A 140,523-nucleotide genomic window follows, 5' to 3' on the forward strand; every position below is an offset into this window, starting at 1 on the left:
GAGAGAGAAAGAAAGAGAGAGAGAGAGAGAGACAGAGACAGAGAGAGAGAGAGAGAGAGAGAGAGAATGTGGTGCAAGTGTGTGTATAAAAGAGAGAGAGCGTAAGTGAGATGGTAACGAGAGGTAAAGTGAATACTTGAGATCGTGATCACTGCTTTAACCATCTGTCTGGGGTATTAGTATGGTGTGTGTGTGTATGGAAGGGATTCCATCTTTTGATATCAGTGAAAAGACCTTTTTGAGAACTACACACACATACTCACACAATACACCTTTTTTCTGAAAGAACAAATTAACACATCATTGTGTCATCATGACAAAAGAACTCAGGCAAGGCTGTGATAATTATACTAATTAATCTATAATGAGATGCATGGAGCAGCTCTAATTATTTGTCAGTTCATAAGCAAATTTCATTAGCATATGCTTTACATGGTAAACCTTAGATCACATAAAATGTGCACAGCTAAAGAAATGAAATGCAGTGACTATCACCTTTAAGTCTGCTGTTGTGTGTTTCTGTATCTATGGTGCACAACAACAGCGAAGATGTCACGCTGCAGCCTGATTAAAGCCAGGGTAAACACTACAGGCTGATCTGAGATCAGTGTTTACACTGTCATTCATTTATCATTATTAGTGGGGGCAAGTCTGTGCCCATTGAGGGTGACTTATCATTTCTTTGGCCTTTAGACAATTGCATTTCATTGCACGAGAAGGATACATACGTATGTAGGACAACAACTAGCCTAACCGCTAATAGTTCTCTGGTTATTATTGGGCAATTACTATTGTGATGTCAGCACACACAGTACAGTGATGTCTAAACAGACTTGTGCCTGTTGTAGTATGAGGTACTGGATCGGACTTGCCTTAAACAGTGCAGGTCTTTCATAACGCAGGCCACGTCGGATAGGGGTTTGTTTGTGGCAGGATGATGCTTTGTCCTGACACATGCTAAGCACTTGATTATTGTTTGTCATATTTGCAGAGTCACGCTGTGTCATGCCAACAAGGCTACTGTAGGTACTGTGTTCATCTCTGCACCCCTATGATAGAACACTGGTGCTGATGACCCTCCTAACAGATTACTGTAAACATGAAATTGGTTGTTGAAGTTGAGGAACCCTGTTCTGATTCCAAACATCAAAAAAGTAAAATAAATCAAAGATCAAATGTTCCAGAAATGATTTTTACAGGATCAAACCTGTCTGGAAATCTCACAAAGACAGCAGATAAAACTGACCACATTTTGTGATTTTGTGTGTGTGTGTGTGTGTGTGTGTGTGTGTGTGTGTGTGTGTGTGTGTGTGTGTGTTTGTGTGTGTGTGTGTGTGTGTGTACACAAGTGAGAGAGAGTATCTCAAAGAGACTGGCCAAGAAACTAGATTAAGGCAGAGAAGAGAGAAGTAAGTGTGGTTGTAAAATAACACTGTTTACAGTTTACAGCTGTTCTTAAGACATGAAATGGAGTTCTGCCATATGGAGTGGAGTGAAATGTTTGCTATGACCAACTGTGTTTGAGAGTTTAAAAGGCTTGTTTTGATTATAGTACAATATGCCATATTTTAATTATGCAGTTTCACAGTAGAGATAAATCAATGCTGTATTTTACCTATGCCCAAGGGATAAGCTTAGCTGTGTACCAAATAAAAAATGTCAGATTCTACCCTTTACCTGATTACTTTGGGTATCACTGTGTGTTAGAAAAACTTTACATGTATGCTTCCGGATAATTTCCCATTTTTAGCCATATTGGCTTTTCATGCTGGTTATCTTTATTTCTTTAAGTATTTTATTGACTATGAATAGCTAGAATTTTTCGCTCTTTCTAGGCTTGTTACAGTAAAAATGGCAATACTGCCATAATGACAGCTTTTGCTGACAATCCACTTCAGAAGTGTTGGTAACATACCACTCGCTAAGGAACACAAAGCAGTGAAAAACATCAAATTCCTCAGTGACGAAGCTTTACAGACACACGCACACGTCCTTGAGCTATTAACTCTATTTTTAAAAAGGCTTAATTAGTAAATAAAAGAAAGAATTCAGAAGTTATATACATAAAGACAAACACACACGCAGTTTGTACACTAAATCAAAGAAAAACGCACGATGTACCACAACGTATACTACTTTCACAAGACACACAAGTACACATGCTAAGTAAGATGAATGCTGCTCTGTTAAATGTCTGTGATGTCTGGATATTTCAGTGAGTGTTGTGACTTTGTAGCTGTATTATTTGCATGGTCTAGTTTCTGCATGCTCCTTTCATAGGTAATGCCCGGCCTTTCGGCTGCTGTATCTAGGTGAGACTTGACTTCTGTTCACGCCGTGGGTTTGTGTGTGTGAATATGAACTGGAGCAATGCAACTGACCACCCGTGCTGATTTCTGCAGACTTCACAGCGGTGTAGTGTGTGTGTGTGTGTGTGTGTGTGTGTGTGTGTGTGTGTGTGTGTGTTATGTACATTTTGTGTGGTTTACAGTGTACCTGCTGAGTTAAGCCAGTGGATCATGATGGAGGCCCAGATGGGACAGAGAAACTGAGAGGACTACCGTTCATCTGCCTTCCAGAAGAACACTAGGAGAAAGCCAGCAGTGGGGCTGGAGTGAGAGCGGGTGGGGAGGTGAAGCAGGAGCCCCGGGGGATTGGGGGGGGGGGGGGGGGGGGTGATGTACACGACCGTCCTCTAAGCAGGGAGGGGAGCCTGGAGAAAGTGTGAGACAGAGATGGAAGGATGTGTCCGGTGAAGAGCGCTGACATCACAGCCAACGAGTCCTTCAGTTGGCCGATTCAAGCATTTTTCCCAATATACTTTTTTTACTTTTTTATGGGACAATTTTTGCTTGAGAACATTTGAAGCAAAATATTTAACTTTTTTATTGCATTTTTTCTTGAACTGTGGCTGTTTGGTTACAAATTTTATAATGTTGGCAGAGCTGGAAAGCACACTTTGTTTTAGGCGGGTCAGCTAGTTTCTTGGTACTTAGAACTGAGGACATCATATAGGTGTTATATATTATATATGTTATTAAAAGGCATTTTTATTTTTTTTAAAGGTGCTTTGTACTCATTCTGTAGTTTCAGTACATTTTTCCTTCTGCTATATTAAGATGTCTCTGAACTACAAAACTTTGGCTTCAGCAGAATTGGACTGTCTCAGAGCAGCTGACAGGAGGGCAGCACAGCAGTGAAATGTGTTGAATTCAGACTGAATATAAAATCCACTGTGCCAAGGCCCATCCCTTTATCCTCGTGATCAAGCTTCGGTAAGAACAATGGAAGTGTGTATCAGAATGGCCTTGTGAGGTGGTGAGTACAAGATACCATCTCTCTCGGGTTTAAGGTGTTCACTGGAAGGTGAGCCTAATTCTGAGAGTGGCTGTGATATGCTACCGATTCAAAATCCACAAATACATTCTCATTTTTAAGTGTTGGGAAGAGACTAGTGGCCTTTGTTAGCCGTGTGTGTATTTATGTGTGCGGTACGAGCAGGGTGAAGTGTGGGTGTGGGTGTGTGCTTCTGTGTGAGAACAGGGGTGGAGGTTCTGTCATGGGAGGAAGATGACATCATAATGTCACGGTGATGGCCCGTGTGGGCGCCCCTGGATCGCCACAGCGACGGCAGCCTCTTCCTGCGGCGTTGCCCCAGCAACCCCTCCCACTTCCTGACGCCCCTCCAAGGCCACCTCCTCTCCCAAATGCAGGCATCCTGAGCACATGTAAAAAACAACCAGGCATCCACAGACAAGCCTGCGAAGTCAGAGCTCCTGGTGATCCAAAAGATGTGAGTAGACCCAAAGCTGCTCCACTGATCAAGTCTCTCGATGTATCGCAACCATTAGAACAGAGACAAATACACCTGTGTGAAAAGGAAACTCACACCAACCTTTAAAAAAAAAACACTAAAAAAAACAAAGACTACAATCTAAGAGTCCTATGCTTTCCTCTTTTTGGTCTCTCTGTCCTTGTAAGAAGTGCCTGAGCAGAGATTAGTGCAGTCCTGCTCTGTTCTCAAAAAGAACAAAGTCATTTTATGGCCTTGCAGTTTGGGACAGCTTCCCCCACCTTCTCTGAGAAGCAACTACTATATGGTGTGTGTGTGTGTGTGTGTGAGTGTGTGTGAGGGAGGGAGGGAGGGAGTCAGAGAGACAGACAGAGTCTTTCAAAAGCTATTTGTCCCTGTTTTTAACGGCCCTGTCTCCTCCTAAGCGTCTATAAGGGCTAGTGTAGCACAGTTGGGCCACGGTGCCATTCGGGATGCAGAGGAAACTGCTGTCGCATTGCTCCGCTGCGCTGGCAGATTGGCCCTCGGCTGGATGTCACGGCTCCAGAGCCAGGCTCACCGTCTCCTCCTCATTCCCAGGCTTGGCTCACTGCAAGGTGGGCGAAAGGGCACCTCCACCTCCCGGTGGGCCCTGTGATCTGGGTGTAGCAGTGCTTGCACGTTAGCACTCGGGCACAAGGTGGTCGTGTGACTTCTCTGCATGTGTGAGAGAAATCGCGCTCGAAAGAAGGAGAGACTAATATAACATTTATTTCACTGTTCAGTTGGAGCTGTATCACAGCCTTACACACAGGCATGGTACGAAGGTCAATGGAAAGTGAGGAACTACTGCTACCAATACCAAGCACTCGTGCATGATGGACTCTCTTACAGTTATGGCACCACGATCGTCATTTACAAGGCAGCTTCTCAGTGACAGGGTTGCGTTTCAGATCCCTAATTCTGACCATTAATCTGGAGCGAATCAAACTCAAGCCCAGTTTCAACTGCAGGCAGAACAGCTGGGAGGGGTGAGAAGGTATGCGTGCGGCTGGCGTCTCAGCCACATTTAGGTGGGTCGGGTTTTTTTTACAAGCACATGGAGAGCCGTAGTGAACGTGGTGAAAATCTGTTGATGAGGATGCCGATGCCGAACGGCGAGAGGGAGATTCTGGTTTTGCTTGCTGACGACACGATTGCATTTTGACACCCCCCTTCACCACTGAGCACATGAGCTATCGGAATTGTTCCGTTCAGAGTTCTCTGCCTTTCTCACAGGCCTCCTTATTTATTTAAACTCCTAAGATTTATTGACGTAGCCAATCCCGTCCAAAAGCACTTATTACTAAAAACAACACATTCGCGAGACATGGGTCGCAGGGGACGCAGTGCAGGCATTTAACAACCGTCTACAAACACTTAAATAGAAACGCTATTAACAAAGCCTGCGATGTCACCTAATGCGCTGCAGGCTTTAACGAAACCTACGACTTACTTCTAGAGAAACGGTTTATTTGGTGTGCCGTGTGTCCGTTTAGTGTAGTTGTGGGTATTTATAAACATATGGGTACTACATGTTAACAATCATGCACTAGCTTTAAACCAAATAGGCCAGTTATGAATTTTCCAAGGGTTGAAATTTACATTATATCGAAATTATCTGGATTTGGATCTTAAATATTATTGGAAACAGTGGTTGAAAATATTAGCATATTTTGTCACATTAAAGAAGCAGTAAGTCACTGGACCGGCTAAAGGTGTTTTTTCCCCTCAATACACAAATAGCACATCATATTGCATCAGGCGTGCTGTTACTTTTTAACGGCTAATCAAAAAGTAAATCATATGGATATCGCCAGCAACAGGTGAAAGCGCTTTAGCTCCAAGTTAATTGTGTTGCCACAATTTTTGGCACAACTCCAAGGAAGCGATGCATTACAAACTTTGTTTCGGTTCCGCATAACAGAATAACCCCGTAATATCAACACCGGAAAAAAAAGCTTTTAGAAAAACGATTTCTGATTTCTGTCATTTCTACATTCCATTCAGGATAATTCCGCACATAATTGGACATAATTCAACGCCGCCTGTAACCACTAGGTGGCGCCCCTTCCACACGGGCAACGTGTTCCCCCATATACGCTTCCTGAAATGAGTACAGTACTTATGCGGTTGTGTTGTAATGCATTTGTGTAGTATTCCGTGTAGTAGAAGTGAGACCAGATCGTCATTTTCTCCTTATCTATCCTATTAATATATATTATTACATCTATATTGGTTCCGTATTCCTGCCATGGCTATGAAAATCAATTCCTGAGCATTCAGTTAGGCTGTGCCGAAACTTATCGTCGCTATTTAAATATGTTAATTCATTTATAGGTTGGCCTTTCAATTGGTGGCAATAAGTTCTGTTGGTACCTCTCTGTGTCTCTCGTGCTCTTACCCTCTCACTGTTTTTCGAAAGTAATCTGTGTCATTAATCTCATTTGTTCAGTGTGTCAGCATCATTAACATTCATTTGCAAGCTCATTAAAGCCAAACCTGTGTGGGTGTATGTGTGTTCACGCAGTTTGCGATAGTCGAGAACCACCCACGACACGTAGCTATCTATCCTTTATCGTTCGTTGTGGCCTCTATTACTATATGACTTGTTTGGTAGCGCAGAAACGAGGAATATTTATGGAACATGCAATTATTCAGCGACTTGCTGAATAACGCAGTGCTAAAACTTTGTGATCACTTCATCACTTGTATCCTCCCAAGTATTCTCAGATATTCTATAGGCTAATGTACGTACTCTTAACGTCAACCTTAAATGAAAATTATGTGGACTCTGGATTCAAGTGGCTAACAATTATGCTAGTGTTGTTTAGGCTCTGTGTGAGCAGATACCATGGCCCCTGTGGTTAGTCTTTCACAAACACCGCATGGCAACAGATTGGTGGAAAGGGCCTCCTTGAACTCTTAAAAAGTCAAGTGAACTTTGAACTCCTTGACTCCTCTGACCAGCCACAGCCTTCAGGCTCCATGACTGTCTCAACAGCAGTGTCACCTGAGCCACCCCACAGGTCCAGCCAGTTACAGCAGAGATGGTGAATAATTGAAAGGGTGCGGCCCACCAGCTGCAGGTGTCCCACAGGAGAGGTGTGTGTAGGCTAGGTGTGAATGAGTGGGTGAGACGGAGAGAGTCCGACGAGAAAGAAACGAGTAAAAGTAAGAAAAAGATCAAGCGCAGAAGAGAACAGGTGTTTTAAGAAAACATACTGCATAATACTGACTTTGCTGGATACAGTCACACAATAATGGAGGGTGAAGTAGACGAAGACGACGGAACCTTCACCACCATCTCGCTGACTGATGAGTCAGGTAAGGGCTCCAGACGGCCTGCCTTTGTGTGCTAGAGGAACAGAGTGGAGACCGGTCTGACTTGTGCTTCAGTGTGGCTACCACATGGGATTAGAAAGAGAAACTGTCTCAGAGTTAGTTGGGGGGGATCAGATAGATTTACTGCATTGTGCAACAAGATATATACACAAATATGCAAATACAGACACAGTAACAACAGTTTTCCCAGTTGACTGAGAAACTCATCTTGTACATTAAGGCAACTCGTGGGAAATGTGGTGTAAGTTCAGTAACACGTCCCCAGTGCATTAGAGTCATCTGAGCAGTAGAACAATACAATGTTTTCATCATTAATAAAATAAAAAAACAAAAACAAACTGGAAGGACGCTGTGGTGTATAGAGGAAAAATGGTGCCCTTGCCTCCCTTTCACTCACACACACACACACACACACACACACACACACAATGAGCTGAAGAGCAGAGAATTTGCTGACTTTGCGCATACAAAAGCCTCATGATAGCTTACTGCATGGCACAGCTTCACAAAGACACCAGCAGGCAAGAGCAGCACAGGTCTATCCTGCTCTAAATGTGTGTGTGTGTGTGTGTGTGTGTGTGTGTACCTGCCTGCATCTGTGTAGTACTGTCAACACAACAGTTGCTTGTCTTAGTACAATTCGGTTTCCTTGTTTGTTAATAATTAACCATGTTTACAATTGGTTTTACAATGGTTTGCATGCCTATTAAATATTTTTTATTAAGATATGTTGCCAATAATTAACCAGCATGCGTAAAAAGGCACACAAGCTAAACACAGCATATGCAATAAAAGAATCATGCATGACACTTTAGCCCTGAATGGTAATTGGGACATTTTCAGCCAGTTTGCCTCTCTACTCCCCCAATTGTACACACACACAAACACTCCCCCCCACTCTCTTTCGCGCGCACACACACACACACACACACACACACACACATACACACACACACACACACACACACTTGGAACTCGTAGCAGCAGCATATGGGCTCTGCAGAGCATGTGCCTGGTGCGGGCTAATCATCTTATCTGACCAAATAGCTGCAACCTGCAGCCTAGACGTGTTGCAGCTACCGCGCGAGGAGCACATTACTGTCCAGAGTGTGTAGTTGGCAAGTATTCAACGCATTGGCCAGTGTGCTTAGCACATAGCTCATTATTTCAAAACCTTGGTAGGCTATAAAGAAAATATGACTTTTAGCTAAAATCTATATATTTATCCTAATCTTTTAGCTAAATATACTATATAATAGTGTAGCCAGTAGCTAATACACTATAATAGTACATGTATGCATTTTCTTCTAAACAAAAAAGCGAGCGGTAATATAAGTCAGAAAAAATCCACAGCAAATAATATCCAGCGGTTTGCTCTCCCATCTACCTTAATACTGTCATTTGATGTTTCTGAAGTACGTTGTCTCCATCTACTGGACACAATCGGCACTACACTGACCAAAACACTGTGTGGGACGATGACGAGATAGTGGTGTCATCAATCGGAGATCCGCAGTGACGGTTTTACCTGTGCGATTTCACTGAGATCATATTATTTTATCTAACGATTGACAAGCGGTAAGACGAAGGCATTTTGTCTTTGATTGTAATTTTCTTTATTGACACTTGGTCAGAGCACTTAGGTAGTGTTAGCTAGTTAGCTCAGCTAGCCAGCCAGCAGTATAGCGTTAGCATTGTCCCAGTGTGCCACTAAACGTTACAGTGTGTCTATGAACGTTTCATGAGATAAGACGATTATTATCAAAACACCAATTTGTTATTTGTGCGGTCTGTGATACGTAGTTGGTGGCTACTTTTAAGAAACGGGAGTAAAACGGATGGATAGCTTGTTTAGCTAACGTAGCTCTCAACGATACGTACGTGGCCTGCAGCTGTCAAAAACACGAAAGCAGAGTTAGATAGGGAGCCGACTAGGAAAGACTAGACAGCGGATATTTATTATTTACTCCGGTATTCTGAATGTTATTCCTATACTAGATGTAGTAGCATTTAGTTAGCTTGTAAGAAATGTTAGTGCTAGGTTGTGCAAATACAGTTACGGCCAGCAGCTTCGGCTCTGATTTCCAAGTGGGAATAAAGTTAAGTTAGTTAACTTACAAGATAGCTGCGCTGTGAAGCTTCTTTCCAGTTGTTTGTCATTTTAACCCAAAATATGCCGATTACTACTCGAACAGACAATAGTAGTACTATTAAAGTAGCTCTTACGTACTATTAATGTGCTCGACAGTGATATGAGTTTTGTAACCTACATTTTTCATTCACCTTGTCTGTTTCAGCTGACACAGTTCCTGCAGCACTTCTTCAAAAACAGGAGAACCAATACTTCTCAATGAACTGTGAGATGGATGGTAAATTCTTTACTTTTATTACTGTTAAGGGGGTTGGGGCGCAATGTAGTTTCGCAGCTTTTTTTAGTCAAAACGGTGTTTTCCTTTTACATTTGTCCAACAAGGAGATATGGAGAATCAGGTTGAACTCGAGGAGAAAACGAGACTCATTAACCAAGTACTAGAACTCCAGCATACATTAGAAGGTACAACCAGCATGTCCTCTGTGTTTTGTTTTGGTTTTTGTCTCTTTGCATTCTCTATTTATTGCAACCTCTCCTCTCCTCTTTGCCTTCTGCGTTTTAGTGCTCACTGTTTTTCTCACTGGCACTAATAGCATGCTGACTGTACTCTTCTGACTCAGACCTACTCCAGCAGTTTTTTATGGCTCTCTGAGCAGTGTTCGTGATGCTCTATCATCCTAATGGATCCAATCTCCCTCCCTCTTTCTCTGCAAGACCTGTCTGCCCGCGTGGATGCAGTGAAAGAGGAGAACCTGAAGCTGAAGTCGGAGAACCAGGTTTTAGGGCAGTACATAGAGAACCTTATGTCTGCCTCCAGTGTGTTCCAGACCACAGACACCAAAAGCAAAAGGAAATAAGGCGTAAGGAAGATGGTTCCTCCCTATCCAGAACATGTCCACGCTCCCTTAAAGCCAAGGCCTGTGCACACGCCCCATTCTCCCATTGCGCGGTCTCTCTGCCTTCATCGTACACTCCTGTGAATAGACCAACAGTACCATGCTGAGCTCTGACTTTATTTATGCTTTGTATAGTTTTTTCCCCTCTCTCTTTTCATTTCCATTCATTTATCATACTTGCTGCTTGTGGAGGATTAACGGACTAGGCCACTTTCTTTGGCTGGTAGCTGGCTGTTGTATTAATGGAGGCATTTTACAGGCTGTGGTCAGATATCCACAGTCCTAATGCACATCAGGCTCCCTGTGTATCTCTAAGTGGCTACTCAACAACCCATTTTCTCCTGACCGATTGACAATTGCAGCATTTCCAGCGTAGGTCAGTGATGTTTTTGTTTTGGAGAGCAGTCCCAGAAAGACCCCTGCACTAATGTACTTAAAACTCTTGCTCTGCATAAGTCATCGTCACATGTGCAGAGTAAATAGTGCAGAGGGAAACACAGGCAAAATGTGTGTTCTGCACACCAGTGTGCCCGTTTGTCTATAATGTGTCATGAAAATGCATGAAGTCCCATGGGTAATATTTCAAAGAAAAATGTAGTGTAAGCTGATACTGGGATGAGTAAAAGAACCACAAAGATGACGTTCAATAAAGTCGTGTGACATGCTAACATACTCTTACTTAATACTACAAATCTATGTCATAAACTGGACTTAAAGAAAGGTGCAAGAACTTCAGGCAAGAGATAGAAAGGGAAAAGTACCTCAGCTATATAATTATCGAGGTTCAGATCAGTTGGGACTGAAGACGCTGTGTAATATAAATGGACTGCCTGGCTTTTCGTTAAAAGTGATATTGATCTGTGGGAGTGCTCTGGATCCTCTGGAGCATTTCAGTTATGCAAATCCTGTATGCTGTGCAGATCCTTTGACCTGTACACCATATTCACAAAACACAGGCAACAATTAGGTTTTATTAGACCGATGTCACCTGGTAAACAAAAGGTTACAAGGTAGTTGGAAAATTAGATTAAGATATTAAAAGTATATTAACTAATAAAAGTAATAAACATTTTCTGGACATTCCTAAGGAAGTAGAAATGTCATGGATTAACCTGCCCATAGTCTACATTATCGAGCGGAGGGCTGTATGTACTTAACATATTTCACATCATAACACTAGAGCTTCAAGGGTTAGAGGACACGGGTTGGTCATACAATATTATCATGTTATTTATTTAATGTACTTTCATTTTGTATGTTAACATTTTTTTAGGTATATAATTTGTGCCCACATTCAATGTAGATACTGCCTTGTGTGTAAATTTTATTACTACTATGTGTTTAACATTTGTTTTAATAAACAGTTTTTTGCTTTTGCACATTTGAGTGTATACACTGATATTTTGTATTAAATATTTATTTTCAAGAGCAATGTTAAAATGTACAAACATGTAAACAAAAAGCTTTCTTTGCAATGGCAAAACTATGGATGAGAAAAGAAAAACAAAACAGAAAAATGGTACATTGCTCAAGATATCTTAAAACCAAAAGTTGAAAACATTTCCTACGTGAGAGTTGAGGGCTTGCCGTAAGATGTTTGAACTGAGACTGTATTCACAGGTGTTTAAGTACAGGTGTCCACCCCTCCCATATACACTGATCCACAAGATGAACCTGCATTTGAATTGCTCCAATTTCAGGTGTTCTTGCTTTACCTCAAACAAAGCCAAACACCTTTATTCAAATGCACTGTGAATACAGATTTGGACCCTACAGGTCAAGCTCTCTCACCCACTAAAAGTTGTGGCTAAATGAAAAGCAAGATCTTTAAATGTCCTACATCAAACAATTCAACTGCATCGTTTACAAACAATAAATATATTCAGTGCACGTCTTTTGATCAATAAAGTTAAACATAAATTAAAAACACAAAACTGGTGGTGATTTATTTTAAATAACTTAATGAACAATTTCTTAAAATATACTTGAACATATTTCTTCCTAAAACATCCTTTTATGTCACAGTAGTTAAGCTTAAATAGCAAAAACTGGCCTCAAGGCTAACCCTTCAAATAGAGTGAAAATACAGCAGTTTTGAGGGTACGGCTAAACCCAACCCATAGGAACTAGTGGTGGGGAGGAAGACTGAACTTTGAACTGTAAGGAGCAGGAGAAGGAGCTCCAGTGAAGGGGTGGGGCCTGTCGACTTTGCAAAGCCAGGGGCATGCAGCATTTGGAAGGCAGGGAGGGCAAGAAAGAAGAGAGGAAACAAGCGGAAGGAAGGAGAGGCCGTTCAGTCCTTCCGTACTCTCCTCTTCCTCACGGCCTGTTTGTGTCCGTCTCCAGTGCTCTCAAACTCCTCGTCAGCATCCTTCATCTGCAGGAAGGACACCAACTCAGACACTTACATTCAAGTAAGAAGCAAGTGGTTCACTTTAGGTCATTTCCAAGCATGGTTGTCTGCTGACATTTGAGCTTATGCTGGCCAGTGTTCTTCACATCCTGTTCCTAACAGCATCACACGCTACACAGATTAGACATTGCTCTCCAACACACTCCACTGAACCCTTTCTTCTGTTTTTGATTTGATTTTTTGATTTTGATCGATCTTCTGGAGTTGTTGTATGGCTGTTGAAGCCACACTGCTGCCTTGCAGAACTGCTGTGGCGAAATACAGCAAAACCACTTTCACCGACACGGTCTTACCTCATCGTCTGATGGTGTGTCATTTGACTTGCTTGCCTCCTCTTCTTCCTCCTCCTCTTCCTCCACAGCACCTCCTTCAGCTGTAGCGCTCTCCTCTCCAGTCTTCACCGGTTCCTCAGCTGAATGACACAGATAGAAACTTCAGTCAAAACAAGGAGCAATTGAGAACTAGTCAAGTTTTCCTTGGTCAAATTTGACTACCATTCTTCACCATCTCTATACTGACCGCCCTCTTCAGCAGCCTCTTCTGATTTGCCTTCATCCTCTTCCTCTCCTTTTTCCTGTTCTTCATCTTCCTCCTCACCCTCCTCATCCTCGTCCTCTTCTACATCTTGTGTCATGGGTGGGTCAATTTTCTTATAGATGTAATCATCAGACTTCTGCACGCACAAAGAAAGGTGAATGGAAGCAGAAAAAGAGAAGAGAGACTAGCTGTCATGCACAGAAGCAGCATAACAATGTACAGAAGAACGTCATGTGTTGGAAATATTATTGTTTCATACTTTCAATACAATGTTATTTTAACTTCCCAATGCAACCAGTCCCCTGCTGGAAAAGTCCTGACTAAGCTCAGTAGAGCAAGTAGGGTGAAAAATGTGTCCACGTTAATGACTGTGTCCGGGGGATGGGCCTCACCTTAGGCCAGCAAAAGAGCACAGCCAGGCCAATGGGCAGCCCCACAGTGAGGACATACACCACCCACAACCACGGCCTCTCCTCCGCAGCCTGCACCAGCTGACTAAACACTCCTGGCTGAGAAGGGAGAGAATTGGGGGAGGAGAAGAGGGGAGAGAGAGAGAGAAAGAAGGTAAGGGAGAGAATGAAGGAGAGGGAGAGAGAGGAAGACAGGGGGAGGTAAAGAGAAGGAGAGAGGGAGAGAGAGAGATGAGGATAGGAAGTTTTGCAAGAAAGTCTTTACAACGATCATAATTTTTATATTTAACACATTTCCTTATTAACTAGATTGAGTAACCATTCAGCTGTCTTGCCACCAGTTCCCAGGCTGGTTTTACTAACGCATATGTGCTCACCTCATTGGCACTAGCCACCAGTTTTTTGAGGCCCCAGCTGTCTGCAGCCCAGCGATCCGCCACCTCTTTGTCTGCAGTGATGATGAAGTTGTCAAAGTAGATGTCAGAAGTCATGGACCACAGCTCAAGCCCCACAGCCTTGAACGATGCCATCTTAAACGGCTCCAGATCCTCAAAATAGTCTGGGTTCTGAATCTTGCGAGGACTCCACACCCCCTGTGTGCACACAAACCAGTCAGGCAGTCACACACAGAGGCAAGTCTGTAACAGACTGCATATCACACATTGTGGGCCGCCCTGTGTGTAACTCGCCAGCAAGTCTATGGTGCGTGCATTGCCACATGGTTGCAGTTGCATGTAGCCTGTCAATAGTGGTCAGCTCTCCTGCACATTATCAGAGAGCACTAGCATGCAATGTATAGCACAGTTTGTGTTTTCATCTAGCCCTTCACCCGTGGACAGCTACTGACCACAGGACCACTACTGCCTGGATTCTTTTGGGTTGGCATGTCTGCAGGACCATTAATGTGTCAAACCTCCAGCAAGACCACTGTGACTTCTGAACTTGTGCCAACACGACCCATTTCCAACACAACCCTGTCAGTGTTGATACTTTGTTGAGAATGGTCCTCCAAATTATATCCAGTCAGCAGAGGTCCTACGTTCATTAACTGACCAGTGATGAAGAGGGTGGAAGATGGCTGAGGAACTGTATGTGACAACATGAAGACTATCATAGGTACCTACAATATATAAGTCAAGGAATCCCCAATAAAGCAGACAGTGACCACAAGCAGAAGGCAGGTGCTCAAAAAGTGACTGGAGTGACCTGTATGTCTAAATAAGTCTTAGGAATTAAGGGCCTGAATGAAATCAACCATTTGAAGAAGAAAGAAAACAAACAAAAAACCCCATTGCCATGCCATGTGTGTCTCCTGTGCCTTTGACATTTAAGGTGAATCACACCTTCAGTCTGAGTGACCCTTACTACTGTGATTCCAAACCCTCGCAGCGTCACTTCAGCCATCCATTCTCCACGCCTGCAGGGGGCAGTACCTGGTAGTTGGGGTTGTCTATGAGCGGGGCCTTCCACTTGCCCTTGTACTTGGGGTTATTGATTGCAGGGGGCTTCCACTCCCCACACCCGGGTGCTGTCTGACACGCTGGGTTCGGCACCTGAGCAGCCTCCCACTCCCCATCCATCTCCTCATCCCTGACACAAGAAACATGTCCATTTATTAGATTTGACCCATGTGTTCCACTAGAACCTGCCAACACAATTACAACAGCAGCGGGGTGTGGACGACTGCACCCAGCCTCTGCCCCCTGTGCTCTTTTAGCAAACTAACTGTAACTTTGTCCTCAGGGTTTTCATTTTAACAAGTGATTCTACACCATGAACAGTTTAACCCTTACAATCCTCTGGTTAAAGTTCACACTTGATAATACAACACCTAGAAATGACCACTAGCAACGTCAGGGTTCACGGCGAGGACATTACCAGTCATCGGGTTTCTCCGCTGTGGGGTCTGGCACAAACTCAGGCTCATCATCCAGCCATCCCTCCGGCTTCATGGCACCAGGATCCGGCACAGTCGCCGGTGCGTCCTCATCCCTGTGGAGAGACAGAGAGGTTGACTGGGGTTTGGCAGCAAACAGACATGTTTATTTGAAAATGTCGAGAAAATTAAGCAGTCTGACATTATTCTACGACCTAAAAACTACTTGACTATCTGTCCTTCATGCTTCCTTCAACATTTCCCAACGCCCCTCCTCTTGACCCAAATGAATATGACCTTACCAATCATCAGGCCTGATTGCTTCTGGGTCAGGGATCTTGGCTCTCTCATCCCAGTCGTCTGGTTTGGTGTCTTTGGGATCATCAATCTCTTTAGGAGGGTTTACTGGTGGAATCACGTCTGCCAGCAAGCTTCCTTTGCCGACACTGGATTGGTCGATAAATATCTCATAGCTATTGTCCGGGTTAAGAACTGATTAAGAGAAGCAAGCAAATGCAAATATTATACCAGAGTTGTAAGATGTAAGACCTACTTTATATGTATCCACATGAATTCACTGTAAACCGTAAACAACCAAATAATTTTATTCAGATTTGTTGGAATCCTATTTACCTTCCTTCTTTTTTACATTATTCCTTTGCTGTGTATTTGGTGCTTATAAAATAGTACACTCACAAAATATGTCAGCAAAGTAGACAAAGCACCCACCAAGAGTGTAGAGATGAGTCTTCTTGTCAGTGTACACCTTCCTCAGGTCCACGTCAGGCCGCTTTGCGTGTTTCTCCTCCAGATCTCCATTCATAGGGTTCTTGTGTCTGAAGATGAAGTGTAGTTTGTAGTCCTCTCCACATTTATCTGGCCCAAACATGATAGTGTAGGGGGTCCGGTCATGAAACTGCTCCTGTCAAGATCCAAAGACCCAAAGTCAAGATTCACTCTGCCTGTAGTTTAGGGATCCCCCCCAAACATGTAAAACTAAGCAGACATACCAAATCCAAGCTGGGGGAATCCGACAGCAACTTGATATAGGCACCCCCGCAGTCAATGCCATCTTGAAAGTTGACTTCATACCTAACAGAAATTATCTCTGGTATGAATAGAGCATATGCAAGTAGGGAAAAGCAATACTGAATTTTAAATACCTAAAGGTTTTATTATTTATTTTTAAACGTTTTGGCAGATGCTCTTGGTTTGAGTAACTCAAAAACGTGCTTTGTGGTCTCTATCAAGCATCATGCTAGCATCAATATCAAGAAAACCTTCAGACTACAGTGCTAGCTAAAGTGGGAAAGAGAACAGTTGAAGGTATGTTTGTTTTTTAAGTGCATTTTAAGTTCTTAGTGACTCAGTGAAGACATCAGTCTTTAAAGATGGCCAGTGTCTGCTGTGGGATGAACAGGTTGATATATAGGCAATATGTAAATGTTCATGACATCAGATGAATAGTGATTTCAAAATGGTTTGCTTATGTAGCATAGATTCCATATATGAAATACATGGACTTTATGACTTTCATTATACTATAATCTATAATAGAGTAGGAAGTCAGAGTTTGGAAAATCATAGGAGTTATTGAAATATCTTTCAGTCCACAGAAAAAAAATGTAATCCATAATGTAACCATTCCTTTTTGACTTTCCATTCCTTTGGCTTTCACGGTGTTCTATGACCCTGCACACTCTGGTTAGTGTGGGAACCATCAGACCTCGCCATACAGACTGTACCAATGTATCAGATGACACACTTTCTAAAATGTATTTAAAAAAGTCCACTTAATAAGCACTGACCAAGTCTTATCTAGGACAGTAGGACACCACAGAAATCCAAATACAGTAGCCTCTCCACCCCTGTATCTGTGGGAAATAGGGTCAAAGCCCCCTGTGGGTGTCTAAAACCATGGAGAGCAGTGAAGCCTAGCTACATGTTGTATGTACACATACAATACATACAGAACCATGTGAAATTCTCATTTATAAATTAAGCACAATAACTCATTAACAATGATAACCAATAGTGATCACCATAACCATGATAACCATAATGATATATTTATGCACTCATTTAACGTATGAAGTGCATTGTATTTCTCTAATTTTCTATTTAATGTTTTTAGACCACAGTTAACTAAGTTTGCGGTTAATGAGATTGCAGATACAGGGAGATTACTGTACTGTCTTAAAATGTGGTTATAGTGGTTTATAGTTCAGGAAAAGATTTCCGTACACATGTCTGCATTACGAATCTGAGGAAGGATTTGTATGTAAAGGAGTAATGGTTAAGAGCCACACACAGACCCTTGCTGACACACTGATGTGTAAACTTTCAAAATCTGTGTTGTGTGGCTCTGTAGAGCAGTGTGTAAGGTAAATGCTGCTTGGCTATCCTGTAGTGTTAGTATCTAAAATCCAAAACGGAGCAGTCTGAGGACTGGCTGTGAGAAGAGGTATGGCATTACACCTTCAAAGTACTGCCACAGGTGATCTTCAACTAAAGTTTTTATTCTCCATCTTTGTTGAATTCTGTACTACTGAGACTTTCTCCTTAACGCTTGTTTAAACATGGATGCTACCTCCTAGCTCACACATTAACGTTGCATTGAAGTATGTTGGCATGGCGCCCACACATTTGCAGAGGTTTGAAGCAGCCTGAGCCATCAGGAAGCCCCATTTTCTTTATCAGTTTAATCAATCTCATCGATTCTACAGGTTGCTATGGTATCTAAGTACTCCACTTACTGGACAACGAGTGGCCTGTCCTCAAAGACGTAAGGTTTGTTCAGGAGAGCTGCGATGGCGTGGTGCTTAGCGCGGGACTTCAGCACCAAGCCCATATCACCAGGTACCTTATTCTCTTTCAGGTTCTCCACCTCCCACTTGCCTGAAAGCACACAGTAACATACCCGCCGTGTCTGAGGAACACACATCATTACAACAGGAGAATCATTTACTTCTGATACGCTTCTGTAAAAAGGGGTATGTCCTCCAGTGTTAATTTCGTTGACGACTACTTTGTCATAGTTTTCGTCAACGAACCTTTTTTTCATGACGAAAACGAGACGATAACTAAATAAAAACTATACGAAGGGATAAAAATAATGACAAAATTAATGGACATTTTCATCAACGAATAAAAACGAGACGAAAATATTGGCCAGCGACGACATCCAATCAGACCTGATTTAGTTTAGTGAAAGGTAGGGATAAGTTAAGAAGAGATCCAACCGTAACTACTTTAGCGTACACGGAGAGGCGGGACAAACCAGGTAACCATCCAATCAGTACTAACGTCTTCACATCGCACAGAACCCGGTAAGACCATACTAGATTGTGAAATTAACTCAACAATGTCAGCAGGGAGAAAGATAAGAGGTGATATATGGACACATTTCTCCTTTGACTTTGAGAAAAAGAAGAAGGTGTGTAAACCATGTGGGACGATGATGTCAGGAAAAATACGACAAATGAAACGACATCTGCGGGCTATGGCATTGCTGTTTTTACGGAACCCAGTTTTATATAGAATGTAATATGTATTGTTCATAACAAACTCCGTATGTTTTCAGGTAGAGCGGGCCTACTTGTCATCAATGTTTTGTTATTGTTATGCTCAATAACTATAAGTTCAGGTCAATAAAGTTGTTTGGAAATCTGTTTTTGTATATATTGCACATACAAATGGTTAATAAGTTTCATTTTGTGCAAGTCTATATAATTACTATTACACCATTTATATTTTAGTCAACTAAATTCTTTTGATAATTAGTCGACTAAAACTAGACTAAGACTAAAAACAATTCCAATGACTAAGTTATGACAAACTAAATGACATTAGTCAAAAGACTAAGACTAAAACGATCAAAAATTGCTGTCAAAATTAACACTCCTAAGTGTTAATCCTAAGGCATGTTTTTAAAACAAATTTCAAACAAATGTTTTTAAAATAAACTCTCAAACAAATGAGAAATTTAAATATAATACAATGACAGTACATTTTGGTTTTGTTTGCCCTTGATACAAAAGCAAAACAGACAACCTTTTTTTTATCCATTTGCACCAAGTTACTGACCAATATCTTAAGAGTAAGGCTTCAAAATGAGGGGGAAAACATTCTAACCAATCCGGTGAACCACTAATGTTTACTAAACTAAGGCCAAAAAAGGTGCTGGACTATGAAAGTAAACGGATGGTTTATTTTATAGAGGTACCAGCTCCATCTGAAAATGCAGTAGAGGCAGGTGCTATAGAAGGTCTGCAGAGGCAGGTGCTGCTATATAAGGCCTGCAGAGGCAGGTGGTATCCACATGGGTCTGGTGGCACTGACCATGCATTAACGGTACCAGTGAGGCTGGGTGTGGCCTTAGACCCTGAGGAGGATCCAGCATGGACCTGCTTTGTTGGGGAGTGCTTGATGGTGTAGAAAAAATCCATATGGAACTGGAGGCAATAAGTAAGCATGCATTAATGGTGGAGGCAGGGCACAGCCTTAGTCACCAGGGAGGCCTATGTGGGTTTACACTTAAAGAGGAATGAAGTTAGCTTGGAGCAGTCCAGGGCTGGGATGCCAGACCTCATTGTTCAGCCTTCTGGAGGTGCTATGGGCTTAATTCAGCGAAACACAGACGAGGGGAGGTGCCTGATGACACTTGTGAAGAGCGTGCGATGTTGTGGATTCTAGTATGAAGTGAGTGGGCCTCGCCATATGTGAAACACTAATGGCTTGGAACAGGATTTCTGACATCTTGTCTTGTGTGTAATTGCAGTAGTGGTGCCAGCAAATGGGAAGAACAAATAAACACCACAAACAGCATAAACACAACTGTCCAGAACACACCAGGAAAACTCACCATCGTACTTAGCAATATCTTCATCTGCATCCTCTTTCATTGTCTTAGACTTTGTCCATCTGTACGATATTTAAACAAACACAAAATTGCAATGCAAAATGGAAGCAGCACTTACATGTGTTGTAAAACGTGTAAACCTCAGCCTCTCCAGAACACTCAAGTTAGCTTAGTTCTTAGCCTAGATTCTTCCAAACAAATCTCTTTCAAACACAACAATTACTTATGTAAGATTCATATTGGATTACATTGTAAAGCTAGCCATTTAAATAAACAAAATTATATCAACAATAAAATGATAAAATGCTACAAATTACCATACGATTTACATAATCAACTGCTACAGACATTGACAAGTAAGAAATAAAGAACAAGGCATAAGCTATTCAATCAAGACTTCCATATTTAAACAAGCCAATGATCGTGTAGTTTCCCTTCATTTGTATACATCATTAAGAATAGGATACTGCTTCACAGAACCATCCCACACTGCAAAAAAATATGTAGTCTTTTTTGTTTTATACCTAAACAGCAGGATTTCCATGAACGTAATGGCGAACATTTTATCTGTACACATCGCCCACTGGGATCCAAGAGTAACCCAGTTCTCCTACACTATAAAAAAATGTTGGTGGTTAAATTACACTGATTTCTATCCCTGAATGGAGTCTGGGCTTGAGGCTGCACAAGTAGAGCTTATTTATGGAAATACCGCAAGGCAAGAGCTCATTTCCCCACCACTTTACACTTTAATAGACCTTTGACGAAGCACATCATTCTGGTTGGTGTCATGCCCATATTAGAAACTCCGGGTTACTGTAGCCTAAATTAAAATATGTAAAACTAGAAAACTCATTTACCACCCTTTCATGCACATTTATCTAAAAGCAAGGTCAGTCAAAACTTCAGGTTCCTTCATGAAACCTTTTAAAATGTATGTGGTCGTGCTGTTAGAATTAAAAGTGGCTTTTATCTGTGATATTCTTTATATTTTAAGGTGGGGCTTTACTGTACCTGCTAAGGGATCCATCATCAAACGACTCTGAGAAAAACACGTCTCCAGTTGGAACAGGAGTCTTATATGTCACCTGTGTAGATCAAGAACATATGCAGATGTATGAAAATGCAGACCTAAATGTACTACTTTACTGTTTATAATTTAGACAGAAACTTAAGTCAGATTACAATAATTCAATGCAATCTGCAAAAACTATGTAGTGCAGTGGATTTAACATGCACCAAACCACAACTCATTTTCTTATTAATAAAAGAGAACCTTTAACCTCTGACCTGGAAGGAGACATTGGCGTCGGCTTTTATTTCACTGTCTGTCTCAGAGTCCACTTCTCCATCCTCCTCCCCTCCATCCTCCACTCTTGCCTCTTCATCATCTTTCACATCTTCCTTTTGTGTCCATGTTACCATGGCGACTGAAAGCAGCACGAGGCACGTCCAACCCCACCGCAGCTTCATCTACACTTGAACAAAGGAAAAAATGCCACTTAAGTGCCCTGTACTACCGTAGTTCATCTAATACTGGCGAGAAAACAAGGCCCAGCATAATTATTTTTTCTATGGACCGAGCGACAGCTGTGTGGCGCCTCCTAACACTGCGTTACCTAGCTACCAAACTAATCGTTGCTACATTCAGTTTGAAAGCGATGCAAATTTACACAAATGTTGCAACTGATCGGGTTATGTCTTCTTCCGTTTGATATGCACATTTTCCAAATAACTTGTAAAGTGCGCACGCGAAAAGACACAGCCAGCTAAAGATTGGCATGACAGCTATAGATAACGTTACCACTCAAGTATAAAGCTGCTCAAGGCTATTAAAAAATGTCAAATATTGTATGCTTAACTATACTGTAAGGAAAGGGGAAGACTGTTTTATACCCCTCATAACCCAAGTTAATTCATAAATGTTGTGTTTGTCATGAGCCACTTAATTAGCTAGCTAGGATAGCTAGCGAGCTGTGCGCGTGTCACGCGAAATATGAGCCTTGGGCGTTAATGTGGTTTCATGTTATTTTCCATGAATAGAAAACTTAAAAATATTCAGCTAGTTAGCTACATTTCATTCACATATTAAATTGCTTTGCATTTAAGTAGCCGGCTAATATAACTAGCTAGGATAACCTGCTAGCTACGCCCGCCTATGTAGCTTGGTAGCATATAAAGCAAGATACCTTAGGAGCGCTAGGCTAGCTAACGGTTTTCTGTATAACCTTTTTCGCCTCAGCGTAATCTACAATTCTTCTGTCAGTATTTATTAAAACACATTTAATTGGTTTAACTCTCTACTATAGATGACTGTATATATAAAGATACTTAACATTAACATATTTAGTAATATCTTTGTAAATATCTAGACTAACGGTTAAGGTAAAACAGTCTTCCAGTTCGAATGAAGCTCTTCGTGATGATGCTAACCTAGCCGCGGTAGCTAATAATAACCTATTTATATTAACCTGTTTGTGGTGTTTAAGAACAACGAAACCGTTACAGGTCTTTTCCCCCCACTCACCATTTAAAGCCGAAATACTATTTTCAAAACCTATGTTTACTATGTTTGACACGAGTCGTCCTGCTGTGGGAAATCCAGTTTAAATGGAATAACGTTATCGATAGTAGAAATTGATCGACAGAGCGGTAGGGCTATCGCGTCCCGCCAGCACCATGGCACGTTTCATTCAAAATAAAAGACCCTTCCTCATAATGATGTCAAAATATAAGACATATGTGAGTCGAATAAAGAAAACCAGTTTAGTGATCTGAATAAGATCCACGGCTGAATAAAGAAAAGAAGCAAGTGTTTGCTTCTCACTGCTCTGTGATATCTTTTGTCATTCTGTAATTATAAAATAATATAAATATAATTATATCTATATCAGTAGAATTTGTAGTAATCATGTAGTATAATACAGATAAATTCATACAAGCCATATATTGATGCTTAACCCTTGTATAGTGTGCTATAAAATAATAAATTATTATTGTTGTTGTTATTATTAAATATGTGGACACCCCTCCTAATTATTTCAGGTATTTCAGGCACACCCACTGCAGACAGATGTATAAATTAAGCATATATCCATGCAATCTCCAAAAACCAACACTGGAAATAGAACAGATCGTACTGAAGAGCTCAATGACTTTAAACATGGCATTGTCGGTTTGTAAAGTTTCTGATCTATCCCAGTCATCTGTGCTATTACTGTTAAATGAAAGGCTGGCAAGTAGATGAATGGAGCAGGTAAAATATGTCTTCAATTTGTCTTTTGCAGGTAAAAATAGTTTTTTTTACTGAAATGGTCTTGATTAATGAGTACTAGTTGTATAAGTTATTATGGTCAATACATTGATCAAAGGGGAGAATGTGTGATTAAATTAATTAATAATTCATATTATGAGGAATGCAACATCCTACCGAACACAGAGTAGAGCATAGAGTGTAACAATGTTGACACCTGACCATCACACTTATATGAACATCATTGCGTATAATGTAAGGTCCATAAAGACATAGTTTGATAAGTTTGGTGAGGAAGATATCCACTGTCCAGCAAATAGCCCTGAGCTCAACCCCAATGAACTCCTTTTGCATGAATTGGAGTGCTGACTGTGACCCAGGCCATCTTGTCCTGTGTTAGGTCAGTACCTGACCTCACAAATGCTCTTTGAATGGGCACAAAATACAAACTCCAATATCTTGTGGAAAGCCTTAGAAGAATGGAAACTGTCATAGCTGCATAGAACTGGTTGGCAGGAAGAGCAGCTCTGTATTAATGCCCATGATTTTGGATGTCTAACAAGTTCATATAAGTGTGATGGTCAGGTGTCAACATTGTTAAACGCTATGGTCTACTCTAGGGGTACTCAAATAGAAATGATGACGGGCCAGAAATAGATAGCCCGCGGGCCGGATGTGATCCGCGAGCCGCTGTTTGAGTATGGGGGCTCTACTCCGTGTTCAGTAGTTCTCTGTGCATGTCTTGTTTGTTTGCTGGTTGCTACTTTGTGTTCCAATTATTATTGCTTGTTTTCTGACTGAGATTTTGTCCCCTTGTACTTCCGCGTGGGTGCATGTGTATGTGTGTGTGTGTGGGGGGGGGGGGGGGGGGGGGGTGTAGACATACTGTTGCAAAAAGCTCTGCATATGCATATATTCTTATTTGATTATTCTCTGTTGTACATATTACACCAGGTGTTGTGTTTTGTGGTCAGCTAGGTTGTTTTAGGTAAGTAAATGTGTTTTTGTTTCCTCCTGTTTGTTGTTCTCCACCAGGTTTGTGAGTTGCTCCCCTTGTACAGTTCAGGTTTTGTTAGTTTATTCCTAGTTTCACCACTGACTTGTGCTATGATCCAACATCAACATGTATGTAGCAACATACTTTGAACAAATGAATTAACATGAACAAACATTTTATTGTCATTGTACATAGTACAATGGAATTATGTGCAGTACTCTGATGATGAACCTTATGAAATGAGATAAATGACACAGACCAATCACTTAAAGCAGCAGATAACAACAAAGTGCAACAGGGAATTTATTAATGTGCAAAATAGGTGCATTTGAAATATTAGTGCATATCTGTGCATACAATCATACATAGACAGAGAATGCTTTCAATGGTGCGTCTATAGATGTTTATCAGTGACTGCTTGAGCCTTCTCAGAAAGGGGAACCTTAACTGGGCCTTCCCCACCAGGTGGGAGTTGTTCAATGTCCAGGTAAGATCAGTTGTAATGGACTAGTACCAGATGTATATGCAGGTATGAAATATGATATTCAAAGGGACAAAATGTGTGATGAAAATGTGTTAGGTAAGCTGAATATTACAAGATCAATATATGACTTTGTTTGATCAGCATACAGAGAGGAGGTTAGTTCTGGATCTTGGATCAGAACAATAATCGTTGATCAGCATACAGAGAGGAGGTTAGTTTTGGATCTTGGATCAGGACAATAATCATCTGGTCAACATCAACCAGACCAAGGAGCTAACAGTGAGCTTCAGGAAGTAGTGTGCATAAGCCCACTACCATTCATGGGGTACTCTAGAGATGACTGGTACATCCTTCAGAACAATTGGTACACTCTCACATGGACTAAAAATACTGGATGTGTGGTGAAGTAGGCCCAACAGAGCCTCTTCTCTATCAGAAATGTGAGGTTTGGTATGCACCCCCACATGCTCATTTTCACCCTGTTCTGTTGACAGCACTCTGACTGCCTAGCACAGAAACGGTTCCATTTTCAACCAAATGCTCTGCAGAGGGTCATATGAGCTGCCCAAACATCACAGAAGCTGAACTACCATCTATCCTGGAATTATACCCAAGTGCTGTTTTAAGCTGTTTAAGTCAAAGAGGATAACAACTGAGTCCATCCACCTAAGCCACAGTCTTTTCTCACTACTGCCATCTGGCAGACAGAATTGCATTATGAATTCCAGAACCAACCAGTTCTGAGACAGTTTCTTTCCTCAGGCTATTCGGCAGCAGAATAATCAGTTTGCACTGCACTCACACAACACATCTAGAATTCGCATGTACACCTCCTCCCTCCTCCTCACCAAATATGACCTTTACTCACTCCACACTTTATTGCTTACTACCATGTATGGAAGCATACAGAGTAATGCACACTACCTACAAACAAGCAACCTATCTGCAATTTCCTTCAGGATCAATAAATTATTATCTGTTAACAGATTTAGGTTAGGTGCTAAACCCTTCATATCAAATACCACCCAGGACAGTGATTGACAGTATTAACATCCTGGACTGGTATGGCTGGGTGCTTTAGCAGCAGGACCTAGCAGATCAGAGGAGGTTTCACTATAGATATCCATAGAAAAATATAAAAGAAGATAAATGCTGTCAAACAGAATAATCACACCATGACAAGGTCCTTTGAGGACGGGAATCAGTTTAAGAACTGATCTGTGTATACAAGTGATTCTTGCATGAGGCCCACTATCATGTTGCATGACCCAACATCTTATGTCGATCCCAGACTAATGTCCTGACTTTCGGTGGAAGAATTTTCTGCCATAACTTGAACTTCATATTTCCCTCAGTGGTTGCAAGTTGTCCAGACCAGTGGTTGCAAGCTGTTTTTGTTTTGTCCAAATGTCAATTTATCAAATATCATCTTGCATCTAATTTTTCTGGGGAATATTGGTCCAGTAGTGCTCCAAGTCCATGTGGTATTTAGCCAACATGAAATGTTTATTACTCCTATATTATTTTTGTCTGTTTTTTTGGAGGGGTCTGCTGTTCAGTGTTTTTTCTTATTGAAAAGACACACGCGCAAGCAAAGTAGACATGTGCAGAACCTCAGCTGTCACATGTGGGCTTCATCACGTGTTTCATGCTTTTATAGCATGCACTATATTGATATTTGCAGGATGTCCAATCGGAGAGTAGCAACACTCTTCTATCTAAAAAATCCAGATCATTCCAGTGTTAACAGCTTTTTGTTAAAACAGTCAGTGATATTTCTTCTTCTCATGTGCATATGCTTGAAAATAGAAGAAGAGTTTATACATTTGATATTGTCGAAGTTATGTAGCTGATTCAAGTTTGAACCAAATCATCAGTTCAGTTTCTTATTTGGTTTCGTGTGAGTCATGGTTTTCAGTGATATAGTAAAAACAGATGGTGCCACAGTCCTGACAACACTGTGCACTAAAAGGCCTTCTCCCAGCTTCCTCAACAGTGAGAATTAAAATTGAATTTCCTCTACTAGTCTCCTGTTCATGGGTTACTGTTGGTCATTTTGATTGTTTTCTGGTTTAGTTGTGCTGAAATTATTAAATTACAGGGAGGTTGCTTAATGTTGAATCCACTCTTAATGTTGATGAAGTTTATTAGCTATGAGTTATTATTATTAATGTGTACATCTAAGACTTGCACTGTGGTTAGGATGCCCATAGTATTTTGTTGTCAGATAGATGAGTCGACAGAAAAATACCATCACTGCTCAGATCTTGTCTTGGCTCAGTGGCGTATGATCTGAACACTGTGTTTCTCCCTAGGGACAATGGTTGATAGGAGTGCCTTAATAAAATGACTCCTCAATATGTGTTTGTACAAATATTGTTCAAAACTTCATTAACACAACTTTGAAAGAAGAAGAGAGAAGCTGATACTGCTGTAAACTTAGATTCTGAAGAGCCACTTTCCATCATATTAAGGAATACGTCATGGATAATACAACTACAAAGACAATAAATCTGCACAGTTGCCAAAGATTGTATGTCAGGTTCAGCATCGTGTCGGTATTCTGAATGTGCAGTCCCTATTTTCTAGTTAAGGGAAGGAATTTTTGCTTGGAAAATAATGGTGCATTAAAGCCCAATAACCGTAACTCAGGCGGTCACAAAACAGTGTGCACAGATGGTAGCGTATAAAAAAGCAATATCCTCGTTTGCATGATAGACGCATCACATTTACTTTGCTTTACGCCGCCTGTTGGCACTAGGATACAACTGCACCAAACTGAGCTGTCAACTTGCAACATGACCCGGAGGAGAAGTGCATCGGCCATTTTGGGATAGAAGGGGCTTTTCTGTCACCACGTGAGGGTGGAGGGAGTCCGAAAAGGGGAGCAGTCGAGCCGAGCGAGGATCCGAGGAACAAGGGGCAAGATCGGGGAGACGCAGCTACTCACCCACACTCGTTTCACATGTGCTGAACCCGAGGAAATACTGTTTAGCTACTCTAAACGATGCCGACAGTCACCCTGCCGCCTAAAGAAAACGCTCTCTTTAAAAGGATTTTGGTGAGTTCGTGCTGATTGCTGTAGCTGATCTGGTGTTACCGGTACAATGTGTGCATGGCCTCTCCATTTACTTCAGCTACGAGATCGACATAAAGTGCAGTGCTGGTGGAGTAAGCTAACCTTAGCGGCCGTGCTAGTGAACGCATGATGATAAACACTCCCCGGCCCGGGATATACTCGCTGTCAAATGGAGGTTAGCTAGCCGGCCAGCTAGCGTGCGCTCAACTTACTGTTCCCAGTTAGCTAGACATGTAAGCCCAATTGAGGCAGTCTAGCTGCCTTTTGTTTATAAAGAGACATTTTATTTACCTGGTTATATATATATATATATATATATATATATATATATATATATATATAAACACAAACGCGCTTTCAGAACGTAATAATTTCACCTACACTCGTTTATTAAAGTTTGGTCGTGATGTCCTGAGTCACCACACCAGTTAACGTTGCCTAGTGATCGTTAGCGAGATTAGTGTTGAGCTCTCTTAGCTCGGGGTTAGCTTGGGGAAGCTAGCTGTCTTGGTAGTCGGGATTTGTAAAGCCAGCTAACGTTAACTTTTAAAGCCACAGAGAAAATGCAGTAGTAACTTTATATTTTAACATTTTGACGTTACGCTCGTATGTTGAGGCAGATAGTCGACGGGCTAACGTGCATGTTTCACTGAGGCGGAGAAGTTCTGTTGTGAAGGTTAGTTAACAGCAACGGCTCGGTAGTTTCTACATAGATATCTAGTTTGTAGACTATTCTCAGCCCCACATTTCGTGTACTTTTTGACAGTGATATGCTTTCGGTATGTTTAAACATTTGACGGAAGTTCTTGCCACCCGTGTTTCACCACTTTAGTTTAGCTTGTGCGCTGTGGCGTAGCTGTTACTGAAGGGGCTAGTTAGCATTAGGCTAGTTAGGCTAACTGCGTTACTGCTAACGGACCGGGCCTGCTAGTAGGACGAGACTTTTGTTTAATCCGTGTGCTAGATAGCTACTTGCGGCCGTTAGAGCACATTTACACATTTGAAACGGATCCATAAATCGTTGCAATTTGCATTCTTTACACTGTGCATAACTTTACGTGATTTTTTTTGCGGGCCGTTAACTACCTGGCGGAGGTGTGGAGAGTGTAGCCACTAGCGTACTCACCCAGCGCACGTTAGACCTGGTGGATGAGGCGTGAACTCGGCCAGGCTGTAAACGTGCTGCCGCCTCAGTTCATTTCATTTAAATACTAATTTGCCAGACATTAAGGCCTGTTGAAAAGACATGAGAGTAAAAATTGCTTAGGCATTGTCTAAATGGGAAACGGACAGCTAAGTTGGCTCCAACCAACCGATAAATCGAGTAAACATTTTAATCACAAACTTGAGTGTGAAAATTAGACTTGCAGTTCTGCATCATCCCATAACGATTCAGTAGAGCAGGGAGCACAATTAGACGTTTTCATTGAGCGTTGATAATATTTTTAGTTTGTTTTCTCGTATTAGAATTGGATAAATACGACAAAATATGTCGTCAGGACTAGCTAAAGTGCATGCGATATACGATGCGTAATTGCTAAGAGTTTACAATATCCACATTTTTTAAATTAGGCATTTTAAGCTGTTTGTGTAAAGACTTTCTCTGAATCGATGCGTGACTGCATAATTTGACAGTGTGCATAAATGTTGAGTTGTGGGCTTCCTGAATTCCAGGTTGGATTCAAGTTTTAGGCACCTAGTTCTGCGTAGTATAAAGCAGTGTAGGATCAGGATTGTGGATCAGTTGTTTTAAACATAAGCTGCTTTATTTTTTTGTCAAACTTCAATTGCAAAAATACCATACTGTGGTTAGTTATACAGCAAGAGTTGCTATATTGCATCATATGTAGATTGACAAATTTGGTTGGATCTAGAAGCAAACCTTCTTTATGACCCCTTGGCACAAATAAGCACCAAAAATTGTACAAATAAATACATGGAAGCGTTTTCAGCTTTTTAACGCGTCTTTGTGTTCATCTCTGTCTAGCTTGGGACTGATTAGTAAATAATGGTGCAGGTGCTGACGGGTCTTTTATGGTTTCCCTGTGGTACTTGCATTGTAGGGCACGTTCTGCACAGGGTTGGGTGAAGTTGCATATTGTTGCTGCCCCAGTGTTGCGATACACAGTTGGAATGTGCAGTTTTGGTGAAGTTCTGTTGAAGCATGCACTTAGCTGAACTTTTAAGTAAGTGTGAATAAATGAAAAAAATGTCAGAAGAGAAATAATGCTGACTGCCACTCACAAGGTTTAGTGTTCTACTTTCAAAGCCAGTTTGTGGCTTCAAGTTGAAGCATAAAATGTTTTGTGGTCACTTGTATGTGCCGTACCAGGATGTTTTAACACATGAATATCCGAGTGTCATGCATTTTATGCATTTTGTACACTTAATACACTTGTATATGCTTAAAGTCTCATGGAAGACAAAGTTCCAGACTATTCTCGGTCCTGGCTCCAAGATGGTGGAACAATCTTCCATTAGCTGCTAGGACTGCAGAGTCTATTGCTATCTTCAAGCGTAGACTGAAAACTCACATGTTTGTGGTGTTCTTACCAGAGCACTAACTCAGCTGATACCACTTGCCGTTGTTCTGAAATTGCCATTGTAGTCTGACTCAATGGTGTCTTGAATTCTGGCCTATCCGTACTGTTACCTAGGATGTATTCTGTGATCAGAAGCAAAGCACTTTGTAAGTCGCTCTGGATAAGAGCATCTGCTAAATGCCGTAAATGTATATTGTATGCATGCTAATGCAATTTACCTGGTTGGATATGCCAGTATGACTCGTGTGTGTTTTCCTTCTAAATGTCCTTTGTTTGTTTGCTAACATTTTAAACCTAAAAAGCAATGCTTTAATGATCCATATTAATTAATTTGATTGTCCTTTATCTCCTTATTTCTAGCGATGCTATGAGCATAAACAGTACAGAAATGGGCTGAAATTCTGCAAGCAGATTTTGTCCAACCCCAAGTTCTGTGAGCATGGAGGTAAGACACTGGCATTGTCCTTCACCAAGTTTGTTCGGACGCTCTGTAACGTAAACATTGCAGACTGCAAAGCTAGAAGCTTCTCCATCACACGCATGGGCGTATTAGCAAATAGTTCATGCTTTTGTGATTGTCATGTGCACCTGAAGAACTTGTACTGTAAGACTCATCTAGGTGCCATTACAGCCCCATGAAGTGTTTTTAATTATATGCTCTCTGGATGAGTAACATTATATTAATGCATTGCTTGTGTTTTCAAAGAATTCAAATGCAGCAAAGCTTTCCTTGCAAATGATTGGCATTTGGCCCACATGCCTATTAGGGATGCACCGAAATGAAAATTCTTAGCCGAAACCGAAAACCGAAAATGAGGAAACCAAGGCCGAAAGCCGAAAACCGAATCACCGAAATACATTATGCCAATTATTAGTAACATTGGATTTTTGGCTAACCTCACTAAAATCAAGGCATTGCTTTTCAAAGAATAAATCGACTACAAAATTTGATTTGAAAATATTTATTTAGCACTGACATTACAGTAATGCATATTATAAAATAAAATTAGTGGTGGGCCGTTAACGGCGATAACGCTGACAAGGGCCGACCACTAATTAAATTTAACTCGCTTGCAGACCGTTTTTATCTGAGAGGATAAATATATGTATTTTATACGAGTTAAATTTAATTATAACTGACTGGCCTGAAAGATAAATATAAATTCTCTCATAAAAACGTGACGCGAGTTGCAACAACATTAAACAGCTCAGGTAAACACGCTTCTGAGAAATGTCGTCTGCCCTGCAAAACATAACGGGGCTCAATGTGCTCTATTAGCCTACGAAATCCCACATCCTCTACGACAGAGAACGGCTGATCGTCTAAGGCAACGAATTCCATAATTTTTGGTGTAATGTCCTTTGCCTCGGCGCCATCACTGGAAAACTTTTTTGCTAGCCTTTATCCAAATAAGCGCGTGCAGGTGGCGATTTTTGTTTGCGTCATCACAACACATTGTTTCGGCCGTGTTGTTTCGGTGATGAAAGTATTTCGGCCGAAAACCGAAAATGCAAATTTAAGCCATTTCGGCCGAAAATTTTCGGTGGCCGAATTTTCGGTGCATCCCTAATGCCTATGCCTGGTTCCTGGACAGCTGATGGAGCTGAGAGTGTTTTGGTTTACCAGAGGATTAGAGTGGGAAGTAGACCATGCAGGATTAAACTGGCTGTGTGGTGTTCTGGCGTGTGATCCCTTGTGACCTCTGCAGAGACGCTGGCGATGAAGGGGCTCACGCTCAACTGTCTTGGGAAAAAGGAGGAGGCGTACGAGCTGGTCCGCAGAGGACTCCGCAACGACCTGAAGAGCCATGTCTGTATCCTTATGCACCGGGTGTGTGTATGCGCAGGCATGTGTGCACGAGGCCACACGTTTGCATGTTTCATGTACAGGAGTGTGTGCATGCATTAAGCCCATCTCTGATGTTCCTGCTGCTGGCGATGATGGAACAAGGCCAAGGTTCCCGCCCTGTGCCTGACTGTGATCTGTGCTGACACCACCAGCCGATATCTATCTCTCTCTCTCTCTCTCTCTCTCTCTCTCTCTCTCTCTCTCACACACACACATTGCAGAATAGTATAGTGCATCACAGATTGTGGTCTTGTTCTGTAACGCCCCCTGAGCTCAAGGGTAGGCAGAGAAGCACATCTCATTATTTCTTTAAGTAACCTTTTGTTTCTTTATTTGTAATTTTAGCAGGAGTTTGTTAGGTGTGTGTGTGTGTGTGTGTGTGTGTGTGTGTGTGTGGGAGGGGGGGTGGTCACTGTTGCTTGACCTTAACCTGACCCTGTGCAGGCTGGCATGTGTACGGACTGTTGCAGCGCTCGGACAAGAAGTACGACGAGGCCATCAAGTGCTACAGGAACGCTCTGAAGTGGGACAAAGACAACCTGCAGATCCTGCGGGACCTCTCCCTGCTGCAGATCCAAATGCGGGACCTGGAGGGCTACAGGGTGAGGGGGTGTGGGCGGACGTGCTGGGAGGGAGACGCTCCTCGCCACTGCCCGTCCTAATTGGAGCAGGAGGAGGTGGAGCGAGGCAGCTCTTGGGTGTGAAGTCTGAAGGGTCCACTGCTAATTCTGGCCAGTCTAAGTTGTTTTGGAGAGCAGCGCCAGCTAACTGGCTAAACATAATACACCCATAGTGCATAATACAACAGTGCTGCTTTTGTATAGTATAGATAGATAGTTAAGGTGTATAGATAGTTTAAGGTGTGATGTTTTGCTGTATTGTTGTAATTAGGAATAGCAAAGGCAGACCTTTACTCGATGTGTGTGTGCAAACAGGAGACCAGGTACCAGCTGCTACAGTTACGGCCTGCCCAGCGGGCATCGTGGATTGGCTATGCTATTGCGTACCATCTGCTGGAGGACTATGAGATGGCAGCCAAGATTATCGAAGAGTTCCGGAAAACGCAGCAGGTAGAGTCACACGCAGCAGGTGGCATCACAATGGCACACGTGCAGCGGCGGGGTCACATTCAGGAGGCGGGGTTACAGGCAGGGGGCGGAGCCAAAGCGTTAGACTGTGAAGCCAGGGCAGGGGGCAGATGTGGATGAGCCCGCTGTTCACACCTGCCAATCTGCTTCCACTTGGTTTCTGCCTAGGCTGAAGTGGGTGAGGTAGTGACAGAGAGAGAGTGTGACAGAGAGAGAGTGTGACAGAGAGAGAGTGTGACAGAGAGAGTGTGTGACAGAGAGAGTGTGTGACAGAGTGAGTGTGTGACAGAGTGAGTGAGTGAGTGAGTGTGAGGGTGAGTGAGTGTGAGGGTGAGTGTGAGAGAGAGAGAGAGAGTGTGAGAGAGAGAGAGAGAGTGTGAGAGTGAGTGAGTGTGACAGAGAGAGAGTGAGTGTGTGTCAGAGAGAGAGAGTGTGAGAGTGAGTGAGTGTGAGAGTGTCTCATCAGCTGTCTGGGTGCTCGTGAGCATGATCAGCAGCCCCGTGGCAGGACCGAGGGTGTGGGTGGGGCTTGGGCGGAGGCCAGAAGAGCAGGGTGATGGTGGGAGAGGTGAAGGGTGTGATGGAATGAGTGTGATGTGGTCTGTAACCTGCCTGTTGCCATGGTAGGCGGCTCCCACTCCCACTTCCTGTCTTTGTCCCAGCATGCCTTGAAGGAAGTCATGGGGTGGCACGTATCAGCATTAAATGCTGAACTGACATTTAGTTCAAAGCGCTTTGCTTTTGCCATTTTCTGGGTGATGTACTTCTATTTGCTTGTGTTTAGAGGTCCTCTGGTGTCTTGTTTTCATAGGTTCTGATAACATTTGGTCAGAATTTTCCCTTGGTATAACTTTGACAATCCCTTTTGCATAAGTATGTGGTCTAACTTTATCTTGCTTTCTCTTTGTATGTGTGTGACAGACATCCCCAGATAAGGTGGATTACGAGTACAGTGAGCTGCTGCTGTATCAGAATCAAGTGCTCAGAGAAGCAGGTCTCCTTAAGGAGGCCTTGGAGCATCTCATCACCTACGAGAAACAGATCTGTGATAAGCTGGCTGTGGAGGAAACCAGAGGTACACACACACACACACACACACACACACACACACGTACGTGTGAATGTCCTCTCTGTCTGACCGAGCCACCCTGCTTACCAACAAGCTAACACAGATATTCTCTTCTCCTGTAGTTACTGTAATAAGGAAAAATTTATCAAAATACAAAATAAATGTATGTGTAAATGTTTGTGTGTGTCTGTCTGAGTTGGGTGGGATGGTACCTCTCTGTAATATCTGGGTCAGGTCCTTGACTGGTTGTAATGTAGATAAAACCTATTCTGAGTTGCGGAACATCTTGGATCCTGTGGACCCCTGGACTCTTGCAGAGGGCCGATGTGCTCAACCTGCTGTCTCCTTGGGTTCACTGCTTGATTTGCTCTGTGAAAGAGCAGACTGGTGCACATGCTAATGGTCGTGTGTCTGCGCAGGAGAACTGCTGCTCAGTCTGGGCCGCTTTGAGGAGGCGGCGGGTGTGTACAGGAGACTGCAGGAGAGAAACCCAGAGAACTGGTCCTACTACCACGGCCTGGAGAAAGCCCTCAAACCTGGTATTTGCTGTTCCCGTAGCAGAAAGAAATAACATGCATGGCATGTACTGGAAACCTACAACGTGTGTGTGTGCGTGTGCGTGTGTGTGTGCGTATGTGCCCATGCATGCAGCCACTACAGAAGAGAGGCTGAAGATCTATGAGGAGGCTTGGGTAAAATACCCTAAAGGCCTAGTGCCCCGAAGGCTGCCACTGAACTTCCTGTCTGGTATGTAATACCACCTTTAAATCAGTCCTGTCTCGGCTGACAAATGGTATCCAGGTTGAGGGAAACCATCTCTCTTTTAGGGGAGAGGTTCCGTGAGTGTCTGGATAAGTACTTAAGAATGAACTTCAGTAAAGGTTGCCCGCCTGTCTTCACTACACTCAAGCCCCTCTATTTGGACAAGGACAAGGTGAGGATTCTGGCACACACACACACACACACAGCCATTCTGTAGCGTATGTGCCCTGCTAGCAGAAGCTCGGATGCTGTCTTAACGTGAGCCCTCTTAAGACGGGCAGAGAAGATGGCAGAGGGAATGACCTCACATCCTTGTGAAACAGACTGAGTAATGGAGAACTGAAATGGAACCGTTGACCGAGTTAAAGTTTGTTCTTCTCATTTGCAGGTGGCAATAATTGAAGAGTTAGTTGTAGGTTTTGAAACCTCTTTAAATAGCTGCCGAATGTTTAATCCAAACGGTAAGCAGTGGCTCCCTTATGTGGTTGCACTTTGAATTCCTTACATGGTCAGACGTGACTTTGTTTGTGCACTTCCTGTTGTCTGATTGGCTGATTTTCGCTTCCCTTACAGACGATGGGAAGGAGGAACCGCCCACCACGTTACTGTGGGTGCAGTACTTCCTGGCGCAGCACTACGACCTGATTGGCCAGCAGACGCTGGCTCTGGAGTACATCAACGCTGCTATAGAAAGCACGCCGACTCTTATTGAGCTCTTTTTGGTCAAAGCTAAGATATATAAGGTACACACACACACACAATTGCACACACTCTTTTTCTCTGCAGAAACTAGCGCTCAGAATGATGAGTTGGTGGTCAAGGTTGTCCACAGAGTTGAGGGCTGTTGTGGGTGTTGGTGAATGAGTGTGGTTATGCAGGTGTGTGGTTGGCTATCTGATGGAGTATGCACACCTACGTCACGGGTTTCTCTGGACTCCACCTCCTCTAAGGCAGATGCGTTCTCTCAGGACAAAGACCTGAACACCTATTTGTCTCCCCTCCTGAGTCAGACACTCATTCATTATAAGTGGGAGCAGAAGCTAACAGAATAACACTGCAAACCAAATGCAAACCTTCTGAGCATGGTCATGATATGCTGCGGATGGTTTCGAAAACGCATTTGAGTACTTATTTGTAGGTGTGTGGAAAATCGTTTCATTGGATCCAGGTGTTGTTCAGTCTAACTACAGACTGTCTAGAATGAAAAACGTGCAACCTCTGCTTTAGAACGAAATGTTCTTTTTGTCCTGTGAACTTTGACGTCTTACCTCTTCCCACAGCATGCTGGGAACATCCGTGAGGCGGCACGATGGATGGATGAGGCCCAGGCACTGGACACTGCTGATCGCTTCATTAACTCCAAATGTGCAAAGTACCTGCTCAAAGCAGGCCTGCTCAAAGAGGCTGAGGAGATGTGCTCCAAGTTCACACGGGTAGGTAGTTGTGTGCATGCATGCGGAAGATTGGTCAGCAGCGACAACGACGAATGTGTGTTCACTCCCATTTTTCTTTTCTCTCTCTCCTCCAGGAAGGAGCGTCTGCAGTAGAGAACTTGAACGAGATGCAGTGTATGTGGTTTCAGACAGAGTGCGCACTGGCCTTTAAATCCATGAACAAATATGGAGAAGCCCTGAAAAAGTGCCATGAGATTGAGCGGGTGAGTTCTCCTCTTGAACTGTCCTGGTTTCGGAGCCGTGGCATTGTCCCGTCGACCGTGTACAGGATGTTTTAACGTGGTTTGTAATGAACTGCGGTGTGGTTTCCTGGCTGAACGTTTGTCCTTTCTGTCGTAGCACTTTGTGGAGATAACGGACGATCAGTTTGACTTCCACACGTACTGCATGCGTAAGATGACGCTCCGCTCGTACGTGGACCTGTTGAAGCTGGAGGACGTGTTGCGCACGCACCCCTTCTACTGCAAAGCTGCAAGCGCCGCTGTCCAAATCTACCTGGACCTGCATGACAACCCGCTAATCGACGACAGCAAGGAGCTACAGGCTGACACTGGTAATGCATGCAAGCACACTCAAAGAAACGATGTCGTCGTCCGTCCGTGTCCGCCCCCCGAGAAGAGGCTAACACAAACGCTCTGTGAAGTGGGGTCGCTTTTAAAGTGAAGTTAAGATGTGTGTGTGTGGGGTGGTGGTGGTGTGTGTTCCAACAGGAAACCTGACGGACAAAGAACTGAAGAAACTGCGGAACAAGCAGAGGCGAGCCCAGAAGAAGGCTCAGCTGGAGGAAGAGAAGAAGAATGCGGAGAAGGAAAAACTGCTCAAGAACCAGAAGAAAAAGAAAGAGGATGACGATGAGGAGATTGGTGGACCCAAAGAGGAACTCATACCAGAGAAACTGGCTAAGGTGTGCACTGTTCTAAAGCCAGCATAGTAGTCAGCTGAGGAGAGCACTCTAATCTGTGAACCCTTCCCTTTTGATTTTGTTGTCCATCTGCAGGTGGAGAACCCCTTGGATGAGGCTGTGAAGTTCCTGATTCCTATGAAAAATCTGGTGAAGAATAAGATAGAAACTCACCTCCTGGCCTTTGAGATCTACTTCAGAAAAGGTAGGAAAAAATGTTCAACAGGTAGCCATTCCTAAAAAGCCAGGGCTTTTGAATTACCATCCTACAACATGTTTGTCATGGCAGCCTCGCGAGTCTTCGGTTTAAGCTTGGTATTAAAGGCTCTGCCTTGTCTTTCAGAGAAGTTCTTGTTAATGTTGCAGTCTGTGAAGAGAGCTTCAGCTATAGACCTTGATCATCCATGGCTTCACCAGTGTCTAGTACGCTTCTTCAAAAGAGGTGAGACCCCAGTGTGTTGCTCCACTCTCTGCTGTCTCAGTAACTTGGGCCAACCACCCTTTGTCGTGTCATTGATATGCCTACTAAACCTACTAGTGGCCTGAGTTGTAAGGCTTGGTTCTGTCTCAGCGGGCTGGTTCTGATGCAGTCTGGTCTCGTCCTGGCAGTGTCTGAGACTAAAGACCTGGCGGAACCTGTCGTCACGGTTCTGAAACAGGAGATCTCTCGGCTTTTCGGTGACAGTAATGTCAACAGCTTCAACCAGGCCTTCCTTAGCAAACACTCCAACTCCATTCCTCATCGATTAGCAGGTACTTACACACACACACACACACACACACACATGCACACAGGGTGGTGGTATGTACACCAATGCAAATATCATGAGCCCAAGTCCAACTTTATCCCCACATCTTTCCCTTAAGCTGCCAAAAGTATGTTCTACTTGGACCCATCAACGGAGAAGAAGGCGGTGGAACTTGCCATGGCACTGGATGAATCACTTAATAACAGGAGCATTCAGGTACGACAACAACTGAAAGAACAAACTATTACCAAAACTGCAGTTAGCTGCGTCACCTTCAGTAAACCCAGCCTTTAACCAAACTAATGTTATTATTAGCTGATTACACTTTAAGCATGTTTTGTTGTGATGTAATCCACTGAACGATCAGTAATGAACCCCAGCAGTAAGTGACTTGGACGTCTTCGTCCCTGTGCTGTGGAACATCGAAATATAACAGAACCTCAATAATCCCAGCATGCTTCTCTCTTCCTGCTCAGATCTGCACGGAAGTGTTGGACAGCCTGCGCGACGGTAGCCTAGGAAACGCCATGGAGGCGGCCGAGTCGTACCGGGCAGAGTGTCATAAGATCTATCCCTACACGCTGGCCTTCATGCCGCCCGGCTACGAGGAGAACACAAAGATCGCGGTTAACGGCGACATCTCCACGGAAACGGAGGAGCTAGCCAATGACATGTGAACACCTGAGGGGGGCTGGGGCTGAGGAAGGAGGGGCGTGACTGTAGGCGTGGCAACACTGCCATATTGAAGATGCCCGAGACGGTTGCCATTGACGTGTTTCTGAATGTTGGCGTTACCTCCACCCCACTGACGTCACGATCGGGACCGGGAGGTTGTGATCTGCAGAGAGGATGAGGAAGAATGGGAAGAGGAAGAGGGGTGGGGGGAGGAAGGGAGAAGAATAAAAAAAAAGGCCATTTTACTTTTTTAACCTTGCTGATGACTACTCTCTAACTGAGAAATGGACACAACACGCGTCCTCTTCTGAACAGTGTCTGAAGGAAGGGAGCTGTACTGTGTGGGTGGCATAACTGAAGATGACCAGGAATGCCATAGTCAACGACCAAGCTGATTCGAACTCATCCCCAACCCACCCCACCCGTTTTAAAGAATAATTTATATGGAAAAAAATAAAAATGTCATAAAATGAGTTCTGGAGTGATTGGAGCGCCATGTTTCTGATCTGTATTGGTGTAAAAACCACACCAAGTTGTTTTGTAGTCTGGGGCGGGGCGGTGATACTGAACTTTGGGGAGGTTGAGATAGGGCGGGGTATGCTGATGAAGGGGTGGAGTTATTGGGGAGGTTGCTTGGAAACTGCTTGGTGGATGCCAGTCTGTAATGTTGATACTACTCACTTGTCACTTGTCTTTGGGTTAAAGTCAGGCCCTTGGCTCCTAGGGCCCCTTCCCCTGTGCCCTAAGCACTTACTGCTCATCACTAGTGAGACGATTAGAACAGCAGTTGTGGTAGAGTGCAAGCAGACGTGTAGTGAACGTTCAGGTCACTCTTTGCTCTCTCCTCTCTTGCTTTGGTCACTCTCCTCCACACTCTTTTTGCCCTTAATCCGGTTACAGTGTGAAATAATACATTTGTTGTATGATATGGATTTTTGTAATAAAAAAATCAAAGAATGAAAAAGCATAAATTTGGTACAAGTCTATACCTTACAGCTTAAATACTAGCCTCTCTTTCAATGGTGAAGTCCACTGAATCCTAAAATGGATTCCGTATGAAGAGCATTATCAGATAAGTTCTTTTTAGGAACATGATTTACTATGTAACATTTTATACAGATTTATAACATAAACGTTGTATTGCTATGCTTCATGTAGACTGATAATAGAAATGACTAGGCACGAAAGGCTTCAAAATCGTAGCACAATTTAAAATACGGTGTCAGTAAATGGAGACTGGCCAAGGCCCTATAGTGCAGGTCTGCTGCATGGTCTTCGCACATGGTCCTTCATCTGTCAGGGCAATACTGACCGTTTTATTGTTGAAAGTAGTGAAAAGGGATTGTGTACTTCCTCTTAAAATGGTCACAACACAGGACTTTGCAATAGGTTACAGTTAAAAATGTACTGAATTATACAAAAATATAATTTGCCGTTTTTAAACGAGCACAATTTGGCACCTTACATTTCAGCTGTGCACATTTGTCCTCTTGTGACAGAAGGGGTATCAAAAAGCGTTTTAATAAATTGTCTCAAAACTTTAAAATCGTCTGATATGTCAAAAGTTTGTGTCTTAAGTTTTTGATGCACGTCGTGTTTCAGCCAGATATTCGTGTGGTCACAAGGGGGCGTGAAGGAGCCCACATGTGCTTTGTGATGTACATGATGCGTGTGGTGCAAATATCGATCCAGCATTTGCAAAAACAATTAATAAGACGTTTAAAATCTTTTGGACGCGGTGAACAAAGTACCACAAATCACTATTAAGTCGTTTTTTATAGAGAAAAGTAGACGCTTACGCAACATTTGTTTCAGATGCGGAATTAAGGTCAAGCATCCTTTATGGTGAGTAAGCCGGGCTAGTTTCCTCTTCCAACCTCAGCAGCGCTCATTTAAATTAGTATCAATTCAGCTTGAGCGGGGAGCAGACACGAAACTGATCACGGACCGAAGAAATAGGTAGTGTTGTGAGCACTTTAATACCGCACACAGACTCCTCGGATAGTAATTATGAATGTTCGTAGTGCTTGAGTGTAGTTTTAGCAACTTAACCGCAAATCGGAGGAATGGAATCGTCTTTACAGCGCGGTGAGCGGCGGCAGCCCCTGGCGTACTCCCGCACCTTTAAAATCATAGTCATAGGAGATTCTGGGGTGGGAAAGACGTGCCTCGCCTACCGGTTCTGCAAGGGCCAGTTTCCTAGTAAAACCGAATCGACTATTGGTGTTGATTTCCGAGAAAGAATTCTGGATATTGAAGGAGAGAAAATCAAGGTAAAGCATTCTGTTAGAGTGCAACGTGGAAGAATTTCGTAGTCGTGATATTCAGCTAAGCAGATACTGTAACATGCTTATGTACGCTAGGTAATATTATAGGTGTGTGTATATGTGTGTGTGTGTGTGTAATATATACACACACACACATACATAAACACATTTTATATATTAGTGTAAATATATATGTAATGTAAATATGTAATAATTATATCTATATGTATATATTTCAAGTATTTTAATTATATTTTAATTACAATTGAATTATATGTATAATTCAAGTAATTCAATGTCTGAATTGGATGTTTTTTTATTCTGCCATTACAGACATAATGAATTCAACTTACATTTTAAAGTCTTTTGTTTTTGGTATTTCCCATGTACTTCCAAAGGGGCGTTCAGAAACAGAAATGAATCACATATTGTTTGAGGGGGTTTTGCGTCCGCTAGAAAGAGGAAACGAAAGACGGACGCCTGTTGAACACACGAATCACCTAATCCTCCGTATTATAAAGGAACATTAGCACCACTGTGTGTGTTTCTTCGTGCGACACTGATAGCATGCAGATTATTATTAATTTAATATTATTAATTATTAACAGTCATTAGAAGCAGGTGCATATTTCGTATGTGATTATGTGTAGATACTGTTGATTCTAAACATTCGTTTTATTAGCCATCCTCTTGCTGTTGAAAGTTTCTGACTACATTACATTAGCTGGATTTTTGTAGTGGTAGCCCCCACTAAGCCTATCAGTCACACTGTAAAGACAAGAGCATCATATGCTTGATCAACACGAACAAGCTTCACACTCCGAGCCATCATGTCATAACAGTACTAATGTGCTGAGAATGGTCTGCCTCTCATAATATCCATAGTGGACCTGTGGTCACAAACGGACAGCTGCATGCTAACAGATTGCAAATTAGCTTATATGAAATGTACTGTAAAACAAGTGTGCGAAGTAAACTGGGCAGAGAGTGTACAGGTTCCTAATAAAATAGGTTCCTTCCTCTCAGGTGCAGTTGTGGGACACGGCGGGCCAAGAGCGCTTCCGGAAGAGCATGGTGCAGCATTACTACCGTGACGCGCACGCCGCGGTGTTCGTCTACGACGTCTCAGACGTGTCGTCATTCCGCAGCTTGCCCCTCTGGCTGGAGGAGTGCCGGCAGCACTCTCTGAGCCCGGACGTGCCCCGCGTCCTCGTCGGCAACAAGGCGGACCTGGTGCCATCGGTGACCACCGCCGCCGTCGTCGAGCAGGCTCGCCACCTGGCGGAGGTCCACGCCATGCCCTTCCACCTCTGCTCGGCCAGAGGTGGCGCCGGCGAGCAGGTAGACGCAGTCTTCACGGCGCTGGCTCACCGGCTGAAGAGGCAGGGAGGAGGGAGATGGAGAGGAGGGAGGGCAGTGGTGGTTGAGAGCTTCAAACTCCCTGCCAAAGCAGAGGGCAACTGTAAGGAGCTCTGGGCCTGCAGCTGCTGATGGAGCTATTTGGAGATTAAACCAGCTCTGCTTCACAATCTTGGTCATGGGAGAACCCTGCGCTACAGTTTAGTGTCTACCCTGATTACACATATTGTTTACAACTCACCAAAGTCTCTTCAATGAGCTGATGGCTTGAGCCAGGAGTATGGGGAGATCACTAAAGTGTTCAGTGGTGGGGTGCTGTGGGATCAAGGCTGCAGAAAGACGCTGCACCCCCTCAGCCTTCTAATACTGTCAAACCTGTCTCCCCTTAGTCCATGTAGCATGGCTGATATAAGCGTTGAGACAGAATCACAAGGGCAGTTGTTCGTCAGCCTATCTGTCCTCTGAAGGATATGGGCTGCAGGCTGCCTTAAGTGCTGCATTGTTGAAAGGGAAGCTGTTGGTACACAGAAGTGGTCACTGGAGCTCTCCACAAAGTTGTTTAGCAAAAGAGTTGAAGATTCTGTTGTTCTGTTTTAGGTCCCATCATCGCTGTGATGTCATAACTCTATTCTTGTTTCCTTTCAAGTCAGCCCGCTGATGACAACCTGGTAAATGTCCATTCAGAATGGCCTTCAATCTGGTTGGGCTACTGGCTACAATGAACGTTTTATGAATTTCCACAGTTTATGTATATGCCTCTCAGACCGCTGCCCACAATGTTCTAACTCATGTCATGGTAAAAGGCTCCAGATAAAAACATCATCTTTTAAATAAGTATATGTTAACAGCTGAGGCTAACATCTAAGTAATCTCACCATTTTGTTTTGTTAGGGCCCTGTAAAATTGTGTATGTGTGTGTGTGTGTGTGTGTGTGTGTGTGTGTGTGTGTGTGTGTGTGACAGATTGTACTTGTCAAGTAAATGAATACAAATGGTACTGGTCCACCTTGTGTTGTTTTACTAACCTTAATTAAATGAAAAACTGAATTTTGATCAACATTAAAGTCTTATAATGAAATATTTAATAATGGAAGGTTTCCAGTAATGCAGTGAAAACCACTGGGATTCCAGTAAAATCGACATCAGATACAGTGTGAGTAATCAGGCAGGTGGTTTTTGGTTGTTTTTGCTCTATAGCTACTCCAGCACATTTGAAATGACTCTTGACTATAATGTTAGTGGGATGGAAATTTCATTTAAACTAATTGAATTTTATCACAAATGCACGTACATCAAGCAGCTGTGATTATCCTGCCTAGCAATGCAGTTTCACTTCCTTGTTTGTCTCACGTCTTCCACTTGAGCTTCAGGTTTTTGGGTGAAAGGCGTGCTCTGAGAAATTTGGGTCTGGTTATCAGCCAGGCAAGCACATTCCACTCTTTGGCCATAAAACAATCCTGGTTTCTTTAGTAATGCGTTTTAGGTTGTGCTCGGATTAGTTCAAATGCTTCGCCGTGCCTCTGAGCTCACTCTGCTGCCTTCGTCAGTGGTCACGCCATTAACAAAGTCATTAACAGAGAGAGGAGAGGCAGTTCCATTGCCGTCTACTTGGGTGCTGTGATGCCTGAGATCAGGAGTCTCCATGTTCTTGCCTCGCTCTCCTCATGCCATTACACTGATGGAGCTTCAGCTTCTTCTCATCTGTTCATAGCACTTTGTCCCAGATTTCTGCAGGGTTTTAAGACTATTTTAGCTAGCCCACCTCTCTGTTTTTAAGTCTTCCTGATGTGATGTTTCTAAGCTCCCCAGTGTTGGTCCATAATGATGTATGGAGCTGTTTTTGGTGATACTCTTGTTATTTTGGCATTGATTGATTATTCTGACACTCCAGTCTTAAGCTTAACCCAAAGCTTCTCCATGTTAGCCTCATTCTGAGTGTTTGTTTTTAAATCCAAAGTCCACCTTGTGCATGGAAGAAAATAAAATGCAAACTTGCTCAAACACATTCACCTCTTCATGTTGTGTTCATTCTGTGGAGGTCTGGCACTAGGTTCTGTCTAGTATATGACGTACGCAACCTGTTGCAGTGTGAACCCGTCTCTCTGTCCATGTGGTTGAACACACTGGGTAAAGAAGGCATTTGAAGACTCTGAAGGTCCTTCAGCCTCACTAGCATTTTATATAGAGAGTGAAAGTTTACTGAATGTCACACCAACACCCACAATCACCCAGGTGTCACATTCAACACAATGATGCTACTGGAAAGAAAAAGTAAGTGGGGGAAAGAGACCAGTGCACAATAGATTTGACACGCTGCATCCTGTGACAGGTCAAACAGGTGCCTGAATGGGAGTAAGTTGAAGATATAGGGCCGGGTCATCAACAGAGGACCTTATCTAAGGTCTAAGCTGTAGCCATTAATGTGGCATTGCGTGCTGGGTTAGGGCGCCCTCTGCTGGAATATAAAGGATAACACCCTACATTCTACAACAGGAACATGAGTGATCAGATAGCTACAACTCACAAACTGCTATAAAAAAAAATTAGGGATATTTGGCTTTTGGGTGAAATTTATGAAAAACATTCACGCTACAGCAACTTTGATCATGAAAGTAGGGCATTTAGAAGCATGCAATGGTGATTTTTTCATCTCAAACAATTTTTGAAACAAAAGCCAGCAGCAACAAATGTCAATGTTTCACTTAACTTGTCATGTGACCTTGAGCATCAACTACAACTTGATAATGGTGTCTCATGGGGTTCACAAATTGACATATCTGCTAATGGCCCTCAGGTCAGTTGGAGCATTGTCATCCATGAAGATGAAATTAGGTCTGTGTTGTTCGTGCAGAGGCACAATGACCGGATTAATGATGTTATTCAAGTAGTATGGGCTTGTCACTGTACCGTTCACAAAGTGAAGGGCAGTTCAGTACTGACAACAATGGCTGATACACAGAGGTGGGGACTCGAGTCGCATGACTTGGACTCGAGTCAGACTCGAGTCATAAGACTTTTGACTTGACTTGAAAAAATATTCAGAGACTTAGACTTGACTTGGACTTTTACACTAATAACTTGGGACTTGAGTTGGACTTGAACCTGTTTACTTGCAAAGACTTGATTTTTTACCCCAAATCTAAATTTTAAAACGCATATTAATATTTATAAAGTGCGCCCCATTAATTTCATTTCTGTCCTTCTGACGCAGACCGGTCCTCTGCTTTTCCACACTCTGTACGTGTGTGTGTGTGTGTGCATGAGCTGCAGCACAACCAATCAAATGGGGGGGCAGCCAACGTAAATTGTTACCGGGCGGGGTGTAAAATGGACACAAATTAAGTATTATATCGCGATCGATCAATTGCCAGTGGTTGGCGCCAGAGCGAACTAGTAACTCATTGAATGGATCAGAGGTAAATAAACTAGATTTTTTTTCGGCGTGAGAAATCGGATGTGTGGCGTGAGAGCGTGTGAAAACGGTCAAATGCATGTCTCACGCTCAATGCGTGAGGGTTGGCAACCCTGGATTCTGTATCTGAACTCAGGTAAGAATGGAGTCAAATTAGGGTCTTTAATGGTGACGAAAAAATAATAATATCGCAAATATAAGATTAGCATTTTGCATTTTACGTTCCTAATTTGTTTCTGCAATACTTTCCCTCTTTTGCGTTTCTTTCTTTTCTTTGCGTTTCACATTTTATGTTGCTGCTTTTGTTTTGCAATACTTTCTCCCTTTTGCGTTTCTTTCTTTTGTTTGCGCGTCACTGCTTTTCTTTGCGTCTCGCATTTTACGTTCATAATTTTTTTTTTGCGCTTCTCTCTTTTCTTTGCTCCGGTTTTACCCTCTGTGTGGGGGCGGGGAAAGAGGCGTGGCCAAGAGCGAAAGGCGTGCTGTGAACGTTCAGCGTCAGTTCAGCTTCCTTCCACTCGCTGAACTGAACTGCTGCTGCAGGCATCTGGTGTTAAAGGAAGAGAGAGGTCGGGTGTGGGCGAGGTGGTGGCGCATTTCAGGGCATTGTTTTTATTCGCTCAGGTTTTCAAAAGATCATTTCAAACCGACCTCAGTAAAATGTTAATAATAATAATAATAATATATGTATATATTTTTAAACGAAGTTTTAAAAGGGCACTTTCGTTGATAAAGGGCAGAGTTGGTGGTGCTTTGGCACCTGATGTCTATGTCTGCACGCATATACCTGTGGTCCAGCTGGGCGACCGTCTGCCATGATACCAGTAACTAAATTGCCGCGCTGTGTGACGGTTCAACTGATGACGCTGAACGTTCACAGCACGCCTTTCGCTCTTGGCCACGCCTCTTTCCCCGCCCCCACACAGAGGGTAAAACCGGAGCAAAGAAAAGAGAGAAGCGCAAAAAAAAATTATGAACGTAAAATGCGAGACGCAAAGAAAAGCAGTGACGCGCAAACAAAAGAAAGAAACGCAAAAGGGAGAAAGTATTGCAGAAACAAATTAGGAACGTAAAATGCAAAATGCTAATCTTATATTTGCGATATTATTTTTTTTTCGTCACCATTAAAGTCCCTAATTTGACTCCATAAAGAGAGCCTCTCTCTGTCACCATCATAATATCCAGTTCTATCTCAGCATGGATTGTGATTTTGAAGACATCTACGTCGAGAAAAATATATATTGACAAAAGTGGAGCGAGTTTTCAGCTATGGGGGCATCATTCTACGGCCTCATCGTGCACAAATGACATGCAGACTTTTGGCCAGTTTGGTCTTTTGCAAATGCAATGCAGAATAGTTTACTGAAATGTCTAAAGTTGCAGATTCCTGTTAATTGTTCAGTTCTTATATTTGTTTGTCTTGTGTCACTCACACATGGACACACGTGTTCTCTAAGAAACCAGATAAGAGAAGAGAGGGAAAAATGCCGTTATGGTTCTTTGTATTGTACTGTGAAAATATCAGCACTTTATTTGAACATGGAATTCTACTTATGACTTTCACAGAATATTTATTTCTGGAAAATTGTAGTTTAAAGTATGAATATATTTTTTTTAAGTTTAAAAAATTGAACTGTGCAATAAATTTTTTTTATACTTCGTGTTTTCAGTTGCACATGTTTTATCGAGATTTGAGAAGAATACAGATTTTAAAAAGAACACTGAAATATCTTTTCATTTCAAGCATAAAAAACTATTAGAAACAAATAATTAAAGTTTACTAAATTGCATTTTCTAGCACTGCTCATTTGCTGAACGGTCTCTCTGTAGCTCCATAACGACTCTCCCGCGCGCACGTGCTGCGCGTGGAGGAGGGCGATATCTAAAGTGTTTTGGGATTTTAATTCCACCAATAAACAGCTCTCACTATGTCTGATAGACATCTATTGATACGAAGCAGATTGGGTGGATTACAACAGATATGAACTACACAGAAATAAACAAATAAATACACTGCTCAAAAAAATAAAGGGAACACAATATAACTCCAAGTCAACCACACTTCTGTGAAACCAACCTGTTCAGTTAGGAAACAACACTGATTGTGAATCAATTTCACCTGCTGTTGTGCAAATGGAATAGACAACAGGTAGAAATGAAAGGCAATTAGCAAGACCCCCCCTATAAAGGAGTGGTTCTGCAGGTGGGGACCACAGACCACTTCTCAGTACCTATGCTTTCTGGCTGATGTTTTGGTCACTTTTGAATGTTGGTGGTCCTTTCACACTCGTGGTAGCATGAGACGGACTCTACAACCCACACAAGTGGCTCAGGTAGTGCAACTCATCCCGGATGGCACATCAATGCGAGCTGTGGCAAGAAGGTTTGCTGTGTCTGTCAACGTAGTGTCCAGAGGCTGGAGGCGCTATCAGGAGACAGGCCAGTACACCAGGAGATGTGGAGGAGGCCGTAGGAGGGCAACAACCCAGCAGCAGGACCGCTACCTCCGCCTTTGTGCAAGAAGGAACAGGAGGAGCACTGCCAGAGCCATGCAAAATGACCTCCAGCAGGTCACAAATGTGCATGTGTCTGCACAAACGGTGGGAAACCGACTCCATGAGGATGGTCTGAGGGCCCGACGTCTACAGATAGGGGTTGTGCTCACAGCCCAACACCGTGCAGGATGCTTGGCATTTGCCAGAGAACACCAGGATTGGCAAATTCGCCACTGGCGCCTTGTGCTCTTCACAGATGAAAGCAGGTTCACACTGAGCACATGTGATAGACATGACAGAGTCTGGAGACGCTGTGGAGAGCGCCCTGCTGCCTGCAACATCCTTCAGCATGACCGGTTTGGCAGTGGGTCAGTAATGGTGTGGGGTGGCATTTCTTTGGAGGGCCGCACAGCCCTCCATGTGCTCACCAGAGATAGTCTGACTGCCATTAGGTACAGAGATGAGATCCTCAGACCCCTTGTGAGACCATATACTGGTGCGGTTGGCCCTGGGTTCCTCCTAATGCAGGACAATGCTAGACCTCATGTGGCTGGAGTGTGCCAGCAGTTCCTGCAAGATGAAGGCATTGAAGCTATGGACTGGCCCGCCCGTTCCCCAGACCTGAATTTGATTGAGCACATCTGGGACATCATGTCTCGCTCCATCCGCCAACATCACGTTGCACCACAGACTGTCCAGGAGTTGGCGGATGCTTTAGTCCAGGTCTGGGAGGAGATCCCTCAGAAGACCATCCGCCACCTCATCAGGAGCATGCCCAGGCGTTGTAGGGAGGTCATATAGGCACGTGGAGGCCACACACAATACTGAGTCTTATTTTGACTTGTTTTAAGGACATTACATCAAAGTTGGATCAGCCTGTGTGTTTTTACACTTTAATTTTGTGTGTGGCTCCAAATCCAGGCCTCCATTGGTTAATAAATTTGATTTCCATTGATTATTTTTGTGTGATTTTGTTGTCAGCACATTCAATTTGTACATAACAAAGTATTCAATAAGAATATTTCATTCATATCTAGGATGTTATGTGAGTGTTCCCTTTATTTTTTTGAGCAGTGTACATTTAAACGGCTCCCAGAGGTGCGACTCTGTTCCTAGGTTTGTGAACGACCCACCCATCATCTTATCGTTATTAAATTATATAATACGAATCTCTTAAAATGAACAGACAAATGCAGTTTGGTCGTATCCTGGTGTTTGTAATGTCACACTGTTAAATTTGTCATGGATTTCTGTGAGCGTAACGAGTCACAAATGTACCACCTCTTGTAATTCCAGCAGGAAACATGAGAGAACGTGAAGATGTTGAGATGCGATTTGAAAATAAACTACCATTAAATAAAATGGTGTATATACTAGCTTGGTACAGGAGCAAATCCTAACCAAACTAGCACATATTTAAAGTATATATTAACACGCCAACAAGTGTACGTAATACACATTCTTTTTCTATATATTTTGTGTAGCCTACCTTGTTTTGATTTTTCAGTTTGCCCCCCTCTCAAAACTTTTAGCACCAACAGGTGTTACGGTCAATTCAGTTCCCCCTGTTCCCCCAAAACGGCGCATGCGCGAAATCAACGAAATCACGTAATGGAGGAAGTGAAAGAGAGGTAAAGAAGAGAGTGCAGGCAAGGTGGTGTGGATGGCATAAAGTGGACATGTACAGAGGAGGGAGGAGAGGTATATTGGTAGGAGGGTCTTGAGGATGGAACTTCCAGGCAAGAGGAGGAGAGGTAGACCTAAGAGGAGGTTTATGGATGGGTGGTAGAGGATATGAGAGTGGCTGGTGTGTCAGTGGAGGACACTCAAGACAGGGCCAGATGGAGGAGTTTGATCCTATGTGGCGACCCCTAAATGGGAATTGCGGAAAGAAGAAAAAGATTGATGCTGATAAACTATATATAGATTACCATTTCCCTCAGTAACTTTAATACTATCTGCATCACATTTACATTGCGAATACAAGGGGAACCAAATGTCCCAGTCTCTGGTAAAACCTGTTCCCCCATGTGTTCTCAGTGTTAAAGGAGGTACAGGATGAATAAATGTTACTGAATGAATTGATTATAGACAGATATAAATAATCAGCATAATTTCTGTATTTTATATCAGCTCCAGCTTTATTCTTCAAGGGGAACCAAATTTCCCAGTCTCTGGTTAAATATGTTCCCCCATGTGTTCTCAGTGTAAAGGTGGTACAGATAGTTGTAAAGTCACTGAATGAAGTGAGTATACACAGATACAGATAATCAGCACTATTATTGTACTTTATATAATCTCCAGCAGTTATTCTACATGGGGAACCATTTTTCACAGGGCTCTGGTTAAATCCGTTCCCCCTGTGTTCTTAGTGTAAAAGCACTGTGCAGTGGATAAAACTTGTTATATACAAGGATAAGAGTCAAATACACCCCCACCTTAATTGTTGTGCTTTACATGTACACTTTCTGTCATTTAAGTGGGGGGAACCATTTTTCACAGGGCTCTGGTAAAATCCGTTCCCCCTGTGTTCTTAGTGTAAAAGAACTGTGCAGTGGATAAAACTTGTTATTTAAAAGGATAAGAGTCAAATACACCCCCACCTTAATTGTTGTGCCTTACATGTACATTTTCTGTCATTTAAGAGGGGGGAACCATTTTTCACAGGGCTCCGGTTAAATCCGTTCCCCCTGTTCTTAGTGTAAAAGCACTGTGCATTGGATAAAACTTGCTCTGTAAAGCAAAAACAATATACCACATGCTCAAGTGATTTAAATATTGCGTGAAGCCAAATGGGATAACATTTGTCGTGTAATACATTTTTATTTGTATTTAGAAATAAAATCTGTATTTAGACAAAAGTCCTTTTAGGCTGTAGAACATCCAGGACACAGCAAACAACAAATAAGTCTGTTAAAAAACAACCTTTAAAGTGTGAACAATACACGTCTCTTTATGTTTCAATAAATAATTTAAATAGTTTAAAAAACGCTTTAAATCTTGCTAGCATGCAAGTGAACTAAAAAATGCAAGAGGCTGAAAAAGTAGCGTAAACAATTAAACATCGGAGTAATTTTTGTACATTTAATCCTCTGCTAAAACACCTGAGCTTTACAGCACAGTTAGTCACAAGCACACAAAGTTAACTTTAGCTAGAGAAACAAAACCAACCCGAATAATAACGTGTACACATCGAGTAAAGGCGATAACCCAACAGCAGACTAAAGCGTGATTTCGTTGATTTCGCGCATGCGCCGTTTGGGGGGAACAGGGGGAACTGAATTGACACCGGCACTGGTGAAGTATCTGATAGTATCCGATGTGAAGTCAATAAGAACTGAAAGCATTTCTCAGACTATTGTGAATATAAAACATATGGTTAACTTAAGCTCTTACTGATACCTACTGAAATGTTCTGCTTTTGCACTTAAATGAGACACAGCCTACTCGATATGACACACAATTCCCACAAAGGAATGGGTCAGACTAACTAAAAAGTAGTTCTAATTAAGTGGAACATCTAATATCCTCCCGGGGTTTAAGATCACGTGCACTCACTTCAATAAGCCAAGTAAAACCAGCTAAGGATTAAAATTGTAGTTAGAACCATACAAAAAACATACAGAAATGTGTTTAATGTGTTTGTATTAAACTGATTTTATGTAAACATAATTTCATAAGGATTAGGATACCTCCATTCTGGAATGATCGTGATTAATATAATACATAGCAGCTCTACAGGGTGGATATATCAACTTGAAAGTGCTTATGAATATAAACGAAAGCGAACAGAATCGCCGGGCACCAGAGTAAGCCTTGTGCTCACAGACAAATTTAAGTACGCCACTGAACGTAAAAAATAGCCTATACAGTATATTTTTCCAGTCGATGTTGTATTCGTATGCTATCCGGATCGCAATGATTGACTTTCAAGTTAAATTCGTAGCCAGTGTTGTGGCTGACACCGAAGTCATAAAACTGTTTTGTATCTGGGGATTAAGCTCCAAGACTATTTTGTGATGTACCGGTCATTATGACGCCACGTTAAATACGGTGTATAAAGCAGCGTTCCGGGACGATTGTTACATTTGTTTCGATGTGCAGTCAAATGTTAGACTGAGAATACTGATCATTTAAATTATTCCTTTACAACATAGTTAATTTTTTGAAGTGAAGATGGACACAGCAAAAAGAAGGGACAAACTGTGGTCCAGCATTAACAAGACCACTGTTTCTGCTTCTGCTTTGACCACCTTAGTTAAATCTACCACCAGGGCAGATGTCAGTTCGACATCCACTCTGTTAGGGGCAGGTGGCACCAGACACACTTTTGGAGCAGCTCTGACAAGTGATAGCCTTAACAGCTCAAGGTTCTTGCCAGCAGAGTTGAAGCCAGTCAAACCGGCTTGGTGTCCTGATAGCAAGTTGGACATGACTAAGGTCTCCGGCACTCTCAAGAATTAACTGCTCCTTTCATAATCTTAATGAAGAATCATTTTAGCAGTCCTGTTAACATTTGTGTTTCTGTTTCTTAGGCTCCTTTGGGTTTGATTGACCCGGAGGATGAAAACAACACTCAGGAGGTCATAATCAAGAGAGTTGTGTCTGAGGATGATGAGATTTGTTGCAAAGACCCAGTCCAAGGAGAGACCCAGTCCAGGGTCCCGAGTGCCAGGGACAGGAGGGAGTTAAAGCCGGTCAAACTGGCTTGGTGTCCTGATAGCAAGTTGGACATGACTAAGGTCTCCGGCACTCTCAAGAATTAACTGCTCCTTTCATAATCTTAATGAAGCAGTCCTGTTAACATTTGTGTTTCTGTTTCTTAGGCTCCTTTGGGTTTGATTGACCCGGAGGATGAAATCAACACTGTTGGAGCAGCTCTCCCTAGTTTTAGGTGTAACAGCAGAAGGATCTTGCTAGCAGCCTCTCCTCCTTCCACTGAATCTGGACGCATGCGGAATGCCAGGACCAGTTTGCCACCTATCATCACTAAGCTGAGTGAGAATGCCAAGAGGCTCCTCCAGAAGTACGCAGCTCAAGGACAGGTACACTTGTGGGATGGGGAGACGGCTCTGTTATGCTCCTTTCATAATCTTAGTGAAGGATTATTTTAGCAGTCCTGTTAACATTTGTGTTTCTGTTTCTTAGGGTCCTTTGGATTTGATTGACCCGGAGGATGAAAACAACACTCAGGAGGTCATAATCAAGAGAGTTGTGTCTGAGGATGATGAGATTTGTTGCAAAGACCCAGTCCAAGGAGAGACCCAGTCCAAGGTCCCGAGTGCCAGGGACAGGAGGGAGTTAAAGCCGGTCAAACTGGCTTGGTGTCCTGATAGCAAGTTGGACATGACTAAGGTCTCCGGCACTCTCAAGAATTAACTGCTCCTTTCATAATCTTAATGAAGCAGTCCTGTTAACATTTGTGTTTCTGTTTCTTAGGCTCCTTTGGGTTTGATTGACCCGGAGGATGAAATCAACACTGTTGGAGCAGCTCTCCCTAGTTTTAGGTGTAACAGCAGAAGGATCTTGCTAGCAGCCTCTCCTCCTTCCACTGAATCTGGACGCATGCGGAATGCCAGGACCAGTTTGCCACCTATCATCACTAAGCTGAGTGAGAATGCCAAGAGGCTCCTCCAGGAGTACGCAGCTCAAGGACAGGTACACTTGTGGGATGGGGAGACGGCTCTGTTATGCTCCTTTCATAATCTTAGTGAAGGATTATTTTAGCAGTCCTGTTAATATTTCTGTTTCTGTTTCTTTGGTTGCTATGGTTTTGATTGACCTGAAGGATAAAAAGGACACTCAGGAAAGTAATGGGGTAATGGAGACCCAGGCATCCAGAAAGAGGGTCACAAACAAGAGAAGTGTGTCAGAAGATGCATCCGTCATTAACAAGGGTCTGGTCTCTGCTGCTGTTCCTCCCATGACCACTGCTACATGTTTCTCCCGAGAAGCTGCTACCTCTCCAGATGACATGAATGGCGAGATCAGTAGGACACCTGTAACCACTTGGATGGGTGAACATACCTCAAGATCTGTAAAGATTCATGCCAATTCTACACACCATAATTCCCAGACGTGTCTCTGTGAAATTGCAAAGAAGTGTCTTTCCCAGAGCTACGGTTATGCTTCAGTACAGGTATGTGGGGAGGAGCTGTAAAAGTGTGTTCCACTGTTTGTATGGAATGTACTGTATTGTGAAAAATCACATTGGCAACACTGATAGAATTTGTCTTCATATCCATCAGAGACATGCCACTGATCTGACACATGAGGAAAGTGAACAGAGGGATGGAGAGGAGAAAAAGAAGAGTGAAGTTCAGGGAATGAAACATAAAAAAAAGAACAAGTGGTGGAGGAGGTGAGGTTTTAGATATGAACTATTACATGAAGCAGTTCTCCCTTTTTGAAATCTCACCTCAGGACCAGAAGCAACACTTTGAGTAACAAGAATGTCATTTATGAAACCAGCCGTGTTTTCAGCCATTAAGATGTGCTGTGCAGTCGCCTTCCATTACAAAATGCATTTGTTCTTTTTTGTTACAGGCTCCTATGTTTCCTTCCTTGCTTTTCTGCTAAATAGAGACCAGCAGGCTTGATCAGAGGCGGACTGTGGAGAAAAAGTGGCCGGGACAGTATAGTCTACAGCGGCAGTTGTGGTGTTATTGTTGTTGTTGTGGTGTTATTGTGTTGTGGTGTTATTGTGTACGTCCCTCGGGTGGGCGGAGCCCGCGATCCGTCTCACCTGAGGGTCGTTTGTTTGGAGTGGACTGTGGACTGTGGAGAAAAAGTGGCCGGGACTACAGCATAGTCTACAGCGGCAGTTGTGGTGTTATTGTGGTTGTTGTGGTGTTATTGTGTTGTGGTGTTATTGTGTACGTCCCTCGGGTGGGCGGAGCCCGCGATCCGTCTCACCTGAGGGTCGTTTGTTTGGAGTGGACTGTGGACTGTGGAGAAAAAGTGGCCGGGACTACAGCATAGTCTACAGCGGGAGTTGTGGTGTTATTGTGGTTGTTGTGGTGTTATTGTGTTGTGGTGTTATTGTGTACGTCCCTCGGGTGGGCGGAGCCCGCGATCCGTCTCACCTGAGGGTTGTTTGTTTGTCTATGTCTTGTCTTTGTACCAGTTGACCGCTGGTTATTATATCCTTAATTTGGATCGGTTCACGGGTTTTGGTTTGCGCACATTTCCTATTAAACCATCATTTTTTCCCTGAGACTTGGCGTGATTGCTTCCATTTTATTTTGCTCACCGTGCCCGTCACAATATATATATATATATATATATATATATATTTGGCACATAAGTGGTTGCAAATTCAGTTTTATCCTTACAAACAAAAAACCCTTCACCAGGTGTTCGGTTCAAGAAAAAATGACAAAGGAGCTTCCCAGCTGGCACACGACCGACCTTCAACGTTGAAATGTGGTTGAAATATAGTTGAAATACTGTCTGTTGTTGTTTCAACGTTGAAACAACGTTGAATCAACGTTTAATGTTAAATGGTTGCGCAAACGTTGAACTATTAACGGTGAATCAACGTTTAATGTTAAATGGTTGCGCAAACGTTGAACTATTAACGGTGAATCAACGTTTAATGTTAAATGGTTGCGCAAACGTTGAACTATTAACGGTGAATCAACGTAATATCTTCAACCTGCCTTTGTATTACCATTTCAAGTTAAAAAAACACATACAATAAAAAAGTACAAACAACACTTTGGCATTGGCTGAGGGTTTTGAAAGAGGTATTAATTATTATTATTAGTAGTAGTAGTAGTAGTAGTAGTAATAATAATAATAATAATAATAATAATAATAATAATAATAATAATAATAATACAATTTTTTTTTTATTAATTCGTCCAAAAACGTCGTCAAAAACAGGCAGGTATTAACCAGGAAGACAACATCAGGCAATTAAACAGTTTTAAATGTTTTGAGGCAGAAACAAAACTTCGCAATGACAAATTGCAGGGTAGTCGTGGCCTGGCGGTTAGGGAACTGGACTTGAGACCGGAGGGTCCTGGGTTTGAGTCCCAGACTTGAGGCCATGACTGAGGTTGTGTGGTGGTACTCCGAGTAAAATGAAAGACTAAAAAAATATAAAATTATTCTTTTTTCATTATGGCATACAGTTGTTTTTATCCTCTCTCCCATGCAATTTTGAGCATCATGAACGTGAATTTTATGGTTTATTCAAGGTTGAATGTATGACGTTGAAACGACGTTGGCGTATCAACGTTGATTCACCTTTCAAAATCGACACAAAATCCAACGTTGATTCAACGTCGATTCAACGTTGAAATGCCTGCTGGGTTGGAACTTAAAATTGGAGCTTGAGAATGTTTGAATTTTAATGTTCAACATAATGTTGCATTTTCCAGATTTGAAAAGTGCTGGAATTATGGCTAATGTACTTGAAAATGCTTGAAATTAACCGAATTTTGTGTTTTCACAACACAAAATATCTATCTGACTGGTTCGCTTGTCTTACGTTACATCACGTCTTGAATCAGTTATTCACTACAGGGCTCATCTCATAACTCACTCTATATTTATTTATTAGCCTAGGTGTAGGTGCATACAACACTGCTCATATCAAAGATAGTGTGTGTGTGTGTGTGTGTGTGTAGAGACCTTTGGTCTGGGCATTTGAAAAGGAACGAGTAGGTAATTAGATTTTACTTGTTCTATCGCTATGGTACTGCTCTGTGATTTTAACTATAATACCTTTCACTCTTATGTGAATATGTGATTCAACTTTAACACTTATGATTCAGCTGGTTAAAACTTTGATGCACGCAGTGAAAGCGAACTCGACTGGACTCGCTCCTGCCGGACCTAAGTGCCAAAAAATCCGTTTAATGCATATCAAATGATTGGGAGTCTTAGATAATTTTTCTAAGACATCATTCTTTACTCCTTAAGATAGCGGTTTTAATTTTTCTTACTACAAGGCGCGCGATGCAGAACTGTCTTTTCGCCGTGACGGTGCTTTTTGCCCACAATTTTGTCGGAGCCGACCCGAAGGCGAAATGTACCGTCACATGCGACGTGAGTAAATGCCCGAGTCCAAGCTGCCAGAACGGGTACGTTCCAGACCGCTGCAACTGCTGTCTTGTATGTTCCCTGGGCGAGGGTGCGTCTTGTGGGCGCAGAGATGACCTCCCTTGTGGCAACGGTCTGGAGTGCTCCGAATGGAAAAAGTCCTCAAAGAGGGTTTGTACGTGTAAGCTGGGCTATAAGGTGTGTGGCAGCGACGCCAAGACCTACGGAAATCCCTGCAAGCTGAAGGCTGCGAGCCGTAAAGCGCTGCGACGAGGGCTTCAAGCAATAAGCCAGAAGAACAAGGGTGCGTGTGCACCTACTACAGGTAGGTCGCTGATTGTCTTTCTCAAATCTGGACAATCTTATTATCACTTTATAACGCGCTTCAAAGATATTAGTCAATTACAGTAATCCATCGTTTGTCGCGGGAGATACGTCCCAGAACCACCGATAACCGAAAATCCGTGAAGTAGAAACGGTATTTATTTAAGTATTTATACAGTATATTAAGGCTTTATAAACCCTCCCCACACTTTTATGCTACATAAACCTCTCCCATTCCATTAATAACCATTCCCACACTGTTCTGTGCATGTATTGTACCTTTACACTTACTTTACTGTACTGTAAAATGTTTTGAATTCTTAAAGAAAATGTAGGCACTGTACTGCCAATCAGGCGCTGGGATACAAAGCAGCACTCTGGTCTGGTTTGGTTTCATATCTAAATGAACTTAGATGTGATTTAGATATGATATTTCTAAAACATTTAATCTCCTGAGATTTTAAATGAGATTTAACAGCAAACATACACCCAACCTGAGAAGTGCTCACTGAAGCTTTGTCGAATGGAGGTTCTGAGCATGCAGCCCTCATGGAAGAGAAGAACGATGAGGAGGGTGTGCTAGTTTCTTTGTAGTTAAACCCTAAATAGCCATCTTTGATCAGGTTCTTTTACCACCAGATGCAGTGTGTAACTTCATCCTAGAGATGTAATTTAACCCAGTTCAGTTTAACAGACATGGGAGAGTGGAGAAGGTCCTGACACTCATTCACGCCTGTGATGAAGGGAAATTAAACTATGTTGTGCCTACCAGATCTGATTATAACTGGAAACCACTGTCTAGTGGACATAGCATGATCATGAAAGCAGGAATTGAAAAAAATAGATGAGACTCTTCAGTCAAGCAAATTCAGCACTTGAGCATGAATTTTCAAGTTTATTTATCACATGCAAGACACATCACACTGGACATTCCTCACAGTGAAAGTTTTGGCTTCAATCTCTGATGCTCTACATAAACACTGCAGCAATAAATCTAACCAGTTTCACTACACAGCATGCAATACATAACACAGTGCAAAAGGACAAGCAAGTTAAAAACATTGTGCAAATGACCATGTGTAAACAGGTTCTGCAAAAGACCATGTGCAAACAGGTTCTGCAAAAGGTTAGGGTAATAACATTCAGTTGTCTATAGTCTATAGCAGGGGTACTCAACTGGCAGTCCTGTCCGGACCCAATCTCATTCCTGATTAACTGGATACGGACCAAAAAAAAAACATATTTATTAATTTTGACGGGATAATTAATTTTAAACCGGAACATTTATTTCAGGGCTATTGAAAAAACACTCCGTCACGAGTGTTACGTTTGCCACCCCGCTCAACAACTTACGTTCGTCACCCCCCGGACCTCAGGTCACAGCTATCTGCCAAAATTGGACCGCGGACAAATTTAGTTGAGTACCCCTGGTCTATAGAGTGGTATTATATAGTTAAAGATACACGAGAGGCTGTAACTCCACGCCACCCTCTGAGCAAACAGCAGTTTTGGAAACACTATGTGAATGTGTGTGTGTGACTTAAATGCAGAGCCACCACTTCTGAGCATCATGTTATTAACATCCATTATTCTTTCTGCTAGTACAGATCCCACGCACCATAACAGCCCCAGGTACAAGTTTAACTTCATCGCAGATGTGGTGGAAAAGATCGCCCCTGCCGTGGTCCACATCGAGCTCTTTCTCAGGTGAACGCCGCCTCCGTGGCGATGCTGTTTGGATAAACAATTGCCTCTTAACGGAGCACTGAAATGTACATAATCAAATGCATGTTTGTTATAACTGGATAATATAATTGACATTCAAGTGTGTGCAATGATTTTTCAATGTGTGTGTCCAGCCATCCTCTGTTCGGGCGCCATGTGCCGCTGTCGAGCGGATCAGGTTTCATCATGACACAATCTGGCCTGATCGTGACCAATGCTCACGTGGTGACCAGCAGCTCCACGGTAACAGGCCGCCAGCAGCTACGTGTACAGCTGCACGATGGACAAACATATGAGGCCTCCATCCGAGACATTGACAAGAAGTCTGACATCGCCACCATCAAAGTGAACCCACAAGTAAGAGGAGATACCTCATCACTGGCCTGCAAGAGGCTCTCTCTAAAATTCTCTCTAAAAATCCCACAAGAATTCTAGTGTGTAATACATGAGACCCTGGTCCTGGATTACTGGAGATTATAGTGATTTCCTTGATCTAATCAAAGCTACTGAACCTGCATATTAACTGCTGAGTTGAACGAACCTGTCGCTACTGCCCAGCAACAGCATGCCTTTTGATGTTGCAGAATTTTCTTGCACAGATTAGTCAGTCCCCTTCGAGGAATTTAGAGGTGTTAATACACTGTCACAGGTTTCACGTAATCCCCATGGGCTGTGCACTGCAGCTTGTCAGCAGGTCTAAGATGTGCATAAGACATGTCGTTGCAGCACCAGAGGCTGCATGAACCCATGTCACAAACTCAACCAGCTGATTAGTCACTTGCTCCTCACCACGTCTAGACTCGAGTATGTTAATGACCGCTGGCTGTCTTCTCTCACACTGACCTAGATATGTGTGTTTGTGTGGGAACTGGGGTGATGTCGTGGTGCAAGTGTTTGCAATGATAAATCTTATTTCTTGTCACAAATTATGTGAGGGGCTACACACTCAGGAGAAGCCAGTCCGACTGGTCCTCTTGCTGCAGCCAAGAGGTTGGTTCAGACAATGAAAGCCAGAGACCCAGTGAAGACGAGCAGAGCAGTGGGTGTCAGACTGTTCTCACTTATGGATTTAGTGCATTAGCAGCCGGACTGACAGTATCCCTCAGTGACAGTGTGTTTCACTGATGGTATGTCTCAGTGACAGTGTGTTTCACTGATGGTATGTCTCAGTGACAGTGTGTTTCACTGATGGTATGTTTCCGTGTCCACACCTCAACCTCATTTTTGTTTCCTTTCATCTCTTTCAGTTCTTTTCCACAGTGCTTTGTCTCATTTTTAAACCTCTTTGTAACGCATTGTGTGTTGCGGAACGAGGAGACGGACACAAACGCTGAGGAGAGCAAGATTTATTAAAGGGAATTCCAAACTCACGGTCGTATAGGCAGGCATGGGTCATATCAGGAGGGCAGTTCGAACAAGAAAGATATGTAGGCATACTCACACATGGAACTAGAATACAACACGGCAGGGTAACATGGAACAGGCGAGAACAAAAGAACAAGCAAACATCAGAATGAACAAACTATCAAACTGAACAAAATCACAGACAAAGGAACACGGACTATAAAGGCATATAACTAACAAGGCACAGGTGGAAACACTGACGACATGGGTGTGACGGACAGAGGGAAATCATGGCAACAGATAACAAGGTGGGATCGACAGGCAAGGAACAATACAGGTACATGGAACAGGGGTGTCAGCTAGAAGAGGGAGGCGGAGTCCTACGTGACTTATTGTTTCTGCTCTTTGCCCTTTCGCTCAGCCTTTCCTATATGATCGTGTTTTTGCCCTGTCACTCAGCCCTGATCATCTCTGTGCTCGTCTCTCTGACCTCTTGCTCTGCCCTGAAGTCCCCTGTGCCTGTCTTGCTGCCCTGTCACTCGGCCCTGATCGCCCCTATGCTTGTGTCGCTGCCCTGCCAGAGGAAGCTGCCAGCACTGTTACTGGGCCACTCCACTGACCTCCGACCCGGAGAGTTTGTGGTTGCTATCGGCAGCCCTTTCACTCTGCAGAACACAGTGACCACCGGCATCGTGAGCACGGCACACAGGGACGGCAAAGAGCTTGGCATACAAGACTCGGACATGGACTACATCCAGACCGACGCTATCATTAATGTGAGACTCCATTAGGACAGTCTTAATCATGTCACCTCATGAAAAAGCTTTCTCTTTTTTTTAACCATTAACTCTCTCTTTCTCTCTTCTTCCACACAAAACCATTGAGTAGTATGGAAACTCAGGTGGTCCACTCGTTAACCTTGTAAGTAGCTGCCAGATATCAGTTAGTTTAATTCTGGATGTCAGTGGACACTGCCAAATCAGCAGTGAGAGCTTTTGAGCGTCATCTCCTCTTGCTTCAGGATGGGGAGGTGATTGGGATAAACACGATGAAAGTGACAGCCGGGATATCCTTTGCCATTCCGTCAGACAGGATTCATCGATTTTTACACGAATCTCATGACAAGAATCATAAAGGTAAGAATCAGGCCTTGGTATTTTGGACTCCTGTATGGTACTGTAGAGGGTCTGTTTAACTTCCACGCTAGCAGTCATGTCACAGGCATGTTGTGGTTTGTTAGTGAGGCAAAGCAATTAAAACTTGCCACAGTTACAGAGAACACTTTTATTACACATTTCCTTAAAGTTTGCCTTAAGTAAGAGCACTTTCCAGGTATCTTATGTGTCCTTTACTCTGACAAACAAAACTATGTATGTTTTATCACAGAGAACAGTATCATACACAACAGATGATGCAGCTAAGATGTAATTATCAAGTCATAATATCGAATGCAAATCTTTATGTCAAGAAGGAATTTGACAGTTCTTCAAATCACTCAAACATTTACGGAGGCATGAATATTGCTGTATAGGACAGAAATGGCTGAGATGATTATCATCAGAAAGAAGTAGCATGCACACATCTTACCCAGCAGCCTAACTGGTTTTCCTTATTTCTTTTATGGTAGTGAGTACTAAGAAAAGAATAGCAGAAAATCATGTATTAGATAATGGTAATATGTTTTAGATTATTATGCAGTACTAACTGGAGGGTAGACGAAATTGTAATGCTACTGATACTTATGTAAGCTTCTCTTTTTCATCATGCTATTATTGTATTGTAAGTCTTAACTTACTTACATTGTGCTGGTACATATGGTGGGGACAAACATGGCCTTCATGTGTGTGCTAATATTATCAGTGCCTGGTTTCTAGTAACTTTAATCAACATTATCAATGACCTTTTTTTCAGATGTAGAAGGCACAAAGAAACGGTTTATTGGAATCAGAATGATCACCCTAACAGAGGAGTAAGTTCAGTATTTATTGGCTTCAGTATTTATATATTTATATAAGTTAAGTATTTATATGTTTTCAATTTCAGTACCGGTACTTAAACCAGGAGCACAGATTTGTATGTATAAATACAATCTATGTGTGTCATATCTAAATATAGTACACTATATTGCCAAAAGTATTTGCTCACCTTCCTTGACTCCCATATGATCTTAAGAGACAATATGATGTTAGTCCATCCTTTGCAGCTAGAACAGCTTCAACTCTTCTGGGAAGATTGTCCACAAGATTTAGGAGTGTGTTTATGGGGATTTTTGACCATTCTTCCAGAAGCGCATTTGTGAGGTCACATTCTGATGTTGGACAAGAAGGCCTGGCTCTCAGTCTCCATTCTAATTTATACCAAAGTTGTTTTATCAGGTTGAGGTCAGGACTCTGTGCAGGCCAGTCAAGTTCATCCATACCAGACTCTGCCATCCATCCACGTCTTTATGGACCTTGCTTTGTGCACTGGTGCACAGTCATGTTGGAAGAGGAAGGGGCCAGCTCCAAACTGTTCCCACCAAGTTGGGAGGATGGAATTGTCCAAAATGTTTTGTTACGCTGAAACATTCAGAGTTCTTTTTATTGGAATTAAGGGTCCAAGTCCAGCTCCTGAAAAACAACCCCACACCATAATCCCCCCTCCACCAAACTTTACACTTGGCACAACGCAGTCAGTCATGTACCATTCTCATGGCAATCAACAAACCCAGACATGTCCATAAGATTGCCAGATGGAGAAGAGTGATTTCTCACTTCTGAGAACGTGCATACAGTGCTCCAGAGTTCAGTGGCGATGTGCTTTACACCACTGCTTTGCACTTGGTGATGTATGTCTTGGATGCAGCTGCTCGACCATGGAAACCTATTCCATGAAGCTCTCTGTGCACTCTTTTTGAGCTAATCAGAAGGCCACATGAAGTTTGGATGCCTATAGTTATTGACTCCGAAGAAAGTTGTCGACCTCGTCACACTGCGCTTCACCATCCGCTTCATCAGTTTACGTGGCCTACCACTTTGTTGCTGAGTTGCTGTCGTTCCCAAACACTTCTATTTTCTTATAATACAGCTGACAGTTGACTGTGGAATATTTAGGCGCGAGGAAATTTCACGACTGGATTTGTTTCACGACTGGATCACAGTTCCACGCTGGAATTAGCTGAGCTCCTGAAAGTGACCCATTCTTTCACAAATATTTGTAAAAACCTAGGTGCTTAATTCTATACACCTGTTGCCATGGAAGTGATTGGAACACCTGATTCCGATAATTTGGATGGGTTACAATATAGTGTATATCATTGAATGTTTTCTGTCCATGTCAGTTTCAGATTTGAGGACTGACATAGCATAAGTAAAATATCAAGGTTTCCATTTGTGACGGGCAGGGAGTGTGAAATAAAATGGAAGCGACCAAGCCAAGTCTCAGGGAAAAGGGAGGTTTTAATGTAGAAAGTGCGCAAACCAAAAACGCTGTAGACAGGGGTGACCAGCCGGGGGCCCGCCGTTGACACCATTCTTCTGGGGTAGCGGTTCCCATGGTGATAGCATCATGTAGTTATGTTTTTGCATCTGTTTCAGTCTTGCCTTATGCTTCATAATTTATGTATTGTTTTCACCTGTCTTGTTTTCCATTATTTATAAGGGTACACATACTTAAATGTTGTATATATACTATATGTACACTTCTTGTCTTTGTGTCTTTTAACAATGTGAGGATCGAGGCAGGATGTTGAGGCAAGAGAGTGTTTAAAGAAAGAATGCTTATTTGACATTAATGTAACGTCGAAACAAAGTCACACACACAAAGACTGAAAATGGATGCCGACCACACGCATAGTATTGGCTCTCTTGGTCTGAGGGTTGGCTGAAGGGGGAGGGCAAAACCTCCCTTCTTGCCATGCTTCTTCTTGGGCATCCTGGAGTTTTTAGACTTTCTCTAACAATACAGGTTTGAGGCAGGATGCTGATGCGAGAGCAGTGTTTAAAGAAAGAACATTTATTTAACAGTAGGGTAATGTTGACACAAAGTCACACACACAAAGTGTTATAGCTCCACTTCTACTCTTCAGGTGATTATACAAGAAATGTTCCTAAACATTTTTTTTTATCTTATTTTGACACAGAATGTTTGGACTCCACATAGTTTAATATAGTGATTAACTTTTTGTACTTATTTTATTCATTTAATGCTAATTGTCTTTTTTTTCTTTAGCCTAATTCAAGAACTCAAACAGCAGAACGCAGATTTCCCAGATGTCAGCAGTGGGATTCTTGTTCATGACGTTATTCCAGATTCCCCTGCACAAAAGTATGTTGTTTAAACAATCTAAAATGCATTTTATACACCAAAGGAGATCATCATATTTATGCATTATTTTATGGTTTCTATGTTCAGAGCTGGGCTCATGACGGGTGATGTCATAATCAAGCTCAATGGCCACCCATTGGTCAGCACTGCTGATTTACAATTAGCTCTACAAGAAGACTCACACCTTCTTTTGGAAGTTCATCGAGGTGATGACGATTTATTGTTCAACATTGAACCTCATATTAACACGCAGTAAAGATAACAGAAGCCCTGTTAGAGCACTAAGAGAGGCTAAGATGATATTAGCACCAGAAGGATATTTCATACAGTCAAATTCATACCAGTTATATTAGTGTTCTTTTTGGACAGATATGAATCAAGTTGGAGTGATGTAGTCAGTCACTGGACCAAGACAGTTGTGCTTATAGTCTATGTAAATAGCCTTGAACCCTGCTAATAAGTTAAAATGTTAAATCATGCATGAAGTATTTTGAAATTATGATTTAAGCATGCTGCATATTTTTTTAATTGACTGACTGGAACTCGTCCATGCCATATTCTGTAGTCAGACTCTATTATTCATGTACTCTGTTTGACGCACCAGTGCCAGCATGTGTGGGCAAATGCTGTAGGTTGTCTTTTTTATGTGTAGTATTTTTTTTCATTTGAAATTAAAACAGATATTTGCAGAATAAAGTTGACTTTCTCAGTGGTTTCCTACAGTTACCCAATGCACTAAACAGCAAAAGACTCTGAATGTCAAAAGACAATTAAAAAAATGCACAACATAAAAAGGTGTATTAAGTCATCCATCCATCCATCCATCCATCCATCCATTTACATCCACTTACATGGGTCAGTAGCCTAAGCAAAGAGGCCCAGTTTCCCTCTCCCCAGCCACATCTTCCAGCTCTTGTGGGGAAATACCAAGGTGTTCCCAGGCAGTGATGGCATAGTTACCTTGAGAAAGTAATCCAATTACTGATTACTGATTACTCCTTTTAACTTAGTTACGTTACATATTACTTGATTTTAAAAGTAACTACGTTAGATTACAAGTTACTTTAGTAGTTACATTCAGCAGCAAAATAAATTTTTCCAATACTGACTTTATTGGAAGTGCATTTTTAACAGTAACAATGTATTGAAGCAGGTTCGGTAACCGAGGCAGAAACTGCTTAATCCAAAAATCCCGGGAAACTTTATTGATAACGCAACCCTGGCGCGCGCAGTCGCCCCCCCCCTACAGTATCTCCTGACATTACGTTTGTGTAGCTGCGCGGTATTATTTGTAAATTTATTTGTAAACGTAATACAAGCGAACTGGGGTGGGTTTCCCGAAACGTTCGTAGCGCCAAGTACTTCGTAACCTCGTATGAAACGTACGAGGTTAAGAAGTACTTAGCGCTAAGAACGTTTCGGGAAACCCACCCCTGTTCAGTCAGACAGCTTGTGAAACGAAATACCATTACAATTTCAAGCATTTTAAAGTAGGCGACGTTAGTCAAAATTCCAGCACTTTTCAAACGTGGAACACAGTGCAACATTAAAATTCTTCAGGTAAATGTTCTTTCCCATTTTTGAGGGGTGTTTCTTTATACTATCACATGTCGTTACCGGAGGACACTGCAAAAAATGACGTTCGGAGTCGAGCGCTACGGTCAGACGCAAAAGTAGAACTGAGCCAAGAAGAAAGCAAAAATATATTTTTTACTAGGGAAAATAAAAATAGTAACGCACAGTTATTTGGATAAGTAACTTTAATCTGATTACTGGACTGGAAATAGTAGCGCGTTATATTACTCGTTACCGAAAAAAGTGGTAAGATTAGAGTAACGCGTTACTAAGTAACGCGTTACTGACATCACTGTTCCCAGGACAGCTGAGATATATAATCTTTCCAGCGTATCCTGTCTTCCCCGGGGTCTCCTCCTAGTTGGACATGCCCAGAACATGCCCAGGGTGTCAGGGCTGGCTCAAGTGTGTTTCCTCCTGCTGCCACAAGGAGGAGCTCACGGGCCAGTTCCAGGCAGAGCAATCAGCGGTGATTTGCCACAGCTGTCTCCCTCCCTACTTTAGGGAGAGAGTTGTGTGCGTGCGCGTCCATCCGCGTTCATTCGGCACAGATGGGAAAATGCAGAGGACTAATTTCAATTGGGGTGAAAATTACAATTGACTATATGGCAACTTAACAACTCTGCAGCCGCTGCACTGATCTACCTGTGAACCTCCCGTTCCTTCTTTCCCTCACTCATGAACAAGAACCCGAGATACTTGAACACCTCCACTTGAGGCAAGGACTCACTCCTGACTTGGAGAGGGCACTCTACCCTTGTCCAACTGAGTAGCATTAAGTTGTAATTGTTTTAAATCACAAATATGAATTGATTTTCAAAATGTACACTGTGTCCAAAACTATAAAAGAGTTTCACTCTTAATAAACATGCAGCATCTCTGGTTAGGGGTCTATTATTACCCAGTACCCTGAACCAGGCTAAAAAAGGTACCTTTAAAAGACTACTTTCAAGGCTACTCATTAAACCCATCTTTAGTGGACTTCTGCTGTTAGATGTTCTATAGCAGAAAATGTGGCCTCCTATATCACAGCTGTGCCCTTTGGTACCATTATAAGTATTTCTAATTTAATTGATTAATCATGTGTAATCACATCTCACGTCATTTCCTTGTCATTTTTGGACCCAAAAACAAATTGTCATGGTTGGCTATGCCCTCCATGTCAATCATGTCTACATTTGGTTTGTTGTGGTATGTTTTGTTAACGCCCCTTGTTATTACTTTCAGCTGTGTCTTGTTTGGTTTTCTTTACTATTGGTCTTCATATCCCATGTTTTATGTCTGTCTTTGTGGTTCATTATGTTGCTCTATTCCTGGTTGTATGCGTTATTCTATCACTCGGTACGTTTCTTGGTTTTGATGTTGTATGGTTTGTTCTCTGTTATCTTTCTCAGTTTTTGTTTTTTGGTTAGTTTAGGTATGCGTCTATGTGTGTTGTTGTTGTTTGGTTTCATGCTCTTTGCCTGTGTATACATACACATGTACATTCATGTGATTGTGTGGTTTTCTGTTTAGTTCCCACAAATATCTAGCTTGTCTTTAGTTTCTTTGGCTTTGTTGGCATGCCTTGTTGTTCTCGTGTTGTCTGTGTGTCGTCTGTTTTGTTACAGGAAGCTGTTCATGTTGATTGTACAAGCCTGTTTTATAAAGACATCTCTACTTAGAATTTGTGTCTGCCCTCTGATTGTGCAATGCCTGCAGTGTTACACAAATATGTAGGAAATGAATAATTGACTGGTTGCTACATACAGTGCATCTGGAAAATATTCACAGCGCTTCACTTTTTCCAAATTCTATTAAATTAATCTTTTTCTTCAAAATTCTACCAATAACCCATTATGACCATGTGAAAAATTTCTTGAGAGTTTTGTCTGTGCACAGCCATTTTCAGATCTCTCCAGAGATTCAAGTGTGGGCTCTGGCTGGGCCACTCCAGGACATTCACAGAGTGGTTCTGAAGCCACTCCTTTGAGATCTTGGCTGTGTGCTTCGGATCGTTGTCCTGCTGAAAAATGAACCGTCTCCCTAGTCTGAGGTCAAGAGTGCTCTGGAGCAGGTTTTCATCCAGGATGTCCCTGTATATTGCTGCATTCATCTTTCCCTCTATCCTGACTAGTCTGCCAGTTCCTGCTGCTGAAAAACATCCCCGTAGCATGATGCTGCCACCACCATGCTTGATTTTAGGGATGGTATTGGCCTAGTGATGAGCAGTGCCTGGTTTCCTCCAAACATGACCCCTGGCATTCAGACCAAATAGTTCAATCTTTGTCTCATCAGACCAGAGAATTTTGTTTCTCATGGTCTGAGAGTCCTTCACGTGCCTTTTGGCAAATTCTTGATGGGCTGCCTTGTGCCTTTTACTAAGGAGTGGTTTTCCCCTGGCCACTTTGCCATATAGGCCTGATTGGTGGATTGCTGCAGAGATGGTTGTCCTTCTGCAAGGTTCTCCTCTCTCCACGGAGGAACGCTGGAGCTCTGACAGACTGACCATCGGGTTCTTGGTCACCTCCCTGACCAAGGCCCTTCTCCCCCGATCGCTCAATTTAGACGGCCGGCCAGCTCTAGGAAGAGTCTTGGTGGTTCCAAACTTCTTCCATTTACAAATGATGGAGGTCACTGTGGTCACTGGGACCTTCAAAGCAGCAGAAATTTTTCTGTATCCTTCCCCAGATTTGTGCCTCGAGACAATTTTGTCTCAGAGGTCTACAGACAATTCCTTTAACTTCATGCTTGGTGTTTGCACTGGAAACAGGATGCACCTGAGCTCAATTTTGAGCTTCATGACGAAGGCTGTGAATACTTATGTAAATATGATTTCTTAGTTTTTTATTTTTTATTAATTTTCAGAACTCTCAAGAAAACTTTTTTCACATGGTCATAATGGGGTATTTTGTGTAGAATTTTGAGGAAAGAGATATATTTAATACAATTTGGAATGAGGCTGTAATGTAACAAAATGTGGAAAAAGTGAAGCGCTGTGAATACCTTCCGGATGCACTGTATTTGTGCAGACATTTTGAGTTAAGTGCTCTTAAGAAAACTATCTGCAGAAATTTCCTGAGGTATATTAGGATGCTAGAGACAATCATTTGTTTAATTTTGTATGTGTACAATGCAATATAATGTAATCAAACCCTTCTTTATTATGTTTCTAAAAGATTTCTAGTCATATTAAGTGAGTTGAAAGTGTGCAAGATGTTAATATAGCTAAAATGCTAGATCTTACTCTAGTAGTTCCCCCGTAGTGTGTGCCTTACAAGAAATTTCAATTCAAAATTGGTTTCCAGTATATCACGTGCGAGGTATGGTAAGATGCCTTAGCTTATTGAACAAAAAGTGTCTACGTATCGCTAAGCGAACACATAGGCAAACATGAAGCAGACTCGCAAAGACGAGCATGGGACAGGACTACTACACAATATATATTAAACACATAAGCCCCACATGTAACACATTAGACTGATGGGTGAACACGTACTCAAACAACCACACCCACAAGAAGTACATATATGGACATGGACTACACATACACATGCACAAAGGGAGGGATCCAGGGCTGTAACATGACACAGTAATTTTCTGAACTTCAGCAAGTATACCAGACAGAATTTGAATGTATTCCTTACTTTGTCAAAATCTTGTATATCAAAAACTCAAAACATATATCAAATACTATGTCAAAATCAGAGCAGCTTTGTTGCGTTATACTTAATGCTAAAGTCAAACTCTAGCAAACTCCCATAATCCCATGCCGAGCACTAAGTCTTCTGAGAGAGGACACTGAGAAAGTGCTGTAGTTATGAAGTACCTGTTCCATCCTGTGTATTTACATTGTAATTTGTATAAAAATTAGTTTTCATTTAATTAGTGATAAATTTCAAGGTATCTTACAGTCACAGAGGATATCCAGAGGTTCCAAATAGTGGCTACCCGCTGAATCCTTTCTGCCTTTAGATTTGTACTTGTAATGAACAGGGTTCAAGGAGTGCAGGCGGCAGACATGAGGATAGATCAGATTTATTAACACTATATGGAGGCATCCCCTCGGGAGAGCAGGCGACGGACAGATGACCAATAAACATACTAGACACAGACTTACATGTACGACAGGGCAGAATGAACACAACCGAGATAGTAACTATACAGAACAATACTATTAGACCAACATGAAAATAATGAATACGCATAACAGTACAAACTTAAACAAAATCCTAGTACTCGGGGGTAACACATTGACAGAGCCAGTGCCGCGAGGAGGGTACGGCTCGAGAAAAGAGACCACCTCCCCGTGGCTGCGTGTGCGTGGCTGCCTGGCCATGGCACAAACGCGTTCCTGATCTCGCGCATGCTCGTTCGTGTGCAAAACGATGGCCGACGCCAGCGTTTAGTGTAAGTTAAAATACCTCGTTTTTGTAGACAAACGAATCTTACATTCTAGTCTTGTATTGGCAGTGTATATGTTCATAAAGTTACTTTATGGAGAGGAAAACATTTAAGAATAGCCTGTTAAGTTCTCTGCATTGTAAACTTCGCATGGGAACAATGAACAATGCTTGACAAATTGGGAATACCAATCAACTGTAAATTGAACAGTGTTTAAAGAGGGGAAGCCATGCGGCTTTTGCAAAAATAAAGTTCTAATGGAAATATTTTGTTTGTGTGTTTTCATGTATTTCTACCTGAATTTTATCTGCAAAACATTAAGTTTAATGTGCATTGAAGTTTTCAAATCCTTTGCAAACATCCTTATAATGCCATGTAGGATGTTTCGTAAATACAAAGAGTGAAGGTATAAGTAGTATATGTAGTTATTTATGTAGAAACGGTAAATTTGCATTTATTACTTTTATTTAGAAATTCCTATCACGCGAGACTATAACGGAACTTCACCAGCGTGGTGCAGCCAGGATGAGAGAGCCATGGTGAGAGAGTCTCCCAGTCTCGCGCCGTATACTATTGGGTGCCGCCGTTCGGCATACGCAGACCACGCAGCCTGCGTAGGGCCCCAACCATACTGCGGGGCCTCTAATTTACTGAAAAATGTGTTGAAATTATGACACGGTTTTTGTCTTTAAACATTGTATGTGCCCCTACCCCATTACTTAATCGGGGTAAATAAATTAATAGTTTTTTGCCTAATATAAAGCCCCCATGATCCACCTCCGCTCCGATTCCCTGAAATGGCACGGTCCTGTCTTTCTCTGTTCGCTGTCACCTAACACCAAGATTGCCAGATGTGACGATTTCCAGTCCAATAAATGTTCAATTAATGCGTCCAATAAATGCATAGAGGTGCTAAATCCAACACAATTTTAACTGATTTTTAAAATATGTGTGGCAATTCTATACAAAAAACTCGCCCAGTGCCATATTTTACCCTAAACAAACTAATTGGATGGAAAAACGGCCCCGATCTGGTAACCCTGGTCCTAAGTGTAGCAATGCGAGCTCACTTTCGAATTAAATGCCTAAATGACAATGAAGTAAATGACAATGAAGCGACAGCACGACTCCGGAGCTGAAAAGCGGAGGAAGAAAAACAAAAAGATGATGCCCGCAACACTTGCTGGTAAGTACGTGTTAAAGTTTTAAATTGGTTGATTACTTAATGTTCAGATTTACCATTAGGGCAAGGAGAGGGTGACACCTGCTGGTAAATGATTTTGTTGTGGTTGTTTATGGTTTCACAATGCCACCACTGTTTTGCTTGACGTGTATTATTTTTAATCTAAAATAAAATATTTTAGATATTTTCCTATGTGTCCATAATTTAATATAATATAATGGTTTCATGTAGCTTTTCATGTAGTCCTATCATTATGGAATACACTGGATACTAGATAAAATAATATTGTGTTTTACAGTTAAACAGCAAACCTTAACTGATGCACATTTTATGCACTTGTTATCATATTATGAGCAATAGTACAACACGGTATTTTGTTTGGAAAAAATGTAAAAAATTTTTTAATGTTTTTGTATTTTTGTTTAGCATTAGGCTACTAATGCTATTTTCTAATTTAAAAAATTTTCACAAAAGCGGGTAAAGCGATAGAACTGACTAAAACACGCCCCTAGCGGACATTATAGGAACCGCATATTTAAAATAAAATGGAGTTTATTCTTCTTTAATAATCCAGGTTTAGGCTATTCCGCGGGCTGGTCCTGAACCCCCTGGCGGGCCGTATGTTTGACACCCCTGCTTTAAATAATAATCATATAAAAAGAGTAATTATATAAATAAATATAATAACAATAAAATCATTTGAGCAAATTAGCCTTAAATAAAAATACAATGTATTTTGGGTAATTTTTTTACTCTGCAACAAGTCATTCTTTTGCTAGCATTTGCCTTTCGCCCCGTTACGTTGCTACGTGCGTTTCTGCATATCGTAGTCACGGATAAAAACATGTTTGGACATAAACGTAGATCACCAAGGTGAAAGAGGTTCCATGAACACAAGTTGTAAAATCCCTCAGTCGTTTACCGACCCCTCTATGAGACAAGACGCTGTTGCATTTGCTCTGGCAAAAATCAACAAACTAACAACTCCAATTAATATCTTCTACAAATTAATATCTTCAAAAATTAATCTCCATTTAATATATTCAGCCTATTAATATATCGAATTAATATATTTAACGAATTGATATCTCAAATTAATATATTCAACGAGTTAATATCTGGAATTAATATCTTTAATCTGTTTTAAATGATGTTTCCCCTGCCTTTCCTTGGCATTGGTTTGCGACCAGTGGTCCTTTGTGCCACTGGAGTTTCGGCCGCTGCTGTTTCATCTTTTCTTGTTTACAGGTGGTGGGTCCGAGATCGCCAGCGGACGCAGGTCGAAGCTGGAACTCATGCCGACCCCTGCCACGGTAAATTAGGGAGCTACTAAAGTTTATTTTTTTTCTTATCCATCCATTTGAATTCTACGCTACGGTCGTTGTAACTTCACCTTCAGCAAATCAAATCAAATCAAACATATCAAAATATTTGTATAGCGCTTTTCAAATATATTTGATTTGATTTGATTTGCTGAAGGTGTCACGAATGGAAAAAGACGTCACGGATGGAAAAGGACGTTTCTTTTCCATCGGACCCAATCTATTTCATTACCAAAAGCGTTGTTTCCTATGGCAACGGATTTCTTGATTAGCAAAACTTAGCATGTTAGCTAGCGCTAACTAAAATAGCTACTCTTAAACGGCTAATCTTTAACTAGGTTGTATCAAGCCACATTCAAAAAAACCATTTCAGTGTTGTTTTAACATCTTCCTTAGGACATGATGGGGAGACTTTTCCAATGGACGAGGACATCTTTGAAATGCCCCATTCCCCGATCCGAGAGGTAGCTGGCTATTTACTTTGTGGATATTCTCTTAGCCAGATTCATTTTGTTTATGGAAGTTTGTGTGCAGAACTACTAGCATCCATTGTTTATTTTTGCGAGGCTCTGGTCACAATTATTGTAAAATGCTGGTTTTGCACATATTTGTCTCGCAAAATAACAAGTTTTGGTTCTCTCCACAGTCGAGGCGTCATGCTCATCAAGCGTTGCACAGAGCACACAGGGTGTACGCCTTCACCTTCTCACAGACGTTTTCGTCAGCTACAAAGGTTCCCTTGGGTTTTTAATGTGTATCACTGGCTTTTTGGCAGATATAAGTATAAGTAGTTTATAAGAGCTTCGTCCATTTCAATGGTAAAGTTTTTTTTCTGCATGCTTGCAGGTGGTGGAGGTGACGCTCCAGCACAAATCTGCCTACAAGGGGCAGGAGAGTGAGCACTGGTGGGTGCTCAACAATGCATTTTACAACATAGATGCAGAGGTGAGTCATGGGAACAGGTTCTCAGTTTCAGTGAGAATGGACTTGCCACAGTAGATGTCCTTCAACCTAACATTTTCTATGCATTTGTAGCTCACCCTCCACTACTGTGGCAACGCTAAAGCCGTGGCCTGGATCAAGGTAAGTAAGAGTCTTGGCTAAATGCATTTTAAACTAGCTTGTCTTGTTCTTAATCACACTCATCAGCATGTCCTCTGTTAATTCAGCGCAAAGAAACCAGCATCACAGAAGCAACAATATACCTGTGCACCCAGTCCACAACATCATCAGTGCAGAATATTTTTTTGGTTAGTGCATCCTCATACCTAAATACATTTAGACTTATTTATGGGGTATTTAGAAAATGATTTCTAAAGGCATCTTTACTTATGTTTACTCTATTTGTGTTTTTCAGCAAAAAGAAGTTTCTGTGACGTATAAGGGTGTCTCCATCGATTCAGATGGCCTTTTCAGGTTACATGAGTCTAATCACACCCAGACCCTGGAGACACCGGACCCTGCTGTTTTCTCCACCAGTCCAGACCCACCAAGAGGACCCCCTCCACGCCCACCTCCAGGCTTTTAATCACCTACACAGCATTTTAATAGATTCTTATACAAAGTTCTGATCTCACTATGTATCATGCGTTTTACTTTTCCACATAAAAACAAATGTTTGTATGCATTTGTGTGTTTTTCAGATGAAGTCGGTTTTCGCCATAACAACATGAGGACTAGATGTTGGACTGTTGGGACTCACATGGACTGATCACACACCTGGGGCATTGTGCATCTGCCCCTTCTTCTCTTTGCCCCTAACACTCAGTTTAATGTTTCATCTTTTGAGGTTTGTGTAACCCAAACACATCTCCCACATTTTCAGTAAAACATTGAACTATGTTTGGTCTTTGTGGAGATGCCTTGGGGGGTGGATGCGGCTTCACAACAATGTATACACTGAAGAGGCCAGGGTTTTCCCCAAAAAGATCAGGCTTGACTCCAACGATAGACTTCACCCATGATTTGATTTTTTAATTTGTGCAGCACACATGTGAACATAGTCCCTTACACCGGATAAAACATTGGTAAAACTGTGCAGTAAAAGCTTAGCGGCATGTCTTGCCACACTCGCTACCCTCGGGAAGTTCTGCCTTGAAAGATCCTATGCTCGGCATTTAAATGAGTAGCCCCACCCCCAACCTTGTTAGACTCTACCACCTACATTGGAGCAGGACTACATACGTCGCCGTTGAAACACGTACAACATACACAAACATAACTGTATGCTATTGTTTGCTGTACATCACATTCAGCATGATTACAACTTTTCCTGTCCTCCTCCTACAGGTTCAGTAGGACCTGCCTCCCCTCCTTTTGCCGACACCCGTGGGCTCTACCGGCCAGCACCAGGGAAGCCCTGGAAGACGGCCCTCCTTCCCTGAGGACGAAGGACCTCTAGTGAGTTATTCCTCTTGCATATATATACATACACATACACACAGTCCAGGTGATGGGTCAGGTCTCTGACCCCATCACAGTCTTTATTTTGCTTTTCTGTCTCTTTCTTACTCTCCATCATGTAGGTCTCCAGTGCTTCTTCCTGGAGTAGAGAACAGAGACAGCTGTGCAACCTGATCTTTACCCAGACTTCCAGGACAAGAGGAGTAATGCAGTTTGTGGACCAGGACATAATAATAAGCCTTAACAAGAAGCGCATCAGGATAAAGAGACTTTATGATCCACTCCAGAGAACAGAGACCAGACCAGAGGACTGATCGCCATCAAGAACTGATCTTTGGGATTTTTTAGTACCATCGCCAGTGAGCAAGGAACTTTAAGGAAAACCGGTCAAAATCACCATCCGTAGGTTTGTGTAACCCTAACACATCTACCACCTTTTTCAGTAAAACATTGAACTATGTTTGGTCTTTATTTTGCTTTTCTGTCTCTTTCTTACTCTCCATCATGTAGGTCTCCAGTGCTTCTTCCTGGAGTAGAGAACAGAGACAGCTGTGCAACCTGATCTTTACCCAGACTTCCAGGACAAGAGGAGTAATGCAGTTTGTGGACCAGGACATAATAATAAGCCTTAACAAGAAGCGCATCAGGATAAAGAGACTTTATGATCCACTCCAGAGAACAGAGACCAGACCAGAGGACTGATCGCCATCAAGAACTGATCTTTGGGATTTTTTTAGTACCATCACCATCGCCAGTGAGCAAGGAACCTTAAGGAAAGCCGGTCAAAATCACCATCCGTGGACTATTCAGCATAACCTTCGGCAACCATCAGCATTTCAGACTCGACCGTTATTGGACTTTTGGTTATTAACAGCAGATCATCACTGCTCCTGTTATCCTCATGTTTTGTAAATTGTCAGTAAAATATGTCCTGTTGTTTCATACATGTTTATCAGCAACATCATTTTGTTTTTTTTATTCCAAGGGAGTCGTATTGTCTTCTGGTTTACCTTCAGTGTTACTCATGTATTCATTATTAGTGAGTTACAGGTTAACATGTTTTAGGTTGAATGTATCCAGTGTATAATTTGAGGGATTCACTATTTTCCTTGTAAACAATTATTCATGGGCCAACCAGTCAGTCTTGTAAGGTGCATAAGCAAAGGTTTTGTATTCTATTCTTTGAAAATAATATTCTAAACTTTTGAAAATAATCTACATTAATACATTTTGAAGGACAATTATGTCACAAATTGTGGCCTAAAAATGGCCTAAAATAACACACATACTTGTCTATTCTATTTAAAGCTGTATTTGCATTCATTAAGTATTTTAACATTACATATTTGTTCTCTGATATCTATATAGAATGTATTTGACTTTGGGCAAACACATTTTCGAAAGTTTTGCCCACACAAATACTACTGGCTTTTCTTCCTTCACAGTTTGTGGGTTGGTAGGCACTGAGGATTCCCAAATATATGTGCACAAGCACTCAAATGGTTACTTTGTCATATGTTCCCTTTAAATCAGGGGTGTCAAACTCATTTTGGTCTGGCGGCCGAATACAACTTAATCAGACCTCAAGGGGGCCAGACTAGTAAACTCATTACAAAAAATTACATGGAACTAATAATAATCAATCAATCAATCAATCATCAGTTATTTATATAGCTCATTACACAACCAAAGTTGACCAAAGCGCTGTATACAATAGAATCAACAATAAATTAGTATGGTCTTAAAGATTTCGTCTGTGTGCAGTTGGTAATGTTACCATTTGCAAATAATTAGATGTTGAAACTCATCCTAAATAAGTATGTTTTAAGTTTGGCTTTAAATATTGGCAGATCAGTGATGGAACGTAGAACAGTAGGCAAGGCATTCCACAATTTAGGACCTGCTACCGCAAAAGACCTATCACCCCACTGCTTACACCTAGACCGTGGTACCTCCAGTAGATATTGTCCACCTGAACGAAGATCTCTGCCAGGCTGATGTAACTTTAAAATGTCACATATGTAGGGAGGTGCAAGTCCATGGACTGCACAGAAAACAACAGGATTTTAAACTGAATTCTAAATTTTACTGGGAGCCAGTGAAGAGAGTAAAGAACAGGAGTAATATGATTGTGCTTGCGAGTGTTGGTAAGAAACCGGGCAGCTGCATTCTGAACCAAATGCAGGCGATGGAGCGATGCTTGACTTAGTCCAATGTACAGTGCATTGCAATAATCCAGATGTGAACTAACGAAGGCATGGATTGCTTTTTCAAGGTCATTATTGTTCAGAAAAGGTTTTACTTTGGTAAGGAGGCGCAGTTGAAAGAAACTTGCCCTCACAACAGAATTTATCTGAAGGTCAAATTTCAGACTTGAGTCCAACTAATAATAAGTCAACTTTTTTTTCTTTGTATTAGTGCAAAGAAGTAAATTATAATAATCGTTATATGAAATGAATTGTCCTTTTACTACATATATTATGAACAACTTTCTACTTTTACTTTTTACTTTTTAAGAAAAGTATGTGCAATTTCAAAAACACTTTTACTCAGTTAAACATTTATTTAAGTACATCTGGGAAGCAATTCTGAACACATGAACTTTCCATTTTTCTTGAAAAATCCGACACTCTGTAATAATAATAATAATAATAATAATAATAATACATTTTATTTATAAAGCGCCTTTCATGAGACCCAAGGACACTGTACAATAAAAATTAATAATAATAATGATAATAAAAATGTTAAAAATAATAAAAACCAAACAATGATTACACAAACAATTGCTCACTCATATGCTAGCTGATATAAATGAGTTTTCAGACTGATTTTGAACGACGGTAAAGACTGACAGGTACGTAACTGTAACGGGAGATCATTCCATAGTTTAGGACCAGCAACACTAAAAGCCCTGTCACCTAGAGTACGCATTTTTGCAGATAGAACTGCTAGAAGATGTGTATTAGAGGAGCATAAAGTGCGTGTCGGAATATAACTCTCCAAGAGGCTAGCCAGGTATGAGGGGGCAAGGCCATGACGAGATTTAAAAACCAGTACCAGTATTTTATACTGGATTCGCAACTGTACTGGCAGCCAGTGAAGATCCCTCAACACTGGTGTAATGTGTTCCCGAGATCTTGTATGGGTCAATACCCTGGCTGCAGCGTTTTGGACATACTGCAGCCTGTTCAACAGCCGATTGGGGATACCATGTAATACTGCATTACAGTAATCAATACAAGATGTTACAAATGTGTATAATGGTCTGGGCAGCAGAAAAGGAAAGATATGGGCGGATTCTTGAGATGCTCTTGAGGTGGTAGAAGGCAGATTTACAAATATTTTTAATATGAGGCTCAAATGACAGTGTTTTGTCAAAAGTAACACCCAAGTTGCGGACCTGATCCGAGGAAGAGACAACAAAGCCCGGTATAGTGAAGGGGATGTTACTGAGCTTCCTGATAGTTGCAGGTGAGGAAATCAGCATGGCTTCAGATTTTTTGCTGTTTAGGCTTAGGAAGTTATCATTCATCCAGGCCTGAACATCAGTTAGACATTCGAGCAGTGTCCACTTTTCTCTTTTTTGACAAAGACATTTCACTTAAATATGTACAAGGAGCACCAGCAATTCAGCAAGAGGATGATCAAGAGTCAAATGATCAACCATCTACTTCAAGCAGCCAACAACCCTGGCAAGGTTCCAGTTCAGGTACAGACATGCAAACCTTAGAATGTAGTAGGCCTACTACATCTATATCTGAAAGCCTTCCGTCTTTAAGTGATGATGCAGAGATAAATGTGCCATCTCCAACAGACCCCGCCCTTTGGCCTGTAAATATTTCAGACAGTGACAGGGTCGAGCTTGTGAGGAGAGGACCATTTATGGTTCCAGACACATTTTCTTTCCCAAGAGGCCCAGATGGAAGGGCATTTCACACCAGCCTGCAATTTAAATGCCTTCCCAATAAAGAAAAAATTAAAAGAAGCTGGATGATCTACTCTCCACAGAACAATGCTGTGTTCTGTTTTCCATGTAAGCTGTTTGGATCAAAGAGCATTAAGTTAACAGAAACAGGCTATAGCGACTGGTCCAATATAAACACCTGCTTGTGCAGCCATGAATGTAGTTCAGACCATACCAAGTGCATGTTGAAATGGAGGGAACTGGATATGTGACTAAGGAAGAATCTAGCTATAGACCAGCAGGAGCGGTCCTTAATGGAGGCGGAGAGGAAAAGATGGCACAATGTACTGAAACGGCTGTTCTCAATCACCTTGTCTCTAGCTACCAGAAGTTTGCCTTTTAGGGGCTCTTCACAAAGTTTATACGCACAAGACAATGGCAATTTTTTGAAAGAGGTGGAGCTGCTGGCTCAGGTTGATTCAGTTATAGAGGGACATATGACCAGAATTAAAGACAAGGCTTCCAGAACGCACTATCTTGGACAACAAACTCAAAACGAAATAATTGAGATTATCTCCTCCCAGACAGTTCAAAACATTGTGGCAAAAATCCAAGAAGCCAATCCAAATATTATGCCATCATCCTTGATTGCACCCCAGACATCAGCCAAAAGGAACAAATGTCTCTTGTTGTGCGCATTGTGGAATTGGTGCCTGAGCCACACATCAACGAGTACTTCCTTGGATACATGAACGTGGTTGAAACGATGGGCCTCAATCTGTCAAATGTTGTTCTGAAAAAGTTGAGGGAACTTGGTATTCCCTTTGACGATTGCAGAGGACAGGCCTATGAAACAGGGGCAGGGGCAGTCATGGCATATTCCCTTTGACGATTGCAGAGGACAGACCTATGAAACGGGGCAGTCATGGCCTGGCGGTTAGGGAACTGGTCTTGTGACCAGAAGGTCATGGGTTCGATTCCCTGAGGTGCCCTTAAGCAAGGCACCTAACCCCAATTGCTCCCCGGGCGCCGGGCTAGGACTGCCCACCGCTCTGGGCACGTGTGATCCACAACTCCCTAGTAATCACTAGTGTGTGTGTGTGTGTGTGTGTGTGTGTGTGTGTGTGTGTGTGTGTGTGTGTTCTGACTGTACAGATGGGTAAAAAGCGGAGGACAAATTTCGATTGGGGTGTAAAAATCACAATAGACAAAATATGGCACATTTACACATAATGGTGCCAACATGAAAGGAAAGAGGCAAGGAGTGCAGGCCAGACTGCTACAACTGAATCCAAGGGTGGCCTTTGTCCCTTGTGCCGCACATACAATGAATCTGGTCATATCAGATGCAGCTAAGTCATCTACAGATGTAATTAGCTATTTTGGATACCTTCAGATGCTGTTTTGTTTATTCTCAGCAGCCACACAGCGGTTGGACATCTTACTCAAACATGTTAAGTTGACTCTGAAGTCATGGTCTGATGTAAGATGGGAGAGCAGACTTCAGAGTGTTGTAGCTGTCCGAAGTCAAGTTAAAGAAGTGAGAGAAGCTCTCTTAGAAGCAAGACAAGCAGTTACTGAACCTGTTGCAAGGTCAGAGGCTCAAGGCCTGGCAGAAGAGGTTGGCTCATTCAGATTTTTGATCTGCACTGTTGTTTGGGCTGAATTTCTTTCCATTATCAGCCAGGCAAACAAGGTGCTGCAGTCATCCTCAATGCAGCTTGACATTGCTTCCAGGCTCATCGAGACTGCAAAAGCCTCTCTTACAAAGTACAGGCAGTCTGGGTTTTCTGAGGCCATAGAAACTGCCAAGGAGCTGTGTGAGGCTCTTAACATCAAACCTGAGCTCAAACAGAAGAGATTGAGAAGCACTAAAAGGCAGTTTAGTTATGAAGCACCTGATGAGCCCTTCAGTGATGCACAAAAGAGACTAGAGGTGGAATTTTTCAACCATGTGGTTGACTCTGCTCTGACATCGCTGCAGGAATGGTTCGAGACCATGAGCCAAGTGAGAGACACATTTGAAGTGCTTCTCGATTTTCAGAAAGTACATGGGATATCCAAGCAGGACCTGCACAAGCACTGTATGGATGTGGAGAAAACTCTCACAGATAAAGGTGAAGCTGATATTGATGGCCGGGAGATGATGCAGGAGATAATCAGTCTCCCTCAACTGCCTTGGAGTTGCTCACCTATCTGCATGATAATAGCCTGCAAGAAGTGTACCCAAATCTGTGGATTGCTCTCAGAATCATCTTGACTCTTCCGGTCACAGTTGCATCTGCTGAGCGTAGTTTCTCCAAACTGAAACTTATTAAAACATATCTACGGTCAACAATGGGACAGGAGCGTTTAAGTGGCCTTGCCGTCATCAGCATCAATGCTGAAGTAGCACATTTTGGCCTGGCTCGACATCATTTTATGTCTCAAATCTAACAGGAAACATGGCACAGTTGTCCAAAGCCACACTGGCTCAAGGGTGTTAATTATTTTAAATAAAATACACACTGGCTATACGAAGTTCACCTCTGACCACGACTTTGCAGTATTACAGCAGTATTATGTCTAAATATCTAGTTAGACAAAACTAGAGTGCTCAATGAACTAAGTTAAAATCACTGAATATCATCTGTAGCATTTTTATGCGTGTGCAAACGAGGGGAGTTGGAATTTGGCACAACACGTTCGTTTGAAAAAAATTCTCCATCGTGCCTGCTGCTTGCATGTGTTAAATGAAAATTAGCACTTTCTTCTTTGATTTACAACTTTGTCCTACCACCTGATTAACTTTCTTTTCCACCCCTGACGGGTGAAGAAACATCTACAGAAAAGCCACACCTCATTATAAGTCGCATGGTTCAAAGCGTGAGGGAATAAGTAGTGGTTTATAATCTGGAAAATACGGGTAGCAATCACGGGGGCTCAGCTGTGGCGTGTCGAGGTCGCGTTCCGCTCTTCAGCTCTGTTTGCAGGGTTCATCCACTTTTACAAGGTGGAATTCAAGCACATGTACGGCACTTTCAAGGTCCGTTTTCAATATTGTCCAGCACCTTCAGCTTAATTAAGTTAAGCACGTAGTCGTCTGTAACTGCACCAGCCTCAATTTGTCCAATTAGACTGTTTATTTCCTTTTATTCTGTCGTGAAAAGACATTTCTGCTGCATTCAAGTCCAACTATGAGCGATTGCTTCTGACTGGAGTCTAAGCCCTGCCCCAAATTCAGGCGAGCATTCCTATTGGACAGTGATTAGATTTCATTCTGGCACGAATACAGCTTCGCAGAGACACACAGTGGAATACAATGACGTTCAGTCGATTGCATTTCAAGGTGGCTTCTGGCACGAATTCAGCGTTTCTTTCTTTAAATACAGATACACTTTTCATTGTGGCATGTTTTCATCACATCAGTGTTTAAATCAATCTCGTGATAACATTTATGTCTGAAATACCGTACGGTGAAAAGCAATACCTCTGTGCCGTGATTACATTTCGAGCTGTATTATATTCAATTCTGGCACAAATTCAGCGTTTTGGTTTTGAATGCAAATTCTTGTGTATTGTTTTTCAATAAAGAGATAAAGTGCATTGAAATGTAACGTAATAGTGCTTTTGCATTTCATTTTGGCATGTATTATGTATGTTTGTATGGAAAAGCATTTAAATTTGGCACTGAATCCTCTCCATATGGTTGGGGAAAAATGGAAGAGGCTGGAAATAGTCTACTACATACTACTCGCGTACAGAATTGGCCCCAAATAAGTATCCAGTATGCAGTATAGGACCAAAATGAATTTCCAGTTGAAAATCTTTATTTAATACATAGTGGAATGCATTGAGAACAAAATAACAATATCTACAGTATGTAACAAAATAACTATAAATGTAATTGGATTTGGAATCATACTCTAAATCAAAGTGGAAAATCAAATGACAGGCTGATCCAACTTCTGTGGAAATTCCTCAAGACAAGTTAAAATGAGTCTCAGTAGTCTGTGTGGCCTCCACGTGCCTGTACGACCTCCCTACAACGCCTGGGCATGCTACTGATGAGATGGCGGATGTTCTCCCAAGGAATCTCCTTCCATACCTGGATTAAAGCATCAGTCAACTCCTGGACAGTCTGTGGTGGAACGTGGCATTGGTGGATGGAACAAGAAACAAGATGTGCTCGATTGGACTCAGGTCTGTGGAACAGGCAGGCCAGTCCATAGCATCAATGCCTTCATCATGCAAGAATTGCTGACAAACCCCAGGCCTAGCATTGTCATGCATCAGAAGGAGCACAGAGCCCACTGCACCAGCATATGGTCTCAATGTGTCTGAGGATCTCATCCCGGTACCTAATGGCAGTCAGGGTACCTCTGGCTAGAACATGGAGGTCTCTGTGGCCCTCCATAGAAATGCCTCCCACCATTACTGACCCACTGCCAAACCAGTCATGTTGGACAGGGCTCTCAAGTCGCATTGAGCGTGTGACACACGCATTTGACCGTCTTCACACGCTCACACGTCACACTTCCGATTTCACACGGCGAGAAAAAAAAAATCTAGTTTATTTACCTCCGATCCATATCTATGTCGCCCTCCACTGGCGATCGATCACGATATACAAACCCCCCATGAACCCCCCCCCCCCCCCCCCCTCAACAACTTACTTTCGCCCCCCCCCCCCGCCCCCGCTCAACAATTAACGTTCGCCCCCCGTCAACAACTCTCACACTCTGACATGAATCCAGAACTTGAGAGCCCTGTGTTGGAGGAACATTTTCCACGGCGTCTCCAGTCTCTGTCACGTTGGTTGACTTGGAGTTACATTGTGTTTTTTAAGTGTTCCCTTTATTTATTTGAGCAGTAGGCTATATATGCAGCACATGAGCAATGCTCATTTTTTTTAATTGAGAGTTTGAGTTTACAGGCTCGATGGCAAAATTAATTAATGTTGAATTTCAGTGTTGGACAAGGAAGAGTTGATGGCAAAATACTGCAGGCTAAATATTAATTATTTTAATAAATTAGTTATTTTGTAGGCTATTGGTATTTAGCCATGTAGTGTTAAATGTGTCCTAGGCTATTCTTAGCTGTCAAACAACGCTAAACAGGTGTTTTGTACAAACATTAACCTTCTATTCTAAAATGAAAGCTATGATTGTTTTCTTTTTAAAAAACGGATAGTTCTCCGTTGTGTGTACGCTGGGATATGATTTACTGGAGAAAAAAGCGCTACTTGTCTCATTGGACAAGTGCTTCTGCTAAATGCTGTAATTGTAAATGTACTTTTGTAATGGGGCACAGTAGCATCAATCGGACAGGACGTTTGAAAACTACGGTCTATATAAAAGTTATAGCTTGAAACGTAAAGGCGAAAAAAGCACTAAATCCCTAAGATCTGTAAGCATTTGTTTGAGAAATAATCGGCAGGCTATATCAACCAGCCCAACTTTGCGTTTGAACTCTAAATGGACATTTGTACAAAATGTTAACGAAGTTAACGAACAAATCATAATGGGATTAGACATAGCCTACGATATGATGTGTAAAGTTAGCACATACAATTAGCATAGATTTTGATGTTAATATGTTTTCATGTGAGATGTAGGCCACAACAATCCGATGGAAATGTTACACGTTTAAGGTTACATTAAGCAAAACGATTCCAAACTTTCAATAATATTTTTGTCTATTTTTATTGAATTACAGTTGAGGACTTTCTAATAATATACACACGCCTAACATACTTCTGAGGTAATGCCCCATACTTCGGAAAAACTAGCGTCGAAGCCCGACGCAGGGCTGTAATTTGATCGTCTGGCTGCGTAGCGCGGGTGGCCGCTTCACTTCACAAAGGACTGTCCTCCGGAGGTAATCAACGTCCAAGTGCCTATAGTGGTGCCTGCCACATCACTCGGGACGCGGGCTACACGATGCACAAAGCTGTAGTGCTTTTAAGTGTTCTGGCGACATGCTTATGCGTCCCACCACGATGTGAGCCGGGAGATGAAGCTTTAGGTGATGTATACGGCTACTTAAGAAGCAGACCACTTCCGTGCGATTGAATGTTATGTTGTAGAATTCCTTTTCATTTAAGCATAATTGTTTGTCGGGACTAGTTCGACAGAAATAATGTTCACAACAATTTAGAATTTTATCTTGCAGTAAACATTTCATGCCAAACGACGCTGTTGTATTGCTTGGTAAAAACTTTGGACCTTTATCCCTTGTGTATGACGTTGCACAAAAAAATCGTTTTAGCTGTTACATTTGGTATACGGGAACCTCGTAAACTTTGAAACCTGCCCTCTACTGCCAACTAACGTCGAATATCAGAGCTGCCCAACCAAGTTAACCTGCACTAACATCTTTTGCTTTTCCTTGTATTACAGGAAGATGTAGGGTACCAGGCAAAGAGAAACGTAAGCAAGAAACTTATATATTGCATTTCATAATTTTACGAAGTTCAAAATATTTGCTCTTTGAACCTGATTTAATTTAGTTAGCATAGTGACGTAAGCTGTGCTGCTGTCTGAACGTAGTTGGCCGCGTGTTCCCTACATGACGTCGGTTCTGTAGAGTTATAATGAGGTCCTCACTTTTTGCCTGGAAGCCGTGGGGCCCAAAACATCACAAAACGTGATATGACTTGTCGAGAGAGGGATGGATAGAGGGAGAGAGGGAGGGAGGGAGAGAGGGAGGGAGGGAGGTGGGTGGGTCGGAAGACAGGTAGCCCTTAGGTGATTGTAGATTGACAGGTAAATAATGATATGACATTTGGCCTTTGGCTTTTACATTCCTTTGTAGATGTTAAATTCTTCTTCTCTGTACCCTAATAGTTTATTATAGAAAAACAGTATATGCAGGAAACTCTAACAACAGCTCTAGAAACATAAGACTGAAAAGTACTTTAATTATTGGTAATTAAATTGTTTAATAAACAGGTTTAGACTTAACTACTTAAAACTACAGTCATGGAGAGTCTCTAAAAATAACTTGGATCCATTTTCCATCTACTGTTGAAGGAAGAACCCAGAAATGATTTTGCTGCATTTAACCATGTAAGAACACATTTGTTGCACTCTTAATTAGCATTAACCAGCCACCAATCAGCCCTCAGTATTATGCTGTCTCCTCCCCTCTCTCTCCTCCCTCCTCCCCTCTTCAGTTCAGTGTATGGACATGGTGCTCAGCTACTGCCAGGACGTGCCCTACAGCCAGACCACGTTCCCCAACCTGGTGGGCCAGCAGTCTCGGCCGGAGGCGGAGCTGAGCGCCGAGTACCTGCTGCTGAGCGTGCTCCATGGCCTGCTAAACGGCGAGTGCTCGCCGGATCTGCGCCTGCTGGGCTGTTCCGTGCTGGCGCCACGGTGCCAGGCAGGCGCCATTCGCAAGCCCTGCCGCAGCTCGTGCGAGGCGGTCCGCCGGAGCTGCGCTCATGCCTTTGAGGCCATCGGCATGGCCTGGCCTTACTTCCTGGACTGCGACCGCTTCTTTGTAAGCGATGAGGAGGGCTGTTACGACCCCCTGGCTCAGCTCAGAGGTAGAGGCTGGGAAGGACGTTTTTATTGTTGGCTTACAGAGAGGCAGGAAAAGAAATGAAAGGGATACATCTTTGCCTCCTAGAAACTGGATGCTGAAGGTTTCTTCTTATGGCACAGTCAGGAGATGCAGAAACAGTGTCACTGGTGTCCTAAGTGTAGCTAATTTAAATAGACATTTAAATAGTTACATAATTGTCGACAGCATGGTGTTTGTTGGGGTTTTCCTAAGATGAACATAATGTTTAATTTCAAACATGAGTAGGAAATACGTTGAAGCCAAGGAGCACGGATATTTTCCCAAATGTTTGAATGTCCCTTTAACTATCTGCCGAAAAACCTACCCAACAATATTCCACTGAAAGTGCTTCTGGGTATCCCTTCATGTTTACAGAGCTGTGGTATTTAAAACATTAAACGTTCTAGCAGTGTGATACAGGTCAGTTATCTTTCAGAGGTTAAATCCTAAGCAAGGCAAAACAGTGGTCAGGAGAGGGTTGTGATGTCTGTGGGATGATAATGAACCTCCTCCATCTTGCTCTCTCTGTCTTGCTGTCTTTTCCCAGCCAGACAAGATGTCGTTTTCGCCAACATCTCTGATGGTGGTCAGACCACTGTTCTCCAGTTCACATACCACTCGAATGCCCAGATGTTCAGCATCCTGAAGAAGACAGCAGCCAAGTGTCCCCAAATCTCCCGCACGTACAGCCTCGGCCGCAGCGTGGAGGGCAAGGACCTGCTGGTCATCGAGTTCTCCAGTAAGCCTGGGCAACATGAGCTATGTAAGGCCAACATACTCTTTCAATTCACATTTTATACCATTCTGTACCAAGATACTGTTGGTATTGACTCAAAAGGGTATTGCAGCATAAAGACCCCCATATAATGTGGTATTGCTTTCATCCATTGCTCTATTTACATATCTTAATATCATAGTACTTTTTGGAAGGATGGGTCAAACACTTTACTAGCTATTGGTTCTAAATGCTCTTGTTTCTCGTTCATAGTGTACTGGGATACACAGTATCACAATGTACAGCGATAGTGTGCCTGTTTGGACACGTCTTGCTCTTTCGTTTTCTTCCTGCACTGCCCTTTAGTGGAACCAGAGGTCAAACTCATCGGGAACATGCACGGGAACGAGGTTCTGGGCCGGCAGCTGCTCATCTACCTGGCTCAGTACCTGTGCTCAGAGTACCTGCTGGGCAACGAGCGAGTCCAGACCCTCATCAACAGCACACGCATCCACCTCCTGCCCTCAATGAACCCAGACGGATACGAGATCGCCGCCTCTGAGGTAGCCGATAGGAACGACCCCGAAAACACCAACCAGGAAGTAAATATACCACTGCCAGGGCGGCTGCCCGCTCGCCCGCGTCCGTCTGTCCGTCGTCTTGTCGGCCTACTGACCGTCCCGTCCGGCTCCCTCCACCAGAACAGGTCCCTGGAGCACGGGGATTGTCGTCAAGGCAACTGTAGTTCAGTAGCCACGTAGTAACTGCATCCAAGTCGCCAGGTTCACAGTACTTGCTGCTCCAGCTTTGGTTAAATGTCTGCAGCGGCTCACAGTGAGCCAAACATAACAATATAAACCACCGAGAGTGGACCGCTGGTAAAGGGAGCTCTCAACTAATGACTGGGTAGTTTTATAGTCATTTCTACTGTACTTTCCTTGTCATATAACCCTTGGTAGTATCCTCTCTTTAAATGATCAGCATGGATGATGGTTAAGTTCAACTGGAATGCAAACCTTTCACATATGATTGTGTGCCATCTGACTGCTCTGTAGTGGCATAGTACATACTGCAGTGTTGAACTGTAAAGGTGAGCATGCAGACGCCAGCTTTGCATTATTTATGTGGGTTAGACAGTTCTGGGAAAGTCACTTAACAACCAAAATTGTTTGCCAGTATTTTGTGGTAGTTTCAACTATTAGATTTTTCCAATACTGATGGGAAAATATCATGTGAACTCACAGTATGCACTTATAAATTCACATTTGCATTAATATTAAACTAAGGGTATCAGAAGGAATTTTAGGCTCTGTTAATAGAATTAGGATAAATATAATTAATTAATAGAATTAAAAAAATTTATATATAACTGAATCATCTTTCTGACTACATGCCAAGGCCAATAAGCTGGAAATGTAAACACATATGAGGTGTGAGAAAAGCTGGTGTTTGAATGCTCACGTCTGCAGGTTTGGTACCCAGGTCAGTGTGGGAGTGATGGCACATGCCGTGCTGTAATTATTACCACAATACGGGCTCATGCATAGTATACAATATAATTTGCATATCATTCTGCATGATATGCAAATATTTGGTCAAATCCTTACCTTAAACTGGAATTTTAAAAAGATATAGTTGCATGTTGAATCTAAATCACATTGACTATATTGACTATATATATTGGCAGATATAGTCAGAAAGGGTAAGGTTGAACCATTTTGATTTGTTCGAGCCAGCATCTCTGTCAGATTGAAGCATTCTGTTATTGTGTTTGTTTTGACACTGCCGTCTGTGTTGTCTCTGCTCCTTGGCGATCTCTTTAACCAGCGCGGTGAATGACCTTCTGGCTACAGCTCCCTTTCACGCTGGCTCCCGCAGTCGACTCACTCACACAGGGACTGGCTCACTGCCTGCTCTGCTGCTCCCTGAAATGCTTCCAGTCTCGCATGTGAAGGAGTTATGTGTCGAATCAAAAGCCAGTTGGCTGTATTAATTTTGCACAAAAGTCACATAACATGCAGGAACAATTAGTCATTAAATAGAAACATCTGTTGACTTCTGTTGGTATGGAACATCTGTTGACTTTTGCAGGCCCAGCTCTGCGTATCCATGATTCCTTAACATATTCATGCTGTTCATTTTTAAGTAAAAAAACCCTGATCTTGTTTTGGCAGTTACATTATATTTGGACAAACAATAGTTTTGCTTTAGGCACCAAGCTGTTAAATATATTAAAACAATTTGAAGGTCAGTATTTAGAAAGGAATGTTCAAGCCAGGAGTATAAACAGTATCTCTGTTTGGCTGAAGTATAAACAATGTCTGTGTTAAACCCTTTAGAGCTGTCTTAACCTCTGCCGGGGGGATTGGTTGTGGAATGTGTAGGGTCACCTTTTTAACGGCTGGACCAGTGGCAGAGCCAATGCCCAGAATCTCGACCTCAACCGCAACTTCCCTGACCTCACGTCCATCTACTACAACCGACGACGTTTCAGGCGTTTTCGCAACGACCACATCCCCATCCCAGACTCCTATTGGATGAGCAAGGTGCATACAGAGTAGCAGACATTGAGTTGCCTTCAACTGCACTTTTAAAACGGTTCCAAAGTGGTGGTGTAATTACCGGCCAGTACTATGATGCTCCAGTGCTGAAGGATTAAGGAAACTCATAGTTATATCTGAAGCAGCTTTGTCTCAGTTTGTAGATGTTTGAGCAATGAGCAGAGAGCAGCCCTGGCTTTGGGATGGTGGTTCACTGACGTCTTCTTTTCCCAGGTGGCTCCAGAGACCTACGCAGTGATGAAGTGGGTCAGGTCCGTCCCTTTTGTGCTCTCCGCCAGCCTGCATGGTGGTGAACTGGTGGTCTCCTACCCCTTCGACTTCTCCAGACACCCTCACGAGGAGAAGATGTTCTCCCCCACTCCGGACGAGCAGGTTCGAACACGGAGAGTTGAGGGAAATATCAGTGTTCCCAATCCTGGAGGACGGCAGCTTACCTTATCACACTCATTAGTACGTCATGGACACCTGAGCCAGGAGTGTTGGAGCAGGGAAAGCACTTCCATGAGAGGCCCTCTCCATGGCTGGGAATGAGCAACACTGCCCTGGATAAATGTCTGGAGGCGTGAATCCTTTTGTATCCACACTGCTTTCTGATGCACTCTGGGGTTTTTTGTTGTCTGTGCAGAGTGGAGATAATTCTGCATATCTGTGTGCAGATTTTTAAGCAGCTGGCCAGGACCTACGCCGACGCTCACGCCACCATGTCCAGCACTAACACGGACAGGTGTGGGGCCTCGTTTGCCAGAAACGGAGGCGTCATCAATGGAGCTCTGTGGTACAGCTTTGCTGGAGGTAGCCTCCGGGGTAAAAGGGGGTGGCTATAAGGCACTGTTGAGTGATGTTATGTCCATGTGTATTTGGATGTTCTGCATGTGTGTTCAGTGTCTCTTCTAGACAGAGTTGCGCTGCCCGGACGAGGGGGTGGTTTGCGGACTGAGACCTGTGTCGCGGAATGCGGAAGTGATCGGAATGCGGACGCCGGTGGAATGCGGAAGAACACTCCAATAAATGCGGATCATTCGTTTGCGCCAGCGCGGCATGCTGGTTCTAATGCTTGGGACTCGTTTGCCGTCTGTGTTGTCGATATGTGATTGTGCTGACTTCCTATATGGTAGTTTAGTTCGGTGGACTCTATTTCTGAGCAGATATTGTCTCGGCTGTTTGTTGTTTATTAATGTGTTGTATATGTTATGGTTTTGTATGGTGCGTGTCCTGGTCACCCCGGGGTAGGGTTGGTGGCTGTTTGATTTAACATTTGGGTAGTGGTTATTCTTTTGTTTTGGGTTTTCAGCCTTAGCCAACCTGAAGACAGTGGGGTTTCTCTTTTATGTTTATATATATGTATATTTATATGTATATGTACGTCTATCACCTGTATATATATATATATATATATCACCTGTAACCTACATAAACTCATTTCACTATACGCTATTGGTCGTACGTGATCTGTCACTAGAGAAGGTTCACCATTATTTCACAGTGTTATGGGCCCAACCTAGACTGGGTCGTAACAATGATCCCAAGCGCACTTGACAGCTGCACAAAAAACAATAGAACCGTCCCAGTTTATTTTCCAGAGCCAGATTACTTGAACTTGACTTAAACTGAGACTGCCAGGTGATTGATCATTGGGAGTTCTTTTCTAGTCTCTGTCTTGTTTTGTAATGCATCTCTGTGTATTACAAAGTTGCTGTTTGTATGTGTGGTAGGCATGTCGGACTTCAACTACCTGCACAGTAACTGTTTGGAGTTGACCGTGGAGCTCGGCTGTGATAAGTTCCCTGCAGAGGAGGAACTCTACCCTGAATGGCTCAGGAACAAGGAGGCTCTGCTCAGCTTCATGGAGTCTGTGAGTTTGCCTGTACTGCTGAGTTAATAATGTGGTTTAGTGACTAATTGGTTTATCAATGAAAAAATCAATGAATTAATCAATTAATGGGGCGGTTGTCTAAAATAGTGTTACCATTTGTCATTTTTGTATGTCAAATGTATATTTTCAAGTTGTTTATTGGACTACAAGAACAAAATACTAAAATATACAGCTACATTTTAAAATTCTTGCATAAAAAGATCAGTTTATATTTGCAGTATAGAAATATCGGTAAATGAACGGGGTTCACCACTAGATGGCAGTATTGTACTATGTTCAAACCAATACTCTTACTGCACTGCAACATTTTAGGGTTATATATTTATTTAGTTGGTTATGTATTTGAAGACTGCTGTAGATTGTTTGTTTGTTAATGCAAAGCATACCTAAAACCCTTAAACTGAAAAAAGGACTGGGTTGTGTTTGAGCTGTATTTGAGCTGTGTTTATTGTAGGTCCACAGAGGCATAAAAGGCACAGTAAAAGACACAGATGGAAATGGAATCAAAGGAGCCATAATATCTGTTAAAGGGATACGACATGATGTCACCACAGGTAATTACTGTGGGGGGAAATTAAAGGGTGGATTTGGGATATGCAGCCCTGTCATGGAACCACAGTCATGGAACAGTGATGCAGGTTATGAACTATAGGCAAAAATAAGCAATAATAAGTAATTGTGTTGTTTTTAGACAATTGTATTAAAAAAACATAGTTTAACCACAGTCCTCACTGCACTAATAAAATAAAACATTCAGTTTGTCATGTTTTGAAAAGACTGTACTCAAAAAGCTAAGTGAAAACCATACATATTAGTTCAGTGTGTTGTCATAGAATTCCTATCCTTTTAATATAGTTAAGTTCTGTTCTAATTATTTAAATTTACTCCTTTTGGAAGTGTTTAAGTGTCAGTCAGTGATGTGAAAAGCTACCACTGCAAAACATTCATACTGTTCACCTTCTTATTAAAAACATTTGCCATGTTATTTCATTATTAATAATAAACATATTTATGATTATCCAAAAAGCAATAAAGAAGCATTTAGAAACCATGATGCCACAGTGAACTGGTATAGTGGAGAACTCCACAGTGAACTGGTATAGTGGAAAAGTCCACAGTGAACTGGTATAGTGGAAAAGTCCACAGTGAACTGGTATAGGGCAGGTGAAACACCCTGAGCCTCCAGCCCCTCCTAAACTCTAAACTTTTTGTTCTTGTCTCCAGCTGAGGACGGTGACTATTGGCGGCTGTTGAACTCCGGCATGCACATCATAAGCGCCACTGCCCCGGGCTACGCGAAGGTGGCGAAGAGGATCCGGTTGCCTCCCAACATGCAGAGGGTGGGCCGCGTGGACTTTGTGCTGAAGAAAGCGCCGGTGGAACCGGACCTGGACTACTACAGCATCCCCGAGCTGGACAACTACGAACGCTTCGACCCCTTTAACCAGTTTGAGCAGTATGGGTGGGCGGAGCCAGCTGAGCCCAACGAGGAACGGACCGAAAAGCCCTGGTGGTGGGCATACTTCAGCCAGCAGGGCATGTCCAACCCCTCCTGGCTGCTCAGGAACTACTAAGGGCCACTTGGTTCTGCTGAAGAGGATCTCGTATCCTAAGCAGTGCCAAACCATCCCAAACACTGCTGATGTTCTGGAATGCTTCTGTTCTGTGTCTCTTGGGTAATGCAGGGGCTGCTGCTTTGTCCCTTAGAAATATCTGACGCTTTCTATGTTGGGAGATGGGGCTTGATTTGGGGTTGCAACCTCACAAGCAGTAATAAACCCCTGATCCTTTTTTTAAAAAAGTAGATATCAAACCCCCTAAAAATGCTATCACAATTATTTTAATACATATGGCAGCTAGGCAGATGTTTTGCTGGAATAAGAATAAATCAGATATTTGGTAATGAAACAGTGCCATTTTATTAGGGGAATTCAGCCTCTTATGAGCTGTAACACCACATTTGTACTGCAAGAGACCTCTGGAGAGATCACTTAATACATTGGGTCTGATATCTGTAACTGTGGTCTACATTCACACTGATTTCGGTTCCTGCGGTCCACATAAGGTCTGATCTCTGTGAGGTTTTGTGCATATTAAAGCATTTTTTTTAAACAAACTGTATACCTGTAAGTAGGAGGAGATCAGTCTGGCCTGAGTGTAACAAACACATCTATTTTAATGAGTATATGCAAAAAATCATCGTAGCTGTATAGTTTTGTTTCACGATCATTAAAAATATTGCTCTATCCAGTAACTCGTGTACTGTATTTCACGTTAGTCTGCTTGACGTTCTGTTCATAATATCACCACTAGGTGGCAGCAAAGTTCGCAGAATGAACATGTTCAAGAATGAATTCTAATGGAGACGTACGTTAATGAGAGCGTTGATTGTTCCGTTAGACCTGAAGTTTATCATCTGCGCTCTCGGTGCTTATAGGGGTTCATTCAATTAAAATTTTTTTTTTTACGATGAAGCGGTAAGACAATCTACCGCCTCACTGTGACGGTACAGTAATCCATGTAATTAGAACATGAGACCAAGGATCTAACCGTAGGTTATGTAACAATATCACTACCCACGGATTGAAATTCAAAATTAAATCACAGATCACTTAAAAAAACAGATGTAGAAAATACAAATTCGCGTTTCAAAAGCCAATCAAATAATGTTTATTTTTGTCTGACAACCCAAGTACTCAAAACAACAAAATATGAGCCGGAGATTGATAATCATCCGGGCACTCTGATAAGGGGTTTTAACACGTCGTAATTGCCTATTGTATCATATTTAATGTTTGATTGCAAATTAAAACATGCGGATATGCTTTTGAAAAAATACATAGGACTATATTCTTAGGCTGCTGAAAGTCCCCACGTTCTCGACAGAAAATGTGTTTCCACCACTTTGATTTATACAGCAAGAAGGCGTAATGTCGGAATCGTCGTTTGCGATTGCTCATTATATCATTATGCTCATTATAGACATCATCTGAAAATCAAGACTACAGCAAAGCAGCAACATTTGGTGAGTCACAGCGTGTGAATTTGTGGTGATTATTAATAAAATTGTTAGGGGTTGGAAGTTTTAGGAATAGTCTGAGCTGAACCTTCACCTGGCTGGGCCTGAACTAAATTGAGAACGCACACGTACTCTATGGATCACATAGAAGCACGTGTCCTGTTCTTAAAGGGCATGTTAATATAAATAGGTCCGTTATCACATGTAATATTTCTAACCTGCTGCCCAGCATGTTGCAATCTGGCAATTAAAAGCAAGATTACTCGTGTGCCAGAAGCAAACTATGGCCCTCACGCACACGTTTGGTTTGCCAGACGATTATAAAATTAGAACTGTTAGAAAAGTGTTTAGACCTGGAACCAGTAATGTATGTAATTAGCAGTTCACTTGGCTTATGTACGTGTTCCTTTATTTGACTTGGAACTAATTTCAGTTAGTTTGGGCTTCTCTGTAAAGCTTCACTGTATGCCGTTCTTGCGTGTCTGCAAGCGAAAGCCTGCGTGTTTAAAGCAGACCGCGCACGGTATAGGCCTACAGTCACCCACAGAGGGGCCATTTATCCTGATATTAGGCGTAAGGACACTCATCATTAATAACCTGTAGGATAAATTGTGTATTCAATCAATCTCTTCCAGTAGAGGAAGAGCACAGGCCACCTTATAAAAGTAAAGAGGCAGTTCTCAGTTGAATGCCATATGCTTTTTCTATGTATATAGCTGTATACGTTATATGCTTATATGCCTTTTACTTTTATGGTTATATACCTTTCTGCCTAGAACGTCTGAAGCACTACACAGCTCTTAAATGACCTCTGACTGAAAAATCCTGATTCTCTGAAAGCTTTGCACACTTCATTGCAGCATTCGAGAGCGTGGCGACACACACACACCAGAGACTTCCACAGCTGTGTGTTCCATGCCTGCCAATTGCAGTCACCACAGTCAGGGCATAGTCAGTGTGCTATTGCCCCTCACCACGTTGCTCCTCCATACCTTTCTGCATGGCTTCACCCAGGTCAGCCTCGCTTGATATAAGCATGCTGAGGGTATTGGCTTGCTCACTGGGGGCTAGGACTCGGCACTTGTAAAGCTGCTTTGTGACAACAACTGTTGTAAAAAGCGCTATATAAATAAAATTTGATTGATTGATTGATTGATTTTATGTGGTGCCTGTTTGTCCCCGCGTAGGTCTGCATGTTCACAGAAGCGGTGTGGCGTGGTGTGGTGGGCGGGGCTTGGATGCCCTTCACGTGAGTGCCGCGTGAGATCCCAGTGCATCTGTGCGCTCCACATTACACCGTGCACTGGGGGAAGTGTATAATGCACACTGGTGCCATGTTTGCTGCGTGAACATGCTGCCTCGGTCTCACGCCCATGTCTCACGTTCTCTACTCTCCTCCTTCTCTCCTTCTCCTCTGTCCTTCTCTAAGATGGCTATGATACTGAAGCAAATTCATACGTATAGAGATTTCATGAAGTATGCTTTGGTGTGCCCCCTGTCTTTCCATCTCTTTCCGTCTGTCCGCCTCTCTCCCAGTGGTGAGACGTGACCACTGTGGCAGACGTAATCTGTTTGCTTTGCGATTATTTTCCATCAGTGGAGACAAATTGATTGGTACAGCAGAACGCAACACTGAGGCTTCAGCGCTCTATGGGCAGCTCGGAGCAGACAGACCAGAGTTAATATGCTTATTCTGAAGGCTGACAGACAGAACCACTGCTCCTGCCACTTACTCTTGGTCAAACTCCATTCACACTACAGGACGACTGTGACGCGTGATGCGAACGTCGGAGAATTTAACCAACCCTGTTGCACGTGTGGGCTGTGGCTGTCCGTGTGGTTCTTGTAAATGTAATGCTGCAACTTTCTCAGTTGAAAGCACTGAATAATAGAACACTTCACCCAAAAGTGCTGGTGTGAGTACCACAAGCATTCCAGTACGTGGTAAAACTGGCCATTACTACATTGCAGTCGAGATTGGCCACAGTAGCCAGTTTGGGTGTAAAATGTTTTTTTTTTTTATTAGAGTAAAATAGCTAGGAGAACTATATATTGCCATAGATATTTCTCAAGATACTCTCTGAGTGAAACATTAGTAGTGGTTTGGGATGGTTTTGTTGACCCCACACCCTTCACTGGGTTTTCCTTACCACATTAGACCAAAAGAGCACAACCTACTGCATCTGCACATTTTTTGTGGACATTGGTTCCACATGACTTTTTCCCTTTAACAGTGCCCACTACATTTGCATTGTTTCAAAAAGTGTAGTATGTGTACGTTCTGAGATCCAAGATTCTTTCATGAAATTGAGCATGTGTGATCTGATTTTAGCTTGTTTTAGCTGATTTTGATTCCCTAGAGGGTCATTGATTTTGTCAGTGTAGTTTGCAGTTTATACGAACAGAACCTTCTCAGCAACACCACAGTTAATCTATCTGCGTATGGGCAAGATGACCGGATATAATCTGTAATGGCTCAGTAAGAGCAAACTAAATATATGGAAATGTTCCATGTCTTTTTTAAAAGTACATATTAATCTATATATATTTAAAGAATATATAATTTTTACTGAATATGTATTTTCTATACTGTTAACTTCTATTAACACTAATATTGTCTTCTAATTTATGTGTAAAGTGCTGCAATATATATATACACTAATGAGTAAAAGTACCATAGGAGATGGTAGTGAAGCAACATCTCCCTCTCTCTCTCTCTCTCTCTCTCTCTCTCTCTCTCTCTCTCTCTCTCTCTCTCTCTCTCTCTCTCTCTCTCTCTCTCTCTCTTTCTGTTCCCCTGTGTGAGCAAAAGTTCAGAGGTCACCAATTACTTGGAGAGGCTGAGAAAGTCGCAGGGGCCTCCCCCCGGCTGCCGTGTTCAATCAGCGTCTGCCTGGTTGTAGGTAGGCCGTCCCCAGTCCGGTTATGGCTCTGTATGCTAGCCCTGCTGGGTCCGAATTCCCCTGGTCCTGCACCAGTCATGCACTGGAAACGATTTGTTTTACATAATTTTTTTACTCACCTTTTCAGTGCAGGAAATAAATGTGCTGTGGCCTTCCAACAATGACTACGGATCTTAATAATTATCTTGTTAATTCTGGTACCTTTAGCACAGCACTACATTTCCAAAGGAGTAAACATTTCTCCTGTTGAACACTTCAGGTTGAAGTCGGCAGCTAATTATCAAATCACTTCTGAGCTCATTCGCATGTGTGGAGGAGACCAAAACAGGAAATATCAGCAAGAACACGAGTAATGCTGGTGGGTTTCAAACCCTGTCTGCTGTAAGCCTGTCTGTTCTTCCATCTGTTGCTGCTTTGTTACTCTGAAGACAGGATTTAGGAATGTCCTAATTGTATACCATTAATTGCTGCTCCCTCTCAACCTTTTTTGCTGCCTAAAACTCTTACTATTTCTGGGGGATTAAAAGAGTCCAGGCCACATTTTGTAGAAGGGGAGCTCAGTGCAGTTTGGGTGCAAATTCAGTTTCAGTGGGACTGATTCATTGTGTTCAGCCAAACCAACATAATTTGCAAAAACAGCACTCGATTTTGTAATAAAGCTTCAGTGTCATCTTCAATTGAGTCCTGCGGTTCAGTGGCAGCAATTACAGGGGCCTTCTCTCTCTCTCTCTCTCTCTCTCTCGCATTCTCTATTTTTATTTCTCCACCTCACACACAAGCTCATACTTCGTCATGCACACATTCATTCTCTTCTCTCTGCCTCTCATACTCACATGTACACACTCTCTCTTTCTTTCTCTCTCTCTCACACACGCACAGTACACACATACTCACTGTCTCCCTCACACGTACACACACACACTCTTTCTCTCAAACACACACACGTACACACACATTCTCACTCTCTTCCTCTCTGTTACGCAGTGTCAGCAAAGCTTTGAAGCAGAGCTAATGCAGACTGTTCATGCATGCCTCACACACACACAGGGAATTATGTATTCCCCTGACACGTCAACTGAGTTCACTGTAGAAAACATTCTACCCAATCACATACATAAGCATGTCCAAAACACACACAACTTTTCAGAAATATGAAAGTAGAGGAAGATGTCTATAAACACATGCACATGGGTACAGTAGTGCAGGAAAAGAGGCGCTACTGACAAATCCTGTGAGCTTGAACCAAAGTGCATTGTGCCAGATGGGATCCCTGCTAATCTTTATTAAGTTATTCTAAACACAACTCTCTCTCTTTCTCTCTCTCTCTAGCTAGCCAAGTTTAGCTGCTTATAAAACCTCACAAGTGGTCACACAGTCTTGCATCCCAGTGGACATCAGTGGGATTAGTGGAATACCCCTGGTATCTTTTCCTCGTCTGTGGTTTTATTTGGGCAGGACAATTGTAGGGCACCTGGCACAAAACTGAACTAATTTGAACCTCTTTATAGCTGATGGTTCAACCAACAGCTTGTTTCCATGACCTTTGACCCGTCTGTTTGTTGTGATTTCCTTTTTAAAAGCTGTTTTCATTCTATCATTACAGTTTGGATAGGGGTGGTAAGCCACTCCAGGAATCTCACGCTGGATTTGTTGACATTTGAACGGGTCGAAGCAACTTTGGGGCTCAGAGAGGAGCTCTTAAGGCTCGGTAGAAGCAGGCACTGACCTCAGCAGTGTTTGTGGCTGATCCAGTGGTATTAGCTGTATCTTTTAGTGTAATTGCTCATAAAGCCATTGTCTTATTCAAACATCTGCCGTAATGTAGTGGAACACATTTTGCGTGCAGATCAATGTTGGGTTTGTGAAACTGCATAATTTATTTTCCTTCAGAACAAAGCATTCAGACTAGTCTCTCTGATGCGCCAAAGGTTAAAGGTCATCCTGGCCCTGTGCCAAGTGTGTGAAATGTGACCCAATGTGCCACAGTTTGTCTGTCATTGTGTTCTGTTCCCACTTTATCACTTGCAGACTTCGTGTATCTGGCTTGGTTATTGGCAGATACAGAACTGGTTGAGCTGTCAAAAACACCACCGCCAAAAATGCAGTGTGCAAACAGTTAGGAACTGTTACAGTACTGGGAATGTTACCGTGGCAGCACGAGATGTTTGGTTGGATGTAGTAAATCTGATGCTGGTCGAAGCTGAACAGCTGGTCTACATTTTTTCATTTTGACTTTATTCATAGTCACAAATGGGCCAAAGCTGAGATCATGTGTGATTTTATCCAAAAGCCATATTTAAAAAAATATTCTGAGCTAAATCATTTAAAATCAAGTCATGCCTTTCTGTAACTGTATAGGTTTGCTCTGTGTCAGAGCTTCATGGATGTATCCTGTGTTTCAGTAAACTAGAATTGACTTTGCAACATCTCAGTTTTGCACAGGAAGACACTACAGAGCAGACGCAGTAGAACATCCAGGCAGACGTGAGACAGCTAAAACTGGGTTGTGTTCTTCATGCATGGCTGCCCAGTGTGAGAAAACTCTGGAGGCTCATTCACACCCACGCTGGTTCACGCTACAGCTTTGGCTTGTATTAACAGGAAATATGGACCAAATGTTATTTAATAAATACGTTATCAAATTTAATAAACATAATTTAAAATTATTCAAGGAAACCCATTTCATTTGTTTTGTATAGTTACCTTTGTTTAGTTGTGTAGTTATCAATTTCCCTGCAAGAACATTGTTGCTTAGAACATTTTAACAAAGGTTGCAAGGCCAGACTGTACAACTTTGAGCTCTTTCATGTCTCAAGTCACCATGGAACAAGCCCCTTCTTTTTGTATGAGGCATGGCTGCATTAAGGCATGTTTGTTTGTCGGTAGAACAGATAGCTGTCAGTGGCTGCTGATGCAGGTCTTTAGGTAAAGTTCAGAAGGACTCGCAGACAAGGAATTACCTGCAGTTACTCAAATACACTCAACTGCACAATTTTGAGTCAGACACATTTGACAGCTTAATTTGGAGGGCTGATGACTAAACAAAACATGAATAACACCAAGATCAAATGAACCGTTGACTTAATGTAGTCCCATGTGTGGGATCCTGACAGAACCTCTGGTATGTGGAGGGACAGCAGCAGGACAGCACTCACGGTAAATTTGTTGGTTATCTACAGGACGTTCCTTGATCTGTTCCCAGTAGAATCACAGTTTGAGAGACCAGACCTTTTCTGTGACCCCACGAGCCTTTGGTCCAGCCAGAGGTTCCAGCCCCTGTTCAGAAGGGTTGAGATGCTGCCTCCCTCTCTTGCCACCCCCACAATGCACTGGGGCAGGGCCGTATGACCTCCCTACTGCATTCTCTCTGAGTGACACTGAGTCTGAGGAGCGTGTCCTTTATTTATTTACATTTTTCTTTCTCTCACTTGTGCTCTCACTCTTTCACTCTTTTTCTAAGTGCCTTGAAATGCTCCTCCATTTGGATAAACTGTCTTATATATTTGTGTGTGTGTGTGTGTATAGTCCTGAGCAGTTTGAAGGGAACTAAATGCGATTCAATTAGATTGTGCCCTCAGGCCTCCAGCGTTCCTGCCTCTCTCCAGCTTTAGGATTTAGCTTACATAACTCTCGGGAACAGTCCATCCATTACTACACACGCACTGTTTTAAGTGCTTTTGGCTGCAAAAGAAAAAAAAGATTAAATAATAAAAAGCTCGGAAGTGGGTACATGGCTATAAAATACCCTGGTGGTTATTTGTATATTTCTTACGTGTGTGTGTGTGTGTATGTGTATACCCTTTTCAGCAAAGATTAAGAGAAGGATTTAGTGTTGTCATCACAAACCTAATGCACAAGTGCCCTGAGTCAAAAGAGCTATTGACAGAACGGCTTACCTGCTGTTCAGTGAGCAAACCAAATTATTATTTCATTTTCAACACATAAATGGTTTTAGGATATTAGACAGGGTCTGCGCACACACGTGTCTTTACCAGGCCATTGTCTGCACATGAGAGAATAAATGATCCGATGTGTTTTTCAGGAGCAGCACAACGACCTCCTTTCAGCCCAGCCAAACTAAAGATGCCTGGCAGGTATTTTTACCCTCGTGATCTGTTACCTTAAATCCATGTCATCCCTAGCCATTCAGACGGGCCAGGCTTTAGTGAAAAGGTGTGTGTGTAAGTCTGTGTGTGTGTGTCTGTGTGCATGAGAACCTGTGTCCACTTCATTTTCCTTTTCCCATAACCTACAAGTGAAAAACCATTAAAGAGCATTAGAGAATTACAGTTCATGAATGTACAGATAAGTTCTGAGTTCATGACTCGTCATGACTCGTTTCAGCAGTCAGGTCGCCAGGCCCGTTCTGTGGTCGTCTCTCTGTGCTGTCACTCAGAGTGAAGGCCCTTAAGACACCGGGCCCCACTGTGTGATCTTGGGGATTTAGTTTTTTTGTGTTTGTTCAATGAAATACATAGTTTAGCATCTAAATTATACTGATGCTTACGTAAACTTAATTTGAATAATTAATAGCTTGCTCCTTAATTTTGCAAGCGTTGCAATTTTTCAAGTGACTTTTGTTATGAAGTTTGCTCAGGGTGTGTGTGACAATCCACTGAAGCAACCATAGTCCTGTCTTCAGTTCCCTAGCCGCAGTGTGTCTGAGCTTGTGTTGTCTCTGTCTGTCCCTGATCTGTGTGTGTGTGTGTGTGTGTGTGAGAGAGAGACTGAGCAATGTGTTGCCTGCTACGTGGCAGTGCTGTTCAAGGCGTCCTGCAGCAGAGTGTCCATGCTGCTGTAGACGTTAGCCTCCACGACTGCAGGTCAGAGCCGTACTGTGTGAGCCAAGTCTGGCATAAGCATGAGAGAGCCAGTGGTTTGGATGCCTTCGTGATCCATGTTTATGATCTTGATATGTGGATTTATCATCTTTCCTTGTGTTTCTGGAGAATTTCTCATGGCAAATATTAAGTATGCTTTACAGATGTGTGTGAATCTTTTCCTTTGCCTCATGCCTCCCATGTACATATGGCTTCTCTCTCTTTTCCTCTGTTAATTCTGCTGCATTTACTGCTGAACCACAAGGGTATGTTGCATGGAAACACTGTTTGGTTATTGCCTGCATGGCCAAATTCCCAGTGTGGAAAGAACAACCAGTATTTACAGACAGACTGGATAGAGCTTCACTGATCCCAGGGGAAATTGCCAGTTTCCCTGCAGACAAAAAAAAGAAACACAATTAACACAAAAATTAATTAAACACAGACATTTTGTGCATAGAAAACACTGGGGAAGATACCAAATGTTTTGGTTTTAGTGGGAATGCTTAAACCCAAATATGTTCGTACATTCTATTGCCCTTGGTCACTATATTTGCCCTTTGTATGTACAGATTTATATATACGGATGAAATAGCAAAATGATCGTACCCAAATTTACAGTAATGCATGTTGTTGTACTGATGGAATTTACCTACATGCATAGTGTTCCTGATGACCCAGTTTGACAGAGATGCCCAGTTTCAGTGCAGGTCCCCTTGCGAGGCTGTCCAGAGTGTGGTCAGGCACTCGGCACCGGGGGACCAGAACACGCCGTGCCATCAGTGGGCCCGAGGAGGTGCCCTCTTCTGAGAAGCGTTAGTCTACCGCTCAGCCAGTGCCTCCGGCTGCTCGGCCAAACAGACATGTCACATCGTTTGCTGTCTGACCCCGCCCCCTCCCTGCCTGCCAACTGCTGAGTGCTTTAAAATGCCGCTCCGTCTGATCAGGGGGAAAAATGATACACGGGTAATTTTGCAGAGGATTAAGAGCAGCGTGTTTATTGTGAATTGTGCTGTCGTGGTTTCAGTGTTTCGACTTGCCCGTGACGATCTTCAGTTTGGCAAACCTGTAGAGGTTTCCCATCAGCATTTAGGTTACTAGAAGCTCCAGGATGACTGTGTGCTGAAAGTCCTGAATATGTGGTGATATAAAGTCCTGCTACCAGATGCTTCACCTTTAGCAGACACAGTAGTACATTATGTCAAACACACTGCCTAATGCACAGTGTGTTTTGAATGTATCTGGTCTCTTAACCTCTTACAAAGTTCATACACTACATTCATCCTCTCCAACACTTATCCCCCGAGCTGAAGAAAGCAGTCATCACCAAACACAGCCCAGCATGGGTAAGACCTGTCACCCTACCTCCCAGACTACAGAGTCTGATCTCCTGCATGTGACCCATAAGCCTGTGGAGAACCTGGCCATGATGCTTCCCCGGCCCACACTGACCTAATTACACACCAGTAGGCTCAGCGACAGGGCGGTTCCCACACACAGCTTCTAAAGGTCTCCGAAGGACAATAAGGACAATATATGAGCTGGACGTCCTTTTGCCTTGTTAGCAACCCCCCCCCCCCCCCCCCCCCCCCCCCCTTATGAACATGACAACAGCTACATGGTGATGCAGTCAGTTCATCAGCTACTTCATTTAGCCATGCAGAACCCTGTAGTGTTGGAGTCAGGTGGATGTACGCAGATTGATATGCAGGAGAAAGTGAAAGTGATTGGGCTGGCAGTGTGGTCTCATCTGAGGACTCGGGTCGTCTCTTTTAAGGGGCAATTCTGTGGCATTTTTCCATGCGATTTATGCCTACGGCATCAAAATATTTTAGATATTTCATTGTAAATAGCTTGGAAGTGATGTCATCGACCCCACCCAATTATTGAGCTACCAGCACCATCCTAATGTATTTAACCTGGATGTTTCACACCAGTTCTCACATGTAGTTTCCAACATCTGTTGTGTGACCCACGTAGTTACCCACAGAGGTTTAAACACCAGGGAATTTCCCACTGTTCTGTTGAACATGAGGCCTCTCGGATGAGTGGTGAAATTTCTTCAAGATTATACAAGTCTAGACGCCCTACCTTTTGGAGTTTATAATTGCACATGTGCTCAGATGCTCTAAGGCTGTTTGTAGTGATGTGCTGCAAAGCTGAAAGTCGGGCGACCTTCTACCGTTGGTGGGATTTTTGACGGTCTGTGGAGAGGATGGTGGACACGTACTCCATGTTGTCTGTCTTCTACTCCAGCATGATATATGGCAGTATAGTGAACCTGCATACCTGTCAAGTTTTGTATTTAAAAATGTGGGACATTTCCCGTATATGACGTCATCACCTAATTTACATAATCGGTTATTTGCATATAGCTGCAATCGAGGCTGTAGGAGAGACGAAAACATCTTTGGAGTGGCAAAAAGTGAAGAAAAAACACCCCAAATATGTTTTGAACTAATGTTCAAACATATTCTCCAAGTCTCCAAGTCCAAGTCTCCAAGTCTCATATTCTCCAAGTGATTAAACCAGCGAGTTTTCAATTTTTATTTTTTTTTAAGCATTCATGTGCCGCGCCAAACAGAATTCTGTCACTACCCTCGCGAGAACTGCCACCTGCAGTAGTCTGGGTGGCAGTTCCACCTGCAGTAGTCTGGGTGGCAGTTCCACCTGCAGTAGTCTGGGTGGCAGTTCCACCTGCAGTAGTCTGGGTGGCAGTTCCACCTGCAGTAGTCTGGGTGGCAGTTCCACCTGCAGTAGTCTGGGTGGCAGTTCCACCTGCAGTAGTCTGGGTGGCAGTTCCACCTGCAGTAGTCTGGGTGGCAGTTCCACCTGCAGTAGTCTGGGTGGCAGTTCCACCTGCAGTAGTCTGGGTGGCAGTTCCACCTGCAGTAGTCTGGGTGGCAGTTCTCGCGAGGCTAGTGACAGAATTCTGTTTGGAACAGCACATGATGAATGCAAAAAAAAAAAAATTGAAAACTGAAAATACGGGAAAAATACAGGAAAAAAAATACGGGATGACGCCGGGACAGAGCGGTAAAATACGGGACTGTCCCGGCCAAAACGGGACACTTGACAGGTATGAACCTGCTGTTCAGTTTATTGTTAGCATTGCTTACCTGATATATGAATATATTAATGGTGTGTGTGTGTGCACGTGCATGAACACGCGTGTGGATAAGAACACACGGCAGATGCAGCATGAGCGAGAGCCCAGGTGTAGCAGAGCGGTACCACAGTACCTCACTGTGCCACCCAGGCGTCTGTGGGGGGTAACAGGCCTCACATTGCTTCCAGCTCACTACTCACAGCCCATGGTGCCTAATCTCACCCTGTTCTAATCTGACCAATCAGGCATGAGAGTGGGGGAAGGGACACTGTTTTGCCAGGAGCAAAAGGGGGGGGGGGGGGGGCGGCAATAGTGTTGCACAGCAGTTTTAGTTGCAGAGTTTGTCATTTGAGTCGCAAATATTTTTTTAAAGCTTTACACGTTTTAATGTAATGACCTGGTTTTCTTCAAGATGCTAATTAAAAGAAATCAATAGAACTTTGGATAAACAGTGTTTATAAGAATTTTAGAAGTAGGAAGGAAAAAACTCCCAATTAATTTGGTTTTCTCTCTGTGTGATGTGTGTTCTCTTGCTCCATCATTCTCTCTATCTGAAATGGATCTGAATAACATTAAATATGGAAAATTAGTGTTTGAGGATTCTAGGTGAGATGTGTAGTATTCAATTTGACACTCCCATAGCAACCTGAGTTAGATGAAGTTTAGTAAGTGAAAATAGGTGAGATGGAAATTATTCTTTTTTATAAGTGATTCAATTTTTAGAGTAACTTATACCGAGGGCTGACCAAGGCTGATCTCCCGTGCACAGGTGTCTAGTTTACAGACATGGACTGCAGTTTCAGATTCTGGAATCTGTTAAACTTGCATCATCATTGTAGAAAATCTGCTTGGTTTGAGATTAAACTGGATTTCCTTGTGGTAAACCTGTCCTCAGTGTGAGAGCTGGAAGAGATCGAACACTCAAGTGTTCAGGAGCAGTGTGTTTGAGTGCGAATTGTCCATGGATTATAATGACTTGATTTAGAATTAATTCCAGTTGTTTGACTTCCAGTTAATTCAAATGCTCCTGCACACATAAGGTAAAGATACTGTTCTGCACATGTGCATTCTGTCAGTATAGGTTTAACTATTAACACACACTCTGACTTGCAGAGTACATACAGTGGATTTTGAAAGACGGACACAGCTGCCAAAAACTCTTTGTATCCCCCCAAAAACTGATACCAGGAAAAAAACAGAAGTTTTATTAATTTGTACTTGTTGTTAAAGAATATATTATTTTAAAACTGATTAAATAACATTTTCAGCTGAGACATGCTTACATGAAACTGTCAGAATATCTCCTAATATCTAAACTATATCTCCTAATATCTTGTTCACTTGCCCTTTCACTTAATTTTTTAAATAAATTAGGACACCATATTTTTCATGTGAACAGTGTTGATTGTCTTAATAACTACCACCCAATATTGACTCTGTTACAATAGTCCTCTATGTGGTGTTGTCCCTGTCACTGTTTACTGCTTTAACCATGAAGAAAGATGTCGGTTGAAAAAATATTTATCAGGTGTTTGTAAAAATGTTTAATAAACTGTGAAGTAGTTCGAAGCCAAATCGTCAAATTGCTCACCTGTATGCTGAAAACATCTCTTGGTGTTAAAGTAGTGAAGACTTTGGTATCTGCTTTATGTGGCAGATAGTAAATACTCATCACACACTAATCTCAGTGTTCGTGAGTCCCCTATATTTGAACAGCAGTTGTTCTCATGTAACCCTGGTGCCCTGAACATGTTGGATTAGAAGGGACTGCAGTTAATATCCTTTACACCAGGAACACTGCAAAACATCTTATGTTCAACTCTGCCTTTTGGATTTTGTCTCGTTGGATAAATAAAGTCCAATAAATTTAATGTAAGTTCATTAAGGCAGAATTTACATTTTCCACTCCATTACTATTACTATTGCATTAATCCAGTGATGACGGTTAAAGAGCCATGAGTCTGTTTTTGAATCGGCGTGTGAGTTTGTCTTAAGTGAAGTAAAAAGCTGTTCCACCTCCTCTCCACCAACTGACTCCACTCGCTAAAGCACACAGGAGCCAGAGCAATATGTTGCATCAAATAAAATATTCAGAGGCTTAAGGAGGAGGTGTGTAGTTCAGTCATTTGTTGAAATGACAATTTTAGGAATTATTTTTAAAGTTTGTGTTTTTCAGAAATCGCAGAATGATTATCAGTGTTTCACATGAATAAATGTAATCAGTGTTATATATTATGCTGTAACCTAGCTCAAATGATTGTTTTGATGTGAGACCAAAATATGTTTTCAGGTAAAACATAATATTTCTGTAAAACTCCATGTCAGTTAAGGCTGATATGCTTTTATCCTCTGCTGTCCAGCGGGAATGATGGATACCCGTAGGCTCAGTTGCATCGTTCTTATTAATAACGTTTGTAGCTTCCTTGAGTTAGGTCCAGGCTTTGTGGTACAGCTTTAGGCACAATGACTAAGCCTATCTGTCCTTTCTACAGCAACCCAAGGGAGTCGCTGGCAACGTGTTTATGATTTAGTGCAATGCCTACCTTAAAGCCGAGAGAGCAGAGAAGTGTCAGTGATATGGCTGAGCCTTTGAAACCTTAACATTAGCCCACATGTTTCTGGTTTTGACCGGGCAAGTGCTGGAAACCTCTCCCGGTCATTATGCTGCTCATTCACTACCTTAATCATCTCACACAGTATCTGCCCTTTGTCCTTACCTCACAACACATTGCCTCCAGCAACAAGCAGCCATTTTGGATCCAGCCCTGCCTCCATGTTGACTTTGAACCAGGGCTTAATGAAGAGGCATCTGTTTCGATGGACTCTAAACATCACTTTTCTTTTCGTTCCTGCTGCCTCCTTTGAGGAAGAAGGGATGATAATGGATGGAAGAGGGGTGCCTGCTTTCCTGTGAAAGCGAATTTGACGCCAGCCCTTTCTCTTCCAGGACATTGCCTAATCAATCATAACCAATAACAAATTCATCAGCTTGAATCAATTTTGGGCTGTTAAGATCAAAAAGGGGCAGATTGTGCCCCTCCCCCCAGGCCTAATTTATATAATGTGGCACAAATTTACCCCCCTCCCAACACACACACACACACACACACACACACACACACACACACACACACACACACCTTTTAAAAATATATTTGTCAACTCTCAGCAATATTAAACCTGATGTGGATGTCTTGTTTTTATGGAGGGAGTAAGGAAAAGAGCTTGCAGTTATTAGATTAGATGTTGCTGGATTATTAAAGTGTAATATCAATTATTAAGTCTAAACCGAACAGCTATTACATTAACGTTTTACATCTTTGGTGGCTAATATCTAAATATATAATTTTTACAAGTTTGAAACACAAATAAAACGGAGGAGAAAAAAAATATAACGGCACCATAGTAATGAGTCTCTGTGCACACATTTAAACACTTCAGTGCAGGACTCTATGTCCGGAGCAGTGTATCTGTTTTGTAAATATTAATCCCACCTCAATTGCCAATGACAACTCAAAGAAACCCTTGCATTCATCAGTGTTAAAGGCCCTGGGACAAACACTGCCCCATCAAAGGCCTTCACCCTGTCCAACAATTACAGCTAATAGTTACTGCAGGCCAAAGTACCCCCCCCTCCCCACGAGAGCGTTTCACTGCATCTCTGGTCCCTCGCTTCCCCCGCCCGTCTGCCTGCCTGGGGTGGCGTGTACCAGGGGACTCGAGGAACAGGAAGTGGGGAAGCTTTGAAGATCGCAAATCAGGTACCAGCACTTACGGAGGTGAACGGTGGTTAATTTGTTGCTTCATACTCATTTGGGCATGTAAAGGGGAGTGTGCCACTATCAGTACGGTCTCTTCTGCATCGCTTACGGAGACTTGGAGAAAACGTTTGTCATATACATTTTATAATGGAGAGGAAAATATTTAATGATATATATATAATCTCGATTTTTAGCAAATATGTAATTTTAATTAAGTGAATGATAATTGTTTCAGACAAGCTTTGGTATTACGGTCAATTAGTTTACCGTTGTTTTTTAAATATGATGATTACTAGCAGGATTACATGATATCTTAATAAGGATCACTTGCTCCATTTTTTTATTCTGAACGATTCAAGGTACTGTGTCTATAAGACAGCAGGACCATCTAACGTAGTCCGTTTTAACTTGCCTATGTGTACCTTGCATTGTTTTTAACCATGGTGCGTTTTGGGGCTTTTAATTAATTCACCTTGCAATTTGGGCCTGGAAACGTATAAAGATAATTCTTTTCTTTGCTTTCTTTAACGCACACGACGCAGTTTGTGTCCAAATGGTTTAGTTGACCGTGAACGCTGCACTTGTTTAAATGTTTATGAGATTTGTTTTCCCGTTGTTACGGTTCTTGTTTGGCACGTCTTCATATGTGTCAAATTGTATTTTAATTAAACGAACTTTACTTTTTTGACAACAAATCGCTCATTACTGTAGTTCATAGAGCCAGTCATTGACGGCGATGTTTCTCTTGTTATGCCCCGCAATACTTACAAAATAATAAACGCCTCTTTGCGTTATAGTTACAATGCGACAGGAGTGAACAATCCGGATTACGATCCGATATTAACGTCGTAAAAATTTTAGATTCCTTTCTCAAACGAATGCTACAACATTTCTAACGGTAGGACTACTACCTTGAGCAAATTGTTGCCTAGTCTACAATCTCCTACTGCAGAAGAGTTTATATTTAGTAGCCTATATTGCAACACAATGCGTATGAAGACTTTTGATCTCACTGATGCCGAAGCAGTTTAAACCCTGGTGGAGCCTACCACTCTATCAGGAGTGTATGTTGAGCATTCTGCACCAAAAGGTCTTCTCAGCCATGCAGGACCGCTGTGGTAGGGACTTGTTGCTTATATGAACTTTTACACATTTGCTGAGTCTGTACTGAGAAACGATGGGAGCCAGTTCCTGGCCATACTGGCTTTCACTGTCGAGGACCAGTGGTCTGAAATTCTTCAATGAGTTACGCACTAATCCGGTAGAGGAAAGTAATCTTATTGTTTAATATAGTAATCTTTTGTATTAGGTTACATATACATTTTAATAGGTAGTCAGTAGTGTGTAAAGGAATGCATTTTTAAAGTGAGCCTCTCAACTATGGTGTTATCACCCCTTTTGCAAAGTCCTTATGGAATTGAAATTTCAGATGTGTCTTAAAAACATACAATGCATGAAATAAAAATAAAATATGTACTTCGCATGAAATTGACAACTTATAATATAGCCTGCATTGCCTAGAAACCATTGCTTTTCACCATACATTGTTATTTTAGGATGAAGGGCCATTTTCCCCAAGGGATAAAAATATAATGTTTCATATATTTAGGGTAATTGATATATTTTGAATGAATGCTATTTTGGAACTAAATGCTGGCACTGATACAAAAGGTGTCAGATTCGCAGCTCAGGTTTGGTGGATTTTACGCAACCATTCTTTACCATGTTAAAGTAAATCATCAACTTTTGCAGGATTTACAGTAACAGAAACCCACCCATCTGTAGTTTTGCATCATCGTGTTTTTGCAGTGTGATTGAACACTTGCTGTGTGGAGGTGCAGTGGCTTGGGTTGCCAGGCAGTGAGGAGGCACTCCTGGTCCCTCTGGATGGGCCCTGCAGTGGTGTCTGGTTCTGAGCTGCCTTGGCCGGGGTGAGCAGAGTGTAAAGGAAAGTGACAAGCCTTCATTGCGCTCTCTCTCTCTCTCTCTCTCTCTCTCTGTCTCCTTCTTTCTCTTTTCTCTTTGTCTAAGTCTTTCACAACCTCTCCTTTCTCTCTCTCTCTCTCTCTCTCTCTCTCTCTCTCTCTCTCTCTCTCTCTCTCTCTCTCTCTCTCTCTCTCTCTCTCTCTCTCTCTCTCTCTCTCTCTCTCTCTCTCTCTCTCTCTCCTGCAGGCTCTCTCAGTGTGAACTAGCCTTTCCAGGATCCCGTTTCCTCTGGTGAGCTACTCCACCAGACGCTCAAATCAGTCACAGATTGGCACGAAGAAGAGCACAGAGAGAGGGAGAGAGGGAGCAAGAGAGCTAGAGTGAGTGTGGGGATAGAATGAGGGAAAGGAGAGGAAAAATGAGATCCTAATGAATAGCATTTGGGCGTCCACACCTTGCTTGTCTAGACTCCCCCCCTCCCCCCACACACACCGTCTTTAGCTTTGATCACGGCTTCAATTTGTAAATGTTACCAATGACCTTTATCCCTTTTTATTTGCCTCCTTCTCTCCATTCTTCTTGACTCCTGCCCCCGTTTGCCCATTCTCTGCCCTCAGGCCCTCGAGTCAGTTTCAAAGTGTTGATCCTCATCTGAAGTGTGCTGCTGTTATTAAGTAGAGGAGTCAGCGTACGTCCCTGTCGATGTCATTTATAATCTATGATCGCTTTGCTCTGGGAATACGATAGCGTCAGCTTTCAGTCCATGCACTGCGAAACAGCATCTCACCCAGGCTATGCAGACTGATACTTCAAGACCTTTCTCAAGGACATAGTTTTTGGTCTGTCTACTTCTGTTTTACAGAAGAATTGAGAACTTGGATGTAAACTTACCCTAATTATGCATAAAACACCCCTGAATATGTCTACCAAGAATATGTCTACGGTCCATATGACCCTGCAGCATTCTGCTTCTATAGTGAATCTGGGATTTGGGAACAGCAAAACCCTTCCTGTCGTCTTTTGCAAGAGTTGGTTTTATCTGTAATCTTTCTGTGTGGTGCTTATTGATATTAGTGTAATTTAGACTCGGAGAGAACACTGGCTATGTTGAGGATCCTCTCTGTTGGTTATTCTGTGTCACACAGTACAAAGGGCCGATAACAGGAATATTACTGTCATCCCTCGACACTTCCAATCGAGAAATTCCTGAGTAATTGTCTTGAGTTGGCCGGGCCGTTTTGACTCTGCTACTCCTTCCTGCTTATCCGCATTTAGATATTCTTTCATGAACTCATGAGTTATTTCCAAGTGTTGACACATAACGTAGATGTTGTCAGGATGGTATTAGAGTTTAGCTCATATTCTGCATTATTTCTCTGTCTTGGTGGTATTTACCCAAGATCATTAGTCAAGCTACAATATAAGTTTGACAAAATTAAATGTAATATCTTGAAACATTTAGCTTTATAAATGTCTAAATTTCTTGTTTTATTTCACCTAATGGAATTGTTCAATGTGCACTGAAAAATTGGTTCTGAAAGCAGGACAGATGTGGGCTGGTACGCTTAGAGCTGCGGCTTTAACCTGCTCTGGCCTAACGAGTGGATTTTCAGTGGTGCAGCCAGACAGGCATCAGGACAAAGCGCTGAAAGAGGACCTGAACCGTGGGTGTGTACCAGCCTTATCGCGGTACAACCTTTGACCTCTGCCATTTCCCAGCTCTGGGAACAGTGATCTCCTCTGAACGTCAGCCAGGCGTGTGAAATGAGGTGCTCCTCTCCATCAAGAATGAGAACATCACTTCAGAACCTTTGGAGGGTCAGGAGCCAGTGTCATCCAAATGATTTTGTTTCTAAGACAAATAACACCTTATGTTTTGTCTTACTATCATTACTAATGGTTGAAAGATTTCAGTTATTGCTATTGATCATGCAACAGTTGTATTTGAAGAAGCATAATCCATTGTGTAGATATTCTGACATTGTTAAGCAAGATACATAGGCCTTATTTATGTATTCAAGATAATACCTGGAATTTTTCTGCAGGGTGCAAAGTATATTTTGAGAACTTAAAAACGTAAGTGTTTAACATGGGAGCTCAAGTATACACCTGATTAATACATTACTGTAAGACCAATGTGCTATAATAACTTGCTTCAAATTTTGAGGTAAGTGAATTTTAAGCGTTCCTATATTTGAGATGGATTAAATTCTAGGACATACTCGTACTAAAGGATGTAATTATAAAATTGCTGGTATGCTGTGAACTACAATTTGCTGTTCCTACCTATGAGCTAAAACGGGTAGTCATGATTTGTGCACGAGGTGACGATCACCAAGTCATCGATTTTGAATTTTGAGATACAGCTCATCCTCCCTATACAGCGTGACTTATTTCAAAAGTAAAATTCGATTGCGCCGATTAAAATTAAGATTAGTTTCAAATCAGATCGTTTTGCTTTTCCTTTTGTTGACACGAGCAGTTGTAATACATGCTCGTCTGCCACATAAAAATACGAATACATACTTCGACCTGTAAACCAATAAACGGATTCAGAGAGCAGAGAGTCTCCGTCTGCATTATTGATCACGTCTCATGGCGGAGTCGGCGGTTTGAAAGCTTTTAACAGCATCCGGAGCTAAAAACACCTCGTGGGCTCCTTAAGGTGAAATACATCGCGACGCCTTCGCAGCGAGCCTCTCCAGTCTCAGTAACTCCCCGAGCCGCGCAAACTACAGCAACCGCTCAATTAAAGGAACACATCCAATATTTATCTGCTACACTGCCAAACTCGTGCCTCAAATTACCAGACAAGAGCATTGACAAGCCACGTCGTGCCGCTGCCAAAAAAGCTTTTATTTCTCGCAACCTGAACTTTGTTTTTGCTTCTATATGTGAGAAGTAGCAGGACGCGGCACACGTCTGAGGACTGGGCGGACTGGATGCGTTAATGGTTTAGCGCGTGCTCACCCTGGTCCGTGTTAGACGTTTTCTTATCTTCATTCGTCACGGTCAAATTCCACTTTTGTCCAATAAATGTTGCAGAGAGAGAAGGATAGTAATTAGTTCCTTTAATGAGCAATAATTCATAACTCACTCCGCGCCCTGTCAGACGGGGAGATGGGCCTCACTGCTATTCTGCCCCGGGCACTGAGGGCTGTCTCATTAAAAGTGCATTAAGCACGCGCACACAACACACTTGACTGCTGCGAATATGGTGCTTTTTAGTATTTAATGCTTCCTTGCACAAACGCTAATAAAAACTTTCACAAAGAAGAGAGGACAGAACCATGTGTTAAGTGCATGAGAATGTGTGTATTTCTGAATACTAAAAATGGAATAAATGGAAGCATTGTTTTCTGATGATTGAATAACACCCCTTTTACAGTGTGTACCTGAATCTCCCAGCACTTACTAAGTGGAGATTTGAATCTTGCATATTTAAGGAAGCAGTGGGAAACATTCTAGGTCATGTCTAACTGATGACACTTCAAAAGTAGATTGAATTATTTTGCCACTTCCACAAATGTCCAGAGTGTACACGTAAACACTCACTCCTATGAATGTGACCGGTCATGAGGGATAATAAAAAAAAACTATTTTCCCTCTACAGTGTATAGGAGAGCTCCTGTTGGGTGATTTGATACTCTCTGTAACTTGGACATGGACACACACACACACACACTTTCTCTCAGGGAGTTTCTCGGTGAGAGGGTGCAGCAGTTCGGAACTGTTCCAGTGAGCAGGCAGCTGATGAGAGACGAGAAGACAGGTCAGAGCAGTACGCTCCTGAGTCATGTAAAATGCAACACAAGCAGCGCTCCATGAAAGTCTTCTGATGGCATACACACACACTCACACTCTCACTCATCCATTCCAAGCCTCCTTTATATCTCTCTCTATGGTTCCTTTTTTTTTAACTTTCCCCCTTAAGTCTCATGCGTTCATATCTGTCACAAACATGCTCACAATGTGCGCTGCGCTGTCATAAGCACAAGCAGCAGGCGAGCACATACCACGCGTTCGGCGCAGTAGCCTTCATCTGCTCCGTCCATCCGGTTTGTTTTGTAGTCGATTCACCTTACAAGCTGGCACATGGCATAATTACACCACCATCCATCACATGTCAGTGAAGACCTGGGCAGCTGTTCAAAACAGTCCTAGCTTTGTTCCTGCTGGTATTTGCTAACACACCCTCGCCTCATCATTAACACACAATAAGGTAAATTATACATGTTTAACTTGATTTTTCTATTAGCAGTGCTTATGAAGTACTTTGAACGCCCTTGGAATCCACGTTTCCTCAGACATTTGACTGTTAGCTCAAATGGACCTAGAGTTGACATTTTAAATAAATAATATAGACCTACATCTGAAAATCTCCTCACATTACAAATTCACATCTATAGTGATGAAATAGTCTCCATTGTTTGATATGTCCTTGGAAATGAGCAGAGCCGGAGTGGCTAATCGGGAGATTCGGGAGGATTCCCGATGGGCCGACTCATGTCAGTCTCTAGTTTGGGACTATTGGGAGGAAAAAATAATTTTGGGCCGGATTTGGGCATGAAGCTCCCGGGCTGAAAAAGTAGCCCACTCCGGCCCTGGAAATGAGTATTTGTTTGTTTGTTTCAGAAGAGGGGTGGGTTTTGTTCTTTTCAGAGTTCAGCTAGAGCAAAGCTGTCAGCATTCTGAATACACAGCCCAGCAGATACTCTCTGAATCTTAGGACTGGATGGCTTTGCTGTTTATGATTTTTGTACGAGAGATTGCTTAAAATCACTTTGGGCTCATACATGTGTTTTGGTCACATATTAGACCTAGGGGTGGAGGAGTGTGCATATTCATGACCCAGTTCTTGTTAACAGAGTAACACAGACCAGTGTGAACATGTGGAATATTAGGCCTAATCTGTATATTGAAAGTTACTTGTCTCAACTGTTTTGCCAAATGCTGTTTTTGTGCTCTTTCTATGATCAGATATAAGTAATAGATGCTTCTTTTGACCTGACAACTCTGTCACACATCCAGTGTAGTTTACTCAGTAAATCTCAATTGAGAATGCACACCTGTCTGTCTGTCATATTGACTGACTGTCAATCTGTCTGTCTGACTCACTCACTCACTCACTCACTCACTCACTCAATTTGTCCCTCATACAGACAGGCACACATTTTCCCACTTAGCAGTGCATTGTCAGGAGTATCCAGTGGGGTGTGTTTGTGCCTCTGAAGGTGTTTAAGGATATGCCCACTGTGTGTGATAATGGAGCACATTACTAATTCAGAGAGAGAGTGAAAGAGATTGGGGGTGTTGTGACTCTATAGTTAGGACACACTGGGATATCCATAATCTCTATTGTATATTTTGGTCAACTGATTGCTTTGAATAATACATGGCTAAAAGCCTCTGGCCTCTGCAGTCATTTTTTTCTGATGTCTTTCGTTTTGAAAGACTTGCACTTGCTTCAGCCATTTCCCTGAGTGCAAATGCAGTTTCTTTCTTTACTCATCTTCCTCACTCACCCATGTACACTCACACACACACACTCTCTCACACACACTAGCAATCCAGACAGAACGACAATCTCCAGAATGCATAAGTGAACATAAAGTTGTATCTATAATATTAATTGTAACTGTGACTGTAGAAACCTCACAACTTAGGGTTCCACCATATTCCCTATTGTCCTGGCTGTCTGCTCCAAGCTCCCAAGTCCCTGTGTCTGTCAGCATAATCCTCCCCAGCACCAGAGACACACGGTGCCCCACACTCGCCTGCAGTCCTACAGGACACCGCTTGTTCCTTCCACATGGTGAAGCACTTTTCAGGGTTGCCAACTGCCAACTTTTCAAGATCACTTGGAGTGAGATCTGAAACTGGAGAGGGTGGCGAGTGTAAGTTGTTGATCGGCGTGAGAAATCGGATGTGTGGCGTGTGAAGACAGTCAAATGCGTGTGTCTCATGGTCAATGTGTGAGAGTTGGCAACCCTGCAATCAGTGAATAGCTAAGTATCCATCAAGCCCAGGGGCGGACTGGCATACATTACTACCGGGGATTTCCCCGGTGGGCCAACGGGTTAGTGGGCCGCCGGGCTGCCGGCCACCAGTGGTTTAACTTCAGCCCGTGAAGGAGACATTGCACTGCGGCCCGGCCCGTAGTCACGCTGCTGTTTAACGGTCCCTATTACCTCTCCCCCGCTCCAGTCAGGCAAACCTGCTCAGCGCCTGGCCGCAGACTGAGCCTGTAAACACATGAACGAGTTGGACCGCGGCCGCGGCCTGGGCCAGCTGATGCGGGCTGATGGTATGCAGTGGAGATCAGAAAAAAAACAACTTGTCCCAGAAAATCCGGGCCGGACTACAAAGACATACAGCAGCTGTGTCACTTATTAATACAAGTAGTCACGAACTGGAAAAGCCTTGTCCATACTAATGCCACATTAATTATATCTGCCTGTTTGTATCCCACGAGTAACAAGTCAAGAGAGAGATGCCAGTTGCACACTGACACTGCTGAGGGTCTAACTCATCATGTGATCCCTCCGCGACATGGTTGACACTATTGAAACATGAAAAAATAAGTCAGCATTGCCGTAAAGAGGGAGCAGTCTAAGCCAGGGTCTAAACAAACTACGAAATGTAAAGGTGGCACTGAAAAGCTGAGAGAGAAAAAAAGAAAAGCTGCAGAGGTTACTCACTGAGTGAACAATATAGGTTTCAGTAGCTTTCCAGTAGTTTTCCCCCTGTATTTTGTCAGGGTCAAGTTGTTAGGTTTGTTAGTTATTTTGTTATGCCACTATGTGGTTTTGTAATCATATTATTGCTGGAAGTAATATAGTAATACTGTCCATATGACAATAAAAGCTGTCATATACACTACATGCCATGCATAGATTCATAGACAGTATATATATTGATTTTGATTAATTAATTAAAAAAAAATAACGCTTAAAAAAAATTTATGCTGATTAATCACGGTCCTTGGTGACCTTTGACCCGGTGCATCTTTAGCTTTTTCGGTCACTACAACATGATAGAGGCAAACGAAACCGCACTACTTGGCCCCCTTAATGGCACATTTACTTTTAAAAAATATCCAGACGGAACTTTGAATAGAAGCACAGTGCTCTGCCGGTTCTGTAACAAGGAATTTTCCCACCGGAGTGCTGGGTGCAAGCCTGAAATTTCACCTCAACGCAAAGCATATCCATGAAACCGGTCATACAAGCACACAGCGCATGCTGCTAGAGCTAGCAGCCAACCTTGTCAAGCCACACTGGATCAAGTGTTAGTGTTTATTGTCATATGCACAGAGGAAACAGTTTTCCTTAGATACAATGAAAATCTTACTTTGCTCCTCGCTAAGAATGCCACAGGAAATATACACTAAATGAAATAATAATATAATAATAAATATAAGCTACTACAGTAGAGGATCTTAAATTTACACCAGAGAATAGATTACAGTGAAAAAAATGTACAATGTATAAATTACAGTGATATGGATAGTGTTGTAAAGTGCACTAGTGCGATTGTAGACATGTGCTACAGTAAAGTGACAGTGGGGTGTAAATATGAAGCAGTAAGGTGCAGGTTATTCCTGAGGAAAGAGTTCTTTATAATTGGAATTACACATCACACTTCTGTACCCATGTCTGGACAGTCTGAAGTGTGAAGAGTCATTTCTGATTCAGAACTCTGATTGCGGTGGGGAAGAAGGAGTTCTTTAATCTGGAGGTCTTGCACGTCATGATCCTGTACCTCCGGCCTGAGGGCAGAGGTTTGAACAGTCCGTGCTGGGGGTGGGTGGGGTCTTTGATGATGACGGCAGCTTTCCTTCGGACTCGGTGGTTTTAGATGCTCTGCAGAGAGTGCAGTGGAGAATTGGCCTTTTCGCGCAGACCGACTTAAAAACTCAATTGCAAAATGGATTGCTATGGACTGTAGACCAGTTTTGATGGTAGAGGACCGAGGGTTAGTCGAGGTTTTACAAACAGCATCTTCTGACGCAGCTTATAAGATGCCATCGAGGAGCACAAATGTGTCTAAAATTCATCAACTTTACGACACAGAAAAGAAATCAAAATTAGACTTAATTTTAGAAGTTGCGGGAGCCCAGTATATTGCGCTGACTGGAGATCACTGGACGTCAGTTAGCAATCACAATTACCTCGGTGTGACCGCACACTTTATTGACAGTGAGTGGAAACTAATGTCACTTGTGTTGACCATGCGAAAAACGGACACCAGACACTCTGCAGATGCCTGTGCAGATCCGTTTTTGTCTGTGGTGGAGGCATGGCAAGTTCAACAGAAGATCACAACTGTCAGCACAGACGGCAGTCGATACATGGTTGCTGCATCGAAAAGACTTCCATATGAGCATATGCCTTGTATTGCTCACATGTTACAGAGAAGCATCACTGTTTGTCTTGCTGACAAGGGATTCTGGGATGCATTGGCAAAGTGTCATAAAATAGTGGGGCATTTTAAACACAGCCCTGTGAACACAGAGGAGCTCCACCAGCAGCAACAAGTTGGGCAGCAAACAGAGCATCTGATTCAGGATGTTTCTACAAGGTGGAACTCAACGCTTGCTATGATTTTTCGTCTGCTGAAGAATCAGGAGGCTATCAAGGCTACTCTGAGCCATCAGAAGCACAAGCTAGTCATGTTGACTGCATCTGAGTGGGACAAACTGAAGAAGTTAGAGACCCTCCTTGAACCATGCAGGTAACCCCCAACCCCCCCCCCCCCCCCCCCCAACCCCCTTACACGCAAGCACGCATAGGGAATAGTTGTTTGTTATATTGAGAATTACCTATCATAGTCTAATTTGGAAAGTGTTTCTTAAAAGGAAATCAGACTCTGATATAATACACATACTGACTCTGATATAATACACTTCCCTTTTCATTCATTATGCAGATATGTGACTGAGCTTCTTGGAGGTGAGACTTACAGTATGTCTCATGCTCTGTGGTGTTGCATGCTTTTTGCCACCTATACCATACTATGGAAGTCTTAGAGGAGGATCCAGCCTATATAGAAAGGTTCAAGACTGCCTTTAAGAAAGACCTGTTAGAACGGCAAAAAACCCTCAACAACAGATGGCTCAAAATTGCTTCAGCACTAGACCCACGTTTCAAGGACTTAAAACACCTACCCAAAGGAGAAAGAGAAGAGGTGTGGACCAGCCTTGAGGTACTGCTGCAAAATGAGCCCAGCAGAATTACCTTAAAGCCCTTAAAAGAGCCAGCAAAGAAAAGGAGCCTCTTGGTCCTTACTTCAGACACAGGCTCTGATGATGATGTGATGGGACTGAACAGAGCTCTGAACCGCTACAAAGCAGAGCCCAGCATCTGCATGGAAGCATGCCCATTGCAGTGGTGGTCAACTCATGCTGGGGCCCATCAGGAGTTGTCCGTCCTGGCTTGCAAATATCTGGCCTCTCCTGCTACTTCTGTCCCCTGTGAGAGACTTTTCTCCCTTGCAGGTAACTTAGTCCAAAAAAGGAGTGCAGCATTGGCTTCTGAGAATGTAGACAAGCTAGTGTGTCTCAGTAACTGGTTGAGAGAGGTGTAAGAAGTGAGGCACATGGGTCCAGTTGTGTTAAATAACACAAACTTGTTATTTGGTTGACTTTATTTCATCATTCAATATGTTCCAGAAAAAAGTAAAAAAGTGTGATGTTGTTTTTCTGATGGTCCATGATGAAAAAAATAAAATTGTTATACCTTGGAAATTTAACAAAATTAGGCAACATAGTGTATTTGCTAACTACAGTATGTTAAGTGATTTTTTTGGCACAGACAGTGCTTAAGAAGTAATTTCAAAGTTGAAGAAGGTGTTGATATATTATTCTGTTCAGGTTATAATTGTGGCCTAAGGATGGCTGGTATGTTATGCATCTGAAATAAAGAGATCTGGAACTTCTAAGTCTATACCAGTAATCTATTAATTCATTCATTGATTTACTCATCTGCAGAATTCATTTGACATGTAAATTTTTTTAATACAATACTTTCATAGCAAGAAGTGATGAATGCGATTAATTTAGATTAATTAATCACAAAGTGTGTAATTAATTAATATCAGGACACCAAGCCAGTTTGACCAGCTTCAACTCCCTTCTGTCCCTGGCACTCTGGACCTTGGACTGGGTCTCTCCTTGGACTGAGTCTTTGCAACAAGTCTCATCATCACACTGTGTTGATGGAGAACTGTTGAGACCAGACACATCACTTGCATGTTGCTGTCCTACTGTCATAGGGCCAACATGTACAATTGATGAATCCTCAGACACCCCTCTTTTATGACCTCCAGAGTGTTGTTTTCATCCTCCAGGTCAATCAACCCCAGAGGAGGCTAAGAAACAGAAACACAAATGTTAACAGGACTGCTAAAATGATTCTTCACTAAGATTATGAAAGGAGCAGAACAGAGCCGTCTCCCCATCCCACAAGCGTACCTGTCCATGAGCTACTTCCTGCTGGAGGGGCTTCTTAGCATTCTCACTCAGCTTAGAGACGAGTCCTGACATTCTCATGCTGGTTGGTGATGGCATGAAGGTTCCCGACATTCCACATGCGTGCAGATTCAGTGGAAGGAGGAGAGGCTGCTGGCAAGATCCTTGAGCTGTTAAGGCTATCACTTGTCAGAGCTGCTCCAAAAGTGTGTCTGGTGCCACCTGCCCCTAACAGAGTGGATGTCGAACTGACATCTGCCCTGGTGGTAGATTTAACTAAGGTGGTCAAGTCAGAAGCAGAAACAGTGGTCTTGTTAATGCTGGACCACAGTTTGTCCCTTCTTTTTGCTGTGTCCATCTTCACTTCAAAAAATAAACTGTTGTAAAGGAATCATTTAAATGATCAGTATTATAAGTCTAACATTTTACTGCAATGTTAAATTTGTCTGTGAGCACAAGGCTTACTCTGGTGCCCGGCGATTCTGTTCGCTTTTGTTTATATTCATAAGCACTTTCAAGTTGATATCTCCACCCTGTAGAGCTGCTGTGTATTATATTAATCACATTTTTATCTCTCAATGCGTGAGAGTTGGCAACCCTGACTTTTAAACACTTTGCAGTATGCATTACCAAAGCTGCACTGTTTGAATGTTTGTGTGTGTGTGAGAGAAAGAGAGAGAGAGAGAGAGAGAGAGAGAGAGAGAGAGAGAGAGAGAGAGAGAGAGAGAGAGATAAAGAGAAGTGGCCCAATTAGGACAGTTCTTTAAGTCAGTGTTACCTTAATCTTTCATATAGATGCTTAAAATAAACCTGTGGTGCAGTGTGGTGCAGACTCGAGCAACAATTGTTAGATAAATTGCATTACATTTAAAGTTTATACTGCAGAATTATTTTTAGGAATGTAAATGGAGTGAGTAAGCTCAAACTAAAATTAATTGTACTTTTTAAGTTTTACCTATAAATATAAAACTCTTCTCCGGCACTTGGTTATGGGGAAAAGTCTAAGATGAATTCTTGTTTTCTAGTATAAGAGCAAAGTGCAAATAAAGGCTGCTCTTATCTCGGCTGTTAAGACTGTATAACAAACTCTGCTGATTCAAAACGCTGATGCTAAAGTTCTCACTACAGCCAAAAGAACAGAACACATTGCCCTGATTCTTAAATCCTTACATTGGATCACAGACTTCAAGGTAATAGATAATATTAGTCATCCAGCAATACAATCCAAGCAGAACATTATACCTCTTTATTTAAATAAAATATATATATATATATATATATATATATATATATATATATATATATATATATATATATATATATATATATAGGCTTGTTTGTTTGGGATCATTGTCTTGTTGGCAGGTCTACATCGTCAGCTTCAGGTTTTTTTTACAGATTGCCTCACATTCTCCAAAAGCACTCTGGTATAAAAGAGAGTTCAGCTACAGCAGACGCAAACCATGTTGCCGCCACTATGTTTTGAAATTCATACAAGGTTATTTTGTTGCTATCTTTGGTTTTTGCCAAACATGACATCTGTTACAATGGTCAAACTACTGTTGTTTGACTCATCTGTCCAAAGCACATTGTTCCAGGTCCTGGTCCTTTTAGACAGGAATGCTTTCCATCCTGGCAATCCTCCCAGGTAGGTCAAATTTGTGTAGTCTCTAATGGTCTCTAAGCATGAACTTTGAAAAGGCTACCTGTCAATCATGTGATTTTTGTGAAGTCTTTTGTGAAGTCTTTAAGCATGTTGCTGTCTACTCTCCAGTTAGATTTGTTGTGGTTAGGGCTTGGGGTGGCCTGCACTGAATATACTGGAATTCCTTTTAAATCTTCTACACTTAAGAGATCTTCTGGACATTGGAATTGTTTATTTGCGATATTTTAAGAATCGTCTTTAACCCATCCCTGTCACGGTGAGGCGGCCCCCTACCGGCCGCCTCTGTCCACAGCGGCTGTTGTTGTTATTGTCTGGTGACGTCATGTGCGTCCCTCAGGTGGGCGGAGCCCGTGATCCGTCTCACCTGAGGGTCGTTTGTTTGCCTATATATGTCTTGTCTTTGTACCAGTTGACCGCTGGTCATTATATCCTTAATTTGGATCTATTGCACGGGTTTTAGGTTTGCACACTTTATATTAAACCACCCTTTTTCCCTGAGACTTGGCGTGATCGCTTCCTTTTTGTTGCTCACACCTGCCCGTCACAGAATGACCAGCCACCCTTCGGAAGCCGCCGAGTCTCTTTTACTTTCTCCTTCGTTCGTGGTCATGTCTCGTGGTAAGTGTTTGTCTGCGTAGTGTTTTGTTTGAAGAGCTCCGCCGTGCTTTTGTGTTTTGTGTGTGTGTGTGTAGCACGGCGAGGACCAGGGCAGTCTGCCCTGAGAAAGCTCTTCGGGTCTGTTGTCAGTGTGTGTGAAGAGTTCCGCCGTGTTTTCGAGTTGTGTCCGTGGCACGGCGAAGACCAGGAATGTCTTCCTGGCGATAACTCTTCGTGTTGTTGTGAATGTGTGTATGCGTGAACGGACGTGTCGATCGGTATGCGCGCTCGTTGTGTTATGTTACATGTTCTGTGTGTGACGCTGGTGCCGCTCCTCACCGTCGCCTCGCTCCCCGTGTTTTGTGTTTCATGTGGGGAGCGACTGCGAACGTGAGCGGCGCGTCACTGTGTCTGTTTATGTAGAGCGCGCGTTTGTGGGTCCCGTCTGTTTGTGTGTACGCCGTTTTTTGTTTGCTTGTCTAGTCTTTGCGTGTGTGTTGTGTCCTAACGTGTTGTCTAATGTTTGCGTGTAATTCCACGCATGCTCCTCCCCCTGAATGTGTGTTTGGGGGGGGACCGGCTGTGGTCCCGTGCCATGGGGTGTGGCACGGAGGGCGTCTCTCCCAAGGGAGGCCCTGAATAGGGTAAGGCGCGTTTGTGTTTTGTGTTTGTATGTGTGTGTGTGTGTGTGTGTGTGTGTGTGTGTGTGTGTGTGTGTGTGTGAGGGTGTGTTCTTTGTGCAGGTGCTTCTCCTTGGCAGTGTTCCTGGACCTTGTGGGGGTCTCCACCTGGCAGGAGCCCCCTTGTGTTGTGGGGTGACCGGAGCCCGGTCGTGAAGAGCCCCTCCCTAGAGGGCTGGGGCCCCCGGATGTTTGGGGACCATGGGGCTCCGGTCTGAAAAGCTCCTGCTGGGGATGGAGATCCTCCCTCCTGCCCGGGGTGACCAGGAGGCCCTTGGGGCTGCTCCCTAGCCCGCGTCGGGGGTGCTCTGGGCCTCGGTCTCTGGCGCTCCTGGGTTGGGTGGAGGAGTCCACCTTGAGATGAGAGGCCCCGGGAGGGGTTGGCTCCCCAGGAGGCTGGGGTGACCCCTAGCAGAAGGCAGGGGTCAGCTCTGGGAGGAGGTAGGTCCAGGAGGTGAAGTAGCCACGCCTTGGAGAGGTAGCCTGCACACCCACACACACACAAGGGACGAGAGAGGAGCCGTAGCCCCTCGTCCTCACACCCATGGGGCTTACCAGCTGAATGCCGGTTAGGGCGTGAGGGCCCTGTGACCGACTGGGGCGTGGTTTTGTGTTGTTAACGGCCCGGTCGGTCCAGGGTCCCGCCCAGGGAGGTGAGCTGACTAATGTTATGTGTTTTGTGTTTCAGCTCGTGGACTGCAGGAGGTGTGTCCCTGCCTGTACTTGCCTTCCTGCCCCTTCGTGTTGTTGTGCAGCCGCTGTGTGCCACACACCCAGTGGAGGGGAGTGCGGCTTGGTGGGGGGGTCTGTCACGGTGAGGCGGCCCCCTACCGGCCGCCTCTGTCCACAGCGGCTGTTGTTGTTATTGTCTGGTGACGTCATGTGCGTCCCTCAGGTGGGCGGAGCCCGTGATCCGTCTCACCTGAGGGTCGTTTGTTTGCCTATATATGTCTTGTCTTTGTACCAGTTGACCGCTGGTCATTATATCCTTAATTTGGATCTATTGCACGGGTTTTAGGTTTGCACACTTTATATTAAACCACCCTTTTTCCCTGAGACTTGGCGTGATCGCTTCCTTTTTGTTGCTCACACCTGCCCGTCACAATCCCAGACTCATTGGCATCTACATCCTTATTGCTGAAGAATTTGGGCAGCTCTTGTGATCTAGTGGTGATGATGCCACACACTCCTTTAACAAATAGCAAAGTAGACCAGATATCTGAGGTTCAAATAAGTCAAGCTTCTTGAAGAAATACTCAAATCATGTTCTAATTATTAGCACCTGGTTCAGTACATCTGATTTTCTTGACGTATCTGGGACACACAGATAGAGATGCCCCTGGGTGGCTCCTCAGGTGCACAGTCCCTTTCACACGAGCAATGAGTAAGGCCTGATGGACCATGAGAGAGCTGTAGCAATGACTACTCCCCCCAAAACCATCCTCTGAAGAGCTGGAACCACAGATGAAGGGGCAGAGACTTCAGGAACAGGAGAGCCCAAGGACATGGGGACAGACAGACTAGAACACAGAGTAGCTTTCTCCTCACCAGGCACTGGAGGCTGCATTTAGTTCTTTACAGGACAGACGGCTGCATGGCTATTGAGGAACGCGCAGAAATAGAAACCCCTAGGTAAGTCTGTAAGGCCCATACTGGTGCTAGAGAGACCGTCAAATGTCAAGAAACCTTTTCTGAACGTTCCTTCTGTCTACTCATGCAATGTCACATGCATATATACAGCATTCTCTCGGTACGGCGTTCTCTGTTCTGAGTTTGCAGAACTCAGAACACCCCATGAACTGGCTGGAGTGGGTGGTCTGCGAGCCTTAACTCTCCTCTCCAAACCATTTAACAGACCACTTCTCCTCAATCCTCATCAATATTTCAGCTTGGTCTATATTCATTATGGAACATGCTCTGTCTGACCGGCTACGCCATTCTGCTTTTATTTAGTCATCTTATTTATTTATCCCTCATCCTATGGCAAGCTGACTGGCCACAATTGCTTCCCTCCATTAGACGAGCTTGGACGCCTCGACTCTTGAGGCGGGGCAGGCTGCGGCTCATGCCAGGCTGGCTGGAAGATGCCTTTGGGCCCGCAAGATGTGGCTGTGATGTGAAGTGACAAGCAGAAGTGGAGCAGCCAGTGGAGTGGAGTGGGGAGTCTACCTGACTGAAGCGTTTAGAAAGCTGGCCCACGGGTGCCGCATTGGCTGGGGACAGATGGTGGGTTTGCAGGTTTTGCCTTTTCATTGTGGGTTGCCAGTCTTGAGAAAACTCCTCTGAACAAAATGGTAAGACTTACAAAAAGATGTTGCTCATCAAAGAGTTGAGCCGACTTCGGGTCAGTTTCGTAATGCCACCGATTCTAACAAAATGGTTGCCAGAACTGCTGAACTGATTCAGCTGAACTGAAGGACTGATGGAATAGTAAGTGGCAGGTTCAATGATACCTGTGGTTTAGCTCCCTCTGGATCAGACCCATTCCGTAGTGGCAGTACACGCTAGGCTTAAATGATGGTTTGCAGTTGAGCTGATTCTAGCTGAGCATGAGAAAATAGAAACCTGAGAGTTGAATGGCAGCTGCAGCTTGGCTGATTGCACACCACTCTGGCTGTGGGGTAGATGCCGAAACTGCAGGCATTGAAGTGGGAGGCGTGGCCGAGCTGATTCTAGGTCAGTCTGGGTGTGCTGGGCGTGCTGTCTCTGGGGCCTCTTTCTGCTGCCTGTCCCAGCTGCATTTAGGTCACCTTTGCTCCACACACACTGGATCTGCTCATCACTTCCACATCAGCGGTCGCATGAACCTTGACTACAGCAAGCTCCTGCTTTGTTCCTGTGTGTGTGTGTGTGTGTGTGTTTAATTCATTTCTGTGAATTCTTAGAGTTTACTAAAAATGAATTGAATATTAGTTCTGGTTTAAAGTTTCAATCTTTCTTTATGGTCTCCTATAAATAATACCATTGTAATTGGTTACCAGTTTTGGCCTCCTGTGGAGTAAGATGGAGAGATAAAAATTTGACTGCTTATTATTGAAGTACTGTGACAGCTTCAGACCTTCAGTCTTAAGTTTAACTGGTAACAGAATGCATGTATATCACTGTTTAAGAACCACATTGTTAGATGAAGAAAAGTAACAACACTAACTTTATTATGGGAGAGATGAATCACTACACAAACAGTGACCAAAACCATCTTATGTTTTATATTCTCACTTAACCAAGTGAGAAAAATTGTAAATGCTGTTTTTTTTAAGATTATTATTTATTTTTTAGATTGCCGTAGCACTGTAATGTGGCTATACGTGTAGTTGCAGCTCTGTATGCGTTTCATGTCCCATTCACTGTATATTAATAGCTGCAGCTCTCAATTGAACTATATGAGGCTCTGCTAAATGGCTCTTTATTATAAGAACTAATAAACATTTAGAAAACTGCAGTTTGTGCCATTATATATAAATGACTTATGGCCATTCATAAAATGAGAGTCTCACTAAAGATACCTTTAAATTCATACACACACACACACACAAACCCACACACCCTGTGTTAACGTAAGCGATAATGAGCTACTAAAAGCAGACTATTGATCAATTAGCAGACACAGGAGAGATGGAGATGGAGGAAGTAGCAGACGGCTGAGAGGACGTGGACTGAAAGGTCAGAGGATAGAGAATATGAAAGTGGGAATAATGAGAGCGAGAGAGGCAGAGGGGAATAATGATAAACAAATACCATCACAACAATGCCCTCTCCTTTGAGTGAGACTAGCCGCACAGATTGCACACCAGAGACTATCCTCTGCTACCTGTGGTGCTGTAATATTCTGAAATGTTTACTCGACTGGGACTTCCGTCAATAGGCATCCATTAAGAATTTTTTTTTCGTGCACCACTCCCTTAGAAGTGGAGTCGCTTTCTTTCTACAACCAGATATGTTTCAGCTTTCTCTGTCTCACTGCTTTCACACACACGCATGCACACACACACGCAGACAGACCATGGTCACGCTAATTCATTCCCCATTAGTCTCGGGTTTCAGCACCCCTGTGTTTGGATCATTGATTTAGTCTTTTCTGACACTCTGCTTAAAATGGCCAGTGAACAGCAGTAGTGGTGTGATGGGTCAGTGTGTGTGTGTGTGTGTGTGTGTGTGTGTGTGTGTGTGTGTGAGAGAGAGAGAGAGAGAGAGAGAGAGAGAGAGAGAGAGAGAGAGAGAGAGAGAGAGAGAGAGAGAGAAAGGGAGATCAGCTCACTGGACCTTTAAGGTTTCATGATGGCAGCATTTATTGGACCGTCCTGCTCAGGTCCAGACAGTCTACGGTGCTGAGCTCTTACGTTAGCCAGCTGCTGAGAACTGCTGTGCTGCCTCTTCTCTGGGCCCTGCTTAGCTGGCCCTGTTCTCCTGGCTCTATTTGTCTGGCCCTGTTCTCCTGGCTCTATTTTCCTGGTCCTGTTCTCCTGGCTCTATTTGTCTGGCCCTGTTCTCCTGGCTCTATTCTCCTGGCTCTATTTGTCTGGCCCTGTTCTCCTGGCCCTATTATGACCACACTCCTCTGGTGGCCCTGCTCAGGGTGCACAAAGTCTCCTCATCACATGTTCATATCCATCAACCACTTCTGTGTAAGTATGGACATTATGTAAATATTCCTTATTTACTGTAAATTACAATACACACTCATGCAGTCTTTTTCTTTACCATTTGAGACCCCAGGCATATATTTGTTATTATTAGCTAAAGTAAATTATCTCTGTGTCTCTCTTTCATTCTCTCACTGTGTGGAACTCTCTGCCTTCTCTCTGTCTCTCTCTAACTCTAAAACTCTCTCTCTATCTCTCTTTTTCTCTATCTGTGTAACTCACAGTCCACTCTCTACTTGTCTCTCTCTAACTCTCTAACTGTAACTCTCTGCCGTCCTGCTCTCCCTGTTTCTCTTGCTGTCTCTCTCTCTCTTTTTCTCTCTCTCTGTAGCTCGTTAACTCTCTCTGCCTGTCTCTCATTTTTCCTGTCCCTGTCCCTTTCCAAAAGGGTCCTCGTCCCTTAAACCCCATTCAATTTCTTTAAGCACCATGCATTGCCCCAACCACAGAAGTCTACTAAATTAGTGGATCAATAAGCTATCTGAAACTCTTTAGGGGGTATTGAAAAGCCCTGTTCTCTTCTCTGGTTGCTCGTCCTAACGAATAGAATGTTGTTTACGTTGTAATGTGCTGTGTCATGGAGTTCTTGTTACAAATGTCCCTCTGGACCACTGAGCACTTCAGGGATGTGTGAGAGCGTGCTCACACACAGATGGGGACATTTCATTTGCAACTTAATATACTTTATTTCATTTACTTTATTGTTTTCACTGAGTTTAATGTAGCACTCACAGCTGCCTTTTAGATTTTTGTATTCTTCACATTGTCAATACCTTTATAGGAAGAATGAGGTAGGACACACAAACTCACTAAATGGACAGTATATCCACTAGGTTGTGAAATGAGCATAATTACTGTTAGCTGTCATTTCCCATTTAGCTTTCGACAGTCCTTACGCTCTCCCACAACACCAGTATCTGGGGCTCTTCGCCACTGTCATATCTGATTGTACCCTGAGGCCAAAGAAGTATTCATCATATCATAAGGTCCAAAAAGTCTCTCTCTCTCTCTCTCTCTCTCTCTCTCTCTCTCTCTCTCTCTCACTCACTCACTCACACATACACACACTCATCCAAGGTTCTTTGACTCCTCAGTTGTTTGAGACATAATACTTTTTTCACCGGTAAGCTCCACTGATCTCACTTTAGCTACTCAGCATTGCTTAGCCATACAGTTTATCCAGCACAACTAGAAAGCATTAACGACCTAAAAGGTTAAGCTTCCCAGCTAGAGAAGTGGATAGCCAACTCTGTAGAGCCATACAGGGCTGCCAACTGACCACCAATCTGAGACCTGTAATAACTGGCTACATAACAATTGTAATAATTGTGAATTCATTTATAATTAGAGATTTACCAACTACATTTTTGTAATGAATTTTGGACACATGGTAGAATCTACGGCTTGGTATGAAGTCTCAGTCGAAGTTCATGCTGACATGTATTAGGCTTGCTATGTGAATAAGCTATCTGTAACTCTTAAGGGGTACTTCATTCTAAAAGAATAAAAGACTACGTTGAAGATCCAAAATGAGCCATCAAATAGAAGAAAGAATTGGAGTACTGAAACAAGCATTGTTCTCAGTTTCAGGTAGTGCTGACTAAAATGGTTTCCTGTTCTGTTTATACAGACAGCCTAGTTTATTTTAGTCTATTCTAATGTAATTCCTAGTTCTTGGGTCAGCTACTTGTTCAATAGTAAAGGAGCCAATCCCATGTAAACTTTTTCGTTGATTTTTAAAAACTGACAATTTCTTGTATGTATGAGTAAATAGGAAGTATGCATAAATGCCGATGCAAATAATTTTTTTTGTTCAGGTTTGCTGTGATGAACTGGCTTCCTGTTAGTGATTGGTTCTTGCCTTGTGCTGCTTGTATAATCTACTGTCTTGTATCTTTGAGTTTTAGTTAATACACTGTAGATTTTACAAGTGCCATGTGACTGTTATTACAATTGCTTCTTCTTTTTTGTGCATTCAGTATGTTAGAAGCATTTTTTAGTATTTATTTATTTTTATGTTTGCTATCTGTCACAGCTCTGAGTGGGGGAGTTTGGTTTTAAACATAATATACATAATTATATGTATATATCTTATTGTCATTATTTTATAACAAATAAAACCTGGGGGCAGCAAAGAAAATAAACAAAGTTTAGCACATTTAAAAAATGGCTAATAAGTCAGTGAAATCGTTTTAAGTTCATGTAGCCTTCATGCTTAATGTCTGTTCATCTTTGTTTCTTACAAAAGGTTTTCTGGCTTTGTCTGGCAACCGATAACAACAGCCCTGTCAGAGGACTGAGAAAAGTGAAGAGGTCAAATTAATGGGAGAAGCACAACAAAGTGTCCTTTCTTTAGTAAGGCAGCACAACACACACACACACACACACACACACACACAGGTCGTAGAGTGTATGTATCAGGCCACACTTACACTATTGTACATGCCAACCTTCAATCACGTCTTCTTTACCAAAAACTATGTCAAACCTTAACTATAACAAAAGAGAATCTCTCTCTACACTCCCGCTGACGCACAGTGCAGACACACACAGGTCTTAGACGTATGTGGAATGCAGAATTGGGGCTCAGTAAGCAAGAGTCAGTTATGAGCTCTGACGTGGGGTGGAGAACTGGTTTCTCTGCTTAATGTATGCATGTACACACACATACATTTATTTCATATTTTAAGCTCCTCAAAACATTTTTCAGGCTGATGTTTGCATTTTAGTAGTGAAACTAAAAATCCCATTGAATTAGATTTTTAAAATCTGATTAAACTAAAAATTTTCTGTTTAATTTTAAAATAAAAAATATGTATTTTGTTTTGTATACTAATTCCTAAAGACAACACCATTTAGATGTTTTGACCAGTTGGGAGTCAAAATGTGAGGATTAACATTTATAGCCTTAAAATCCTTGCTTGTTTTCCACCATTGCCTACTGCTTCCTGCTGTCAGAAACTGGCCTGTTCAGAGCTCCTCTCAGTGGCTTTAGTGGTTTGGAGATATTATTGCTGACACTGCAGTGTTTATTCTGAAATTCATATACTGTGGACATTTGATAGTTTTACTATATTTTTCCTAAAACAGAACTATACACATAACATTGTCTTTTCTCTGCTTGGTTTAGTATATGAGTGGATAATTGCTACTAATGTGGTCAGACACACCTCTTCCTGGATCAGCTGTCAATCACGCAGACAGCATGTCTGCCTCCAAGGCTCAGGGGTATTATGGGCTGCCGTTGCCAGCCGTTTGCCAGCAGAGCTGTCAGAAACTTGAGAGTCTCTGGTGGCTGGCGGGAGTCCACTTTAGGAGATGCTATCTCCTGCACCCAAACACCCTGACACGCTTGCAAACGCATGCACACTCACACATGCACCCTCACACATGCAGTCTCACATGCATCCACACATGCAGCCTCACATACGTACCCTCACACACCCACAGTATACAGATGCGCATATACAGAGATATATATTCATAATATTCCTTCATAATTATTTTCATAATATGAAAAATACATAAAGCTTCAAAAATATGGAGGTTCAGTAAATTGGCAGTTCTGAATGAATTATCCGTGTGTGTGTGTGTGTGTGTGTGTGTGTGTGTGTGTGTGTGTGTGTGTGTGTGTGTGTGTGTGTGTGTGTGTGTGTGCATGCGTGTGTGTGTATTGCTGTGTGTATCGGTGTGTCTAATAAAATGTTGCCCAAGTGTGCCTGCATGCCCATTGGTGGATGGTGCTCTGTCCTGGGTGTTATCCCCTCTCTCCTTCCTGCACCAGATTCAGTCCCTTGGTTGAGAATACCTTGTGCGCAATTGGCTGCTGCTTCTCACCAGTGTATGACTGGTTGTAAAAGCTCTGTGTGTGTGTGTGTGTGTGTGTGTGTGTTAATTGCAAAGCAACCTTGGGTACCACAATATACATTTAACTTCATTCATTCATTCATAAAAATGTGAAGGAAGTATACATGATTTCAACTTTTTATATCTTTCTTATGACTTTTAGGTTAGCCTACAATGCATTTCAGTGTGTTTAAAAATGAAAAACGAATGTTCCTAAGACATAACTGAAAGCACACTCCTTCTAGTGTCCATCAATTTATCAGTATTGAGCAGTGCCGAGTGAGCCTGAGATCAGTAGGGTTGCGGGGGAGGTGAAACATGACTTATGAAACCCGAAACTGTCATCTGTTCTATAGCTAACAGTGTCATCAATCAATAGAGCAGTACAGGAACATGCAACGCGCCTTCAGTCACTGATACCCATAGAGCAGAACGCATGGCACGTTTATGCTGTGGCCTCTTTGATCAGGCCTCAGTTCAAATGAACTTTTCTCCGTTTTTGTCAGCTGACCCAGAGACACATGCAGCCCAGGATGGAGGGGGGGGGGGGGGGGGGGGGGGGGGGGGGGGGGGGCGCTGGCATGACTGTAGAGGTGGAACAGGGTGGAGGGTCACTTGAACCTTGTGGTTTTAGAGCAAAGTGCCCGACGACAGAAGGTGTTCTCTCTGTTTTCAAATGCCGCACTCTCACAGAGACAGGAAGTCTGGGTTCCCCTCCCACACACACAGACACACACACACACAACCCCACGCCATTAACAGATCACATGCATTAATGGGCTGCACTGTAGAGATAGATGGGAGACTGGAAATCCAATATGGAGTCACAGTGACTAGATCACCACCTCAGCACCAAATCAAAATCTCTGTCTCACACAATCCAAACTGAATGAAACCCAATCTGCAAAGTGTCTGTACATCACAACTATACTTTGACTCGTTTAGGGCTAAAAGGGTCATGTAACCATGGACACCCAAAAAGTCTTGGACCAGATGATCAAGGATGTGCAATTATTGATCCACAATGGCGATGATGGGTTTTAATGCATTTGAATAGGACCTTGAATTTAGGTACACAGAGCCAGGGAATTCAGCCTTTTAACTGGAATCTCACAATGGCTGCTTTCTGTAGTAAAACATTTACTTACAAGGCCAGTAAGCAAAAAAAGGCAATTTTTTACATTAGTGTGCAAAGAAAGAATAAAAATCTAAATAACTAAATTCCACTATTATAATATCATCTAGTATTATGAGACTTATTTCCTATATATTAACCTTTGCTCACAAATTAAAATAGTATTTCTCCTTCTGTTCTGCAAGAAGAATTCAAAAGCTTAGAGGTTCTCTTGTTTTAGTTGAATATACACAGTGATACTTATTCTTCAGCCATTAACTATTTTCTACCAAACATTACCAAAATGTACTTCTTATTAAGGAGAACAAGTCCTTTAATTGGAAGCAGCTGACTTGTAAGGCAGTTCTTCCTCCCTGCACGCTCACCTTTGATTTATGACCTGACTTTTCACTGTACGTGCAACTTACACCACATTTGCACACTTTTACCACACAGCTATTTAAACAACACAATTAGCTCATCAAGCAAATGACCACCATTTGGGAGCAATTGATGAACTAGGGAAAGTGTCGATGGATAAATCTTTATGATACAGGGTGAAGATTAAGCCTTCTGTGAGTTTTAGTGATCTTTAGAATGCATTGGATATTGGATATAATGGCTTAGCACGGCAATCATGATTGGATCCAAAAGAGCGAACTAGGCCACAGAACAGTAATAGCACACTGTCTACAGAGCATGTGCAAACGTGCCAGGCCCCTCCTCCTTGGGTCTGCTTGTTCTTTACTGGGCCTGATTTTTCAGGTGCTTCTGAATTCCAAACCTTAGCATGATACAATACAATGCCAACTATAATAAGTGATAAGAATTACAATGGATGCAATACACAAACGATATTGAGAAATCCAAACCTTTACATTTAAGCACTAAACATTAAGCATGTTTCCAAGGACTAATCTTAATGACGTGATTGTCCACTTAATGTCAGGCTTATAGTCGCTCAGTTACCCTTTATCCAAACAATAAATATAACATTAGTGTTGTACTGTTTAAGTAAAGCAAAGTTACTCAGAACTTTGGTACCAATACAGCTGTTGTATTATAGATGCATTGGTCAGATGTTTGTGCTCTTCCTTGTTCAAACTGAAGAGGCATGCAGTTACTTGAGGAGGTATAGCATGCACTCTAGGGGCATCATGCCTGCAACCTGGTTACTAGTCACTGCTGTTACAGGATAACCATAACAGTTACCAATCACCGCTGTTACGGGATAATCATAACAGTTATCAATCACCGCTGTTAAAGGATAACCATAACAGTTACTTAATCTCCTCAGAATTCTCTACACTGCCATAAATGTCTCAACATTGCATATAGTAGCACTGAACAACTTGGCCTGAGTCACTGAATTATATGGCTAGATTCAGCATTTTTTCAACTTGTGACCTACTTTACACATATCCCTGACACCTTGCAGCTAACCCTATACCCTGGTCAAGCAACCAGTCCTTGATGATATTCACCTTTGTGCCCAGTGTCTTCCAAGGATTTCAAGGATTTGATTTTACACTTTGTGTTCTTTTATTTGACTGATCTAAGTGGATTTATTGCATTATTTGTGTATCCAGTGTGCATTAGCACCCAAATTAAAAGTATATAGTTTAATATATAATTGAACCTGAAATCCTTCACATAGTTATTTCAATCGAAACCCACAAATCCCATTACATATAGCAATGCAGTTGTACTATATAATTTCAAGGTTAGCTAGAAATGTATTTTCTCATTTGTTGTACACACAAGCAAAGGCAGGCTATTCTGTATATATTCAACCAAAAATGATCCAACCATTTTTTCTCAGCAAAACCGCCACCATTAAAATAACTACTACAGATTGTAAAGAATTAGTAATTAGAGCTAATTAGTAATAAAGTGGAGCTAATGAAGTGTTTAGCTAAAACACCACATATCTATAAATGACTTATGGCCGTTTTAAAGTGAGAAATTCTGTGGACGATAAAACCAATATATTTTTTCCATCTAACTGTTGTCTGTCTCATGATGATCTTATGAGATTTGATGCATAATTGTATTAATGTACGTAATGTAAACACTAGTGTTGGATTTATTTTTGTAGGATCAGTTGTAATTAAATCTCTAAGAGGATTTGAGCTACAATGAAGTTCATTTAGCACAGCTGATTTAGTGAATTCTCTGCTCTGAAGTAAAATCGTTTCCTTGTGACGACTGCAGCCTAATTTCCTCTGTGACTTTCTGCATTATGGGCTTCGTCAGAGGAATTTAGAATGTTTTGGAATGTTTTTACGGGCCTGCCACACGGAATGCCGTGTCACACACGGCTTCAGCTCTCTTAAGCAGACTCACGTGTTTAATCAACATAATTCAGACATAGTTAGGATTAAGCAGATTCCATTTTAATCCAACCCCCACATCCTATCTGCATCCCCTTACTGCTTTCAGTAAAATACAGGACACAAAAGCAGTATTTGTGATGCAAGTGTAAAATAAGACATTTAATAGTACTCGATAAAATGTGTGTAGAGGCCTGTGGGTAAAATACTTGGCCTTCTTAACTGTAAGAAATTAAGGCGAAAAACATAAACATGCGATAAATGAAACTGAATAACAATTACATTCATTTAAATACGTTTAATTGCGTTAATTCAGAAATTAGGCCTGTATTCAATAGGCTATAGAAACGCATGCAACAATTAAATCTTTGGAGATAATAATAATAATAATAACATTATGGTTTTCTGTCACGTGAGGAAAATTTGACTGGCATTGGTGCGCGATCTCAAGAATGGCTGCTGCTCAATCTGATGCCACAAAAGTATAAAACAATGATAATTCGGCTATATCAAAATAGTTGCTATTTATAATAAATAACATCAACGTTGCATAGAAATTCAAGCCAGTTCCTCGCCAGCCGATATTTTAATCTTGGCTCATTTTTACTGCAAAAACACGACTGAAAGAGGAGACAAACAATACTTGTAACCGAGGTGCATTTCGCCCATTTTGAAGATCTTGTTTCAAGGACAGAAAACAGTGACCTTTGAGTGTGTGTTTTTAAAGTCAGACGTCCCCTTCGAAAAGGCTGAAGTATTTGCTGGCATTGGAGAAACACAAGTAAGGCGCACTACTCCCAGGATACACGACTGGCAGAGGCATCGGTAGTAAGCATCTTCCTAATAAATTGTTCTCTTTATAGAGAGACGGAAGCTGCACTGTCTTTCCATCACCGAATTCAGCATTTGGTCCATCCATTTCCGTAGACAACTGTCTTTTTAGTTTATTCCGTCGATTCTGAAACCATATTTTAACTTGAGTCTCGGTGAGCTGCAGTGAGTTCGCCAGGCACGCGCGCTCGGCGCTGCTCAGATAACGCTTCATGTCAAATGTAGACTCCAGCTGGAAGATTTGTCTTTTTGAAAAGATAGTGCGTGTTTTCTTTTTCGTCGTCACTTTGCTCTTCTTCGTGCTGCCGTCCTGCGGAGCGACTCCGTCGTCGCAGCTGTCCGTGCTTTCGCAGCGAGTGTGGACGGTCTTCGGGGAGTCCAGTCCGCACCCGAGAGATTGAACCGTTACGTCTCCGTCCGTGTGCCTTTGATCTGAAAGTCAGAAACGGATTGTTAGCGCAAGGAAATGGCTAATGTACTGTCGTGTTTTAACTTAAACTGCTAGACTACGTTTGGTTGCAGGTACAGCTGAATGAGATGCATTACCCTGTAATCTGTTGTCTGGATCGCGAACGCGTGAATCCTCGCAGCTGCCGGGGCGACGAAGAAACTCATCTGTGTAGGCTGGCGCGAGCGGTGCCTTTGAATGACAATTGTCAAACGTCCTGCTGCTTGACTTTAGATTGAGGATGTTATCGATGGTGAACTTCAAGGAAGCGGTTTGGCATTTGGAGTCCTCCTTGTTCATATTCTCCGATAGATGCGCAGATGTTTGCGTGCCGAATCTCTTGTGTTTTCAAACTAGGTCCTCGATCCGACGAGCACCATCTCTCCGCTGCAAGTAGTGCGGAGGAGTCTGCGGTGGGTGTTAGTTCACGGGCCGGAAGAACGTGTTTACTCGCCGTCTATTGGTCAGAATAATTCCACAAGCTCGACAGCCAATTGTAAAAGAGGGCGGGAACTGCAGCTTTCCCGTATCCGGACGTCTGGTACGTATCCTTTACGAAACGCACCACGCTTGGTGCTTTTAATAAATGTCTTAAGGACATCAATTGATTGATGATTAAAATATTGTTTTCTTGCTATTTTTATATTGAACAATGTCTATATTGAAAGTGATAAGGCTACTCTATTATTGAGGTTCGAGGTTACAGATTTTGAATGAAAGATATGAAATGTATCTGGGGTGGGTTTCCCGAAACGTTCGTAGCGCTACTTCTTAACCTCGTACGTTTCACACGAGGTTACGAAGTACTTGGCGCTACGAACGTTTCGGGAAACCCACCCCTGAACATAAAGTGTAGTGATAGCCTTATCTCACAGATCAGATCTCACAGATCAAAATAGTCACGTTACTTCGATTAAAAACTAATTATTTTGCATTTTCACTCTCTTACACTTGAAGAATGCGTAATTACGTCCGTGTGTATATATATACACACACGGACGTAATTTTCATATATATATGCTCTATATATTTATGCTCTTTATGTATTATATTAAGCATCAGCAATTAATTACGTTGGTGTAACTGTGCAGCACATAGTGAGAATAAACCCCAACTTTAATTTTGTTCTAGGATTGATGGAAGTTTCAAATTAAGTTGAATAATGATGTGTTTTTAAATACGTAAGGGTTTGCAGCCTAAACTCGCCTACGCTACATATGGGGGATTAATAGTAAAACAGGTACCGGCAATAAGGCAACAACAATGTATGATAATGTATGATAAATCAATACATTAAGATGTTTAAAAATCTTTAACGTATTGTTGTTTGGTTTAGTTTTTTATTTAATAGTTTAACTATTTGCAGGTTGGTCATCCTGATGCATTTTGTAACAATAGCCAATCTTGGATAACAGATTAATCTGATTTGTACTAATCTCGGATAACATATTCATCTGACTTGTA

At 42.4% G+C, this 140,523-nt stretch overlaps 9 protein-coding genes, 1 long non-coding RNA gene and 1 pseudogene across 21 annotated transcripts; 8 read left to right on the forward strand and 3 right to left on the reverse strand.

Moving 5' to 3' along the window:
- Positions 1–6,916: 6,916 nt before the first annotated feature.
- Positions 6,917–11,523, forward strand: scoca (short coiled-coil protein a). 4 transcript variants are annotated; one of them, XM_076975374.1, is made up of 4 exons: positions 6,917–7,138; positions 9,454–9,525; positions 9,630–9,710; positions 9,963–11,523. In XM_076975374.1, the coding sequence occupies exons 1-4, from the start codon at positions 7,075–7,077 to the stop codon at positions 10,103–10,105; spliced, it is 360 nt and encodes a 119-aa protein (XP_076831489.1). In that variant the 5' UTR covers positions 6,917–7,074; the 3' UTR covers positions 10,106–11,523. The 4 variants fall into 4 exon arrangements, with proteins under 4 accessions (XP_076831489.1, XP_076831490.1, XP_076831491.1 ...); XM_076975375.1 differs by having other exon boundaries at positions 6,922–7,138; positions 9,633–9,710; XM_076975376.1 differs by lacking the exon at positions 6,917–7,138 and adding an exon at positions 8,584–8,734.
- Positions 11,103–29,300, reverse strand: clgn (calmegin). 4 transcript variants are annotated; one of them, XM_076975372.1, is made up of 15 exons: positions 29,181–29,300; positions 21,532–21,714; positions 21,256–21,329; positions 20,245–20,303; positions 18,137–18,278; positions 16,391–16,472; positions 16,110–16,302; positions 15,683–15,872; positions 15,383–15,496; positions 14,938–15,094; positions 13,882–14,097; positions 13,487–13,603; positions 13,062–13,230; positions 12,851–12,969; positions 11,103–12,521 (listed from the first exon to the last, which is right to left on the reverse strand). In XM_076975372.1, exons 2-15 carry the CDS (start codon positions 21,712–21,714, stop codon positions 12,438–12,440), a joined length of 1,899 nt encoding a protein of 632 aa, XP_076831487.1. In that variant the 5' UTR covers positions 29,181–29,300; the 3' UTR covers positions 11,103–12,437. The 4 variants fall into 4 exon arrangements, with proteins under 4 accessions (XP_076831487.1, XP_076831488.1, XP_076831485.1 ...); XM_076975373.1 differs by lacking the exon at positions 29,181–29,300 and adding an exon at positions 22,769–22,927 and having other exon boundaries at positions 13,077–13,230; XM_076975370.1 differs by lacking the exon at positions 29,181–29,300 and adding an exon at positions 22,769–22,927.
- On the forward strand, positions 27,773–40,126 carry naa15b (N-alpha-acetyltransferase 15, NatA auxiliary subunit b). The gene is made up of 20 exons (XM_076975369.1): positions 27,773–28,036; positions 30,958–31,042; positions 32,307–32,411; positions 32,891–33,048; positions 33,382–33,516; positions 34,456–34,609; positions 35,023–35,142; positions 35,255–35,350; positions 35,431–35,537; positions 35,754–35,826; positions 35,939–36,108; positions 36,646–36,798; positions 36,894–37,022; positions 37,159–37,372; positions 37,530–37,723; positions 37,817–37,925; positions 38,064–38,162; positions 38,330–38,473; positions 38,588–38,685; positions 38,946–40,126. The coding sequence occupies exons 1-20, from the start codon at positions 27,983–27,985 to the stop codon at positions 39,144–39,146; spliced, it is 2,598 nt and encodes an 865-aa protein (XP_076831484.1). The 5' UTR covers positions 27,773–27,982; the 3' UTR covers positions 39,147–40,126.
- Positions 40,127–41,029: 903 nt separating this feature from the next.
- rab33bb (RAB33B, member RAS oncogene family b) lies at positions 41,030–44,774 on the forward strand. Its single transcript, XM_076975384.1, has 2 exons — positions 41,030–41,417; positions 42,438–44,774. Exons 1-2 carry the CDS (start codon positions 41,211–41,213, stop codon positions 42,900–42,902), a joined length of 672 nt encoding a protein of 223 aa, XP_076831499.1. The 5' UTR covers positions 41,030–41,210; the 3' UTR covers positions 42,903–44,774.
- An 8,034-nt stretch (positions 44,775–52,808) lies between these two features.
- LOC143476988 (uncharacterized) lies at positions 52,809–55,862 on the forward strand. Its single transcript, XM_076975417.1, has 8 exons — positions 52,809–53,116; positions 53,212–53,418; positions 53,503–53,721; positions 53,825–54,031; positions 54,116–54,334; positions 54,465–54,815; positions 54,925–55,037; positions 55,223–55,862. Exons 1-8 carry the CDS (start codon positions 52,853–52,855, stop codon positions 55,257–55,259), a joined length of 1,617 nt encoding a protein of 538 aa, XP_076831532.1. The 5' UTR covers positions 52,809–52,852; the 3' UTR covers positions 55,260–55,862.
- Positions 55,863–57,643: 1,781 nt separating this feature from the next.
- On the forward strand, positions 57,644–66,039 carry htra3a (HtrA serine peptidase 3a). Its single transcript, XM_076974804.1, has 9 exons — positions 57,644–58,059; positions 59,654–59,758; positions 59,911–60,133; positions 61,702–61,896; positions 62,009–62,041; positions 62,142–62,256; positions 63,032–63,089; positions 65,330–65,425; positions 65,513–66,039. Exons 1-9 carry the CDS (start codon positions 57,644–57,646, stop codon positions 65,679–65,681), a joined length of 1,410 nt encoding a protein of 469 aa, XP_076830919.1. The 3' UTR covers positions 65,682–66,039.
- Positions 66,040–69,060: 3,021 nt separating this feature from the next.
- LOC143476811 (uncharacterized) lies at positions 69,061–69,782 on the reverse strand (annotated as a pseudogene).
- A 3,700-nt stretch (positions 69,783–73,482) lies between these two features.
- On the forward strand, positions 73,483–78,011 carry LOC143477083 (uncharacterized). Of its 3 annotated transcripts, none has more exons than XM_076975581.1 (10): positions 73,483–73,879; positions 74,285–74,352; positions 74,535–74,621; positions 74,735–74,833; positions 74,924–74,971; positions 75,058–75,138; positions 75,246–75,677; positions 76,178–76,288; positions 76,369–76,697; positions 76,802–78,011. In XM_076975581.1, exons 1-7 carry the CDS (start codon positions 73,714–73,716, stop codon positions 75,414–75,416), a joined length of 720 nt encoding a protein of 239 aa, XP_076831696.1. In that variant the 5' UTR covers positions 73,483–73,713; the 3' UTR covers positions 75,417–75,677; positions 76,178–76,288; positions 76,369–76,697; positions 76,802–78,011. The 3 variants fall into 3 exon arrangements, with proteins under 3 accessions (XP_076831696.1, XP_076831695.1, XP_076831694.1); XM_076975580.1 differs by having other exon boundaries at positions 76,414–76,693; XM_076975579.1 differs by having other exon boundaries at positions 76,414–76,697; positions 76,802–78,010.
- A 7,937-nt stretch (positions 78,012–85,948) lies between these two features.
- Positions 85,949–95,149, forward strand: cpz (carboxypeptidase Z). 3 transcript variants are annotated; one of them, XM_076975052.1, is made up of 12 exons: positions 86,186–86,204; positions 86,579–86,608; positions 87,212–87,247; positions 87,355–87,729; positions 88,294–88,509; positions 88,828–89,063; positions 90,846–91,007; positions 91,236–91,394; positions 91,679–91,814; positions 92,735–92,874; positions 93,350–93,449; positions 94,120–95,149. In XM_076975052.1, exons 4-12 carry the CDS (start codon positions 87,363–87,365, stop codon positions 94,467–94,469), a joined length of 1,866 nt encoding a protein of 621 aa, XP_076831167.1. In that variant the 5' UTR covers positions 86,186–86,204; positions 86,579–86,608; positions 87,212–87,247; positions 87,355–87,362; the 3' UTR covers positions 94,470–95,149. The 3 variants fall into 3 exon arrangements, with proteins under 3 accessions (XP_076831165.1, XP_076831166.1, XP_076831167.1); XM_076975050.1 differs by lacking the exon at positions 87,212–87,247 and having other exon boundaries at positions 85,949–86,204; XM_076975051.1 differs by lacking the exon at positions 87,212–87,247 and having other exon boundaries at positions 85,949–86,204; positions 88,828–89,024.
- A 498-nt stretch (positions 95,150–95,647) lies between these two features.
- On the forward strand, positions 95,648–113,561 carry LOC143477037 (uncharacterized). 2 transcript variants are annotated; one of them, XR_013121450.1, is made up of 4 exons: positions 95,648–95,920; positions 102,860–102,911; positions 112,680–112,813; positions 113,051–113,561. It is a non-coding gene; the product is annotated as an uncharacterized LOC143477037 (long non-coding RNA). The 2 variants fall into 2 exon arrangements; XR_013121451.1 differs by lacking the exon at positions 102,860–102,911.
- A 24,256-nt stretch (positions 113,562–137,817) lies between these two features.
- On the reverse strand, positions 137,818–139,479 carry hmx4 (H6 family homeobox 4). The gene is made up of 2 exons (XM_076974681.1): positions 139,158–139,479; positions 137,818–139,043 (listed from the first exon to the last, which is right to left on the reverse strand). The coding sequence occupies exons 1-2, from the start codon at positions 139,357–139,359 to the stop codon at positions 138,508–138,510; spliced, it is 738 nt and encodes a 245-aa protein (XP_076830796.1). The 5' UTR covers positions 139,360–139,479; the 3' UTR covers positions 137,818–138,507.
- Positions 139,480–140,523: the final 1,044 nt, after the last annotated feature.

The sequence above is a fragment of the Brachyhypopomus gauderio genome, chromosome 15 (genome assembly GCF_052324685.1).
Source record: "Brachyhypopomus gauderio isolate BG-103 chromosome 15, BGAUD_0.2, whole genome shotgun sequence".
NCBI lineage: Eukaryota > Metazoa > Chordata > Actinopteri > Gymnotiformes > Hypopomidae > Brachyhypopomus > Brachyhypopomus gauderio.

What these genes read in the sequence shown, in the direction of transcription:
- LOC143477083 (XM_076975581.1), top strand. Translation starts at nt 73,714, where the DNA reads ATGATGTTTCCCCTGCCTTTCCTTGGCATTGGTTTGCGACCAGTGGTC. An exon ending in CGTTTTCGTCAGCTACAAAG is followed by an intron (nt 74,622 to 74,734) that starts GTTCCCTTGGGT and finishes GCATGCTTGCAG; the next exon opens with GTGGTGGAGGTGACGCTCCA. An exon ending in AAGCCGTGGCCTGGATCAAG is followed by an intron (nt 74,972 to 75,057) that starts GTAAGTAAGAGT and finishes CTGTTAATTCAG; the next exon opens with CGCAAAGAAACCAGCATCAC.
- scoca (XM_076975374.1), top strand. Translation starts at nt 7,075, where the DNA reads ATGGAGGGTGAAGTAGACGAAGACGACGGAACCTTCACCACCATCTCG. An exon ending in CTCGCTGACTGATGAGTCAG is followed by an intron (nt 7,139 to 9,453) that starts GTAAGGGCTCCA and finishes TGTCTGTTTCAG; the next exon opens with CTGACACAGTTCCTGCAGCA. An exon ending in ACTCCAGCATACATTAGAAG is followed by an intron (nt 9,711 to 9,962) that starts GTACAACCAGCA and finishes TTTCTCTGCAAG; the next exon opens with ACCTGTCTGCCCGCGTGGAT.
- hmx4 (XM_076974681.1), bottom strand. Translation starts at nt 139,359, where the DNA reads ATGAACAAGGAGGACTCCAAATGCCAAACCGCTTCCTTGAAGTTCACC. An exon ending in TCCAGACAACAGATTACAGG is followed by an intron (nt 139,044 to 139,157) that starts GTAATGCATCTC and finishes TCTGACTTTCAG; the next exon opens with ATCAAAGGCACACGGACGGA.
- rab33bb (XM_076975384.1), top strand. Translation starts at nt 41,211, where the DNA reads ATGGAATCGTCTTTACAGCGCGGTGAGCGGCGGCAGCCCCTGGCGTAC. An exon ending in TTGAAGGAGAGAAAATCAAG is followed by an intron (nt 41,418 to 42,437) that starts GTAAAGCATTCT and finishes CCTTCCTCTCAG; the next exon opens with GTGCAGTTGTGGGACACGGC.
- naa15b (XM_076975369.1), top strand. Translation starts at nt 27,983, where the DNA reads ATGCCGACAGTCACCCTGCCGCCTAAAGAAAACGCTCTCTTTAAAAGG. An exon ending in TGTGCTCCAAGTTCACACGG is followed by an intron (nt 36,799 to 36,893) that starts GTAGGTAGTTGT and finishes TCTCTCCTCCAG; the next exon opens with GAAGGAGCGTCTGCAGTAGA. An exon ending in TTAATAACAGGAGCATTCAG is followed by an intron (nt 38,686 to 38,945) that starts GTACGACAACAA and finishes CTTCCTGCTCAG; the next exon opens with ATCTGCACGGAAGTGTTGGA.
- LOC143476988 (XM_076975417.1), top strand. Translation starts at nt 52,853, where the DNA reads ATGGACACAGCAAAAAGAAGGGACAAACTGTGGTCCAGCATTAACAAG. An exon ending in GCAAGTTGGACATGACTAAG is followed by an intron (nt 53,117 to 53,211) that starts GTCTCCGGCACT and finishes TCTGTTTCTTAG; the next exon opens with GCTCCTTTGGGTTTGATTGA. An exon ending in ACGGTTATGCTTCAGTACAG is followed by an intron (nt 54,816 to 54,924) that starts GTATGTGGGGAG and finishes CATATCCATCAG; the next exon opens with AGACATGCCACTGATCTGAC.
- htra3a (XM_076974804.1), top strand. Translation starts at nt 57,644, where the DNA reads ATGCAGAACTGTCTTTTCGCCGTGACGGTGCTTTTTGCCCACAATTTT. An exon ending in CCATCAAAGTGAACCCACAA is followed by an intron (nt 60,134 to 61,701) that starts GTAAGAGGAGAT and finishes CTGCCCTGCCAG; the next exon opens with AGGAAGCTGCCAGCACTGTT. An exon ending in CCAGATTCCCCTGCACAAAA is followed by an intron (nt 65,426 to 65,512) that starts GTATGTTGTTTA and finishes TTCTATGTTCAG; the next exon opens with AGCTGGGCTCATGACGGGTG.
- cpz (XM_076975050.1), top strand. Translation starts at nt 86,120, where the DNA reads ATGCACAAAGCTGTAGTGCTTTTAAGTGTTCTGGCGACATGCTTATGC. An exon ending in CCGAAAACACCAACCAGGAA is followed by an intron (nt 89,064 to 90,845) that starts GTAAATATACCA and finishes TGGAATGTGTAG; the next exon opens with GGTCACCTTTTTAACGGCTG. An exon ending in CCCCCACTCCGGACGAGCAG is followed by an intron (nt 91,395 to 91,678) that starts GTTCGAACACGG and finishes ATCTGTGTGCAG; the next exon opens with ATTTTTAAGCAGCTGGCCAG.
- clgn (XM_076975370.1), bottom strand. An exon ending in ACGCCAATGTCTCCTTCCAG is followed by an intron (nt 21,330 to 21,531) that starts GTCAGAGGTTAA and finishes TGATCTACACAG; the next exon opens with GTGACATATAAGACTCCTGT. An exon ending in TGCTCTTTTGCTGGCCTAAG is followed by an intron (nt 13,231 to 13,486) that starts GTGAGGCCCATC and finishes TTGTGCGTGCAG; the next exon opens with AAGTCTGATGATTACATCTA.